We start from the raw sequence: 123,057 nt of genomic DNA on the forward strand, positions 1-123,057 counted from the left end.
CTTAAGTCGATGGGTTTTTAGTTAGAAGCCTGAAATAAGGTCTGTGGTTAACACAAGCTGAGGAGATTTTAACGTTTTGTTCTGCAGCATAAAATACGTCAGTAAATATCCCATTCATGAATTTTGAAGCCTTTACGGGTCTTAAAAAAGGCGGGTAAATTATACTACGAAACGTCGCCACGACGATCACTAATCCGCCTTTAGCTTAGTGGTGGTGACGTGAAATCAAGCGACCGTGGAGTAGTTCGTTTAAAGCCTGATGTTGTACTCGCGTCTCAGAAATTATAAAAGTGGTGTTCATTTGTGGAGATTATCTTGCTGAACAAAATCTGTAAGTATCATAAACGTGTGTTCGCCACAGATTTAATTTTCTGCAATAATCCAAAACCCAATGGAGAAATTCAGTTGGCTTTTTGTCGAGGGAACCAGGGTGATGCTAACTTCCTGGCTGGCCTACAAAAATATTTAAAATATCTATTGTGACTAAACTGCTAAATCGCAGAAGTTATTCCTCTTCTGTCACTTTTGGCAGTCACCAAACAGCCTCTGGCAAGTCTGATTTACATGTAGCCCGGGTAAAACCCAAACTAATTGCCGATGGAGACATCTGAAGATGAAATCTCATCTGGATTTTATCTGGATACGAGGATGACAAGTAAATAGGGGTCTAAGTCTCATTGGTCCAGCCATCACTTTTTTTATACCTTCCCTGCAACTGCCTCTGAATCCTGTTTTGATCTGTCACAGCTACAGTTTTCCTGTCAAAGTAATGGTATGAATTTGAGGGGGTGTTGTACAGTTCTGTGAACTCTGACACACACAGAATAAGCTTCTTGTCCGTCACGGGTCACTTCCAGATTATGTCACGGGGCAGCTGTCATCTTCACATTTAAAGGTCGCCAGCAAACAAGTTCAAAGTTCAAACTGATGTAAAAAAAAAAAAATGGTGTAAAACAGCACCCAAGGTGTGACAAGTCGAGTTATTTTACTCATATAGCCCAAATGACAAGTCACAAATTTACCTCAGGGGGCTTTACGATCTGTACAGCATATGACACCCTCTGTCCTTGATTCAGATGAGGAAGAACTCCCTCCTAAAACCCTTTAACAGGGAAAAAATGGAAGAAACCTCAGGAAGAGCAACTGAGGAGAGATCACTCTCCCTGGATAGACAGACATACAATAGATGTGTGCTCAGAATAACCAACATAAATCAGATAGTTAATAGGATTAAGTCCTGGGAGCGAAGATGTAGATCCGTAGGTAAGACGGAAAGCAAGAATATCCTTATAAATAAGAATACGCCAGTGGTTCAGTCTACAGGTGGACAAGGCAGACTATCCTACCCGAGCGATGTTGTGTAAGGGCTTTAAAATTCGTAATAAATCTCAGTGCTCCATGGTAGATAGTATCCAGTGTGCGTAGGCTTTGAGAAGATGCATGCATAAAGTCGCCGTAGTCCAGCGCAGACATAAAGGTTGCAGCGACGAGTCTCTTTTTGGCCTTGAAGGAAAAGCAAGACTTGTTTCTAAAATTAAAAACCCCATTTCAACTTAAGTTTTTCCATCAGCGGCTGAATGTGAGGCAAATGACAGAAATTATACGTAGAAAGTAAACATATATGAAGTAAAATGGATCTGGGTGGGAGGATGTCGCCAAACAAAAAGAACCTGAACCACACGACCTCCTCCACCATGTAACCTGGAAAGATGACAGGCTGCACAAACACACAAGAAGCAAAACTGAAGCACATCACACATGAAAGGAAAATGAAACAAACACCTCCAGAGAGAGAGAGAGAGAGAGAAAGAAAGAGAAGAAGAGAGGTTGAATCTCCCGGAGGACGAACATCGTCTTTCTCTCCATCAAAGAACAAAGTGACTCTGACACAGATCATGTATAGAGGGCTTTATAAACATCGAGATGCTGCTCATAAAACTGAAAGCATCTGAAACTAGCCTTCTTGAAATATGAAACGGAACGGGACAAAGAGATAAATGCCCCGCTCCCTCATCTATTCTTTTCTATTGTGTTGCAGCCTTTTCCACTGTAGTGTCGGCTCTTCTATTTTTTCTCTTCAATGCTGTCACGCCAGACATTTTTTTTGGGGGGGGGGGGGGTAATATGCCCCTCTCCAGGTGAAGACTTTTTCTAAGTGGACTGTGCCGCAGTGTCATTGCAGCTCAACTGACAGTCTGGAAACAAGTATGTTGCAGAGAGAGAGCGAGAGAGAGATATGGAGAGATAAAGAAGGCAGGGGTGCAGCACGGTAGCCTTAAGGTGTAGATGTAGAGATGACTGGCGAGTGTGTGTGTGTGTGTGTGTGTGTGTGTGTGTGTTGAAGGAGGGGGGGGAGAGTAGCAAGGTGGAGAGGAGAGAGAGAGGGTGTAAAACAAGAGAATACCCCCTCCACCCTCGAGTGAAACCTCAACCGGTGTGCTGTGCAGAATCTTAATGGACTCTCCTGTCAGATATGGGGATTTTCCGTTCAAATCCTCAGGTATAAAAGGACGCGTGCACACAGAGATTAATGAGTTAGCCTTGGAGGGAAAGCACCACGAAGCGCATACTGTGTTCTACAAACTGTGTGTTTTATGTGCACATAAAATACGAGCGAAAACGTGATGATAGCCATTTCATCAATCAATATCCTATTATCTACTACGGATAGTCCATTACCTTTGGTGGGCCTGTGTGGCCGGCACAGATAGGGGCTTTATCACACTCATCAGTCGCTACTTCATGCTGTTTACATACACAAACACACGGTGTGTCTTAAGCAATCCACAATCTGAGATTCAAGTCAAATAGTTGCTGAGGCACTTTTCCAATACTTGCAGGAGCGAAAGGATGGCACAGTGGGGGAAAAAACAATCACTGCGAGGCTACAGAGAGGCTGAATGTAAATTATTATGATTTAGCTGCAGAAATATGCTTGGTTTATATTTTTGTTCTTGTTGAGAAGCACTTGAGAAAAATGATCTGTTAATAAAGGGAGATTTCCTGCACGATAATTAATAGAAGACTCACTTGTTTGGGGTTATTCTGTGTTGTCATTTGGAGTGACTGCTGCATAGCCAGGCTCACTTGTCAGCCTGCTAAGCACCTGAAGCCGGTACTTCATATATAAATTATGTAATTATGAAGAAGTGAGGACAAACTCCTGTAACATTAGAGGTAGTCATGACCAAAAGTCAGAGAAGAGGGTTAAGCAAGTCGTTTAACCCCCAAACTGCTCAGTGGACAATCGATAAGACTGCAGTTGTTCTGGAAAAAACTTCCGCTGCCAACTGTGTGAGTGTGGAGCAGAGTTATACCTTCAGCCTGGATACACACGCAAACACAACCCAGTCATCTGGGAAAAATGTTGACACTGTACGTTTCTGCAAATTGTGCCTCGGGCTTTTGAAGCAAAGCAATAACTGCAGACAACCAATAAAAATTGAAACAGCAGAAATACATGTGAATCATGCAGAAGTCTCACGTTTTTTAAACTGCACATCAGCCAATAGGTTATGGTAGAGGACTGAAAGATGGTAATGTCACAAAAGCAATGCAAAATTGCTGCAGTAAATTGGTAAATTACTTTTAATGTGGCACATAATTTTACATAATTTGTCACTATACACGAAAAAAAACATATTTCCAAATTTGATGATTTTTTTATTTTTTCAGACAAACTTTTTGTAGTTATACAATTCTCCCACTTCTTCAAGTAAGTACATTTAAAAAACAACAACATTGGATTAGCCTATCTGAAAAAGTGCATTGTCACAAAGCTTACAACAAGGCAGATTTCTTAGCTCATAAAATATTGACATTTTGAAGATGAACAAGACCGGTTGGTTGCACTGACCTATGACAGATTTGCTATTGCAAACTTAAAACAGAGGCCTATATCACAAATTACACAGTGCAGAGAGCCAAAGACAGCTTTGAATAACAAGTAACGCTGGGAGTGAAGTGGTCTACCATGACTGAGGTGCAGACAGAGAATGAAATGTGAGAGACTACATTCATAATTCAGAGAGCTGTCCATATGCCCGTCTCCTAAATGCTATATTGAATACAAAAGGACGTCTGTTGTCACATAAACAGTGTTTTATTCTGGGCCTTACAGGTATTTGGATTTTTCTCCCACCTTAAAATATGACTGATTTACCTTCAGTTAATCAGCTAAATTGATATTTCTCCATTTATAGTATTTTTAATGGTTATGAATAATGTCTTGGTTGAGGACAAGTGTCAATTATTTGTCATTAATAATGTTTGTGGACATTAGCTGAGGTTAATAGAAGTCATGTGTATTCATTTTTCACAATATTCATTTAAAAAAATATTCCCAAAACCTACAAACAGTAATTAGTTTATTTTAAGTAGGGGCCATTTTGTCAGCATAGGCCGCTCAATTAAATATAAAACTTAATAAACTGCAGTTTGGAGGGGAACACTGAGCAATCAATAAATGCGTTGAGAAATAAGTTGTTTTTTAAGATTTTTTTATGCCAATGTTGCAAAACTGCCCCACCGTGCCCTCATTAAAACTACAGCCAGAGAGGGATTTGGCTTCCTGTAAATAAAGCAGAACTGTGACAGTAGTAAGGGAGAGCGCCGCTTCCCTTCCCCCTGAAGTTGAACGCTACTTCTCCATGTTGATGAATTCGCTGGCATTTCCTTCTTGACTGCTGAAACTCAGGAACCCCTGACTCTGTTGCGGGGCAAACACATTCATAAGTGCACATTTGCATAATGACACATTATGTTGTTTACGTCGAAAAGGGAAGCGACAATTAGCGGCGTGCTGTAGAGTGGGAGAAAGAGAGGGACACCTGTTGAGATGATATTAGAGACAAAAAGACAGATTCGCCAGGTTCGGCTCTGCATTCAAGTTAGAAATGAAGAGATCAGCCGCAAAATGTTACTATTAAGAAGAACTTTGGTTGCCTGAAAGGTTAGAAAACAAATATAAATACACTTAAATCCTTTGTGTTTTCTATCACTGCAGTGAAGGAGTGCCACTCTTGCTCCCAAATGAGCCTCAAGCCAATTACTGATTGCAAAGCAGGAGAACTTTGCATCCCCTAAGTTTCTCCAATTTAGAGTTCACTCTTGGGCCAAAGCAACTTCCAGGGTTGATGCCAAGTCTGCACTGCCTCCTCGTATTGCTTTCTGAATATAGAATAGAAATAACTGTAAAAGTCTTAATGAAAAAACAAAGCATAGCACTAATCATCATAATCATCAGTTCTGCTGCAGCATGTACATCTACAGTAGGTGCGTGATTCCATTTGAATTGTGTGCAGCAGCATCATTTTCAGCATTTCCCATTGCTTTTAGCGATGCCTCTCATAACACATTGTTTTGATGAGTTAACAAAACTACCCAGCAAGCACCAATTAGGTAGTAAAAGAAAATGAACACAAAAATGAAGAAAATTGTGCCTGAGCTTCCTATATACCTCAGTGGTGGATGCAATCATTGTCCTTCTGTATTTGTTTTTTGTTGTACTTTGTGTTCTCTCTCACATTAAAGTTGTACAGACCTGGGGAGTACTGGGCAGGACTGCTGTTTATATAATTAAAGAGGACCTATTGGGCTTTTTCCCTTTCCTTCAGTGTGTTATATAGTTTTTTGTGCATGTAAAAGGTCTGCAAAATTACAAATCCCAAAGTCCACGCCAAAGGGAGTTACTCTCCCCCACAGAAACACTACTCCTGAACTGCCTGAAACATCTCGCTTGAAGTCCCCCCTCTTCTTCCGTAACGTCGTGATGTCACCACGTAACGCATTTACTAAATACCTGCCTAGCGGCTAGTTTGGCACGCCCTCAAACAAAGCTAGCTAGAGCGGAGTCTGAAGAGTTTGGTTCGGTTGACCAATCACAACAGGGTGGACCAACTGACCAATCAGAGCAGACTGGGCTTTTCGGGTTCAACTAAATGAGAACTTTTGAGGTATTTCGTTAATTCAGAAATTCAAAAAACTTTTCTCAGAATTCTTCAGAAAAACAGGGTAAATATTTTTTTTATATACACACTATGCTTAATTTTCTGACCTTTCTCACTTATTTTCTTTTGAAATACTGGACAGTCCTCTAACAATTATTCATATAAAGTCTGAAAAGGAGAAATCAAACTTTAATTAAACAGCTTACAGACATAGACTTTCGAGGAGAGGTTGCAAGTAGACACTGCTTCATTTTACTCAAACAAAAAAGGTCAGTAATCACAACTTTAGGCCAACAAATTCAGACTGTTCAAGTTAATTTTGGTTGAATCTAGGTATATTTTAGTTAGGTTGGGGTAACAAGCCGGCGGCTTGGAGGCCTGGAGCAGATTTTTCAGTTTTTTTAACATTAAAGCATGTAAACATGTTGTATTAGAATCCCCAAATACAAGTATGCACCTGAAAATGAGCCTAATAAGGCCTCTTTAAATCCATTTGGCAGGTAAATTGTGATTCTGATTGGCTGTTGCTAGCAGTAAAAAAAAAAAACAGTACAGTCATACCCTATATGTTTCTTAGCTGACAACCTCGCTGACAGTCCACAGATTGTCTCTGGTTCTCTTATTGTGAAGCCCCATATGGAAATTTCCTGGACTTCTAGTGACTTGCTGATATTGTTGAATTATTAAACAGTCTGAATTATGCTGCATATGCTCGGTGTATACTGACATTGCATAAATATATACATGCTGTGCCGCAGAGCAACAAATGCATACAAACAAACAAATGTGTGCAAACTTTAGCTCATTAACACACACAAACATCACGACTCCAAACCAGGTCTGCCCTAACATCCAGTCCTCGTCCTCCGTGTCGACTGGGTTGTAAATCAACACCAACTAGAGCTCGACATCTGTGGACACGCCGAGGTCCGGTCACGCCACCTGGGCATTGCCCATAAGGCTGCGTTGTGGTTGGCTTGGACAACTGAGATGGGTAACATCTGCCAGAAAGAAACTTCCTTTGCCTTTCCTCTTTCTCCTTCTCATCCCTCTCCAGCCCGCCAGACTGCACACACAAACAAATATACCTCTAATGAGATTTACTTGTCAAGGAATGGTAGTTGATTCATGACATGCCATAGCAGCGCGATAGAATAAACATGAGGCTTCTAACTCTCAGTAGAATATAACACGCGCCATTTGGTGGATAGGTGGTCATGTGCATTAATTCCAGCACAGGTGGCCCCGAGGGGGAAACAAACTCTGATTGTGCTCTAGTTTCCAGCATCCACAAATTGAGAACCGCATCAGTTTCAAATTTCTGTAAGGACTTTTCCCACTGTGACTGCCATAAAACATTAACTGCCAATTCTCAACATCCAGTTATAGCAGTCAGGCACCACAGCAGCACGCCAAATTGAGACAGGTTAGGAATGTGGAAGCGCTAGAGTGGCTTCGACGCCGCTATACGAGAACCAGCGGTGGCTGTCAGCCGCCGTCCAGGAAGTGATTGTTGATTTTGGAAAGTCCCCAACGGAACAGCTGTCCAATCATAATGAGTTTGGAAGTGGTGTCTTTCTCGTTTGCCTGACTGCAAGTGGACGGGATCCAGCTGGTGAATACTCCTGTGAAGGGAACGCGTTGTGTTAAAGTAATGAAGGGGTTGCATCCAAGATTGCTGCTGTAGGGGTTTGGGGAAAATATTACAACCTGATCAGACAATATTGACAAAAGACATGTTTTTTGTATTTTGAAAGCTGCGATAATTTGATTTTATAATAACATAATGTGTATCATTGTCATGCCAGAGAATATTTGGCATTATTTCAAAAGGTTATATATCATTGACAGCCCTTACAAAAAAGAAGTATACTTCAAGTTTATTTTATGAAGTAAACTTTAGTACTTTAAGTATATTCCCAAGTATACTTTATACAATTAGTATACTAATATCAAAGTACTAGTAGTATACTTGCACGTATACTACTTCAAGACTTCTTGGGACTAAATTGGCCCACTTAAAATGTTTGTTTTTAAGTTGTGTGCTATGATTAGACATATTTAATCTTTTAGGGTGTACTCACTCCTGTTTCAGAGATTAGTGGCCTAAAGCTAATTCATCATTGTAAAAATGAGAGGTTCACAGTGTCTTGCCATGTTGCATGAGTAGCAAGTCTCGCTGCCACCGTGAGCTCCCCCAGCACAGAACACAGCCAGAACCAGTCCGTTCTCAGACAATGTTCTTTTATTTACACGATTGGCTGCTCACACACTTCGAACATAAATACACAACTATTACACCGTGTGCCTCTGCTTGTCAGTCTTCTCTGTCTGTGGTTTGTGGCAGTCATCAGAGGTCTAGCACTCTACTGCATTTAAAGGAGAAAATAATTAGTCAACAAGCACCAGCTGAGTCAATCACCTCACCTAGCCCTGATGAGCCATCCACACCTCTCTCGCTCTCTCTCTCTATCTCTCCTGCAGCTGAATGACAACCAGGCTAACCTGTGTACATTTTGAGAGAAACACAAAGTCCCCATTTCATTGTTCTGACATCTCACATCTGCTATCTTTTCATTAGTTTTCAGATTTTTTGTCACCATAATAAAACTTGTAACAGCTAAATTTCAGTGTGGTTATATTTGGACCTGCCTTCTGTCAGTCACACAGAAATATTGGGAGGAGTACCTGAGAATATTCAAATAGCATTTTTCACAAAATACTTGCTTGGTAAGTGATAACAGCACTGGAAAACGATCTACAGTGCATGATGGAAAACAGTAATTGAATGAAGGAGTACATTGAATATTCCTTTAAAACCTATCTATGACTAACCTCTTGTTATCTCCACCAAGCGTAAGCCTGTAGGGAGATCATGCGTTTGGTTGTGTGTGTGTGTGAGTCTGTCTGTCTGTCTGCAGCTAATCTCGCATACTACTGGACTCATCAGCCTCATATTTTTTGTGCTCATTTATGACTCTATGCTCAAGGACCACGCAGGATTCATACTTTTCCGACAAACATTTCATTGACTGTTTTATACTGTCATTGACTGCTGACCCCTAACTCCTCCTAAGTGGCCGGTAGGGACTGCAAGTGATCAGCAACTGCTTCAGTAGCAAAAAACATTTCCGGCAATTGGCCAGGCTAAAAGCAAGCCTTTTGCAGGCCACATTTTAGCTTTTGTTGTAGCTCAAAAACTGACATCCATAAAAACGTTTGGTCTCATTTTGAACTGGAGCATCTGCAGATTAATCCCATACCCAATACATTATTATCCACTGAAGTTAGGCACAATATGAGATTAATAAATCCCTGTTTTTTTTTTTTATCTTTGCCACCATCTTGAATGTAAGTGAGCTGGGAGGGACAATTGAGTGAGATTCAACTCTTTGTTTGGGAGGGGAGAGGGAGACACTCTACTGAGGGCCCTTTTCTGATTATATTAGTTATATCAGCTCCCAATGAAGCACAGTGGGGCAGTTAGGAATCAGCCAGGAAATGTCATTAAATGTCCCTGTATAAAATTGTAGAGTTTGACTTGTGTAAAAGATTTTTTTTGTGTTTTTTCAGCAGCTCATAATCTAAAATATAGTTATTTTACTACAGTGCTTATCAAATTTATTATATCAGAATAAACCCCCAAGATGTATGATCTTATTTTCAAGGAGATCCAACGGGATTAAAAACAGCATCATTAAATTGGTATTATCCAGTGTTAGTCCATGCATTAAAAGATCTGTCAGTCAATTACGGAGTGAAAACAGGTTTTTGTATTTTGGAGGACTGCATTTACAGGAACTATGCCTTTAAAGCAACCAATTATAAACTTGTATACTTTCTTTTAGTTCATTTCATCAGTGTATTTATCTTCCTCCTAATGTTTTGTTTTTCTGGTTCTTATGAGTCTTATTTTATCTCCTCTTTAGGGATGTTACAGAACTTTTTGTGTGTTTGTGTCTCTTTGTAAACTCTTATGTGCTCATGAATTTGCTCATGAACTGATGATGCAGCTTGTTTTCCTGATGCCAGCATGATGTGTGTGTGGGAAGACACATTTACTTGATTTTGAATGAAATACTTAGGAGCAATTATGTGTTACAGATTCTTAGTCACGATCGCGTTTACCTTGAATATACAGTACAGTAGGTAGTTTGCACAAATTATTTTCTGTCGAAGGGTTTCTTCTATCCTTCAGCCCTTGGATATTCATTCTCATAACTCTTTATAACCATAAGAAACATCGAGCTTTTAATAACTTAACTGGCAATTTTGTTGCCATTCATTATGCCAATCAATGGTCCAAGTCAATGGAAAGCTATGACAATGAACATAAGCTTGCTTGTGTTGTACTTTTTACATTATATGAGTGTACTGTGTGTCAGTGCATACTTGTGTATGTGGATGTTATGAATTTTAAGTCATTTTCTTTCTAAAGAAATGATTGTGGCACTTTTATAAGCTTCTTTTATCTGTATGATGCATGTTCGGGCTTTGCGTTTCATATCCTCTTCTTTTCAGTTTTTGAATAATTTCCTATTGGTATCCAAAGTTGGCTCATTCTCCAACTTTTTAAGCTGCCCTTGGTATAAAAAAGTGCATTTGCCTCTTCCAGCATGTCAACATCATCACCGTCACCTCGAGACTAAAGATGTCACGTCAAAGATGTTCCTCTCTGTCTCATTCACTTCCTTACAAGGGCTTCATTTACCCCATGATAGCAGTCAGTGATGTTATATTGATTTGCGGCGCCAAACTTAGTGAAGGCCTTGTCTCAGGCTGTGATTGAAAGCGCTGCCTCATTCAGGCACTGACGCCGGAACTGAAACATTGACCGTAGGCTAGAACCCAAATCAATCAAGATCACTTAGGCATGACCAGCTCAGCTCGTCTCTACATAACCATAGCTGTCAGGTGACTTGTCAGATGGAGAATTGACTTGACTGCCCTATGTTATAGGGGACATTATGCTCATTTCCAGATCCATACTTGTATTTGGCTTTTTACTCGAACATGTTCACATGCTTTAATGTTCAAAAAACACATTATTTATCTCAGACTGTCTGTCTGAATACGCACTCCAGATACCCAAATGTATGTGCACAAAAAGTGAGTTTTTCATAATATGTCCCATTTAACATTATTGGGGTTCAATGTGTATTTCCTACGCAGACGATTCAGCAATGACTTTATTGTGAAAAACTTTTGTTCAGTCAAAGTATGTGTTTTGTAGTTGTTGGGGAAATGCACTTAATAAAAGACAAGTAGATTGATGTATAGGAGCAAGCTTACTTGTAACATCGATTGTTGCTTGTGGTTTGAGATAAGAAGATTATAAACTATGTGAACTCCATTCATTAGGAGGCAACTCTTCTGCCATAATAATGTTATTGTACACTGGCAAACAGTAAAATACAAAGAAGACAAAACCAAGGATACACATTATATAGGGAATAGATGTACAACATGTGTACAATAATATTCTCTTGGGAACACATTTCTTGACTTATCTCAACTATTCGTCCACAAACGTGATCTTTTCTGCTTTCGTTCACTTTTGTGAATTCACCACATTAAGCACAACTAGCGTCACGTTGCATAACTTCATTACAAGCTGTTAAACCCACCTGGTATAATATCTCTTTCTGGCTGACCTGTTAGCAAACCATGGCCTATTTGTTCATTTAGAAGACACAAAATAACATTAGCATTAATTTGAAGTTATTCTTTTCCCATTTGCTCTTGTTTGGTCGCCACCCCCAAAATATATATATATATATATGTGACTTTAGCGGCAAAATATTAAACTTTATTCACCTGCTAGTCGCTAACTTTGTCAGTATGCTGTTTGGTGCTGGGCCAGCCCTGTCTCCTAAAAATGACGTTCCCATACAACAGAACTGCATTGTGAATTACATTTTGAGGGAAACATACATTTATTTTGTCAAGGAATACGTTTGTTTTTGACATATCACAAATACATTTGTCATGACGAAATCCGCGTAAGGAGGTCAGGGTGGTGAATGGGTCAAACAAACACAGGAAGTAGTTTTGTTGGGTTTTTGTTTTGTCTCAATTTGCAACGATAACCACGTGTTTAAAAGTGTTTGCAAGTGCGACCGTAATCCGGGAGAAAATACATTTCCCTTTGAATGTAATTTTGTACTGAGACAGGGGTTGGCTGGCTGGGCAGGTAAAGCATAAAGTGGGATATTAACTTTTTTGTTGAAGCTGCTGTAGGAAAAGATGTTGACAAATGTGATGAGACTACAGTAATTTTGCACACCATAAAACCAACACAATGAGCTCAAACAGGCTAGGAACCAAGGTATGCTCGTAGTCATTTGTACAATCTGTCATCTGACCATGTCAGACGGTAAAAATGTTTATCGCTGTTTTGAACAGCCACACTAAAAGGCAGGGTGAAAGACCTGTCATTAAAGAGAGGGGCAAAATGCAGTGAATTGTACAAATGGATATAACAGCAAACACACCACCACTTATGCCTTTGGTTAAAGGATAGTGACACCTGCAACTGAGCACGGTTGGGTGATAATTCTCTGGGTTCATCACCCCTTCCTGGACGCTGCACACAGTCATTTAAAAAAAAAAAAATGGATTAATGGTGCTTCATTAAATTTTATTTTGACAATCCCAAAGTGATGTTGTCGTGCATGTCCATCATCATCAACCAATGTTTATTCAGGGGAAATTGACTAAGCTCCTTCACAGCAACACTTTGAAACCACATTCATATAGGCTACTATAAAACATTAAGCTTTTCTAACCTGAGGTTTCACAAGTTTTATAGATTCTGATGCGTTTTTTTAAATATCTATTGTGATCCTGTTATTCTATCCAGGGTTTTCTCATACAACGGTTCGTATGATATCTTACAGAAAAGTTATTCCTCCTTTTTTGTTCATTTTCCTACAAATTTCCAGCAACCCGTGTCAATTTCTGCTCGTTACATGAATACAGTCATTTTAAAATAAACTTCCATCTTCACAGGAAATAACTTTCTTAGGCTTAGGCAAGAAAACTACTAGGTTTAGGGAAAAAATTTACTTAGTTAGGTTTAGGCAACATAACTACCTAGATAGGCTTAGGAAAATATCAACTTGGTTAGGAATAGGCAACAAAACTTAGTTAGGAAGGTTTAGAAAAGAAAGTGGTTTGGCTTAAAATAACTCTGGAAGTGGCGTAACTTAATTACGTTCGTTACGTGACAAATAAATCAACGTTGACTTCTGGTTTCACACAGAACACGAACGCCGGTCTCCTGGGCGAAAGTCTAGTACGTTTTGACACACCCATCCACCCCAACCTCCTCCCAACGCAGCGTTTGCTGTTCTTTATATTTCCTGGTTCCCGATTACGTGAATCACACACAAATTTCGTGGGATGTACAAGAATTAGAGTGCATTACTTTTTGTAGATATAGCTATGAACGGTCGATTACACCATCCTGTTCTATCACATAACCCATCACCAGTGTCTAGACTCTGAGGAATCATGTCCTCTCCCCCTGTCTCTATGGGCCTACGCTTAATGAGGATGCCTCAAATTGATGGGGTCTAATCACCTGTCTTTCAATGTCACTAACCTCAGTAACCATTGCTACACTTTCAGCTGATCTCTCCTTATACAGAGATACTGTGTATGGGGCAGTTCCCCATGTGTATATAGGTGAAACCCTTCCTCCCTCATCTTTAATGGGAAATTTTTCTGGTATAAAACTTCAGAGGTGCCTATCTTTAACGGTCAGGCTTATCAGTTACCTGAATCCCCCAGCAACGGAATCCCTAATCTCTACTCGGGGATGGAGAGGGCAGCCCATTTCAGACGGTGGTGTTGGGAGGGAAAGGGGAGAAGCTTTTTTTACACTGTAATGAAGGCTCCTCACCCTCCCGCAAGGCACTCGGTTTGATATTCCCCGACAGGCAGAAATACATTAGCCCCTGACTGTCCATTTCCCATTTGACAGCATTACCCTGTCAGGCCGAGGCAGCGGGGAGCACAAGGGGATCAGGACCGCCTCAGAAACTCCCACCTTTCCTTCTCCTGTAAAGCTCTGACTGACACCTAATGTCACCGCTGTCAGTAATGCAAATAACAAATCACATGCTGACGAACATCAAACGATAGGAATACATAAACAGCAAAAATATCAGAGTACAAATTACCCGTTCTCGGGGTAAAACGGGCAATGATGTATTCGATCAGCGGTGGATAAGGGATGATTTATGATTCATTTTATAGCCACCGTTCAACAGCCTGCACAACATATTGGTATGCGGACCAAGTAATGTTTTTGGTTCACTGGTTACAATCAAAGCTGGGTTATTATAGCGGTGCTGTGCAGCTCCACCAGGAGAGAGAGAGAGAGAGAACGTGTATGCAGGAGTGTGTGTTGTAAATTTGTGTTACAGTGTGTATTCAGGTTCAATCTTATCTGGTGCTAATGCATCTATAAGAGCAGGTCCCTCCATCGTACGTCTGACCTGTTCTCTTTCACAGTTCATAACTCCCTGCTGTTCAGAGAGTGAGAGAAAACTGTACTAAATTACACATGTTGTTCACACTACTATATACTGCATATGGTACAGTTATATTGAATGTCAAACACTGTAAAGAAGTACACAAACCTTACTGAAAGTTCAAGAAAAAGCAACTGTGCACCTTAAGTTAAGACTGTTTTGTGAAAATAAAGTTAGACATTTTGTATGTATTGTCACTTGTCACATAAATTCTGATATTAATCATTATGCATAATGCATTTGTAATAATAATAACAATAACAATGACAACAACATATAATGATAATAATAATAAATAAAACAATAACAAAATAAAATAATAATGAGCAGACTGCAAACTGAAGCAAGGCTATTTTATCGGTTCAGAGAACAATAAATCTACCTTTGGGAGCGATGACTTTTTGCCAGCTTGTCTTTGGTTGATGTGACCATCAGTCAGTCTTCTGCTGACCTTGCTCATGCTGGCACTGTTCCTGCTCTGTTATCTTTCTCGCTCATCAGAGCTGCAGTAAAGCTGCTCTAGATAAGGGCCCGTGGTCATGTGGACCCTTCATCCCCCAACAGTCTCTTAATCCATCGCTCAAAAAGACAATTTTGTGTACTGATATACAGCTTTTATTTACAATATATGCAAATGAAGGCTGCTTTTTCTGCATTTTAATATTTATGAATGAATACATTCTTTAAATAGTAAACCTACCTTGGATTCCTCACTGATCCAAAATAAGTCATAGAGTCCTTCAAATATAATACCAAATACCATACCATACCACGCAATTTTATGTTACTTTCATCATTAATGCCCAAGAAATCTTTCATGGAAGTCCTTGCTTTGAAGGTGTCCATTATAAACAGCTCAAACAGCATCATGTTGCATCTCACTGATAATGATGGAAAAGTAAACACACAGTATAAAAACCATTACATTGGTATTATTTTATACAGACACATAAAGATTATCTTTCTCTATATCATCAAACTACGATAACGGCTGCAGTTAGGTTTAGTCAACAAAACCACTTAGTTAGGTTTAGGAAAAACATCATAGTTGGGCTTAAAATACGTACGGAAACAACTTAATAAAAGTACGGAAAACACGTCACAAACGTTGCAAACGTCACTAACGTAACTTCAAAATAACTAAGCAACACTTTGGGACACGAACACCGGTCTCCTGGTTGAAAAGTCCTGTGTTTGGACCAATCCACCTCGTCCGCCTCCCAACATAAGCAGTCTTTCTCACTTTTTATTCTATGGCACTAGCTCTGAACGTAGCATATTTACGCGGATGCATTTACCTTGTCAATACAGACTACATGGCGTACAAATGACACGCCAAAAGCAAGAACGACGTTGTTATTGCATCTGAAATGACTTGCGAAGTCTTGTGTCAGTCATACGCCATTTAGTGCAACCGGATTTCTCTGGCTGCAGAACAGCGCCTGAGCGGCGGCTGAGCAATGGCGATGCACTCTGCTGTGTGATCACTTGCGCCCCCCACCTGCCGGCACCGGTTAAGCGTAGTGAGTGAGGAGTCAGCAGTCAATCAATAGCAGTATCAAAATGTAAAGGCAATAAAAGGTGTGTGAGTCACTGCAACCATGAGAGATCCTTGAGCATGCAGCCATGAAAGAGCACACAAAATATTATGCAGTGTGGTGCAGCAGTCTTCATCTCCTAGCGGAGATAATGAAGAGGCTTCCACACAGGACAGAATGGGTCACTGAATGGATTGATCTGTATGAAAATGGAATGAAAATCATCTGCTATGACCCTTGCTGTCCAAGAAGTCCAAAATCTCCTATTGGTGTTCAGTTGGATTGAGATCTGGTGCACTCTCCATAACCATTATCAAAACACCAAATGAGGGAATATTTCGTGTCAGAAGGGTCACCAAAGAGTAGTGTTGTGATCCCTCACATGCACGCAGGAGAAACTAACTGTTATTCTTTTGGTTGTGTAGAAACAACTTTGGATTCTTTGCACTTTGGATATTTTCAGGCCGGCCATGTGTCGTGCTCATGCCTGGGAAAAAATGATCTCCAAAGGCCAACCCAGCAGATTATTTAAAGGTTAAAGGACCCTTTTGGGCCCTCCTTTGACCCAGGGCTCGAGACAACTCTTTCCCCTCTGTTGGCAGCCCTAGTTTAATGCACCAAGTCATGACTCTAAAACCATTTCAGTAAGAAAAAGCATGTTTCTGTTCCCTACACCTCTGCCCCTTAACTCTTTTAAATGTGATCAAAAAAGAAAAAACATTCCTCACAGTGCAAGCAGAATTCTTTTTTTCTTTGAAGTCAAGGCACTGATGTAATGAAAGATTTCAGAGCATTCCACGGTGCCAAATGTGTCACAGTTATACAACATGTTACTATCCAGCACAGATTGAGTGGACTGAGAGCAGTGGAAGAGGAAATAACACTGGGTCCATCTGTGTCGATACTTGGCTAAGTCATAGTGTCACATGGAAAACGGAGTGTTTCACAGTGGGGGAGTATCGACCACAGACTGTTACCTGGGAGAAATGCTGTTGTGAGGGAAGGTTTGGGGAGGGAGGATGGACACGTTGATAGACAGGACCTGAGTGGAAACCTGAGTGGAAACCATAGACTGTATATAAGAAGTGGACGTAGTCACCATGATGTCACCCATTGGTTTGTGGACTGTCGTTTTGAAGCCTTCAGATCGGCATTTTGGCCATCGCCATCTTGGTTTTTTGCAACCAGAAGTGACCCTACAGGGTGGAGCTAAGTACAACCGAATGCTGAATAAGACATTTTTAGACGACCAAAAATGTTATAATTTACTTTCATGAACTGAAAACACACTGTGAAAGAGTTAAACTTGTAAGACGGAAATATGGACAACTCCCAGACCGGACAACGCTGTGGTAGCGACCTTTCAATCACAAGGTAGCCACGCCCTAAAGCATCCCCTGCTTTATGTTCTATTTGCATCTAAATGGGACCATAATTTACTAAATGAACATCATTCTGTATTGAAGAAGACTTTAAACTAGAGATTGAAACCATAAACTCATGTTTACAATGTTTACTGAGGTAATAAATCAAGTGAGAAGTAGGGTCATTTTCTCATAGACTTCTATACAATCAGACTTCTTTTTGCAACCAGAGGAGGCTGGCTGTTAAAAGAATGCAAGTTTAAAGCACTTCAGCATTGGCTTCATTTTCAGACCCGGAGGTTGCCCAGTAGTGGAAATGCAGCAAATTAAAAAAAAAAGAAAAAGTTTATGCTTGGCTGAGGTGGAAGAGTTGGTGTATCGATAAAAGCAAAATGTGTCAAAGTGCAGAACGAATAAATCATGAAGCATATGACTTATACTTCCAGTAAAGCTTCCAATCCACTGAGGAAATGAAAAATAGCGGCAGACAAAAGCATCAGATCTGTGCGGACTGTATTGTTCCACAAATGAATACATGAAACAAACATGAAAGCCATATTTCCATCATGTTCTCAAAATGTTTCCCACTGCTACACATGGATAGAAACTGCCTTCAGTTTGCCCACCGGCAGCAACACATCCACTCCCAACGAGTACACCGGGGTGGTCTTCCTGGGTATTGGGAAAAGCAGATTGGCGCCCTTCTGACTGCACCTCTGACATGCCCGTGATGACGGCAGACCAATGTTTCCAGCAGAGTGATTTCACCTTTGCACCACTCAGTCATCGCAAGTTTGGTTCAACAAAGCTAATTCGGGAGGCTAAAAACAGAATCCTGCAGAAAAAGCAGATTACTCACGTCTTTTTGAATTTGAAAGACATTAAATGAGGTATGTTTCTCATTTACATTTTAAAGCACCATTTTCATAATGTATGCATGCAGTACTGCAGGACCGAGGAGCAGTCTAACCAGAGTCTTCTATGTATTGCAGACTTACAAAGCCGTATATCATTACTGTATGTATTGTATAAGACCATAAAGTGAAGGATTTTACCAATTTTCAGGTAAATCTATTCCAACATTTACATTCCTTACAGCTACAACCATTAATTTGAACAATCAGGATGAAAGTGACATTTACTCAGATGGTTAAATGAACTTATCTCTTCCATTATGAATATCATTAAGCAAGACGTGAGTGGAAAATGACAATCAGAAAAACCACATATTTAATTAAAAATGAATGATGTAATTAAGTCAGAGATTCCTCCTGTTCCATAACAAGACGAGCGTCTAGTGAAGCTGACAGGTGGACTGCATGCAAATCAGAACCATCAGCTACATTTCCTGCCCTTCCTTTCCATTTCTTTTGTAACGGTCGGGTGGATCTACCTCATGGAGCGAAAATGCTATACGAAAGGCTGTTAAAGAAGAATGCGTGGCAGGTCAGCATTCAGATCCACTTTTCCTCAGATTTCCCACTCGGTCTCACAGCAATGTACCGTAGCAATGTAGGCTACCGTTACGATACCGACACGGGCAGCATCACCTGTTTGGTATTCTGGAGGAAACACGGTGAAGTGGAGAAAAGCTGCTGACAGCAAACAAACACTAGTGAAAGTGTGGCTGTCTGACCTTATTGACTGCGCTGATATTAACTTCAGGCTGTAAATAAACACATATGTTGAAGAGTGAGGCGGAGAGGTCAGGTGATTGAGAGCGTAGGACGTTCTTATTACATCAAGTGCTCTCAGCTCGCTAAACATTTCTTAAAAAGAAGCAACGTGCAACTTCTATCAGATATCGTACTGAACATTATTAGTCTACACATGTCTTTGACCCTGTGTCTTGATCCAAAGATGAGTTTTTCAGGGGAATTATCGGCTTTTTACTACCTGCGTGAATTAAGCAGCAGCATTTTGATATTAAATGTTCATAACTGCTACTTTCTTTTATGAATAAAATTACTGAGGTGAAGCTGCAGACGGTGTACTTCAGTTAGACATGGTTAGCATGCTGCCTACAAGCTAACGCAACCTCAGTGTCATGAAACTCTCATTTGGTGTTTGCACATGTCAAAAGTCAATTAAGACCTTATTAGCCTAGAAGTAAACATGACCTCAGTCTCATTTGGATTCTGCAGAGGCAAAAGACAATCTGCAAACAATCTAGGTAGTAATGATGCGCGGGTCACGTTTTTTTATTACTCGCACCCACCAGCCCCGTTATGAGAGCCAATCCGAACCGCCCGACCCGCAAAAATATGTGTTAATTAACCCTCCGAACCAGACCCGACCTGCAAATCGCCAACATTCCGCATTTTAGTACAATTGTCAAGCTGAGGTCTGAGACAAGGACAGAGACTAGGGCTGTGCCGCAGCTTGCCGTGTGTGTATTTGAGAGAGAGAGATGTTTCTGTAAGTCATTAATAACTTGGGGCAGCGGTGGCCCAAAGGTTAAAGAGGCGGGCAGCGAGCTTGTGACCGGAAGGTCCTCGGTTCAATCCCACAGACCGGCCTAACAAATCTGGGTGGTGAAAGTGCAAAAGGAGCACTTGCCCTTCCCTCATTACCACCACTCAGGTGCCCTTGAGCAAGGCCCTTAACCACAACCGCTCCAGTGGGGACCACCAGATTTGACTGTGGTTGTACTGGGCGTTGATCATTTCTTTGACCCACGTGCCTGACCCAGTCCAGGCCGAATCGGCCGGTGGTCATAGATTTTTGAGTTCTTCATTTTTTTGTTTTTGATGTCAGTAGTTACTGTGTGGTCCTCGGCAATGGCACGGGACAGCCCGGCCCTCGCAGTCGGAGACAGCACAGAGCGAAACGCTGCCTGTCAGGCTGGGCAAATCTAATACTACTTTCAATATTAAGGGGGGGATACGAGCGGCCCATCCAAATTTGAACTGATCCTCATTTTCATCGTAAACGTAATGAACTGTGACTAGTGTTCCAGCTCACCTTGGCGTGGATGGCCTGTCTTGTTTTGATTCAGTGCTGTGGTGTCGTGCTTACACAAACTGATTTGTCATCAAGAAATCCTAAAGTGTTTTGAAGGTCTTCAGCATCATCAGATTCTCCTTATATCACAAAAAATGTATTAGTGTTAACATTTCTGCCAAAAATCTCTCGACTCGCGCTCCCCGGGCGCTCACATAAAATGCCTCTCCGTCTCAAAGTCCCAGGCTGAATTTCAGTCCCATTAACGTCCCCGGTCAAAAGACAATTTTCAGACTATGTTACAGAAAGGTAAGTTAGATATTTGTTAGCATGCTGCCTTGAAGCTGAAGTAAGCTCAATCTCATTTGGAGTCTGCAGGGTCAAGAGACAGCTTGCAGCCTGACTCTCAATTTGGTACTATCTGTGTGTTTTGTTTTCTCCATTCCCTTTTTATTTGAAGTAGACGAGGAGTTTAACAAGGTCTCAACGCTACAGTTTAAGAGACTATAATAGAGGTTGATCAGAATAAAACTGAGGCACATTGCAGGGAACTTCACAAACAAGTGAAAACAAACATTTGTTTTTGTTGCATATTGACTTCATGCATAATCTTCTTCCAGCTCTGATGGCATCTTTAAGTACGCAGTTACCTCAGCCTTTAGTTAGATGCTGTTTCGGGGATGGACAGCTCATCAAAGTGGGTGACAAGTGTGCCGGTGGAAAATGGACGATCTAATTTATAGGGTGAAGGGCAGCAACACTTGGGTGACTCATGCTTGAAAGTAACATTGTAGCTTGAATGAAGGCTAAATGCTTTTTTGTTTCTGAAAGTGAGGCCAATGAATGAATGAAAAAGTTACTATAAATAATCAGAGGGGCACATTGCATTCTGGATAATTTAATGACATCGTAAAGGACATTTATTCATGTTAATATGTTTTATTCACCATATCAATATCAATTCATTTGCAAGACATTATCCACGTTGCAGCTAATTAACCTGAAATTTACCTCAAGGACATGTCTAACAAATAAAGACAATTTCCCCAGTTAATTTGTGTTTTCTTCCTTTGTATTCTGAGCACATCTGCCGACGTCAGCCTTTTGTTTTTAATTAGGAGATTAGCTTCGGGACATATGTAAAAAAACAAAAAACAGATAGATGTTACAGATTTTTTAAGGATTTGGTTTACATGGAGTTGGGGATGTAGTACTAGCATAGCACCAGTAATAAATGCTTTGCTAAAATGGCTCAAAATGTGATAGATTTTGCTGATAAAATATAGAACATATGCTTTCAACATCTCACATCACCTGAAGACCAGCATGATGTTCAACGTGTGCACATATAGAATAGACATAATTTGACATACTGGACATAATCTCCGCTTCAACTGGCAAGCTATTGGGTACGTGCTACAGTTACTGATATGGACTTTAAGTAAAGTCGAGAGAAAAAAAATTGGAAATGGAAACGAAGAAACGAGGCGGTATAGAACAGACGAGCAGGCACTCACACACAACTGTTCCAGTCACAAAAGGCTGCAGAGGAACAGCGAGCGTCCTTTCTTTATAAAACATTCACGACTTCTCCGCAGTGGGATCGTCAGTAAGACTCTACACTAAAGAGACACTGTAACCTTTCCCTATCGGCTCTTGCAGACCTGTCTGAGAGGCCCATTTTCTCAGCGGGGTTCAGTCATGGAGGAGGCAGCGGCGGTGCCAGGGAGGGTTTTCCCGGTTACACTCTTCATCCTGAATGTTACTCACATTATGCTAAAGGGTTTAGCTTGAACCTTCCACACACTCAAACACACACACTCCGAATCATGTTAGGAAACTGCCAGGGCCTGCACATCCCTAGAGATGACTGTGAATAATTGATTTTAACCAGGGAGACGTTTGCATTCCTCCCCCCATTTCCATATAGAGGAGAGTCTCGAGGAGGTGATTCAATAGTTGACTGATACTTGCAACACTTTGGAAAAGTTAGGGAAAGTACAATTTGTAGGTCTACGATGTATCCCTAAGGATGTTAGGAAATAATGCCAAGTTTTGTTGAGAAATCTGAGCATCGTTGTAGAATTTTTTTCCCTGTAAAGGTTGATTTGGATGTAAATATTTAACATGACTACGCATGCAATATGCTGAATAGATGACACACACCAGAACCCTTTAAGAAACTTTTCATCTTTAAGGACTTCCACCGGGACACTTTCTGCCCGGAGGAATGCTGGTGCAAAGAACATTTTCACCAGTGTCATGTTATCTAATCAGATTTCACCTCACTCTCACTGAACTCGGAGTTTGCTTAACTTTTTTCAAAAGGCTAAATTCCCTCGTGGTTTCTCTTTCCACTGCCTTCAGTGTTGTCTTTCATTTCTGGGTCATGAGAGAGAAAACAGACTCGGGCGTTTTTTGATGTGTCGAAACGGTTCCTGTTGAAAAAGGTGTGTAAACACTCGGCAGCTCACTCAGGAGGTAAACATGACGCGGCTTTCTTACCCTAGTTTCCACAACTTTGATGTTTGGGAGATGGCATTAACATTCTGGAGGGAGAACGAGCTCGGTGCTTGTGTTCATCAGATATCCCTCAAACTATAGGGGCTTAAGGGAGAAAAGTCTACAAGGAATGCTGCTCTAAGTCTTTCTCCTATTATTCTGTTGCTGTCCTGACGCCTCTGGCTGTTGGTAACACGGTCAGTCTGACATCACAGGGGTTTGTGGGAGAAGCTGGGGGGCGAATGTGTGACAGCTTTTTAAAAGATGATGTCTCCTGAGTCTGTTCAATATAATTTGACCGGGAGTGGTCTCAGTGCTGTGGCTCTGTAAGGACTAATGGGCATCCAAATCATTTCAAATCTGATTGATGCACTCTTAATGAAACATTAAGCTTCATAAAATGGCTGGGGGATAACCCCGCACTGGCCAGCAGCACAGGGCCTCTGATTTTAATGAGTAGCGGCCTGCATGATATATGCACAGTGTTATCTTTTCATTCAAAACTGCTCACATAGCACTGTCGCTGGCTCATTTGCCCCCCAACTCAGCTGCAGCACTGTGGTGCCCATTTGTCCAATAACCAGTAATTAATAAAAGGTTGATCAAATACTGGAAACTTCAGCTTCAGAAATGTCCTCAGGGCAGTGAAGTGATTTGGCCTCCTTGGCTCACACTATATACACAGTAACACCACTGATTATTGCATGCCCGGGGCGTCTTATTTACCAACACTACTGCCAAGAGCAAGAACGTCAATACTGACTGATTCTGCCAAACTGGAAGATGTTCAATGACAACATGTTTCTTACGTCCAATGCCAATGTTTTCTACAATATCTGCACATGTATGGCAACTAGCGAAGGTTAGGGAAAGATCATCATGGTAAATACGTTATGGTTACGGTATGGATACTATGTAGGTCCAGGAACTATGGACCCAATCAAAAACTTAAAGGAACAGTGTGTAGCATTTGGGGGATCTATTGGCAGAAATGGGATATAATGTGTTTTCTTTAGTGTATAATCACCTGGGTCGTGTCTAGAAGGTAACCCACGACAGTTTTTGCAAGTTTTTGCCAGATTTAGCAATTTGCGGGTTATCTTCTAGACAGGACCTCCTCACGGAGCCAGTGTTTCTACAGTAGCCCAGAACAGACAAACTAAACACTGGCTCTAGATAGGGCAATTCGCGTTTTCATGTCGTCCACCGTAATTCTCCTAGATGCTTGGCATATGGAAGAAGTTTCAGTCGGTTGCAATCTGCAACCTCACCGCTAGATGCCACCAAATCCTACAGACTGCACCTTTAAATAGGAACTAAACAAGCAACTCAGAGTCATTTTTGTGCATTTTGTCTTGTTTGTGTTCGGACTGCATTTAGAGATTTAGGAGCTACATTTAGAGCATGGTATTTCGAGTCAAAAGGCAGGCGATTCTGAGATCCTGAAAAGGTTCCTGGGCCCATGGAAAAGTTCCTGCAGTGGAAACAGGTCATCTCTTTCATGAAAGTCAGACGTGCTACATGCTCATCTGCTACCTTTACTTTCTACATACAGTGCAGGGCACAGTGCGTTGTGAATTGGGACTGAATGTTGGGAGTAGATGTAAATACTAGGCTTATTATTTCCTCGTTCTGTTTTGATCTTTTTCATTCATTGTTTGTGGGGTTTCTTCATGCTTTTATGATGCACACTTAATGACTTCATCTGCCAGACTTTTTTCCAATCTTCCTGTCTGTCAAGAACTTTCAGTTTTGTACATGTGCTTTGTTGAATCCCTCTGGTGACTTTTATCATCCTCACTCACAAGTCAACCCTGTCAAGTGAACAGGGTTAGTTGTACCCAGGAACAAGTACCTGAACATAAGTCATGCATTTTGTATTTGTTTTATTTTGTAAAAAACAATGGGCATTTATTTTTCATAAGTAAGGGGTTGTTCTCATCTTTTCAGCAAATAACACATCAATGAATGGACGTGATTCAGGTGTTAAATAGGCTGTGCGCCCAATAAAAAAATACACTTTGCCAGACATGAATATCAAGGCAAAATAGCAGACATAAAATATTTGGAATGATTCGATTCAGCCTGTTCAAACTCAAAAGACGGCACTCTCTCTTTTTCCTTCCCTCACAACAAATACCCTCAAAGTCTCCAGCTCCTACAAAGGCTTGCATGCTTTTCATTTGGAAGATCAAGAGTCTTTTACTACGGGGAGGAACCAGCCTGCATCTGTTTGCCACCAGGGGTTGCTATTTCGTTTCTTCCCCAAATAAAGAGGTTTTCTTTGCTTCCAAATCCAATCTTTTTTTCCTCCTACACCTCCTCCCGGCGGAAGCTCCCCAAATAGCAAAGCAGCACTTCAAACAGGCACCGACATCCTCTAAAAAACCATCAGCGGGGTCCGCTTGGGGCTGCCCAGCAAGGAAAGGAAGAAGGAAAGAGAAAGGAGGGGCATATTGTGGTTTATAAACACAAGCCAAAAACACATAGGGAGTACATGTTTGGGCCTGCAGTGCAGCTTATGTTGATCCTGCAGCCTCATTCAGAGGCGGATTCAGCTTTGGTGCCCACTGGCATATCCATAATTTCCTCCCAGACTGGAACTCCTCTTCCCAGAGCCAGAAACTTTTTAAGAATGGCAGTATGTTTGGTAAAGGACAGCATAATCTGAAAAGAGGGATAATGCCAGTTCTCCCAACAGAGGTTGTCTGGATGTGTAATGGGATGGTGGAGTGATGCAAGGTAAAGCTTCATCAGTACTTTTCTCAGCATTTCAGACTCCAAAAACATCCTTCTTGTCATGCAGACATTTTGTAAATGCATCACATAACAACATTAACCGGCTGTAATGCCGAGCTTTAATGACATAAGACTGTTCAGGGGGTTGTGAAATGACCACATTCGTCTTTTCCTGTTCCTCCCAAACATCCATCCCATTCAGTCTCTAGCTCTCTCTGGCTCCATGCGTATAATCCTAGAGCAGCTCAATGGGCTCACAGTATGGGCCATTATTCACTCCAATACTTTTTTCTCTGTGCTGGTCAATAGCCAAGGATGCAGTCAGAATTGAAAAGCTTTTTTTTCCACAGGGGCAGACTGATCTGACCACAGGGGCAGCACCACAACAAGCCCTCATCTTTTCCGGAGCCTTCTTTCCAGAGAAACGACAAAGGAAATGTCCACCTATTTTTCACATGTTTTTTTTGTCATCCAGGCAATTTGGCTGTTGCTATTTATTTTTGAAATATGGTAAATCCTCAGAAGTAATAACTTCTGGCAGGTAGCTTGACATGAAATTGCAGTCTTTTTTTCTACCTTTCCCTTTAATCTGTAACAATTCAATCAGGCAGCTCGAGAGCGAACCTGGGCTCTTCTCTGTGCTTTGTCCTCGTTACGATCTCGTCAAGCCTTTTTTTTCTTTGCTTATCTGAGGAGGAGATGTGGGCAAAAAAAAAAAAAAAATGAAGCAAGATGGTGAGGATTTCAGGTTTTTCCCATTACTGTCAGTTGAGCGGTGAATGATGGTTTTAAAATCTGTCAAGCCAAGTCGTCATTAGAAATCAGAGGGGTGTGAAGCTACAACACCGTCATATACCCCGGAGTTAATTCAGGCTAACAATACAGCATACACAGTTATAAAATAAGACATCATTTTTAATGGCAACTTGTTTCCTCTTGATTTTAAGTGTTGATGCACAATAATAAAAAAAATGTTTGGCTCCATCGTTCTATTCTGACATCTGTCATCTTCAAAACAGTTGTACTGGATGCAATGTGGGAGGACTGTGTGTGTGGGACTTGACTTGGATCTTGTTAGTCTTGACTTGGGACTTGACTTGGGACTAATCAGACGTGACTTGGGACTTGACTTGGGACTTGTCAGTCTTGACTTGGGTCTTGTCAGTCTTGACTTGGGACATAACTTGGGACTTGACTTGGGACTTGACTCGGGATTTGTCAGTCTTGCCTCGGGTCTTGTCAGTCTTGACTTGGGACTTGACTCGGGACTTGTCAGTCGTGAATTGGGATTTATCAGGCTTGACATGGGACTTGACTCGAGACTTGTCTGGCTTGACTTGGGAGTTGACTAGGGATTTGTCAGTTGTGACTTTGGACTTGTCAGTCTTGACTTGGGTATTGTCAGTCTTGACTTGGGACTTGACTTGGGTCTTGTCCATCTTGACTTGGGACATGACTTGGGACTTGACTCGGGAATTGCCAGTCGTGACTTGGGACTTATCAGGCTTGACATGGGACTTGACTCGGGACTTGTCTGGCTTGACTTGGGACTTGACTTGGGACTTGTCAGGCATGACTTGGGTCTTGTTAGTCTTGACTTGGGACTTGTGTGCAAAGACTTGAGATTTACTTGTAACTTGCACATCAATGACTTGGTCACATTATCATTCTGGTATAGGGAAAACACTCTGGCTTGTATTTCTTTAAACCAATCACAATCATCTAAGCACAGGACGCAGCGGCGGTGGGCTTGTAAAATAGATAGCGCAGATAGTGGAAGGAGAGAAGAACGCCGGCCAATGACGGGCTTATACCCACAGTCTACATCTGGTGAGTCACATTACTGTTTTGATTCACTCTCACTGCTCTCATCAACCTTGTTTCCACCTACAGCAGGCAGCTGTTCTTAGCCAAAAAGTACTCCACTGTACACTACCTGCCCAGCACCAAACGGCAGACACAATTAGCAACTAGCTGAGGAACATGAAACATTTTAGCAACCTAAAGAGCCAAACGAGTCCCTCAGGAGTTGGTGGAGACCAAAACAAAGTCAAAAGGAGAGTGAATATTGGCCAGACACATAACTCAAAATAATAATGTTGCTTTGTATCTGCTTGATCTGCAATAAGACAGTTTACAGCTTGCTGGACTGTCCCCACGCCAAACAAATCATTTAGTGCAGGTTTAAGTTAAAGGCAGCAGTGAAATCACACATTGCTGACATGCATCTAAAATGATCAAAGATAAAAACACAAAAAACTATTTCAATCATGTCCCTTGTTAAGGAAAGATTGAATGACATGCCTTCTAGACATGATCTTACTGCCTTTCTCATACAACAAAATACACACTTTTATTGAAATCACTTACAAAATGACTCAAATGATTGATGCTGCAGCACAAGTAGCTCCGCACATCTCAGTCAATAATAAATGACAGAGAAGTAGCTTTTTAGAGACTATTCGGGGACTGTAAGCACTTGAATACACAATGAGTTTTAGTATTTACAACTTTCAGTCTTGGAAAGAGAGACTTATGAGCAGATGAAGGCAGCAAGACTCTTCCGCCAGACCGCTGTAGGGCGATGCATAGCGAATGAGGGAATTCTCGGACTTAATGAGAGAAAGATTGGACTCTTGAATCCACAATCATTTGGCTTCAGAACACTTGGATTATGCTGCTGGACTGTTTGGGGTAATTTGCAGGTCATTTTTTTGCAGTTTTGGAACTTAAAAAGAAACCTCCACTTCATGCGGACATTAAAATGGGTTTTTAAATTTACTTGAGGCCGAGTAAAAAAAATGACAAAATGTTCATATATACCCATATGTATAATATATATATATATATATAAAATATAAAATGATCATATACTATGTATAATAGATATATATATATATATATATATATATATATATATATATATATATATAATAAAAAATATATAATATAGTGCCAGCCTTAACACCAGCTCACCTCTGACATACACAGAACCTGAGAGACCTCAGCCTCGCAGGGAGCAATCATTAAACATTTTCGGTGACAAAAGAGCCCAGTGACGTGTTGGAGTCTGAACACTGCAGCTACTGAATTCTAAAAGTGGTCTGACCTTCAGAGTTTCATCCTGTTGAGAGGGCTTTAGGTAGCCTGTTTTTGCAGAAATAAAAGGTGCGACATGTCACCCGAGGATACTAAGTTGGCGGTGCCCTTTTGTGTCTCGCCACTGGTTGTTGGACACTGCTGACACGGTCACACTGACACTGTTGAGCGTTAGAAAATGCCAGCCAGCACGGTGGATGCATTTATGTGCGGAGAATGTTGCAACTCAGTGACCCAGCGAAGGTGGAATTTTTGAGAAGTTTAAAGTTTATTTTGAGGGTTATATAACCAATTCAGACATTGCAGATTACAGCTCATCAGGGCTGGCCCGTGACAGAAGTTTACTAGCCAATTTTCTGCAGCAGGGCATCAACCTAAAGCAGCTTTCACACCATCGTGCGACAACCGCCCTGCGGACCGCTGCTGTCGCTATGGTCCAAGGCTGCGATGGAAGGCAAGTGCTTCGATGAATGTCAGAAAGGCTAGCTAAAACTAGCTGAAACGGGAATGAATGAAACTATAAAACCTAAGGAATCCATTGGTACCAACCATGTCATACTAGCTTGTCACGAAGGAGGCTGAATAACGCTCCAAAGTTACGCAAACTTTTACCGAGGAAAAACTGGAATGGCCATTCCACACTGGAATGGCCAACTGGAATGGCCACATTCAATATTTGTCATTGTTTTGTGTTGTTGATTGATTTCCAATAATAAGCATATATATACATTTGCATAAAGCAAGCATATTTGTCCACTCTTATGTTGATAAGAGTATTAAATGCTTGACAAATCTCCCTTTAAGGTACATTTTGAACAGATGAAAAATGTGCGATTAAGTGACAATCATGCGATCAATCACGATTCAATATTTTAATCAATTGACAGCCCTGATCACTTTTATTGCTACGTTCCTCAAAACAGATCCATATAGACCCGTCAAATGACATATTATGCCAATATATTGTCTGTAGTTTACGGTCAACAGTTTTATCCAGAAAGCAAAAACACTGTAGAAACATGAACACAGTGGATTGGAGGCCCCAATAGGCCACGGCTGGCCCTGACACTGGTTGAAATGAAAGAAAGAAAGAAAGAGACATGTTTGAAACCTGCCTGACATGCAGACTCCTCCCAGAAGAGAGATACAGCACATTTCAGGGGGTTACTAAGAAGACAGCTCATGGTTATCAAAAAAAAATCAAGTGGCTCCATTCAACATTGCCCAACTACATCTTATACCCCCAACTGCTCAGCCGACCGTGTCAATTGAAGGGGTCGCTCTGCACAGACAGTTGGAGATGAGACAGACAGCATCTTCCTTTCTCCCTCACTATCTATATATAAAATATACTTGTATGTCACCTCACTGTGGCCAACTATAAATCAGCAGTAGATGCGTCATAGCAAAATTTAAGATGCATAATGAGAGCCTAGAATAGAATAGAAAGCTTTATTGTCATTGTATTAAATAAAACAAGATTCACAGTTGCCACTTCTGGTCAGTGCTTTAAAACAAATACTTGACAAGACTAAACAAACACTGGTAAAACATATAACAGGTAAAACTCACACACAGTTATAAAGCAATATAAAACAGGTAAAGCAGATGTAATAAATAAAAATAAACAGAAGTGTTACACTAGAAGTATAAAATATAAAAATAGATGTAATGTAAACAGAGGTAATTGGACTTGTAAAATAGGTCGGGTAGATGTAATAAATAAAATGTAAACAAAGTTGCACTTGAGGTGTATATTGCATCAAGGATATATTGCACAGATAGAGGTACACTGTAAACAATTGCTGTTAATTTACAACAGGATTTCAACAGTATTTACCTGTTATTGCTAAAAACAGTGCTTTACTGTTAATATAAAAGAAAACCTGTTAAATTACGCTCATAGGCCGTTTTTTAACTGAACTATAATGTATTCTTAGAAAACATCACTTTACTGCTGATCAACTGTCTAAAGTATCATCAGTAACAGTTTCATGCAGTATTTGTTTAATTCTGGGACCTGATCTGCACATGTGAAGCTTGTGCATTGTCCATGATTGTAAAATCAGTGAATTAGCTTTATTGTTCTTCACTCACATGTTGTTCTGGTTTGCATTCTGTGCTTGTAGCCAGCTATAGACAGACATTTTGGGAAAAGTGTCAACAAGTCTATTATAGCCTTTTTCCTAACCAAGTGCCTTTATTGTATTTAGTGTGACTATTCTTATGTCTGTAACCTGCTAAGTCTATTAATTAAAAGGCAAAAAATAATGTTTATTAAAATGTATGTAAAAAAATACAACCTAAATAGTGCATTAAAACAAATCAGTAAGATAATGTAAAAGAAAGGTGGAAAAACAGCTATATAATGTATCTTTAAACAGTAAATTAACTGTAAAATACTGTGAAATGAATAAAAAACAGTTCAAACAGTATTTTTCATTAACAGTACAAAGCTGTAAATTTCAGCGACAGTATAATAATGTTAATTTTACAGTAAAATAAAGGCAACCCTGCTGCCATCAGTTCTTCACTGTTATTTTACTGGGAAATTCTTAACAGTGTATTCACATTCAGTGTATTAATATACGCTCATCAGCCTCTATGATTATAAATTAAGCAAGTAGCGTTGAGTTCGTTTTATTATAGCCTCGGCACAGTAGGAGGAAACCAACCATATACACCTACCACACATGATCATCCATCCCACTTTATTATGGTTTCAGTCTAACATCGGTGAGTAACCGGAATGCGCACGGGGAGAGTAAATGAACAAAAAGAAAGAGAGAGACAAGAGGAGGAGGAGTGTGTGTGTGTGTGTGTGTGTGTGTGTTATGCAGGGAGGGATTGCCTACACCCATACAGTGTGTGTGTGTGCGTGTGTATGTGCAGACGTATGTATGAGAGAGACAGAGCGACGGGGGTGAGACTGGAGAGAAAGAGGAGATATGAGAGCTTCCTTTCACTAAAAACACTCCTTCATTCCGCCGCTGAAGATGGAACAACTGGAACATCTGGAACATCTGGATCGCAACGCGCCCACGTACCCATGAGCAATTAGGAGCGTGCGAGCGATTATTATTATCTTTGAGGATCCGGACATCTTTTTGTCTAGATTTTCTTTTATTTATTTTTTTAAAGCTATTTTCCTCATCAATCTTTTAAAAGTGTAGCACGTCGTTTGTTTTTTGTCTGTTGGATTATGTGAAGGTGGGCTGCTGGATCTCGAGGACGAAGTGCGTCAAGTGAGCGCTCCACGTATATCCAACAAGTGGATGCATGGATTTTGTTGCTCGCAGCGGGGACTAAAAAAAAAAAAACACAAAGTGGATTGATCGCCAACAAAATATCGATTGATCGGTGTATATAAAAAGCTCCAGATGTGGTGGAGCTTGTCCTGGTTGATGGTGATGTATAGATGTGCGCATTGTCTCGGCCTGAGGTAGTTTTTTGACAGACTTTGTGCGTTTTTTTCAAGCAGATAATAAAACTGCAATGAGGTAGGACACGACACATTTTTTTTTTTTCCTTTTGCTCTTCAGTCATTTGACCAAAAAGCAAAGATTTTGCTGCGGTATCCTCCGTCTCCCACCTCGCCCTCCCTCTCCCACCTCCGTCCATGGACTCGCTTCAGTAGTTGGGATCTTCTCTGTAGACATTTCTGTATGACGAAGAGGGCGCAGGTGGCACCAAAAGGTCGCAGCCATGCCGATGCATCCATGCACCTCCACGCTGATGTACCGGGGCATCTGCACCATCCCGGACATGCTCTACACCACCCCGGTGAATCTACCCGAAGACGAAGTTGAAGGTGAGATGTTACTTGATGATGGTGTGCTGTTTATTCTGGTTGGTGTACTGTATGTGGCTCCAGCTCCATTCATTCAGCACCTTGGACAGCGCTCAGACGCATGGAGATGTGAAATGACAGCTTGTTTTAGGGGTTTATATATATATATTTTTTCCTCATCTTGATATATAAAGAGAGAAAAATAACCACCCACTTTGTTATCAGTGTTACTCAAAGATCTTGTTGTCTTTCATTGATTGGGAATATAGATGTGCAGCTCATTCAGAAGGTTGGTCACATATTATGGCCTCAGTGTGGAGCTGATTTGGTTAATTATTCCTTGCACCCTTTTCTGCCATAAAGTGTTGATGGTTCTTGAGGACAGCAGTGATGCATTGGCTCTAACTAGAAGCAGAAGCAGAAGCTCTTGGTTGGAAATTTGGTTCATTGGAAGCCCGATTTCATTTGAAACCCCATTAAAGCTGCAGTGGGTACAAATTGGAGCAAATATGATTAAAAAAAAGTTATTTTTATAAAACAGTCACTATTATCCTGACATTGGTGAATGAGACAGGTAATCTGAAAAAAATAATGTGCCTCTGGTGTCCTCCGGTGCTCCTAATGGCATCTGCAAGATTTCACAGACCGGAGGAAAACAAGCAGTCAGAGCCGAGCTGGAGCCTTGATGTTTCTGAGCAGCTGTCAATCACTCTGATCAAACGGTCAAACTAGGCAGCGCTGATCAAATATTAATCAATATTCTGTTACTGTAATGCCTATTTATCGCCTCAAATGTTTTCAGAAACATCTTGTAGTGTACTGTTTAGCTGTAAAATGAGAAAGTTTGTGACCCGGCAGCCATGTTGGGAACAGTTGAGGAAATACCAAGCACCGCCCACCAGCCGGAGCACAGCCAATAGGAACGCTCTCTCTTTGAAATGACCTGTGATTGGTCAAAGTCTCCCGTCATGGGCTAGATTTTCTAAAGCCTGAAAAAAGAGCCATAAGGAGGTGCAGAAGTCTCTCAGAACACTTGAATTATAATATGCTGAAAGGTTATAATGGAATTTTTTGCCCAATAATACCAACAAATTTCTGCCTACTGATGCTTTAGGTTTGGCCACATAGACCTTCTGATGGTCAGATGGTCCAGAAGTGTTTATTATATCTTTTTTGGACTACTTAATGTGCTAAATGATTCAACCAATATCTCTTGATTTAAAAAAAAAAGTTTACTCAAAAACATCTTAATACACACATTCAACCTCTACAGCACTGCAGTGGCACCTATCATCCTCCAAACAAGCATGCTGACACATGGCAACCATTGTGAGCGATAAGTATTTTTCAGCATCCTGAGAATATTCATGCCTGGAGCACTTGTGATGTGAACCTGCGACATCTGCACATTATCATGCAGCGGCCCCTGGGATGTTGTTCGAATCCCAGAGCGAGTGCGGTGACAGGAAGTTCTTGCGTTGTTGCCATGTGTTCAGTGCGTTGACGCTGACGTATCCCCAGCTGAATGATTTGTTCACTGCACCTCTCGTCCTTGTTACCTTAATAATGCACATCTTGTTAGGGGAACAAAGCAGAGACACCTTTGATGGGCAGATTCAGAGAGATCAGTGTGCACACGTGGCTTTAAAAAGTGATGCATTTCAGATTGGGCTCTGATTGAAATGCATATATGTGTGAATTACAGACAAGCTGGGCCTTGTTAGAAACTGTGTCAGCGTATGCTGGTGCAGAATTTCCCAGAGAGGAATCAGAAATTAACCGTAAATTGAACCTGGAGTTTGCACACATTTGAAATGACACTGCAGCCACACACTCCTTCTTTTGTCTGAAACTTTTGCGTCTACAATACTGTTGGCAGGGAAATTCAGTGCTGAGGTTGATATTAATTAGTCAAGCTGAATGGAAGAGGCCAAACATGAATTGATTTGGACTCCCAAAAGGTGTTCAATGACTCACGCAGCACCAGAAACATCCAGAAAACACAAGAATGGGTGCAAGATTGGTCACATTGTTTTAACCTCTTAAGCCCCATAGGGTGCTGGAAGGTGTGGTTTGCCTAAACAGACATACCCAAAATAAATCAACAATAGCTCCACAACTACCGGGTTTATATGCATGATCTTGGTCTCTATGGATAGGTAAGACCTTGGAGAATTCATCACCAGTGTAAGTAACATTGTGACTGCTACTATGTCTGAGTAAATTGTGATGAACTAAAGGAAAAATGTACATTTTTTATCCTCGCCTAAAATATTTTCTAGATTACACAGTGGATATTACCATTATAGCAATGATGCCATGCACAGAGATGCCACTGAATTCATTCAGCAATTCTTTGACTACAACTGTGCCAAAGCAGATATAAATAACACAAAGCACATAGATTCTGCAAAGGTTTTAGTAAAGATAGGACCAGGCGGACTCTCCATTTGGCCTCTTGGATACCCAAAGTGTGCCAAATGGGTTTTCTACCTCTTGAAAGGGAATCTGGCTATAAAATACTACTGATATCCACTACAGGAGGCTACGTGCACACAATGGAGTCTTTGGCCATGACATATACCCTTTGCATCATCAGATTCTAACATTGTGCACAGTTAAAAATCCATAACAAATAAGATCAATAACAATGAGGATGACAAAAAATAATCCATAGTCAAGTATGTACATTCAATATAAAAATATTATGAAGTAAAAATACAATTTCTCTTGCGCTGATTTTGTAACTAAAATATTAAAATTATTGCCAAACAAACATTGTTTGGACAAAATGCACTTGGAGTGTTGTTTTAGTAGCGTTAAGGCCTCGTCTTTTAGAAACAATTCAGAAAAAAGACCAAAACAGCATTTTATGAAGTCTTTAAAGGCAGTGTTTTAACACACAGCTCAGCCGAATCCGGTACAGGGTTTCTTGGGTAAAAAAGGTTAAACAAGTCGAATGAAAGAGGCCAAACATGAATTGGTTTTGACTCCCAAAGGATGTTCAATAAACAGCTTCCTGTTTCAGAACTCACGCACCAGAAAACATCCAGAAAAGACAAAAATGGGTGCAACATAGGTCACGCTGTTTTAAGGTGCCATTGTGCTTTCTGTATTTTGTACTCTGTTGCCTTTTTTCTTTTTGCTTTGACAGCCAGCAAACTGAGCCTGTGATAAAAGAGAAGTGTCAACATGTCAGTGCCAAAGGGTGATCTTTGTGCACGATGTCATGCCCATGATTATAGCGTTGCATCACTCAGCGCTTTATTGTCAAACTACATTTCCAGCGTACAGAGACCTTGCGTGACAGAAATGTATTTTGCATCAAATGAAAAAAAAAGATGGCTGTCTCATATTTCAATCATTTTATATTGACTCCAAAAGCTGCTTTTGACTGTTGAGATTGAGGAATCTCAGTTTCCTCTTCACCCTCCCACTTTAATTTACAGTCATGCTTTGGGTGCAATAAACAGACAGCACTTCATTTTGACTTCACTTAGTCAAATCCACTTGTGCTGCCTTTGCTGCCGCAGTCGCTCTGTCGCAAGACAAAGGGAGCCGTTTGGGCTTTACAGCTCAACTTATAGTGGCAGTTTGACTGGAGGAGCAATGGGATGCTTTGTGGAGAGAACAGGCGAGCCCGAGGTAATGCGCGGTTAACAGCGGCGACAGAGCCCCTTTTTTCTGCTGTTGTGGAGCATTAGTGATCCCGCGTGAGGGATGTCTTACAGGTTGTGATAAAGGCAGACTTTAAAGGCAGTGTCAGCGAGGAGATTGAGTGTTGTTGTTGCCGAGAGTGTGACTGAGCTTCACAGGCTTTTCTTGCCAGATAGCACAACATGGGAGCAGTAAAAATGAGACTGGGCTGATTAGTTCGTTGAATAACAGCTAAAGAAAGTGACTACATAAATACTTTACAATGTGCCCAGATTTATGCTTTCAAAAATATCCTTCTTAGCTTTTGGGAACAATCCTGCTTTTACCCTCTTCATATTTCCAGCTGCTCAAAAATGGAGGACAGTGCTACAAGCGAGCAGCTGAGATCATTTTCTTCCCGAGCAATATCATAGTGTACGGCATTATACTTTCACTTCCTTATTGTACATTTCTTTTGGGATTTCTGCTCTGATTTAGTAACTTCCTAAATCCTAATGTTCCTTTTGAGGGCCCTTTAAGAGCTCAAAACATACTTAACATTGTTTTACGAGCGTCATGATACTAACTCATTTTATGAAGATTTCTTAGAAACATTATTTTGAACTGAAGATGTTTCGGAAGTCTGCTATTACTTCTGCTTTGGATCTGCTTCAGCTGTAAAACACAGTTAAAGACATTGGATCTGTATGTGCTCCATGGTGTTGACAGTAGCTTTTATCCAGCAGTACACTCTGAAACCCCAAATAAATCTCTTAGGATTTATTAGAGTTATAAGAGTTTTATAACAGCGAGGTCTAACACGGAGACAGACCTCTCAAACATAAGTAACGTCACCATGTAGGCAACCAGATCTCACGGGAAGGCGTATGAATACCACAACATTACACAGACATTTGTTATGTCATGAGTACGAATTTTAGCCTTTGTTGCGTGTCATTTGTACGCCACACAAACGCCCGCAGTTCAGGCAAGAAAACCACTTAGTTAGGTTGAGGGAAAACGTCATGGTTGGGCTTAAAATAAGTAGCCTAAATCAACTAAGTAAAACAGGTACGGAAACAACGTAACACAACTACAGAAAACACGCCACAAAAGGTCAATAAAAAACACGTGACAATTGTCACGTGACAAACGTCACAGCATTTATACACCTTTTTGTGCAAATGGGCTGATGACATAGGCTACTGTATACTTCTTTGCCTTTGAAAGGCTGTACATGAGTTGACTCGATGAAGGTAACAAAATATGGAAAAGGGAAGGGTTACCACTTCTAACTTTTTAACATGTTGGGATTGAACCCATTTGTGCCTGCAACTGAAATGTTTTATTCCCATGTCATGGAAATGTTCTCTGCACAAATGTGAGGAAATTTTCAAAATCTGTCAAACCGTAGTAGTCCCATGTGCCCAAATACTAGATATAGTATGGTAAGAAAATGGCCAAAACTACAAGGAGCACAATCAAGTATTTGGTATCTATGAACTCATAACAAGTTGAATATCAAAGATATGCACACGTATGCAATGTACAAAAATATTTCATATGGAAAACATTTAATAAAACATAATGTTAGTGTTTTTCCACATCTTTCATCTCGACTTTGATTATTAATAAAAGTGTATCTAAGTTGTACTGATAGATACTTGCCCAAAGTATGTTTGTACCAAATTTCAAGACCTTTTGACCAATCAGAACAAATATTCATTTATATTAATTTTTCCTTATCATACTAAATATGGTCTTTAGGCAAAAATGGGTTAATTAGCTCAGAAGAAAAGAAGAAAACATTTAAATTTAAATAATTTTGCAATTATTATTGTTATTGTTACATATGCAGCAGTGGGGCCTCTAGGAAGTAAAGCCAGTTTCAACCAAACACAAAGGGTTAATGCTATTGTGGTTCCTGTAAGATACTGTAATGGTCGATAAGTTCTAAATCAAAATAAGCACTGATCAATCTGGAGTCAGTCTGTGTCTCGTCGCCGCTCGCTCGCATCTCTTGAGAGACGGACGAGAATTGCCTGGAAGTCTGAAGTGTCACATACATCAGCTCGGCCGTCAGGGAGACAGGGCTTTGTCACGAAACGAAATTGCACATTAGTGAATATGTGTGTGTGCGAGTGCATGTATAGGGAAAGGCGATGGCTCAAACCATATTGGCACGCATAGCCAGGGACTTGATTTTCAATTACTGGCTTGGACACCCCAGGGATTGGACGAATGGCGCCATACTTTGCGGCCGAGAAGGCTGTCAAAGCTATAATTGGAACAAAACGCTATTTTTCTGATGCTCTTTAGGCCTGTGTGTGTGGTAGAAGGTGTGTGTGTGGGGGGGTGATGGTGGTGGTGGTGGTGGTGGTAGCAAGTACCTGAATGTACGATAATGCAAGCCTAAATTGAACACTCCATATTAGGCTCCATATTCTCCATTTCCCCTCCTACACAAGAGGGACGAAAAAAAAACAGTTGGTCATATTACCGGAGCTCGATTTAGTTTAGACCTGCTCCATCTCACACGCACACACACACACACATACACACAAAGCTCAGTGTCAATATCACTGCAGGTGGAATTAAGTGGGTAGCCCATTTCCACACTGCCTAACAACAGCCCCTATTGGAAGCGGCTTCCAAATAGTCCCAGGGCTGAGCTTAAAGCATTTGTAACAGGTCCCAGAGTGAGACTCATGTAAACAGACGCCAGAAGTTTCCCGTAGACACAAAGCAAACGATCAAGCAGGAGCAGAATCTTTTGCATCTTTCCGACAAGGTTGTGATCAGTGCAGTTTATTTATCATTCCGGTTCAAATCTGCTCTGGCTTTCCTTTCTCACTTTTGTTATTTTTAGAGTTGTAGAATCACATAGAAAACTCCAAATTTACAAATACAGAATGATACATTTTCCTATGTCTGCCTTTTCTTCATTCACTACGTCTTATGTCCATAGAAATAAACTCAGAACACAACTCCCCTCAAGCAATCTTCAACCACTTATGTAATGAGTTTGTTACTGACAGATTCTCAAGAGAGTTGTTCCAAAAATCCTCAAAACACCTTTATTCATTCATGAATGTGTGAAAACAGAATTTATTCATAAGTAGTCAATAAATTCTGACATTAAAGTAAATGAATCCATTCGACACACATGGGCGAACTAATGGAAAAAGCTGAACAAAAGAATAATTTGCCTTTTTTTCCCGAACAATTTAATTGTATGCTTAAAAACAGGAACATAGTAATTTATTAGGGAAGTAGCAGGAGCCACAAATATAAATGAATTCATAACAAAAAGTTAAATACTGTAACCATTCCAATATATGCGCTAGTTATTATTTTTTGGAAGTCAATTTCAAATATTACTCAAATTACACAAATGCAAAAATAGAGAGGCCAACGGGCTAATTTACTGTGTCATATTTGATGGACATCATATTTGAAACAGGAACCCTTTTTCCGCTGATGGAATATCAAATATTCCTCAAATTAAAATGTCAATGTACGCCAACATTATGGTTTCAAATCCATAAACATGTTTAATGATACTTGTTTTTTTCCCCACTCACTTTCAGTTCCAGTGTGTTTGGTTTTGGCATGAAAGCCTTCTCTTAATCACTGTCAAGGAAACATGAAAGTGTTTCCTGGGCCAAACCTGTCACAGAGCACCCAGCAGGGACAAATCTCTCAAGGAGCATTTTAAACTCACCGAGTAACTGTCTGCGCTAATCGAAATCAACGCCGCCTGCAAAGTTATCTCTCCATTTGTTCACGCTCGTGGCGAGCGAGGGGGCTTCCCTCGTCTCCAGATCAAACACAGATTGGGTTGTCACTTCGCCCCAGAGACAGGAAGCTGAGATGTTGTTGGATGTTGCCGGATTTATAGAAATTGTGTTTACATTCTTTCATTTACTTTGTAATATAAGGTCTGCCTTGTCTTATTACTGAATAGGAGACCAGATCAGGATGAAATCACCGTGTTTACGTTATTTCGTTCATTTTGATAGACAGTAAAAAGAGGGTTTGCAGTGGAGATGGTTTTGCTAAGTGTTGCTTAAAAAAGGAGAAGATTACTGAGACCTTCTTAGAATTGCTTTACGTTTTAAGTAGGGCTTTCAAAATTAACGCGATAATAACACGTTAACGTATTTCTTTTTAATGCCACTGATTTCTTAGCATTAACACAATCGATCTTTTGGAGGTTGTAGTGGGCTCGGTTTAAAAAACCTAATGAATCCATTGGTACCAACCATGTCATACTAGCTTGTCGCAGAAGAGGCTAAATAATGCTCCAAACTTGCGCTAAATTTTGGCGAGGCAAAGCCATTTTCAATGGGGTCCCTTAACCTCTGACCTCAAGTTATGTGAATGGAAATGGGTTCTATGGGTACCCACGAGTCTCCCCTTTACAGACATGCCCACTTTATGATAATCACATGCAGTTTGGGGCAAGTCATAGTCAAGTCAGCACACTGACACACTGACAGCTGTTGTTGCCTGTTGGGCTTGAAGTTGCCATGTTATGATTTGAGCATATGTTTTATGCTAAATGCAGTACCTGTGAGGGTTTCTGGACAATATTAGTCATTGTTTTGTGTTGTTAATTGATTTCCAATAATAAATATATACATACATTTGCATAAAGCAGCATATTTGCCCACTTCCATGTTGATAAGAGTATTAAATACTTGACAAATCTCCCTTTAAGGTTCATTTTGAACAGATACAACAAAATGTGCGATTAACCATGGACAATCATGCGATTAGTTGCGATAAAATATGTATTTAGTCAAAAGCCATTAATCATAGGTGTGTTTTGGGCATAACATAAATAAAACCAAACAGAATCTCATCTCCCATTCAATTTAAAAGCTGCCTGCACCCAGCGCATTGCTATTTAAATAGCAGATTCCGCAAATTGGAGAAGCGATCGGTTTTCTGCAGTGAAAATGTTGTTTTTGAAAGGCTAAACCCCAACAAATATGGATTAAAGTGGAATATTTTGTTGGATAAAAACATGTTGTGAAATAATTACATCTGTCTTACTCTCTGGAGTTATTGGAAATGTTTAGATCACACCTGTCGGAAACAATCCTACGCAGCCACCACCAGAATCTAAATTCTACAAATAGCATAAAACTAATAATATTATTATAGCCTGATCTTTATCTGCAACTGTGCAGAAATACTGGGTTTAAACAGAATGAATAGTCAATGAATGAAGCTTCAAAGCAGTTCCAGCTATTTGGTATAGCCCTAGAACTGTCTCATATTGATGGGTTTCATCTTCTGTTTAATAATGAGGGCACTCTGTTTACTACTTGTCGCTGTCCATTGACGGGGGATGCTGAATTAATGTTGCCGTGGCATATTGTGAAGGGAGTGAAGGGACAGGTATGTGGTCCTTGGCGTAATTGGCCACCGCAGCGTGATGTCGGGTTGCTTTTCTCCAAAATTTTATTGTTTCAACTATTCGCTGCAGGCTGCTGCGTATTTTTTCCGGCATCCCTGCGGTCCTCATTGTCGCAGGCCCAAACGCACCACTCACATTCAAATGGGAAGACTGGCGTTTTCGCCGCAACGCCTGATTTGGTGTGAATGCAGCCTTAAAGCACAATTATGAATCTCCCTTTACATCAACGAAGAACTTGGCATAAATTAATAAAATCAGTCCACCAAAGGGAGCATTGAGTATCTTTGGTTAGATGATTTATCAACATGCAGAACTCCTAAACAAATTGAATTTTGATCACAGCTCAGGGTTAGTCTGAAGTGTGTCAGAGAAAAAGTAACTCGTTGGCGGCACGAATGTTAGGTTTGATTTGAAACCTACCAAAAATAAACAGTGACACAAGTAGGTAAAGTCTGTATGCTTGAATGATGAAACTCTGAAAGTCAGTGCTCATTGCTTGTGGACCGGACTAATTGGGTAGTTTTTTCCCCTCTTGTGTGTCCTTGAGTCGTAAATATGCAGTTAATTCTTCTTTCAACATTTTTAGTCGTTCCCTTGGCAGAGTTTTGGAGACTTTGCAAATTGCTTTGATTGACAGCTGCTCAAGAAAAATAAAAAATAATACCGACAACGCTGCGTTCCTAATGGCATAAACTGCCTGTGAGGCGATCTTGATGTTTCTGCTCGACTCCTACTGTAGCTGCAGCAGAAAACATTGACTCATCCCTTCGCCCTGAGGTGGAGGGCTGACTTCCATTCCTTTGGAAATACTTACATGAATACAAATGAAGATATTTAAAGACACCGGCATCTGCTTGGCAAGACGGAAATTATGCACATATACACGTACCGCTGCTGCAGAATCAGTGGGCGTTGAGTGGGAGAACTTCCAAAAGGGTCAACTGCGACCATTTTAAAACATATGCTGCTAAGACGACTTGGATATGCTGGCTCATTTTCACGAGTGTGGAGTGTGCAAACTATCCAGATGTGTTTGTTTACCAAAACCAAACACTCATCTTCCTCTCCTGTTCACTTCAGCTGTTGACTGCTATTGGCAAGGCTCTCTCCCTGGAAGCCAGAATTAGTTCAATTACAGGAACAACACCTCGTTTTACCCTTAAATTAGATCCGTTAAACAAACTGTTTGTTTCCTCTTGCATAGACCAGAGCTTTTCATACCTTCCTACAGAGTTTTTCATCAAAGCATTCTCTCTCTGAAATAATGTTGAAACTGAAAAGTAAATCAAGCAAATAATTAAATGTTATTTTCTGCCAATACCATTTCATTTCAATTTTTCCCAATCCTTTTGACAATGTTAGGAGTCTGGCAAACATCAGTTCATAACTCAGATGGCTTTTGTTAATGATTAACAAAGCAGAACGACATGCGGCATCAACAGCACTGACTGCTGTAATTGTTAAATTACTCCAAAAAAGCCTACGACATATTCTGAGTTCATTGTCAGAAATTGACTTTGCTGGTGTTGGATTTGTGACTTTCTATTCTATAAAACACTGAAGGAGGATGGTGACATAATGTTGTGTGGAGGGAGAGTGATGGATATGTAGTGAAATGTTGGTTTGATCTGTTTAAGTGCCTGAAAAGCCTAAGAGGCTTTCCTGATTATCATTAAAAACCAATAGCGGAAAAAAGGTACACACCTTAGTGAAAAGAAACACAAGCAAGACGGGAAGATTAACACCATCCATTTTGGAAAAGGACGTGGTTCGTGACATTAGCTACGGATATGCTGCGCTGGGGACACCCATTAAAGCACCCTGCTCGTATATAATAATCAGGCTGAGAATAATAAATCTCACTTTGTACGTCTCCCCGTCACTTCTCAACCGCTCCCGCTCTACCTGCATGATGGAGGGTCGTTTTATACAATCTGCCAAACAGACAGACAGGCAGGAATGGATTTCAAAATGGTTCTCTCGTTTGTATCACCTGCCTGGATGAGGCGGGCGGCATGTGAAAAAGCTCTACTTGACATGGATGGTGATAAAAGTGTGAAAAGAAATGGGCCGTTTCTAAGCCAAGCCACAGGTTGTATCTGTCTGGGGAAACTGCTTCTGAAGGGTTTAAAAAATGTGTGGTTTTGTGGAAATGTTGTGGAATTGTTAATATTATTGGCTAAATTCAATGTTAAATGAATGGTATTCTGTAAATAACCACTAAAAGGTTGCTGTTTTTCATTAACTTTAAAAGGTGCAGTGTGTAAATATTCGCTTTAGAGGAGAGTTAAAGCGAGGGTCGGCAATGTTGAGAAAGAGAACGCTAAAGTTTTAAAATTATCCAACCAAAAAACCCAGCCCAGTGTTGTTATTTTAAGCCAAATCACAATCTTTTCCTAAACCTAACTAAGTAGTTTTCTTGTCTAAACCTAAGGAAGTTGTTTCCTGTGAAGACGTAAGTTTATTTTGAAAAGACTGTATGCATGGAACAAGCGGAAATTGACACGTGTTGCTGGACATTTGTAAGAAAACGAACAAAAAGGAGGAATAACTTTTTCCTAAGATATCACACAAACCGTTTAATGAGAATATGTTGCTCCAAAACTAGTCAAATCTAGCAAGAATGTCGCCAAGTCGGCAATACTGACAGTCCGCCCCTTCAGGCCTCCATTCAAAGCCACTCCCCCAAAATTATCATCATGAATGTAAACAACTAACGTGGCTATTGTTAGTACTCACAGCTGACAAGCTAGCAGCTTTTAGAAGACTCTTGTGACACGCAACGAGTGCACGGGCAGAGTGCGAGCAGGAAGGCATGTTTTTTTTTTGTCAGAGCATTTGATTTATTGATTGCTGTTGGGATGTAATGACAATTTCAACAAACGTAACAAAAAATGTTTTTGAAGAACATTACCAACCCTAGCTTTAATATAAAAACTGAAGAAAGTTGTTAATTTATTTGCATTTATTTGAAATAGGTGCACCCTATGAAAAAGAAAATCAGCTAAAGAGGTTGAAAAGGGCATTTGGTATTTTCCTGTGCCTTTTCAATAGTGACCACTTAATGTAGTTTCAGGTCACATCAACAACCACAGTCTCCTATAAATTCTCAGTTAATCAGTGACTGTAATCTGGCATGACGTCCTTCTGTACGTTGCCAAGTTGGGTTTTGATGGAAAACATGTGGTGCAGATTAGCGGAGAATATCATGAAGTGCCGTGATTACGGCTGTCGGCTAGTTTAAAGTCAAGTCATTTATTCCCATTTTGATCGATTGCCACGAAGGAGTGGATCCAGCAGACTTTATTACCTGTGAAATTAACTGTGATGAGTTCTGGAAGGTGAAGGGCTTTTTTTCCCCCTGGGTAATATTTCCTCCCTTTGATGAACAATACTGCAAAGTCTACACCACACAATAACTGAATCCAGCGGTAGAAAGATCCATAAGCGAGTGCGTGCCGTTAACGTGGTGGAACTGATGAGGGAGAGTTGGATAAGCTGTAATGCAGAGCAGAGGCTTTTGATTGTTCACTCCTGACCTTTGTTTGAGGTGCTTCTCACGGGTTTTTTTGCCTCGTGGACATTGGCCCCGCCTCAGCATGGTATCGGCTGTGATGATGAGAACTTGCAGCTTTGAAAACATAAGAGCGAGGGAGGAAAAAAAAAATGGAGACAGATCAATGATTCCCCCTCCCCGCTGGAAGAGAAAGCCCGAAATAAGCAACAGAGACGGGCTAAAAATTTCACGGCCTTTCGCTGACTTCAATCATTCAAGGTCAAGTGGGGTTTAAGAAGTTGGCCGGGGGATTTTTTCTTATTGAGGATAAAGCACCTCGACCTTTCCAACTTTGTTTCTCCCTGTGGTCCTGTCAGCGTTGCATTGGCGAGGTTAAGGCGCTTCAAATTTCATAATGAAAGGCGGTTCTGTCCCATAGATGGGATTTTTCCCTAAGACACAGATGATTTACACTCTGCCATATACCCCTTATGAATACCCCAGAGCCTTATTAGAAGCCTGTTATGGTAATATTCAAATCTTCCGGGTGCCCAAGTCGGCCCATATCCAGCTAAAGATGGATTAAGGTTGCTATGGGTGTTTAAAAATAGTCGGCTAAGGTTCACACACACACACACACACACACACATTCGGCAAAGCGGTGCTTTTCTCACACTGATAAGGTCTTACATAAAGAGTGGGTGTGCTGCAATTACCGATCCAAAGCAGCCGTAAGCAGATGCAGGTCTGACTGAGGCGAAGAGGATTTCTAGCTCTGAAAAACAGGCCCCGGATTACACTCACGGACACTTCACCGCTACAAAAGCCCCGGCATTACTCCGCTCTGCTCAAAGTGCACCGCGTTTAATTAGCAAAACTTTTCACTGATGCTAAATTTAGCCTGAAAAAGGGGTAAAGCTTCGCTCCAGGCATGCCTCGAAAATCCAAGTGAATATTTCCCATGTGATGCGTTTCTGTTCTGTGAGGACGAGGAGAGTTCATTTCACCCATTTTTTAACCATTACCTTTTTCCTTTATTACATCCAGCTAAAGATGAGGACATTCTTAAAATCTTGTTCACTTTATCGCCATATCCTCGAGAATCTAACGTTGCATAGAAAGTGGATGTCATGCCCTTTCTGTCAGTGATGCTTCACCCTCGTCATGGATCCAAGCATTTTCTATTTGTCTGCATGAATCAGCTCCCTTTCCGAGTGATTTCCTGGCTTTGTCTAGCGCTGCGTACAGTTCACAGTCTGCTCCGCGCCTCTGTGCTGCAGCAAGGATCCAGTGCACTTCATTGATATACAACGGTGTACGGGGAGAGCAGCGCGATGGGAGTACACGCTGCACCTTTCCCTCGTGGGAGTTCAGCTTCAGATGCTCGGCTCTCGCGGCTCACAATCTTAACTTGGTTGCTTTTCATCCTCTGTCAGATCACGCCGCATGGGGGCCGCGTGGCACCGCATCTCTGAAGGCCAACAAGCACCTCTCTACATCAAAGCAAATACCACCGTGCTTTCAACAAAAATATTCACGTGTCCCCGGTGGAGCCGTGGTCTCAGAGACCCCGAGTGGAAGATGCAACAGCAGCAGATTCTAAAAATAAAATAAATAAATCATATGTATATTAATGAGGTAAGAAAGTGCAATGTAATTGAAGATAGAAGTGAGATTAGCTTAGAATAAACAAGAAGAGATAGATGCAAAAATAAAATCTGCAGCAATGAAGGACATTAACAGACATGGAAACTTGTGCCCAGTGCAAACCTTTGTGATTCCCCTGCGTTGTTACTGTTTGGGTTGATTCTCACGGCTCTCATCAACCCAATTTTCAGCCGCAGCAACTGATTTAAACAAATAAACTACAAAAACTCATTGTACGCTACCGGACCAGCACCAAACGACAGATAGACAAAGTTAGTGAATATGTGGTGAACATAGTGGAGCATTTAGCAACAAAAATAGTTGCTAATCTACCAAAGAAGAGAACAGAACTAAAAGGAGATTGAATATTAGACAGGTGGCCAGAAACACGACTCCAAATGAATGACAATGATGCTCCATGAATGTTGGTTGATTAAATATGCAACTGTTTGCCAACACGTCCATCATAAAATACTTTAATAATATGATAATATGTCAATTTGTTTACAGGTTGTGTCCTCAAGTGCAACACAACAAACGTATTGCAGGTTTAAAGCTAGAAGGATTTCAATAGGAACAAATAAATCAAGAAGACCACATTAAAGGCCTTTTCACACCGGAGGCGTGACAAATAAACAACACGAAAATGCAATATACTCACCTGCAAATATTAGGCTATATGTCTAGGGCTTTTATTGTGAAAGGTAAGAATGGGAGACATTGATCTGGTCTGTGCTACCCTTGTCAAGGTTGAAAGTAGTAATAAACTTCGCCGTCTTAGTTTGTACTACGGAGCATCCGTGTTGTTTCATAGGCGCAACTCAACCTGTTGCTCACAACATGATTGGTTGATGCCTTTATTCGTCATGCAAAAGTTCAGGAAATTGACATTGTTCTGAAAGAAAGCATGCCGTTTTTTTCTCCATGTAATCTTCACGCTCTGTGTGAAAGTATTCATGAGCAAAACAAGTGTTCAAAAAATATATTGACGTTAATTTTAATCTCATTAAAAAAAGGCCTGCGGTAATGAATAAATTGATTACGTCAATAAAGAGAAAATGGATTAACAACGATTTTGCTAATCAATTAATCATTTAAATCATTAATCAATCAAAAATGCAAAATTTTCTTTCTCTCAAATGTGAGGATTATTGTGATTGCAGACTGATTATCCTCGGGGTTTTGAAGTGTTGTTCGGATAAAACAAACAATTTGATGATATCAACTTGGACTGCGGGAACATTTTTCATCTCATTTTACACAATACACAATTGAAAATAATAATCAGCAGAGTAATGAATGATGAAAACAATCTAGACCATATCATTTTTAATTATAGTATATCCGAGAGGAATTGTTTAACAGGTGTGAGTAACAGTTGTATGTGATGATACAATACGGAGAATTAACCAACAGTGTGATCATTGTGAATCATTGCGGCCAGCAAAAACATCTCCCTCCACTGCGTTATTATTTGTTTTACCTCTGTGATTTGGTTTTGGGAACATGAAAGTGGATTGCAGCTATTGACCCACTGTCACTTTAATGATGTGTGCCTCGCATTTAGATCCATTTATTTCGAGGCTACATGACTAAGCGCTGGTGAAATTTTGCCAACTGCTTCTCTTTGATTGGATAATTCAGGCCTACACCAATATCAGAGCTATTCCACTTGTTTTTTTTTGCGAGAGAGAGAGAGAGAGAACATTTTGAAGGCAGTTTCTCAATTACAATAGAGTCACTGTGGGGGCATCCGTGTGGATTTGGCCCATTTTTGGGCTCACAGAGTAAATTGAAAAAAATGGGAGAATACAGTTGTCTCTCTGAGGACAATTAAGATAGATAAACCCACAAAGAGATAGCACTCTATCTGGATGCTGTGTGGTCAAAAATTAATTCTTTTAGAGAATGATTAGTCAGCCTCTTTTGATAAATTAGAGTGGGGATTATGTAAGGCCTGCTTTACTTTAGAGATTCGTCAGTATATTCTAGTGGTTTCTATATTATATTTATACATATTCCAGCTGTACAGTTGTATATCTCACTGGACTTGATAAGCCATTCATAATATTTCTGGCCCATGCGGCACTAAGGCATTTGTATTCTGTAAGTGGTTTATGACGGAGTGTACAATCCTCCCACAACAAATTGTGACTGTATTTCATTACAACACAATATCAACTTTTTTATATCAAATATACTATAAACCACTCACCAGCCGGGATGTTTTGCTCACCTTGGCCTTTGATCAATAAATAAAGCTTTCAGGGGAGACCGAGTATTTCCTAAAACTGTTTTGGCACCTTATTTAAGAGTGTGTTTGCCTCCTGCGTGGAGGCAGCGTTATTTTTTATTTTCTTCAGCTGGAAAGCCCCTCTTTCTAAAGTAAACAGATGGAGCAGGGGACCTCAGGTGGAAACTGAGGTATTGCTATTCTATAAACAATAGGATCACATCCAGGGAAGGGAACAGAAAAACACACACAGCTGGAGGCTCTCAATGATTCAAACTATTCCTCCAGTAAGACATTTTGAAGGGGAAAGCAATGTGAGAAACAGCTGCTGTGAATGTCACTCTGCTGGGTTTTTATAAATGGCATGCCCAGATGTAACCCATTGTGATACATGATTGCCAAGTACCCCTGTCCCCGTGGCGCGGTTGCTATTCGGCGGACGTGTTGGTTACAACAAACCATTTCCTACAGCTCTGCGACCACATTATACACAGAATGATACACGGTTTCCTGCCATCGCCGTCGTTGGTATTTCATATTTTGCCTTTCCAACTGAAATATTTGTCTGTCACGCTGGTAATTTTGGCCCAGAGGTTCGGTCATTCGTCGCCGCCCCGACACTCCGGTAAATCACCGGAGCAGCCATTCCCATTTACAAGACTTTGCAGTGGATTGATAAAGTTTGTTTAGCATTACACTTCAGTGACTTAACAACAGCTAATTGCCTGTTAACTAAATTAGAAAAGTCATTTCAATTTGAATTTTTATTTCGCCAACCTAGACGGTTATTATTGTCAGTCAATTGTATACCAGAGACACGTTGTGCATTATTTAGCAACCGCACTCAGCTCATTTTGTTTTCATTATTCATTTAAAACCCACTCAACATTTTTTTCCAAACTTTTCTTCCGACCTCCTCTATAATTCTCTGGGAAATACCTTATGTCCCTGAACCTCGTCACGCAGATTGAATATGACTCTTGCATGACTATTTAATGATGCATTTTAAGGCTTTCAGCAGATTAGAGAGATTACAGATTTAACATGTGATTTTCTGAAGATTTACCCCGTGCATCATCTCCATCTTAACATTCATCTCCCGCTCTGCTCTTTTGTGTGCTAATCAGGCGTGTGACACGAGAGATGTGACAAGTCTAAAATGGTAGGTGACTCGGTTGCAGATGTTGTTGCATATAAATGAAGGGATTCGGTCCCTCATGAAGAGTAAACAAGGCAGAGAACGAGGGGGGAAAAAACGCAGTGTGGCTGAACTGAGGAATTAACTGCTCAAAAGATTTCCTGTAGTGATCGTGGCTCTGTGTTCTTCTACTCGGTTTCACTGCTTCTCAGAGTTCCAACTCATTGTCCAGTATGTGACGTCTTTTTATTGGTTTCATTTTGCTGAGGTTTGAGTTTCTGTAGGCAGTTATCTTCGTTTATTCGGGTATAGGGGCCCTCTTGTTTTTCTTCTTTTTATCTCAAACTTACTGCTGTTACTGTTGCTGATAACTTGAAGCACATTACTCTAGTCTCTCATGGTCAACTTATGTTAAAGGGTTCTCCAGTGGATTGCACTTCCATGAAGTGTTGGGAGTCATAGGAGACATGGACAATGTTCAGTATTTTTAGTGCTTAGATATACATGTATTTCAGTTCTTAGTATGAGTAGTTCATCTCACGGTTAAGAAGCTTGGATGGAGAATGGAAGTGTGACCAAAGAGAATAAAAGCAAAGAGACAAAACTCCAGTGTTTTATTGACACTAGCCACTGCCGCCATTTTGGACTGAAAACGCTTATTTATATTTACTTATAGCTTATTATAATACTTTATTGCTCAATGCAGGCCATTTCGGTAGAATATGACAATAGAAGGGAAATAATTTAGTTTCACTTTTGTATGGGACTTTTTAGGCGGACGTTTTACTGGCGACCGGTAGTCGCTTTCAGTCCAAAATGGCGGAAGCGTAGCTCTGTTGCTGGGCGCTGATTTTGCAATGTGGAACTAACAATTGAATTTCACTTCTTGGCGATATATGTTCTTTGGTGTGACTGTCATGTGAACTGGACAGTGGAGGTGAGATTCAACATGGCAGCGAATGAGCAGCTACTCAAACAAAACATATTTAATGGTCAAAAATTATAGCACTGATCAGCCCACATCTATAATTCATCTACTGGTCTAAACCCAGAACAGATCAATCTCACAGAGGAGGATTTAAAAGACTTGGAAGCTTTCATTAGACACTATTATTATCGGCAACACAACTCCAAATCCATCAAAAGTAAGTCAGAATCATTGAAAAGATGGAGAAGAAAGAAGTAGGACTCTTTCATGAACAAACAGAAAGTTTAGCCCCCTGGCTAATATCAATAAAAAAACTGTTTTTTTAGGACTGTATCACTTACACATTTTCTATTTATAATATATATATTTAAAAAAACTCACTTTTTAAACTCTTCTTTCTTTGTTAATACTATATATGTGTATGCGCTGCAAGGATTGCTATTTAATTTTGTTGTACTCTGTGCTATGACAATAGAGGAATTCTATTCTACTCTATTCTATTAACAAAGAAATAAAAGACCTTTGTTCTGCTCTTGAACAAGTATACAGAGCCACATCACGTGTCGACAACTCACTCCAATCCTTAAATCATTTACTGAATAGACTGAAACGGTCACTTAAATATAAACTAATTATAGAAACGATTTGGGACTTACTAAATTGAAGCACTCGAGACAACCTTGTATTCTCTGGTATCACCAAAAAGTCACACAACAACTAGCTTGAGAATCTAATCCTTGACTTCATGAAACACACCTTAAACTACCCTTAAACACTGTGAATGAGACTGCCTTCCATCGGCCCACGATCAAGCAAATGACCCAGAACCATGATGGCAAAATTTTAACATTTCCAACAAAGAGAAGTATTTAAAAGCAGAAGAACAGAAGCGTGTATTCAGTATAGTTCTTAAAGAGACAGGAGCGTTTTAGACAGAGGGTGAATACAGGTATATTCAGACAGTATAAGAAAAATAATGTGTTTTTTGCACATTAAAGCATGTAAACATGTTCTAGTAGAAACCCAAAATACAAGTATGAACCTGAAAATGAGCATGATATGTCCCCTTTAAGGTCATTTTTTGACCATCAGTGACACTTTGGTTATTATATATTCTTTACCATATTTGTATATATATGAAAATCAGCTTGTCAGTGGATGGGAGTATGAGTAATCCTTTCTCATTTGATTTGAATGTCAACTCTCACACATAGGGGTTCAGCAATCATTTTGAGTTGGCAGTAATTGTTTCAAATATCGGGTATCATATTCCAACATTTTTGTCATCCGTCTTCCTTTCTAAGAAATGATAGTACGGATGGGGATCTAGGAAATGCAGCACCAGAATGATACCACCTGGTATGACAGCAGAACATATTCTTGTTAGGTTATTTTTGGCATTAAAGCTTTTTTAGACTTTGGCAGCCACGAGAATAAGACATCATAGGTTTGATTCATCCCCAGCAGAGTACTGCCCTTTAAAATGTTGACAATTTGCCCTGATCTCTTTGTTCAAGAGTATTTATCTTATTTTGGCTCTTTTTTTTTTTGTCATTTTTACTGGTGGAATTTGTTCTCATGAGCTGCCAACCCTCATATAACTATGACTCAAGCATTGATGCGGCATAGCAAATGTGTCTTTGCTGCGTGGAACATTTCCCACTTTCATATCCTGCTCTTCCGTAAGACTTCAGCACCACTGTGTGTGTGTGTGTGTGTTCTCTGCAGAGATCCGCGAGGCCTTCAAAGTGTTTGACCGCGACGGGAATGGGTTCATCTCGAAGCAGGAGCTGGGAATGGCCATGCGCTCCCTGGGCTACATGCCAAACGAGGTGGAGCTGGAAGTCATCATTCAGAGACTGGACATGGACGGTGAGGCAAACACACAGCTGGGATTTTATGTGACAAAGCACAGAAGCTTTGCTCTATATTGTCCCACAAAACTGGACTTTGTTAGGCAGTAAAACCAGCGTCAATAAACACCAACTGCTCCTCTTTTTTTTTCCCGCAGGCGACGGCCAGGTGGACTTTGAGGAGTTTGTCACTCTTCTGGGCCCAAAGCTGACGGCAGCTGCGTTGCCAGATAAGTTCAACGGCACCGACTTTGACTCCGTCTTTTGGAAGGTGCTCATTATTCAGTCATTTTCTGCTTATTAGTAAGAGGACAGACAGCAGAGTCGCAGCTGTAGCAAACCTCCAAGCGCAGAAACATTTAGACCCTGCCACGGAATACGACTTTAAAGGAAAACCAGTTTTAATTGCCACATCCACTGGGTTTGTTAATGGGATGATTTTTAATCATGGTGAGGTTTGGATTCCCTTAAGAACTGTGTCCCTCATCAAGACTTTGAGTTGATATCTCCGCCTCTTTGTGTGCGGCAACAGTCTTATTACTTAGAACATTAAAGTCAATTTTTATGTAAAATAGATATTAATTTATTTACTCTACAGACACCTCATTAGATAATCAACTGCTCACTTTGACAGTGGGATGAAATTAATAGGATGGAGCTCGTGTCTGAGCCGCCTTTGTTGTAGTTACGTGATAGCGGCGCCAGAGTAGCTGTCAGAAAGTGAAGCTCCAAATCGAGTGTGAAAGAGAGAGAGAGAGGGGGATTTGTGGGGATTCTCGGTGCAGTCAGAATCACAACCAAAGACACCTGCTGGGAGAGTGGAGAAACCCGGGGACTGCTGCAAAGGCTGCATAGCCTCACATGACATTATATAACAGAATAGTAGTATCATGCTCACACTGGTGAGCGCGGCTCAAACTGAGCAGAAAATGAGGAACATAGACGAGCTTTCCAAACAGGCTCAGATCTTGGGTGGGCATTTTTTATTCAGAGATGTTGTTGTTAGTTTTGGTCTTAGTCATTCACTGAGGCTTTAATTTATTTAACTCAGATCTCACATAATGCCAGTGTTGGAATATAACTTAGTATATTTCGTCAGAAACTGAACTCTACTCAAATATTTTCATTCGACTACTTTATACTTTGAAGCAAATTGAAGACTGTATATATGAAGTGGACGTAGTCACCGTCATCCATTGGTTTGTGGACTGCAATTTTGAAGCCTTGAGTTCGGCATTTTGGCCGTCACTATCTTGTTTTTTGCCTCCATTAAGTTAACAATCAAATTTAGGATGTTTAAATGAAGTAAAATTTTCAACCACGCTGCGGGTTTGACTCAAAATTTGGAGTATGACCTCCATTTGTTGCCCAGTAGGCAAACCACACCGCCCCATCGTCCAATAGGAAATTCAACTGGGTGGGACCTTGTATTTTGACTGGATATCAACTTAGTCAAAAGTTTAACACGCCTATTCATACTTATATTTCCACAATCTGATTAATTTACACGGCATAAAACTTTCTCTGTACACTGCTATTTCTGCTCTTTTTGTTCATTTCCTTTTTATGAGTTATACTGTATGTGTGTGCTTACATACTGTATGCATGTGTTTATAAATGCCCCTTTGTGTGTTTACTGCTTCTGTGTTTTGTGGTATTGTGTCCACCAGCCTGTGTCGAAGTTAATGTTCAGTTATGTGTGCCTATCTATCTCCAGTGTGACATGCAGAAGTTAACGGTGGAAGAGCTGAAGAGGCTCCTCTACGACACCTTCTGTGATCACCTTTCCATGAAAGACATCGAGAACATCATCATGACGGAGGAAAACCACATAGCGAACCCTGGGGAATGCCAGGTGGATATAGACTGTAAGGAAGACCCTCATATACTTTCACTGACTCCTGCTGTTTATGTGCATCTGTTGATATCATGCAACAAAGATCCCAGCTGGAATTAAATCAGGGACATTGCGGTTATGTTGCACGCATCTTAACCACCAGGCTACCAGGACGCCCCTCCTGTTTAGCTTAGCTTCGAGCACCACCAATCAATTTAAGTTACTTTCATCTAACTATAAAGCAAGGAATCTCTGTCTGTATATACGATATGTATGCGTCCTTTGCATATCTCAACACTATCTACTTAGTGGGGGTGTTGCTGGGGACCCAAGAACATGTAGTGTCGATAAACTTTGAATAAACAAGTGCACAGGCCAAGCCCACAGGGAGAGCGTCGGGCTTTAAAGCCAATTTTCGTAGTGGCCAAACCGTGGAATTACAACTTCCAGGTCTGTCACTTGATGCCATTGGGCCCAAAAAGACTTTTTCCCATACATGTACATTGGGAGAGACCTTTTTTTTGAGGTAAATCAACTTCCCAGTACGAACATTTAAATAGCCCTCATTTAAATCATTAGGTCCTAAAAGTTAAGAGGTGGGGTTAAAGGAAATGCTATAGCCGCTAACAGCAGTTGACGTTTTTTGCTTCATGCTCAATTAGCAACTTTCATTGGAATGAACGGGGCCCCATCTCCAACCCTGTATCCAGTTGTCTTTATACATCCTCTTCTATACTTCCCTGGAGCAAGCAGCACTCCCGGGGGCCAAAATTCAGAAGGCAAACTTCTCCCATGTGCGGGATTCAGCAATCGGCCCGCTCCATACGGACACACGTTCCGAACGGGCACTGCACTATGGCTAGATAGTGAGGGGGTTTGTGGTTTGTGTGAAATTACCCTTTAAGATGCAAGCAGCATCTCTCCTTACTACTGCATCAAAGATTATATAACTTCTAGTGGTGTGTTTGACCATCACAAGCCACAATACATGATAATAGATTATTTATGGAAGTGATGATGGCCCAGCAAACCTGATCAACACTCCTCAGTTGTACTGTATTCAGTGGACCATGTCTAATAATAGTAAAACAGACATCATCTGTAGTCCTTCGCCACACAATAACACATTACAAATTTCACCCTTAAAAATTCCAGCAGCAGTGTTGAGCAGCCTCCATAGTGTACTCAGCAGCAGCGTATGAAACGCTGTGCCCTCTCATGCAGCTGTTTTTGTAATTTGAGCACAAATGGCATTGTTCCCTCTCCTCTCCTGCGTTCGCCTAAGCCGTAAAAATTACAACGCTATTGCTAAAGCTCCATCCGCCTACACCGGCTCTGCGTGGAGAAGCCCTCATTTAAAAGTCATTGTGAGGAATGCAGGGAATCCCAAACTGAAGAGGAAGTAGAGGCAGGTTTAAGGAGGTTTATGTCCACAGTGACAACGTAAATTACACCTCTTCATTACAAAATTCACTGACGATGGCGAATTTCTGTCTCAAAAGGGTGACATTTTCCTTTATTGGTTAATTTACAGAGGGCTGTAATTGAGGATGCTCTGCTTTTTATGTGGTCATTCATCTATTGTGTATGTTTAATGATTGTTGGAGCCGTTACTTCTCTGATTTACTAAGAAAAAAATCTTTTCTGTTGGAAAAATACTTTTTTAAGACGTGAGCTGTTTTTCTCCGAGAGCGTCAGTGACCTTCGGAGGAAATAAGGATAAATCAAAAGCATGATCAGTTTTAAGCAATTTGAAATATCTTCTATTTGGACAGAAATACAAGGTAAATACAAACATTTCTATTTGAACATTTTGTTTTCCTTCAACTGCCTCGCTGCCTCCTACATCAGACGATTGTGCAGGTATCGCTGCAACACCTTTCCTTGGAGCGCTGCTGTTTTTGAGCATCCTTTAATATGCCAGTCAGGTGCCAATCCATTTGTTTGTTGTTCCAAACCTGCAATCAACATTTCAATCTAGATGCAGTTACGCAGCGTACAGGTGTGAAAACAAATCTTCTTGGCTGTGTTCACCCCTTATAATTGTGTTCATGTAATTGTAAGGTTTTGTGATGAGCCCTTTCATTCGGAAATTACTATCGAGATATCTTTCAAGCATTAAATGACACCTGATTCAATAGAGCTTCAGGTAATCTTTTCCCTCCTGCCTTCTTCTCTCCCCCCCCAGCTTCCAGCCCGACACAGCAAGTCAAGCAAACTTGTGTGCGCAAGAGCCTGATATGCGCCTTCGCCATCGCTTTCATCATCAGCGTCATGCTCATCGCGGCCAATCAGGTGCTGCGGAGCGGCATGAAATAGGAGCAGCGGCGTCTTCAGCCTTGACCACCACCTAAAGGCTGCCTCACAGATAAATGACTGAAGAGATGAAGCTAAAAAAAACAAAACATATAACTGACAATCACGCAAACAGGCCGACATACAGGATAATAACTGGAGTCACAGGACAACTACATGTGCAGGAATTCGTCTTGGCGTCAGAGACATGCTGACTTCGCATACAAAGAGACGGCGCTTAAAGTGGACAGCTGACTATACATATCACTCTTCGTACTACAACATCTAGTATTCATTAGCATATGTGCATTTGAGCAGTGTTGCATTCAGTATGGTGGCAGCTATAAAGAGAAGTGTAGTGACTGTCCAGTTCTGTATTCGTCCAGTGTACCATCCGTTTATTATAAACGAGTAGAAAGAAAAATCTGTGAAATATCGTGGGGACTTTTGGAGAAAATGTATTCCTGAAGCTGGAAGGTTGTTGTTGTGTTCGAGGTCTGGAGTGCACGGCGTTGTGGAGATATTGTATGCGGAGCAACATTGTTGGGAACCACTTGAGAGAAACAACAGCTTGGTAAGAAACCAAAATAATAGGGGAAGAGCAGGGAGGTGCATGTGATTGTGTGGATAGTTTCAGTCTGAGCAGGGTGAAGCAGGTTAACAGCTCGCAGGGGGAAGGTGTTGAACGGACAGGTAACTGGCTGGACGTGCAGTAAACACTCCACTCTCTCCGGCTCCACTGCGGGGCTTTTTCAAGCCTCAGAGGACCACCATCTATGCATGAAATGCATGGATTTAGTCGTCTTGACGCATTTGTAACAGTTCTTATCAATGTATTAATCATTATGACTGTGTAACAGCTGTTTTCAATTACTCAACGACAACTGTGAGCAACTGTGTGCGGTGCGGGGCATCCACAACAAAAGTAAAGTGTACGGCTGCATGAAAAAGAAGGGCTGCTTTAGTACATGCTCGTAAAAAAAAAACATTTCGGGATTGCTAAGCTGTGGACCCTTTGCATCGCCGGGCGCCTAATGACCATCGCCGCCGACCCCCCCCTGCCACCGAAGAGCAAAAGATGTGTGTCACTCAACCATTTAAAGAATATGCATCGATCTGTTTGATAGTGCGGATGCAAATGTGCAGGAATGTACTTTGTTCTTTTTATTTTTTTTTGTTGTTTTCCGTCTGGATGCGTTGCTATAGAGCAATAACTGTGTGTAAAATAGACATCTCACAATGCTTTGGACAGACATGGATCTTGAAAGACGTTGGACCTATTAACTGTTGAGGTCGAAAAAGTTTTGAGGGTTTTTGGCAATAGAGCAAGAGACTCTGAGGGGACAACCCTCTTACTCAGTGAAATGCAGACAGATGAGTGGAGCTGAAGCTGCCCAGTGCATCGGAGACTGACGGGGGGCCAAATGGTGTAAACTGTTGCAATAAAACATAACTATCTGTGAAGCACCACATGAATTTGACTGGGTGCAGTTGAGGTTGTGCATGCATCTGGGTTAGGTCTGTCATCATCAATGTGTATTGTACATAACTTCAACCAAAGCTTCAGAGGGATCTGTGACAACAGAACTGGGCCACACGACGACGACGAGAGCGGGCTCAGTGAACAACTGATGAAATCAACGTTTTGAATTATTGAGAAGAAACCAGAAATCACGCACAAGTCCCACTGTCACTTGTTCTCATTATGTTCTAATCAGCAGACCTTCATCAGGAAACCTGGGAAAAAAAAACTTTTGTTTTAAAACCAAATTAGAATTTTAGACCGGGCCAAGACGTGTTTGGAAAGTAAAAAAAAAAAAAAAGCCCTTCAAAATGCCCTCATAAACAAGACACTGCATTATAGAGATCTAAATAATTCACATCTTATGAATATCCCATTTTAAGATCTCTATTGGCAGCTCCCCAAACTTGGATCTCACACAAGAGCCAGAGCCTCACAGAGGCATTAAATTAGACTACCCTATCGCCCAGAGCCAGGACGGGATAACGATTATCTGATGCACCCGGTCAATTTGTCACAGGTGTCAACTCTGTGGGGAACTGAGAAAAAAAAGCCCATTTATTAACAGATACCTTTTTTCCATTTTTGCACTTTAAGATGTGCTGCAGCGCACAACAACAACAACTCACCGCCATGATTGTTCATCCAACTCCTGAATCGTTATGTATAGTTTAGGCATAAATAATTACTTTGCCATAGATGTATCTATTTTTGTGATAAGAATATGATGGAATAGAATATTAACTGACTGGCAAATTATACCGTCTCATTCGTTTTCTATTATATCATTCCCGAGGGGAACATTTTCACGGGGAATAAAGTTATAATATTAATAATTTGATTTGTTTCCCTTATTCTTTGAGACACTTTGTGCATAAAATACACCAATCATGGGTTTATTATTTATCACCAGAGCAAAATGTACAAACCAATATTTATTTTTCTTTCTACCGATGAAAAAAATCTGTATGAACATGTTGATAGTCTACTGAATGTTCTATTTCCATTGTACTGTACTTTGATACTTGTCTTTGGATCTTGCAAAAATGTTTATTGACCATGTGATATCTGTTCCATCAACTCCACCCGATGTTCTTATTCTATGTCTGTGGAATGGTATTTCACATGAATAAAATAACGACCATGTTATGTGTGTGTGAAATCATTTTTTTCCATTTGTCAAATACTCAATCAAGGAGCTTTGAGATGAATCTGTGAAATGCTGAGGGTCAGTTTATCGATTGACATTCTGACATTTCAGATTGAAATCCATAGACAGTGATGGATTTTTAACGTTAGCTGAATCCATGGATTGCTTTATTCCATTTTGAGATACCCTTTGGCTTAGCAGGGGGTTTTTGAGCCTCATCTGTTGCATTTATCCCAACAAAATTGTCTTATATCTCTTCTGTTCACTAGCGATGGTCAGGCTGTTCCATTCTGGCAGTCTAAAAGGAGACGGGGAGAGACTTTTTTGCAAACATTATTTACAAGAAAAAAAGCAGCTTTAAGGCCTTTACACACCAGGATGAATAAACAACACGGAAATGAAACTATTCATACCGGCAGCGATGCAAATTGGCGACAGTTGCAACACTTGTTCAATAAAGTTTCCAATATATTCACGCAGGTGGAGGACCAATTCGGACCCAGAGCAACGTCTGGCAGTCTGTCGGAGGTAAATTGTTGTATAGCCTAAACTACTGTAAACCATTTTATTGAGTTTCCTTTTAGCGAAATGCTCGGAATGAATTTGAGTTCCCTCTGGTAAACAGTTACGCAGTGTATAATGTCTAGGGCCTTTATTGGGAAAAGTAAGTACAGAAGGAGTAGATATGGTCGGCACTGCCTTTGTAAAGGTTGTAAGAGTGATAAAGTTTGCTGTCTTGGTTCGTACTAACTCTCGGCTACACATTTTGAATGTGTCCGTTCCGCACAACGTGATTGGTTGATGCTTTTATTTGTGGGATGAAAGCTCAGAAAAATCGACCTCATTTCGGGAAAAAAAATTACATTCTGTGTGAACAACAAAAACATATATTGACGTGTGAATTAATCGCACAAAAAACATGCCCCCTGTGTGTAAAGGCCTTTATGTACCGCATAAAATTGTCTGCAATATAGATTCTTATCAATATAATTGCAAAACGTACATTTAAACAGACCTATTATATTTTTGTGCTTGTTCCCTTTTGGTTTGTTATAATGCTTTTTTGTGCAAGGTCTGCAAAGTTACAAAGCCCAAAGTCTACGCCAAACGGACTTACTCTCCTCCACAGAAACACTGCTCCTGAACTGCCTGAAACGCCTTGCTTGAAGTCCCGCCTTTTCTTCCGTAACGTGGTGATGTCACCAAGTAACACATCTGTATAATACCTGCCTAGCGGCTAGTTTGGTACGCTCTCAATCAAAGATAGTTAGAGCAGAGCTGGTAGCGGAGCCGAAGAGTTTTGTTCGGTTGACCAATCATAACAGTGGATCAGCTGACCAATCAGAGCAGACTGGGCTTTTTGGGAGGGAAGGAGCAGGAGGTCAAACAGAGCGTTTCAAACAGCAGCAGCACAGTCGGTATGAGAAAAATAAAGCATTTTTATTAACATTAAAGCATGTAAACATGTTCTAGTAGAAACCCCAAATACAAGTATGAACCTGAAAATAAGAATAATAAGTCCCCTTTAAGTAATCAAGGACAACCCTACTGTATGTGCCATTCCCTTGAGCTACAGTGGCCTGTTATGACCAGTTAGGTAGATCAAATCCTAGAGGAACATCTTGTGAGACAATAATCCATCAACATACAAATACTGGAAAAATAATTCTGTATGTACATTTGTTTTTCTGCTAAAGAAGGAAACATCTCAGCCTTTTTAGCTGGTAAATGTTGTGACGGCGGTCTCTTGCTCACAGCACCGTGTTCCGTCTTTGAGCTGCTGAAAATTCACGTAGGTGGTGAGAGGAGATTAGGAGTGTCTTGAATTGCCAGGAGGCAGAGAGTTTGTTCCCAAAACTGAGTTTAAACCAGCCAATAATGAATGCTGGAAATCTAAGCTCCCTTTGATGCAATTGTGGAATCATTTATACACAGAGTTTTGATCATTTTGTGCAATAGCATGATGCCTAATACATCTTTTGGGTAGATAACACTTGATAAAAGCATTTGGGTGGTCTGATTTAAACAATTTGACCCTTTATTCTTTAATTGCCACACCAGTAAAAAGCGATGAGCTTCTCCCAAATTGCTATCTATTAAAAAAAGGTAAATGCCCATTTACAGTATAAGTACACTTGAACAATTTGCATCTCCAACTCTGGATCATTTTAAAAGAACAAAAAGTTGTATAGTATACAGTGTAAATCAGACATTCATCAGTGTTTTGGATCCTGTTTTCGTGGTATTCTACCAAGCATTGCCGTCTTGTATAGTCAAGCCAAGTCACATATTAACAGTCTAACATACATCGAAAGCCAGAGAAAATAAATGGGTTTTCAGCCTGGATTTGAAGCATTTGATGGTGGGGGGTTGATCGAACATGTAGAGGCAGGCAGTTCTACAACTTGTCACCCATACGCCTCAAACGACTATCAGGGACGGAAAGCAGCAGCTTATCGGATGACCTCAGTGTTTTAGAAGGACAGACGGGATGTGGAAGGTCCCTGAGATATGCTGGAGCTAACCCTTTCAAAGCTTTAAAAGCTAAAAGTAAAATGTTGCAGTCAACTCTAAATTTCACTGGGAACCATGTAGTCCAATGACATTAAAATCTGAGTAATATGGCAGGACGTTTTAGATGTTAGCAGACGTGCGGCTGCATTTTGCCCTAGCGTAAGGTGTGCCATAGTCTAGGTATAGTCATAGGTATTTCCTCTTGGATGCACCTTTTGGGCAGAAGTTGCACCGCGTCCTGTGATCAAAGTTAAAAACTCCAAAACAGTTATTGTCTTAAATTGGTTTTGTTGAATAATTGGAAACCGGTGTTTTATATTCTATGTTACGTTAGTGACATTTGTGACATTTTACGTACGTATTGTACTTAGTGTACATACTTATTTTAAGGCCAACCATGACATTTTTCCTAAACCTAACTAAGCTTTTGTTGCCTAAACCTAATGAGTGCTTTTGTTGCCCCCAGCTGGTACTGCACCTTCACACACGTGTGTAATAATCACACCTCGGAAAGGCAAAACGTGACACTGTGATACTGGGTTGGATTGTTAGACATGGCTCAATCAGGTTGAGTTAGGTACAACTATTTATAACAATAAATCACAACTCAAAATGGGCTCTACCAAATATAATAAAAAGTCATAAACATTTTCATCTAAAATCAATTATTATCCATTCCTATCTGCTATATTGTACAACTTCTGCATATTTTTATTCTGATGTGTTTTTCTATCTTCGCCACAGACGCCATTCAAGTGTCAATTCTGCGTAGTAAATTAAAAACAGGCACTCACACTGTTGCGGGAGTCAGCAACTGTAACATTCCCGTGGAATCAGACAACAGTATGATGATTGATGTTGCATGTTGTTGATGCCTAAAATAGAAACAGCTAAAAAAGAAACACATATATTGTAATAGGAACAACAACAGCATCCCTGTCCCTCTAGGGGAGTTACACATAAATGAATCTATTCAAGACAAAACCTTATGTAAGGAATAAATTAGTCAATAAATATTGGAGTTGCAAAGAAAACTCAAACTCCTGGGGGGACGATTGTTTCTAGAGAACGCGTTCATGCATTATTCGATTGTAAGGAAGGTCGCTATCAGAAAGCAGATAACTGATAATGATTATTTTGTGTGTCCTTTACCACATTTTTCCAGCCCGACATGCTCCACAAGGTTCCAAATGGCAGCATAAGCCCTTGCCAGAATGACTAACGGTTTTGTCATTCCCAGAGGGAGAGGAAATAGGAAAAGTATTTCATTTCTTTTGTCTCAACATTAATCAGTCGCTGAATGCCTCAAGGTGAACGCTGGTAATCAAAAGGAAATAACTGGCATGACATTCATCTTTTTTTTGTGTGTGTTGCGCAGAAACCTTGGAGACTCAAAAATAGAAAAAAAAATAAAAAATGCTCCGCAAGCCAATGACCAGCGAACCATTACGGTGACCCGATGATCAATGGAGGTCAGAAAATGAAGTTCCACACAAACACATAAATCATAATGGAAGGAGGAGAGGCACTTGTCAGTTTTTACACTGTGGCGGAGAGCCAAAGTCAGGAGCCAGATTTATCCCGGATTCCTCTGCGGGATCAGTGACTCACGGTAACTTTATTACTCAGCTGCAGGGTTCAGAAAGAGCTCTATTGCATCAGTCCGTAAAGGGCTCTCACTGAAGTTCTGCATATCGCCAGTGCCTCCGTGCACCCAGGGACTATCTCCCTCCTTGGCAGAAGCTTAAAGGCTTTTCATTTGTAAAAAAAATATCTGCTTTAAAAGAACAAGCCAAGGTTTGACATGGTTCTTTTGAAACCCAGATATGGCGTGAGCCCGATGGGTGGCAGAGAGAGGACACGAGAATATGTTTCAGAAATACTCAAGATAATACCTAAGAGCGATGTAAACCCTGAGAGGAAGTTTTTAATCTCATCACTGCTGCACAAACAAAATGGGTATGTTTTCCTCCCCGCCATACCTAAATAAGCACCAGAGCTAAGCCGATATGCTGCAGTACCAGTTCTAATCAAATGTATTTATGGAAGGGGGCGAATTAGAGAGCAAATACAAGTTTGTTCTGGGGAATCCAGAAAATCCATAAAAAGCATATTAAGATGGATAAGCAAATGTTCACATGGGAGGACAACAATATCCGTGCTGGAAAAAAATGTTAAATTGCTAATTGCTTGATTGTTTGCCAGTCAGGTGCATAATGGGCAGAGACTGAATGCCGAATGTTTGCAAAGTAATTCTGATATTGAGCTTTACTTCGAACCATTAAAAAGGCTTCACATTCTTGTTTTTCAGCCATTTCTTTTCAATCCTCCTCGCTCTCCTGGGCGTCTGAACACAACAGATCATTATCATTTTCCCAATAAGGTGCTAAACACATTTGCACTATCCGGCTAAGTTAACCGGCAAGGGACCGTCTGTATTGTTCGCCAATCGCCATCAATTAGGACTGCCCAGGCTGCATAAAGATTGCCGGTTTGTGATGTATACGCGCAGCAGTGACGTCACTCATATCAGTGTCATGTTGCAGCGTCAGATCACATTGTTGTCAACGGAGACATTAGCAGTCACATCAGGCCACACTATGATTTCCCACAGAGAGCGAGTGATTAAAAGGACTGATTCTGAGCCGCGGAAAAATGGAGACGTTTCTCATCCATTACTGATGAGCCTGTTTAGCCTCCATAGATGAAGCCGGGGATCTGAGCTTATTAATGTTTTATTGTTCTATTTCACTGAGTTAGAATTGTTTGAATGAGATGTTTTAAAGATATTGTTTCATCCGCGGTAATTAATAGCAAACAAAAGGTGCAGAAAACTAAAAACCGTTTCAGGAAGTTCAGAGCGATCAATTGTATTGACCCAAGTTATTGTGGGTCACGGATGAATACACAGCTCGGTAAAATAGATCCACTTTACTTTCTCTATACTGAAGACACAAGGCTTCATGTGCTTGCTCCACAACTCTAAAATGTACAATGCTCAACCACCCTCAAACCTTTTTAGCATATTGTTACACCAAACTTTGTCTCTCAGCCTTTTAGTCAACAAACTGTTGTTATATCAGCCAAAAGTTGGACGGAGAGAAAGATGAGAGAATTCTAACAAAAACACTTCCTCTGTGGGTTTGAGCACAAAATGCAGAAGTGTATTAGCACAATGCTGAAAAAAAAAAAAGACTGAACAAGCTTTGTTGATCGGCAAACTAATGACCTTGTGAAGAGGGGAACAAAAACAGGAAAACTGTGAAGATTTTTTCCCAGTAAAACTAAATGTTTGGTCAAAACTGATTATCTTTAGTCGGGATCAACTTTAAAAAAGCAGATATTTAATACGTCTGCACACAACAGTGTATAATGCCAGATTTCCACTGCATGATCGGCTCTGCTTGACTCACTTTTGGTACCAGGTTCTTTTCTCTATTTCGTTTTCCACTGCGAATACAGCAGTACCCCTTCAGTAAAGGCGAGAATTGCAGCCGATCGACGTACTGATGCTTCAAATCAACACTTGCTGAATCATTTCACTGGCAACCAAACAGAGGAACGTCTGCACTTCGTCAATGTACGGCGAAGTATGTAGTGTACAGCGTATTTTTGCAGGCTGCTACTTTTTAAAATCTGGGTCAAGTAAATTAAAAAATTGTGGTCGCTATTGACGGCTATAATAGCTTGGTTATTTAAAAATAGTAGATTTGTGCAGGATGTCCTGTGTCATACCAGTGACAATTCTCTCTGACCAATCAGTGGTCCGCAGTGTTTGAACTCGTGGTTCAGCTCGCCTGGAACCTGTGCCAAAATACTATCCACAAGTTTTGATAATGGTAAACCAAAAAAGGGCGAGTTGAGTAGAGCTGTGCCGTATCATGCAGTGGAAGTGCAATATAACTGTGTTCAGACAGAACACGAGGTAAACTTCAGAGGCGGCACCATTGAATACAAAGTCAGTGGAAGACTCAATTAAACGCAATGAAGTGCGCATCCATGCAAGTTCAAAATGTTGGTTGTTTGGAGCACATGAACATGGACTGCACAAATGGTTCAGCTGTCAAATTTTGCAAAAATACCGCAAGTCAAAAATGATGAATGAAAAATCCTATTCACCTAAAATCAACCCTTCCATTAATTCTTTGCCTTATTACAAATCCAATGTTATCCTAAAATCTTGAAAAAACTAAGGCAGATCTTAACCCTTGACTTGGTCAAAGTGACAACCAAACAAAATGGCCCCAAACTGCAGGCTTTTATAATTTTTAGGACATTTCCCCACACAATGAAACACAAGGTAACTACATAGAGCAGCAGCCTTTTTAGCAAATCAACTAAAACTGCATGTTAACAAACAAGTTCCAATAAGCCTCCACACAGCCAAACACGAAAGCAGCTCATCTCCAGATATTTTCAGCTTGGAAATCATCAATCACTGGAACGACATGTCTGTCCAGTTCCCTCCCACCCCTTGCCCCTTCCAGCACGTTCGCAGCTCGGGAGATGAAGAGTAATCAACAGACTTCCAGGAAATCAAACAATGTAATATTTCCTGCCAGGAAGAGATGTCATTGACGTCGACCCCTGGGTCAAGGCCAGTTTGCTTATGAGAGTGAGAATCCGGGGACCTATTTGATGCTTGATTGGAGCAGATGGAGTACTCGCTGCTGCTGCTGCTGCTGCTGCTGCTGCTGCTGCTGCTGTCGGGCCAGCTGCAGCTGCCACAACTTTTATTTTCTCTGATCGTTGGTTACTTATTTATGTTTTTATTTATTTTACTTATTTGACAGGAGGAAGAGCTCTGGTGTTTTTTTTATTTCAGCTGATGTGAACTTTGCAAGGGTGTTGTTTCACCCTTCTGAGCAGTGTGGTTACTGAGAGTTCAGGAGGCAAGAAGAACTAAAGTCCAAGTCCAATTAATACTTTTCTTGTCTCTTTAAGTTAATGACTAACGCCGGCATTCTACCGGACAGGTCTGCACCGCGTTCCGGCTGATGCGGTTTTGTGCCGTCCTCCGCACAGCGTCATAGTTTCTCACAACGGGAGCGTTTCAGAAGCGTTTTGCCTGACTATTTGTGCTTCTACCAGTAGGCTACATAGTTAAACAGTTTAAACAGTCTTTATTGTTGTCATTTCCTACTTTGCTGTACTGTATCCTACAGTGAATACCGTTAAAAGTCCAGCTATGAACGACACAGATCAAAGATTTGTGGCTGTAGTGACGTGATACGATCAGGAGTCCGCAAGGGGTGTTTATTTGGAAAATAGACCAGATGCTCCAGCCGTTCCGCTTCCTGCAGCTCGATCCGCTCTGTGAACGGCTGTGAAACGACCGAAGAGACTTTCTTGGCAAGAGAAAAAATTAAGGCCTCACAAATTTTGTGTCTCCGGCTTCAAAAAAAGCGATAAAAAGGTGCAACAAATTAACAAGAGAATGAGAGAAAACGTCAGTCAAAAACAGCCTGTACGTGCCCACACAGTCCTGAGAAGTGGTCTAATCAGCCCGAATAAGTGGAAACTCCTGTGTGGTGTAGCCTATCTTGGGTAGGGGCTTTAACAAACTCGAAATATGCCTACACAAAAAGAGTTTATGTACCTGAAAAAAACCCACAATGTACGTGTTGATTTGTATTATCTTTAACACGATAAGTAAGCGGTCCAAAAAGATAGATTCAGATTAGGGTTGCGGTCACACATGCAACTGTTAAAAGGTGATTTTATCAAAAGTTGAACCTTAGCAACAGTGCCTGTGCATGAGGTATTGTAACTTTCCACTCACACAAAAGACAGAAAGGTGCTCTTGTACCTAATGAGATCTAGTTGGAAAAAACTGCCTAATCATCTCACCTTTACAAAGCTCTTAATTGAAAGCTTAAGGTCACAGCAAGCGAAAGGCCACGGTTAGTCAATTTCATGAGCAGTTGGTAATACCTCAAATATAGGGAGCCTGGATGTTAACATTTAGAGAGACGTGACCCTCTGTCTGCCTTTGGCCATCAACCCAGTCAGGTCCCTCTGCAGGGATGGATAATATCCCACAACTGCAGATTCGGAGGCTCAGCGACTCCGTGCTGCAGAGATGCTGCAGGAGGCGGTCAAACGAGGTACTGAAAGATTACAGAGGGACTACAGGATACAGGGCTTTGTACTATGTGTTCTTCCTCCACACATTCTCAAATGTTCAGCCCAACTTCACTTATATGTATCCTTAATATTTAACAGAAAACTCCTGTCTCTCAAACAATGAAACCTCACAACTCCTGCAGCTGAAACAATGATTTTCTCTTTGAGCTGGAGCACAAAATGCAGCAACAGTTTATCAAGATGCTGTAAAGAAATATGCAAAATTTGCAATATGGCTGGAACTGCTTTGTTAATTAGAACACTTGTGACCTCCATGTAAAGAGGACAATCATGTGATTAAATATTTAATTGATTGACAGCACTAATAACACAATAAATAGCAACATTTAATCTGATTTAAATTCAAATTTAAATCAGTTAATGTTGCGTTTCTTTTTCTCCATCAGCCTGACAGAGCAGTGCAGCATCCCAACCTCCAAACCTCTCCTTCCAGTCAAACTGAAACATTATCATTGCAGTCTCCAGACATCTGGCAATCACGCCGCAACGATTTATAGACATATGAGTGGTGTCATCGTTCTTTTAATTCATCTCGGTGCTATAAATTTCCATCACTGCCTGCCAGACTCCGGTGTGTCATGTTTCTATCCGTCTCTGCGATTGTCTCCAGTGGCATTATCATTCACGTCATGGTCATGGACCCCAGCCAGGAGCTTGATTGGATCAGGAGTCACCGAACTTCCAGTTTTAATTGAATTGAAGATGCTCTCTCCCCAGGAGGCTACCGGCGGCCCGTGGGTGGAAAATACTAAGCAGAGCATTAAGAATATGCATGAGATGGTTAGGGTGCATTAACTGGAGGCTTTAAAGAGGTTAATAGCCAATGAATATCAATACATTATTATTTTTATTAGACATTTTCGTGGTCGGAATACAACTGGCTTGATTTCAGACTAAGAGAATATAAACAAAGCATTCATTTCTGGAAACGACACCGCCTGAATAAATATTAAATTATAACGATAAATGTGGCTCTATGAGATGGAAGTTGTGCCCTCTTCTAATCATACATTTTAATCTCTATATCTTGATTGTCTTTGATGTGCTGGGCTTCACATGAAGAATTATAAGGCTGGAAAATAGTTATTAGTTTTTTGTTTTTTCTCAAAAGCCTGGCATCACTCCTCCGCCATGTTGTCCCTCATGTTTGTCAGCTTGGAGGCAGCTCGATCATCCCGCTAACTATCACAGTTTAAACATGTTTTCCCATAAGCGCCTGTGGAGAATTCTAAGAAGCTCAGTGGTTTCCGCTTCTGCTGTTGCTGTCCCCGACAAAAACAACACAAACAAACCAGAACATGCAGAAAAATAGAGTTCATATGAGAGTGCTTTTTGGGGAGTTAGGGGTAATGAGTCATATTCCTCCTATTATTATTCCAAAATGTATTATAATTTTTGTGTATTTGCAAACACCGATCAATTAGCGTAAACGCTCTCATCCTTCTGGAATCTCCCAGAACCAAAAAGGCTTTAATACTTTTGTCAGAACGCACCTCAAACGGATATCAGAGTCCCGCCTGAATCAAATGGCTGGCAGGCCTGCGACTGCTTCATCCCAGCTTGGAAGTGGAACTCTGCTGTTTAACAGAAAGGCCCAAATGAGCCTTCATATTCATATTCAAAGTCATTTCATCAAAATGTCTTTTGAGAACAAAGACGGCAGAAATCAAAAGCCACAAACGGCAGGAGATTTAGACTTCTAACTTCTTACAGAATGTGCAATGAGAGGTTTTGATTCACAATGAGATGAAACAAGAAATCAAAAAATGAGTTTTTGACCTTTTAAACAAGTTCATGTCCATATCACAGATCAACAGCGGACGCCGCAAATATTGACATTTACAAGATAGATCATGTGATGCCATACCGGTGTACCTGCACATCAGAACTCTGTATGACATATTACTTATGACACATTTAAGATTTTTGACCTTTCCTTCAATTAACCAAAGGCATCAGTAAGCTCTTGGCAGCCTTGCTAGCTTTTCTACTTCTATTTCAAGCCTTTGCCATTAATGGCGGCCGCACCTTGTGTGCCACTAAGGCATCTCTGTCTGTGCCTGTCCTCATGGATGTATAAAGAGAACGGGATACAGCGATGGAGGCGGGCGCCTGTTCATTTCTGTGAGAGTTGCTCAGTGGCGCATGAAGCCAAAATAAGCAATAACGTACCCGGATCATCTGGTCTGATGCTCATTCACATGAACAGAGGAAGGAAAATAACTCTGGATTCAGCTATTGGTGAATTTTACAACTTTTAGGACCTAATGATTTAAATAAGGGCAACTCAAGTGTTCATACTGGAAAGTTGATTAACTTCAAAAAAAATTATCTGCTGAGTTACAGACGTCTCATTTCTTCATTTGCAGTGCGTTGAGCTCTCAGGGCCACTGTAGAGAAATCTATAAGAGGCTAAAACACGTCAATCGTTAAGCCTCTCCAAAGCAGGCCTCAGTTTATGTGCGAGCGTCTGCCTGAGGCTGGACTTATGATATATTTCTAAGGTGATGAAAGAAAGACGGTTCATGTGCTCAGTCCTCGCAACAGCAGGTTAAGTGTCAGGATGAAGTGTCCTTGAGAGAGATGGTTAACCCCCACCTGCTCACTCAATGACAGACCCTTTGATCATAACTGGCTAAACTAATTCACACCTGCTCGAGTACCATGTTCTTGTCACCTGTTTTATAGGTTGAGATATGCTCACCTTGGCTCAGAGTGGTTGTTGTCTCACAAACCTTGAATTATTGTGTCTACAAATTAAAGTCTGGGCAGTGATGGTGACTCCGTATAGGCAAAAGAGATAGCCCACTTGAGAACAGTTTGGAATTCAGTATCTAGATGTAATGTAATGTGAGTGAATCCACAACAGCATGTTGGTGTTTACCAACCTGGCTGGTCTGGGATCATTTCATGGCTAAAGACGCCAAAAGGGACAAAAGCCCAGGTTTTTTTTTGGATGAAATGCTTGGTCGCAGGTTTTCAAGCAGTATGTTGCTTTCCATTCATCAGTTGTCCTGCCAGTGACTATGATCAATACCCGAATTTCATCTAGGCAGTGACTCCACTGGATTTCATTTAACATGGGATGCTTTTCTCTTTTGCACTTGAATGAAGTTACCTTCTGCATTTTATCACTTAAAACAAATTGTTTTAAGTGTCCTTTAACTGCATGGTCACAGGCTTCATATCCACCACAGCTAAAGCATCTATCAGAATGTATTCAGTGACCTTGAATACTACGGATTTGGCTTTGTTTAACATAGGCCTTGTTTCCTACTCATTAAGTTAGTTAATCACTCCTATACTTGTAGAATTCACCAAGGACAAGGGATTTGACAGGCAGATGGATGGCTTTTATGGCGTAGTTAAATTTGATCTATAATACTTTACAACTTATAGTGATGAATGGATGGATGGATGGACTGAGTTTGCTGGCAAGAGACCTAGAACAGAAGATAGCTGGAGCCAAACTGCAGTAATATGTGTTTCCATTTTGCCTAAAAATGTCTGTTTCATTGGAGGCTGTGCAACCCTCCCAGTTTATTTCTTCATTCATACACTCAAACATGTAATGTCTTAGAGACATATACATCAACAACACAATTGAAGCTGGTAGCTCGACTGGGTTCAATATGCAAGACAGTTTGTAAACAGAAATTTCCATATCAATATGTACCGTGGTGGTTTCCTTACTCACTGAGATGTGTGTGGAACTATTCTAATTCAATTCAGTTATTTATTTAGAATAACCCACTCAATATCAAAGCTTCTTTAGGGACTCCTGGGTACATCCATTAAAAACAATCAAACAGTTTGTCTTTCAAAGACCCAACAGCCTGGCTCCCAGCAACAAAACAGTGTTAGACCCATAGTTGACGATTGATCAACAGAGCTGCACGTCTCATAATAGGCCAGACATTGAAAGACCATATAAAAATGTTATAGCCTGGTCTCACTCCTGGGGCGCCACATATCAATGTTTGGGCAGTGGCCTTCGGCATCTTGATACCAAAGCACAAGGCACCCTTTAGCTTCTGTATGGGATGCTTTCAACTAACTCCAATATAAACCCCTTCAAGTCATTATTAGACACTCAGAGCAAGGAAAATATAGTATTAAGAGCGAGAAAGTCCGCTGAGGAAGGATGGGACAAACAAACAAGACTTCTACTCAGGGGCCCAGAGTTGGTGCCTTATGTGAAACCAAATGTTCTTTTTTTTATAATTTGTTATTTTTATTGACAATGTCATGTCACGTGACGCTATGTCACCGAGTCACACATTACGTCCGTAGCTTAAGTGACGTTATAAGTGTACTTATTTTAAGCCAAACTATGATGTTTTTTCCAACCCTAACAGAGAAATTTTGTTGCCTATCCCTAACCTAGCCACCGTTTCACAATGTCAACCACGCACAAACTTTTGCGTCAAGATACTACGCAAAAGGCTGCTTCTAAAATATGACGAGTAAGTTGTGAAGAGAACTGAACTGTATCGACAGCGATCTTAACTCTTTCCTTAATGACAGAGAGGAGTCATATGGCTGTTTTGGCGGCACCTTGACGTTGCTCAACATCTTTCCTCATCCATATTCTTCATGGATGTTTGCAATATACCTTCTGTCTCTCCATATTGTAAATTCACTATTGTTATTGTAGATACAGTATGTATTGTATGTCTTCCTTTATTCCCCCTCATTAAAGAGTTTGTTTTTTTAGTGTTTTCCTTATCCAATCCGATGATAGGGATAGAGGATGTTGTATGCTGGACAGATTGTAAAGCCCCCTGAGGCCAATTTTCCAGATACTATATATGAGTAAGATTGACTTGACCAAACTAATAAACAGGTTTTAAAATGTAAATTAAACTGACCTTTACAGTATGTGTAACAATGTAAATGGACCTCTCTCAAACCAGAGGTTCGTTTTAATAAGTGTTTGGCTGAAGGCAGATTTTGATATATTGCAATCCAATATTGCATCATGCATATTTATGATTTTTATTGGATATCGGTTTTTGCATGTCACCATGTTACGGATACATGCAAAAAAAAAAAAAAAAAATCATGGATCATTAAAATCTTGTGCTTTGAGGTCAAAATTTACATAGGGTCTAGATGGAAAATAAGTAGTATTCATTAGAGATGGAGTCACTGCATATATACCGCAGTAGCAAACTGAGCTTTTAGACAGATTAGATTTCCAGCTCCCAGAGTGAAACATACCTCCCTCTCATGTAAAGAGCAAATTCAGGTAACATGCAAATGGCTCTATTCGAAACCCTCTCGCATTGAAGCAAAATAAAAAAAAACACGCCCATAAACTGAATATAACAGCCTTTATGTGCTTTGCTCAGTACATTCTCCTCTCCCATCAAGCTCTGCAGATTTAATGCTGTCGCTCCTTGATAAAATATTAATCTGTACTGTATGGTGAGTGGCCATTTAAACCACCGGGAGAAGTGAATTGCCCTGCCATTCCCCCTCACCCAGGTAATCAGACCCAAATTGAAAATATCCAGCCACCAATTTCAGTCCGAGCTTCAATATTCCCTGCCTGCCAGTATGATGTCACATTTTCTATGGAGCCTTCTGGCTGTTAAAAGGTGGAGACAATATAAGTGGCTTATGAATGAGATTTGAATTTCATTGCCTAATATCATTCAGAGTCAGTAAATGGGCAATATGTATTCTGTGTCCCTAAAAGGGCGTTTCGCTTGGGTCAGAGGAATGGCATCAAATAATGGAGCCGTACATGTGTTCCCATCATATTGTCGTTTCTTTGCAGATGCGAGGTCCTTTTTCTATCAGCCATATCTGGAGAAACGAATAAGACAGATTGAACATTGTCCCAGGGGATTTAGTGGTGGGCTCACAGCTTGACGCTCCCTGCAGGCTCACGGGGTGCTCTTGGAAGTATTTTCCTCCAGTTGCTAATGGAAACAGGTTATGGAGGTGGGTCAGTCGGGGATGTGCGACTGGTTTAATGAGTTTCTTTACCGTTAAAGGACCGGTTCACTCAAATTACAATTGCAATTAAAAGATCATGACACACAACAATAAAATTAAATAGATGTGCAGGAATAGCCCAGTAACCCTAGGAACTATGTCCATATTGGATTTTCTGCATGATTACGTCTACTGCCGACTTTCCGACATACGGGAGTGGCCATGGAGAAAAAAAGATAATTAACTAACCCTTAATTTAATTAAAACGCTCCGGGCCTTTCTAAGTTGACCTAGAGCCGGTCGGGACCCACCACCACGGAGGAAGTGTGCCGTTCCTGACCCACCGAGTTGAATCCCTGTGCAGAAAAAGCACCCAGGAAGAGCGCCGGGCTTTGAAGCAAATCTTACACAGTGGTCAAACGGCGGTACTACAACTTCCGTGTCCATCACATGACTTTTTCCCATAGACTTACATTCACAAAGAGACGTCTGTAACTCGGCGGATACTTTTTTAGGTAAATCAACTTCCTAGTACAAACACTTGTGTTGCCCTTATTTAAGTCATTAGGTCCTAAAAGTTATAAAATGCACCAATAGCCAAAGTTAGTTTCCTTCCTCCGTTCATGTGATGAGCCCCGACCGAGGCTGGACCGAGGGCTAGGAGGCGGGGTTAAAGGAAACCCTGGTGCTCCTGCACTATGGGCCCAATGATCGCTCGAAGTACTGGGTAATTTTATACTCTGAAGTTGAGCTTTTTGCTTCATGCGCCACTGAGCAACTTTCATTGGAATGCCTCGGCTCAGATGCTGTACCCAGTTATCTTTATACATCCATTGCTGACCCCACCCACTGAGAAGTGTAAACACATTTCCAGTTCATTATGAAACTGTGGTGGACCTACCTATACTGTGCTAAACTTGGAGGTATGACATCACTTGGAACAAAGGATCTCATCGGTCAAACACATTATTTCCTCAGGCGGAAATCCGCTGAAATCAAAGTCTGTCCAAACGAACTAGTCCTTTAACCAATAATCATGGTGTGTATTATCAACTCGTCATCCAGTTTATGAATGAAGCGGAACTACAACAGTCTGTGAGGGTTAAAGCTCTTTACCACCTGGGATTAAGGGGACGGTCGGGAACATTTCCAGGCTCTTGGCAGGGCCGGCGAGCTCTCCACCATGAGGGATTACTGAAATAAGCGATGAGGATGTCGCTGTGATGTCTTTGATATTTCCTCCTGCTGGTGCTTAGCACGGCCTCGTCACTCACATTCTGTGATTACCTCTGAGCTGCCTGCACCCAATCATAATTAAGGTGATGGCAGACTCACCGGAGCCCGGCTGACGGCACGCCGCGATGCTGCATTGTGGTAAAAGACGCGAAGAAGGAAAACTTGATCAGAAGTTGCAGAAGCACATTTTTCAAAAGGATGGGAAGGAAGGCAACAATATGTTTAGCGAGATAGAGAACATCATGTCCCCAGACTATCCGAGGCCATTATTCAACACACTCCACCAAAGAAAAGCAATTTGATGAGGCCGAAGCTGCGAGGAGCTTCAGATGTGACCGCTGTGTCTCCAGAGGGGCTTTCTATTCCATTTTTCACAACCAGCTGGTTAATCTTTGTCCTCTCCAACACCTAATAGGAGTTCATACGCATTAAAAGCGGATACAGGAGGAGCTGAATGGGTCGCAGCATCTTCTCTGAGGAGTGGGGAGTGTGAAAGCAATGCCAGAACACGTCAGACTACTGTCACTGAGAGAGAGGTACAAGCTCGACGTCAGGACTTCTCCTTTTGATGTCTCATCACCATGCAGAACATAACTTGGAGGAGAGAAGAGATAAAAATATTGAATGATGCTCTGAGTAGCATTTAAAGCCAATCAATACATGACAATACAATTAATTAGGATTCCTTGGTATAATTACTGCCATCTAATGAGAACAAGGTTGAGAGGATCATCACTCTGATGCCTGCAGCTTTAGTTCAGCTACATGTAGTGTTTGCCTCCTTTTGTCAGTGTCTGTCTGCATTGTTTTCTCTTCGGCTTTACTGAAGAGAGATAAACATGTTGAAAGTGTCTTCTCCGTGAGCCCTTCACTTGTCTCAACATTGGCTATTATGGGACGGCTTTAGCTCTGTTTGCACTGAAAGGCCATAGTGAAAAAGACAAACAGTAGCTTGGTACTCTTTGCCGTTGTGCGCTGTAAATCGCATTTTATGGAGGGTAAAGTAATCTTCAAAATCTGATTCAGGAAGCAGCATTTTCTCAGCATTAGAGAAGCCAAACTTGCAGCAAGATCTGCACTGTGATCGCTCAACCGAACCCAGTAAATTCTTGCTTTATTTTATGATGTGGTGTGAGCTGGCTGCACAAGGAACTGGTCTAGCCACAGAAAGCATCACAGGAGATAGACAGACAAACAAACTGCAGCAATTGAAAGCCGCCCTCTATATATAAACTGGGGAGAGCTAATGAGGAAGAAGGTGCAGATGAGCAGGCAGGTGAACACAATCAGGTGATTAGCTGAGGAAGAATCCTCAAAGAGGAGGGAAAATGACAGGGACGATCTTAATTAAACATTAAACTCATGTCTTGTTCCATGCAAAATTAATTTATCACAATTTTCAGATACGCCTGAACCGTATTTAAAACACTATTTATAGGCTACGAATTAACAATTTTGCATTTTTATTTATTTATTTACTTTAGTTGCACGCTCTGCCAGTCTTAAAAATTGGCTGTCTTGTAAATAGTTTGACATTTTGGAATATACTCTTACCGGTATTTTCTTTTTTTTTATAATTAACATTTTTATTGGCATTTTAAGATAAACATTTACAAACATGCAATGAATATCTGTTATAGGACAACCAGCAGTGTTTATGTCTGTACTTGAGACATGGAAAGTATAAAAACTGACACTGTTTAGGGAAGTACAGACGAACACAAAAAATTTAAAATAGGTAAGTAAAACAAATAAAGACACACAAGTCAAACAATTGCATACTTCCACACTCCGCAATGTCAAATACATCAATAATGAAGATGAAATGTAGTGCAGGCTAGTCCCTGCCACAGAAATAAAAGTGAGAAAGAGCATTGGAAATGTTACCTATAGGACTTTTAATTATTGAGTCCCCCCCCAGTCCTGCACCGCAGTCTGGCCCTCTAATGTCTCCCATTTCAAATGAAAACATCCCACTGTGCTCATGAGTCTGTATGACAGGCCTCCCAGCGCCTACAAATACTATTTATGATAGCAGTCACGATAGAAAATAACATTGATCACCCCCTCAATCCACTTTCATTCACATTATTTCTGTCTGGTCGCAGATAAAGGACTTTACAATGGTGGAGGGTTTTACTTTGACAGGTGCTTTGTCCCTTCTGCTAGAAGTCTTAAATTAAATTCCCAGTTGAACAATATGTATATGATGTATATAAATCAATATGTGTCTAAATGGATATGGAAGTACGCGTGTAGATATATGTAGGGGCACAAATTTATATGTGTTGTCTATGTATGTTGTGTATCGGCACACTTTTTTCATAGGAAACTCAAGCATTTGTTGTAATAAATGTCCTCCTCAGACAATAAAAACCTGCCTGCTACAGTACCTAACATTAAAGGGGACATATCATGCTCATTTTCAGGTTCATACGTGTATTTTGGATTTCTAGTACATGTTTACATGCTTTAATGTTCAAAAAACACATTATTTTCTTATACTGTCTGTCTGAATATACCTGTATTTACCCCGAAACGCTCCGTTTTAGTGCCTGTCTCTTTAAGAAACCCTCCCGAAAAAGCCCAGTCTGCTCTGATTAGGAAAAATATGGTGCACCTTTGCAAAGGTAGTTTTCAAGCTGTGGGTGACTCTTCTAATGAGCCTGCATGTGACATAGGAAGGAGAGCCTAATGTTTTCTGATCTAGGCAGCACACAAAAAAACTGACTGTGTCTTATTTCACAATTTGTGGGTTGGTTGGCACTCCAGATACCCAAATGTATGTGCACAAGCACTGAAAATGTCCCCTTTAAACTGCTCTATGTCTCCTGTTGTTAGCATTAATTTCTTTCATTTTATAATCATGCTAGAAGCACCAAACCAGTTTCTTTTACTCCACAAGGTCACACAGTTTAAATTTTACCTTTAGCATTTTTAACCAAGCATTTTTAATTGAGGTTAAAGGGTGATCATGTGAGATCTTTAATGTGTTTGGCGCCACTTATTAAGTCAAGATACACTTGTTTCAACCCTTCCAGTGTTCAGGTTTTAACTCTCAGGACAGTCAATAGATAAATATAAGAAAAGTTAATAGTTTTTCCACGTTTCTTCTCTGCAGCAATATGTGACCTCACGTTTAGGTTATCTTCTGAGCACCCCCCTTCCACATAAAGCAGTAAGCATACATTACATCCTCCAATCTGAGTGTTTTTTCCATTTTCTGTTCACCATGAAGAGTGCGGCAGCCACTGCAGCTTGTTGTATCCTGAATGTAAAGCAGAGAGGAATACGCACGTTGTATCACTGAAACTGTGACTCTCTCATAAGCTGCTTGTTGACTTCTTAGTGCTCCACACTCTGAATAATTTCTCACCAGCAAAAGAAACAATAGCACCAAATACTACAGTAGCTGTAAGCTTGTTGTGAAAACAAGTGTGACATATGTAGTGGTGTACATTTTCTAACCAAACGGAGGAAAAAGAGGTGCAGACAACAAAATATGAAATCGAATTCCATGTTGACACGACCTGGAGTTATTGATTATCAAATGATACATCATCATATTCATGTGTTGACAGGCATAACCTTTATTCTGCTGCCAGAGGGTTTCCTGATCAGGACATGTGTAGCATGATAATCTGTTCTCATTGGACTTTGCAGCACTGCCAAACTCTCCCCATGCCTCTTTTGGTCGCTGACTGCCACTGTGTGGTCATAAATATTTAACACAATTCTGCTGCAGTCGGGTTTAAACTCTTTCACTTCACAAGCCTCAAGCAATTTGACTCCTGCATCCCACTCATCAAACAGTAATGGTAATATTATATACTGCAGGGACGACTTCGAGATAAATGGAAAGAGTTTAAAGTAAGTCTCACATTGTTCCTTCCAGAAACGAAAGAACAGGTTGCTCCATGTACCTGAGAAACACTAATCTTCTCTCACTCGCAAAAAAAAATGCAATCTACCTCAGTGAAACAATTCTGTTCTACCAACACGCCAGCCTCCATCATCCATCATCATTAAAGAAGAGAGAAAAATGAACACTCTTCGATAAAAGCAGCTACTGGCAAAGTACCGCTTTGTATCTCTGAGGCCATTTTGTTGTTTGATGGTGTATTTTGACGTGTTTCCACGTCGCTCCGTGACACGATGGCTGACATGGCGTCAAGTTTTGACATTTAAAGTGGGGCTAAAATTATGTTTTTTATCTTTTTAAAACATCAACAGCATATGTCAGATTGCTTCTTTCTACATTTCAGAAGTCATACAGTAAAGATATGGCAAACATACATTTGTGGCCTCAAAAGACCAGAATGCAATGCAGTCACAATACATAAAGATTGACGCAACCCAATGTTTTACAAAATAGTTGTATATCTTTATTTAAAGGTCTAATTGATAACAATTTTGTAGACAAATTTCCTTTTAAAATAATACATCCACAGAGCTTTTAGAAAAGTGATGAATAAAAGTATGGCTTTTCCTGAAAAAAAAAAAAAAAGATTGTGAATCGATCATTTAAAATTTTTTTGGCGGGTCCAAAATGAATGCTTTGTTTATCTTTGTGGACGATCTCTGACATTTGGTTCCCACTTCTAACGAGGCTTGTGAGCCAATAGTAAAACGATGTTGGTATCAAGTGGTATCTCTGTGTCGTCAGTTAGTGTGGTAAAAACGGATAAATGACTGAGAATGATGGTAAGCGCCTGGCAACCACCTGTTGTGAAGTAAATGCAACGGAACGGGGGAGGGAGAATGTGACATCTAGCGGCTGAATGTTATCAATGTTATTGATAGCACCTTTAATGCTCACAATGCCAACTCACTTTCATTCTCAGGCAGTTACAGAGAGGAATTCTGGGAAACTTAAAGGAGCAGTGTGTAACTTTTAGGGGGATCTATTGGCAGAAAAAAAGTATGTTTTCTTTAGTGTATAGTCACTTGAAAAACAGAAATTGTGTTGTCGTTACTTTAGAATGAACAGTTTATATCTACATACGGACGCCAAATCCTACACACTGCACCTTTAAAGCACATAATGCAGTTTTCGGAACAGTAAGTAAACTGTACTGTTAATTAGAATGCTTAGACACACCAAATTGAAAATATCTAACAGTGTAAGGTTAATTGACAATTGATTTTTACTTTAATGGTACATGTTATGGGTGGGTGACACGGGCAGCACGCCGCGGTGGTAGGGCAGCCCGTAGACAGGGCTCATCCCTCCGTGGTGGAGGCTCTCCACCTTGCCAAACTGGCGCAGATGGAAGAGCAAGGTGAGCTTTCGAGTCATGGTCCTGAGCGCCAGGAAAGAGGCCAGGATCTCGGAGAGCAGGAAGAGGAGGTAGAGGGAGTGGACGGCTCTCTCCAGAGGCAGGATGATAATTCCTTCATCGGTCAGGAAGAACAGCAGCACTGGCAGCTGGAACATGAAGGACAGGATCCAGAAGGCTGCCAGCTCTGGCACCTGATGACAGGGAGGGAGAAGTTTGGGTTGGTGGATGGAGGCGATGCAAAGATAGAGCATCAAGTGCTTCGCTTGTATCCACATGAAAGCACAAACATACCTGCACACACATAAACTCAATAGACAGTTGTAGCCAAGAGCTGATTGTTGACATACGCATGCAGAATACTTAAGCAGCCACTTCCTCCCCTGTGTTATTCAGGAGACGAGTCCATAAAAAGAGCTCTGAGTTGTGGTTCAAAGGGGATGTTGGTCTGAATTACCTTTTCTTTCAGGTTGCCAATGTAGCCCAGATAAAGCCGGACCACTTCAATGATTGTGAGGAGGATCATCCCGGTTATGAGCAGAGCCTGGTAGTACCCGGGAAGATAATAGAACTGGAAATAAAGCAGGAAGGTATGAACACATCTCTTTTACTTGCAGTTCACAGGACTATTTAGTGGACAAACATACCTAAAAACACATATTAAGTATATGCAATTATAATATATTTCTTTTTTTTCTGATAGCATAAGTTTGGCTTTACAGAAAGATGAGATAATCCCATTGAAAAGTGGCACAGTCTTCTGTATTCCTGGTTTGATCTGAGGGGGTTGCCACAGGGTCTTTTTACCACTAGAAGGCGCCAAAGTCACCAGTTTTCCAATTTAAAAACTCAAGTTGATTAAATTTAACACAACTTCTGCTTCTTCAAAATACATTAAAGTATCCCCACTAAATATTATCTTTCATATGCTGTCCTTGAGTATAATTTTTCTTCTTTTGATCTGACTAAATTTGTCCATATGACACTAATTAATGGGCTACCTATAAATCCTTGTGACCTAATTTTTACAATTCCTAGTAATAAGTCAGTGTGTGTGAACCCAGAACAGACTAGACTAAAAGGAAACATCTTTTTTCTATCATTTATTTCAAAATAAATTATTATTATTTGGACCAAGAGAATCAAACTGAGAACAACTAAAAGCATGGAGAATCAAATTTTTTTTTATTTTAGCATTTTGTGAGTTTAGTGAGTTGATCGGAGGACTCCCATTTTAAAGGGATTTATCTAAGGTTTGTGTTATGGCAGGCCTATCGCTTCCCTATCACCATACTAACCTTTACTTCCAACATGAAAACGGCAGAAAACCACCAACAGGGAAAATAAAACATGTTGAAGTAGAGAAGCATCTGTAGGGGAAGGTGAGAAACCAGCTCGTTGATCACTGCAACACAAATAACAGCAGGGTTTAAACAACCATATTCAATACATCCATGATTCATTATTAATGTGTTCTTTGCACAATACTCCTCCTAGCAGACAGGACTACAATTTTCCACAATTTAGATTTCAGGGGTGTGCTTTGCAGACACCATCAAAATAATAGATATACAGATGGTAAACAAAATAATGTACACCACTCATGAAAAAAGGACTCAACCTCTGATGTAACTTAACCACAATTACCAGCACTGCAAAGGTCGTTTATAGCAAGCAGAAAGCAGCCAGTAAGCAGCATTTGTCAGCTATAGATGAGGTCAGGAAATCCAAACTCCAACTTTTAAAGTGACATAAAACCAGTAACAAATCTTCAAAAAGCCCAAAATATACAAAAATAATTGCATGGAGCATCATTAAATAAAAAGTATAATGAATATGTCAAGAGAAACAGTATCAAAAATGACATATGACCAGGGGGGAGCCAGACGTTGTAAACATTCGGGGCTCAGTCCAGACCTAGGGGGGTCTGGGAGGCATCCTTCACCAATAGAGATTGTTTTCCCATTTTTGGCAACTATTTGCACTACATTTTTCAAGCCATTTGATAACAGATTGCCTAAAAATGTAGTTGTTTTTTAGTAAAAACAAGATAGTTGCCAAGGAAAATAATCATCCTGAGCCTACATCCTATTTTGAATGTAATTGTTCTCCAACTGTCTTCATCAATCTGAAACCATGTAAAGGATGACTCATTTTCACTCCTGCCACCTAAAAAGAGGCAAAGTTGTTGCTATTTTTAAGTTACGTAAAGGACTGCAAATACTAGAAGGTATTTGAAAGACTGTCAGCACACTACCACATGGAGAAGATTTAGGGATGTGCACAGTATAAACTTGGAAAAGGGACAAATAAAATGAAAAAATAAGTCCAACTAAATAATGAAATGAAAAAAAAAAAATCTTAACCAAACCAAGGAAATATATTGAAACCTATTTTTGTTATAATATGCTGAAGTAGAATGACAAATCGGCTACATTTTAATCAAAATACCACAACTATACTACATATACTAGCTGTAAAACAGTCTGTGGGAGCAGTAACCAACCAGAGGCGTCCTCCTGCTCCCTGGTAAAGTCGCTGTCCGCTGTCCTGTTGTTGGTGAACACAGAGCCTCCCATATAGGCCAGACCCATCTGCAGGTTCTCGGGAACAGGTGAGTAAAACACAGGCATTGTGGGTAGAGCCGGTGACCATGACCAAGGCCAAGGAATCAGGAAGTCAGGAGGCGTAACGGTCCAAAAACGGTGCTTGTGTTCCAGCGTCTATGCCAATCCTGGTTGTCTTAAGTCACACAAGTACACAAATGCATGAAGGCCCAGATACAAATGGACACACACAGACAGACGCATGCTGGCAGACTCCACCGCTAATCAGATTATAGGGAGGGAGGCGGGCTGAGGATTAGGCTGAGACAGCAGCATGGCAGTTTGTTAGGAAGTAAGTGACCGTTTATGATGCACAGTACATTTGTTTATCTAATTAAGGAATTTCACATTTATTTCAGATTTACAGAAATACAATAGGGACCAAAATAAAAACCAGAACAATGCATCTTCTTTACAGAAAAAGAAGGAAATCATCCTTACTTTTTCCACAAAAAGTGTTCTCCCATGCAGATACAACTCATTCAAATGTCTGTTGTCAGTGTGTGCACATACTCTGTGCTATGCTTTAAGGGGAGCCCCTCAGGTTAATAGGATAAAAATCACCATGAAACTTCCCCAGTTGATGACTTATATTAAGACAATTATTTTTTGTATTACAAATTTCCTGAAATGTTTAAATATGCAATAGATACATTATCTTATTGAATATATGCTATAATTTGCATACATTTCCAGAACAAAAATCTGAACATTGAATAAAGCCAGGTTCAAAGTTCTTCTTTCATTTTGTTGATGTATTAGAGAATAAGGTTTTTCCATAAATCAGAAAATACTGTCAACAGCCATAAAAAAATAATTTTCGCCATGTTTATAGGAATAAAATGTTTTATAAATCAGGCTATGAATGATATATGAACAATCTAATCTAGAAACCTTCAGAATATAGATAGGAATGACACTGGAAAGTTTGGTGTATGTAAGTGGAGATTTCTGTCTCAGAGTCTGAGAAAAAACAGCCTTTAAATACATGAATTGTAAAATTACATACAGAAATGACCACTAACAGTTAAATTGTTTATCAGCCTATTTTATCTATACTTTGGGATTTATCCTATAATTATCATTACTATCAATGTGTACTTTATTTTTCATTATTTATTTTATTTTTTATTTTTTTATCTTTCATTTTTTATCTTTAATTTTTAATATAACTATGTTTCTTATTCTATATCTTTTTTCAACGGCAACGGGTTAGGGTTGAGTGGGAAGGGGCTTTGGGGGGAAAATACCAATATAGAGGGACAATCATGTACATTTGTGCTCTATGTGTATGTTTATGTACACCTGATGTTACTCCCAATAAATTATTAGGTGAAAAAAATGACATACAAGAAAAAAACTAATACATATCACCATAAAACTTCTAAGTTGATTAATACTATAATATTTTGTGATAAAAGTTTTCAGAAATGTTGTGTTTACATAGGCCAATGAGGCATTATCTAATGCTAACTTTATAGAAGAAATCTACTGACACAAATAAACAAAGTGTAGTAAAATAAACACTTAAATGTCTATTATAGTTGTTTTCTTTCTACTAATCTGAAAGAAGACATGTTATGGCAGCAAAATAGCCCAAAATCTCAAAATTGACCAATGAAAAAGCTATGTTTTTGCCTGTAATGTCTTGCTTGATATGTATCATTCCAGGTGACTATAGCCTACATTAAATAGAGACATCAGGCACATTAAATGCATCAATCCACTCAGTCACTTATTGTGGTGTTTCACAGCATTTTTTATTCATAAACATAGTGACACTGCAGCAATGACTAACTCTCTGCACGCCACAGCCAGCCAGCGAGTCCTCAGAGTGGTGCCTGGCTTATCGTTTTGGCCTTGGGGCCCCACTCGTCATTAATGTGGCCGGGGTGCAGCGGCAGAGTTCGGCCACGAGGTGTCGTCACAGCTCGTCCCTGGGGGGGCGCAGGGGGAAGTGCTGGAACTCCTCTGGCACCTCTTCCCCTTTCTGGGTCCTCTTGTAGAAGCCGAGTGAGTCCAACAGGCTGCTGATCTCGTCTGCCTTCATTTTCTTCACGGGAACGGTCTGACGTGTCGGGAAGGAAACACACACACACACACACACACACACACACACATTTGGACACATGGTTTAAGTCTTAAAAGCTGCAGTAGATGTATGCAGAAAGTGTGTGTGTGTGTGTGTGTGTGTGTGCAAACATACAGTGCTCTGATTCACGTTGTTTTATTCTATGACACATTAATTTGCCTCACCGAAATTGGATTTTTATTAAAACAAGTTCAGTCTGCGGATATAGAGGTCCCGCCTGCCCATTTGTTTTCATTTATTTTGTTCAATAACTTAGTCTCTGAAATAAATCTTCATATAAAGTCAAATTACAGCCTCAAAGGGCGCCCACATTATGAAACAATAAATGAAAACAAGAAACATTAGTCCCTGAGTGTGACAAAATAAAAACTCCTACATGAGCTTTATGAGGGAAAAAACAAAAAGTGAAAACCTTGAGAAAGCAGTAAAGTGTGTGAGCAGCAGCACAGCAGTGGCTCTTTGTGCATGCAGAATAGGCTAAATTAATTCATTAGTATTGGTTTCAGTGGAGAGTTTTATTGTCTCATGCTGGCCTGAACGCAGATTCATGGGCTTTTTCTACACTGACGAAAAGTAAAAGTCAGTGGGAAACATTTAATAGTTGTAATTTGAGGGGATAAAAAATGTTCAAATTCATATCAGCATTCATACCAGCTATCCTGTTTCAGTACAAAAATATTGCTCAGCTGTCAGAAGCTCTAATTTATATACTTTCTTACTCTCCCTCTTTCTTGCCATCTGTTATTTTTTGTAACTCTGTCTCGCTCTTTCAAAACACACCCGGTCTGTGTGACTTGGTATCTGACAGATCTGAGATCAGATGCAGCGGTCTTCAAGCTGAATCCGTCTCGACATCCTGGAGCTCCCTAGATAAGCCCCATCACAAGGTGGATGTGTAAAAAGCTCCCCTGAACTCACATCTCACCTTTACAACCTCGTCCTTTTCGTTATAGAATATCAGACGGGGATTCTTCTCCTCCGATGAATCGTATTCCAAGTTGTGGCTGCACAGGAAAGAGCGGATCAAGGCAGACAACAGGTAGGCAGTGTGTGGTTGGGAATAAAGCATCTGTTTTTGCTATTTCTAGGCTCACTCAACATGATTTCGACTTTGGAAGAGCTTTGAGTTTTGGAAAGCTGGCACTGGACTTGGCATCTTGCTATAAACATGGTTTCGTTGATGAAAGAGGTCATGAGAAAATCTGTCGTATTTTTTTTTTTTTTTTTAAAAAGGTCAGGTCTTAATGACAAACAGCCTGAGGAACAGAAGAACACAAGGATACTATAAAGCGAAGCGCTCCATAAGAAAATGATGGAGCTCCGGCATTTTCTTTATGCCTCATCCGACCACACTGGGAGCCTGCAGGGACGACAACAAACAGTTGTTAAAACAGCATGACTGATAGCATTGTGCACGCTTCGTTCTGTTTGTCATCAGAAGAAAGATGCCAAAAACAGGTTTGGTATCTCAGCAGAACTGACATGACAACACATGGCCATGGAGGGATTACTGAACGGGCCTATAAGGGACAGGCCCAGGGGCCCAAAGTGTGAGGGCCTCGATGGCCTTCACCTACAAAATGTCACTCAATGAGACAAATACCAACCAGGAAGACACTCAAAATGAGCACAAAGAAAAATAAAGACTACAAAGATACACAAAATGACCACAAAGAGATGCAAAACAACTACAAAAAGAGGTAAAACAACCACAGACAAAAAATAACTTCAAAAAGACCAAACAATTACGTAGAGAGACAATACAAGTACAGAGACACAAAATGACAACAAAGAGACACAAAATGACCACAAAGAGACACAAAACAACTATGAAGAGACACAAATGACTACAAAAAGACACACAATGTCTACAAAGAGACATTAAAACAACTACAAAGAGACACAAAACAACTACAAACTGACACAAAATGACCACAAAGAGATACAAAACCACGGAGAGATGTGTAATGACTAACAAGAGACACAAGACAACAACCAAAAGAGGCTAAACAACTACAAAGTCTGTGTCTTGTTCTGATGTAAGAGAGGTGGTGGGGCCTTTTGCATGTCTGTGCCCAGGGGCCCATTGTCTCATAATCCCCCCAGTATACACATGGTTTATCCCTCATCTTACTCATGTACATATACTCCCTTTGCTCATCTACGTACTGTGTCCCCCCGTCTTCTTGTGTATATTTAATGTCAGACTTTCTTGTCTCTGCACCGAAATCACAAATCCCTGAACATTTTAAGGACATGGTAAGACATCAAGATGAAATTTAAAAGATTTCTATGTGTACTCACCATCAGTTTACCTCTGGCTATATCAAGCTTTTCTTCGACCGCTGTGTCGTTGTTAGTGTCTGATGCCCGAACAGCGAGGGCAAGAGTGAGCACCAAGAAGGCCCACATTCTTTTTTTTTTATGACAAATTATTTTCCTTGAGTGCTTTTGCCTAAGTTATTACCAACAATATGTAACCCTTTAATCCATTTGGATAGTTTCTCAGGGTTGGACAAGACCATGACACATTCCTGCAGGGGAGCAGTGCCCTCCTGTGTTTGATTGTTCTCACTGTTTCTTCTTGTTTTTCTATCACAACTTCTTTATAATCTGAGAAGTAGGTCAGTGGTTAGCCATGTTGTTATTTTGGCCGTAGTCTTAGTTATTGGGCTGTTTTTGATTTTCCAAAGGCCAAGCAGAGGCCCCTGGCTTTATAGTTTATAGTTTGGTCCGCATCAGATGTCATCGGGGTCAAAAGAAACCACAGGACATCTGTGCTCTTATCACTTTTTCCCATACAGTTAACTTACAGGTGGTTGATGGCCACTAAGAGTCAGCCACGCTCTCATAGCTGCTGAACAGCTCATTTTATCTAAACTGGTTTGGTACAGGTGTCTTTAAACGAAACTCATTTGACTTGTGTATTAAAAAGAAAAAAGTATTTTGAATCCAATTTAAACTCGTAGATTTGTTATTGACTGGTGGAGACGACAACATCCCAAATAATGTCACAGGGTGAAATGAAAATGTCACTTCATGTAACATACATATTTTAGGGAAATTCGAGTGTAGCAGCAAAGTAACTCAAACTGCCACTCATATGGAAGTCTAATGAAACAAATTTGAACATTGTGTTTTTTAGTATATTAAGTTAAGTATATTTTAACTTACGGAAATTATACCTTTCTTTTCTTTTCGAGAGTTAGATGAGAAGATTTATAGCCTACTAGCCTACTCTCATTTCTATTAAGGCCGAAGCTTAAAGTTACTACAAGGGACTTTTAACTGGTTATGAAACAGTCTCAATTACATAAGTTACGAGACTATCAGTGAGAAGAATGTCTATTTCTATATAGTTGTTCTTAATGCCTGTCATCAGGTCCGATTTCCCGCAAAATCAGACGAAACGATTTATGGCATGCAGGTTCACCAAAAACTCTATCAGTTCAGACTCCAGTGGGGCCTCCGGCAGCGACACAGCCCATCGTGGACAGACCTAGATCCGGCTTTGCTGACGCCTTTGACCTGCAGTCGGATCTCCGGCGGGAGGCAGAGAGCTCCATGCCCGCCAGCAGCAGCTCCTCCTCCGGTCAGGAGCGGAGCTTTGCCTCGACGCTCCCCGCTGGGAGCCATCACGACACCACGCTGCTGGAGACCCAGGCCGTATTGCTGGGCCCGCTGGAGGGAAGGGAGGCATGGGAGAACCAGAGCCAGGACTACACGGGGCAGACTGTCAGACCCTGCTGCAGTAAAGTGAGAAGTTTTCTAAAGGGAATCTGGTTGTGCTCAGAAACACTACCGCTTTTGTCCACAGGGACCGCCAAACACTAAAGGAAAGTTTCTCATAGTAGCTTTAACATAAAGATTGGAAACGGGGAAAAAACTAGCCAGGCTCAGTTCAAAAACCTACCAACACCTCTAAATCTAACTACTTAACATGTCTTATCTTGTTTGTTTGTCATTTATTCATTTTACAGGGCAAGAAAGCATAAGCATATTTCCCAGAATGGGAAAATATTGCTTTAACTCTAAATTATATATGCAGAACTTAGTTTAATGATCACCGCTGTCCTGGCAGTGTTTAGGTTGTTGTTAAGACAAGGATATACAGAATGCAATGGTGAAAACTTAATAAACCTAAGTAGTTCTGCGGACCAAAACATCAACAGCGGTTACAGTGAAACAACATGGCGAACCTCCAGTGCATTTCTCTCTCACTGTGTTGTAGTTGCATGAGAAGTAATGTTTAATTCCATTGTGTATGAAATCAGACCTCATGACAGCACAGCACATTTGCACTGTGTTAACACCCCGGAGCAGGAAAACATCCCTCCCCTCTAAGTTTACTCAACTCCTCTGTGTTGTGAGAAAAGCAAGTGCATCAGGTCACCACAAGAGGGCGGCAACACCCACATGTACACTCTCAGGCAGTTTGGCGGGTAAAATGTGCTTCCAAATCCATAGCCACAGACAATTATGTTTCCAACAAAAACAAACCATTCCTGCCTGGAATGCTGAAGCAAAACCATCTCTCTGTCTCTGTCTTTTCCAGACACAGAGCTCTCTGCAGCGCTGCAGCTCTGCATGTACTGTTTGAGATTATGTGTCAAATGGCAGTAAAACAGTCCCCCTTTTTAACAGGGTTTCCTCCCCTTGGCAGCCATCGTAAATCCTGTACGGCCTGTACGCTTCTTTTCCTGGAGTTTGCATCTTTGTGTGTTAAAGTTCCTCTTTCTCACGACGCTTGTTCGGCCTGAAAGAACTTAAATAGTTGATTTAGAGAAAGAAAGAGTTGACGGGAGAGGGGAGAAAACACAATGAGCAGTGGGGGTGGGGCTGAATCTTCAGTCTATATGTGTGTGGATGCATACCATATGTGTTCAGCATGTTTCAGCTTACATCATGTGGTGCATGCCAAAAAAGGGGATGTTGTTATTTTTAATGTGCTGACAAAGGGGGAAAACGCAGTCATTTATAACCTGGAGGATTACGGAACAGTATATAGACGATGAGGACAATTACAAAATCCGTACTGAGCAACTTTCCAGTAGGAGTTCTGCAAATTGCAACACTTGCAGCTGGAAAAAGATCAAAAGCTAAAACACCTCACCGTAATCCTGCCTCCCTCGGAGAGCTTGTTATAAAGACACACACACTTCCTGTTTCTCCAAAGCACCGGATGCTGCCCGCCAGCCAGCGGGACAGTAGTTAGTGTGTCTGCTCTCTTATGATGTCCACGGCCATTTGTGAGAAATATTCGCCTCTGGTGTCTATTTCTCTGTGCTTTAGGGGGGGATATTTATTTATGTGGTTAAGGATGACCAAGGGAGATGAATCAAAATATAACTCTGAGTATAAACAGTTATCTGTGTGTGCGTGTGTGTGTGTGTGTGTGTGTGTGTGCTTATCTGTCTGGAGCCTCGGGGCAACCGGGGGGGAAGCCTGCTGCCTGTCTGCCCGCTGCGCTGAAGTCTGCTTATAAAGAAGAGAGGCAGTGTTGAAAGAAGTGAGGGCTTCATTCAATAAGAATATAATGCGAGTGTACTGTACAGTAAGTGGACATAACCTTGCGGAGGTTCAGGTTCAAGGCGCAAAACATTATTTCCTGTAGTTTGTCCAGCACAATACATGAAATGACATCACATCTGATTTCAGAAAAAAAAAGCTCCCGTGTGATTGTATTAAAGAGAGCTTATGGAAAGATTTTTTTATATTATAAATTGTTAATCTGCAGCATTTGATTGTTATGAATGTTCCTGTCGATTGAATTAAAATGACTAAGCAATAAAAAACAAGGGAATTGAGTGAAAAAGTCTTTGCGTGACACTAACCGTAAGCAAATTTACAGCTCGAGGAGTGAACGAGAACGTCACCGAGTTTGATTTAGCTTGCGGTCGGCTTGAACCTACGACCTAAAATAAGTGGCTCCAATTTTCCCCACACAGGGAGGCCGCAGAAGGCTGCAAGACGCTGCTGGCCTTGGCAGAGGATCTGTGTTGCACAGGCCCGGATGACGAGGACGGTTTGCTGCCAGTGACCTTGTTTACAGGGTCTTAGTTATGTTGATGGTGAAGGTGAGAATAACTGAGATTACAGCCAATGATGTAATGGAACTAAGTACATTTACTCAAGTACTGTACTTAAGTACAATTTTGATGTACTTGTAATGTACTTTCTGCTGCTTCATACTTCTACTCCACTACATCTCAAAGGGAAATGTTGTACTTTTTACTGCTCTACATTTATCTGACAGCTTTAGTTACTTTACAGATTTATATTTTGTATTAATAATGTGAATCAACTAATGAATTATGATATATTACTGTAGATTACGCTGCCCAGCAGTTAAGTATTTAAAATTAGCCACACCATAGCCAGCTGCAATATTAATGTGATGTATACAGTAACGTAACAATAATCATATTCCAATAATATATATATTATTCTGACATGGCCCATTCTGCATAATAATGACTACTTTTACTTTTGATACTTTAAGTATATTTTGATACTAATACTTTTGTACTTTTACTCAAGTAAGATTTTGAATGCAGAACTTTTATTTGTTACAGAGTATTTTTACACTGTGGTATTACTATTTATACTTAAGTAAAGTATGTCTTCCACAACTGATTACAGCCTATAAGTAGGCTATAGTTAAAATGAGCTCCACCTCTGCAGCTACAACAATAATGAGTAATTACTTTAGATATTTTCTATACATTTTGCCCATATTATTTATGTACTTGCAAATTTGAGTGGCTTTTTCTCACTCTGATATCACTTACAGGAATAGTTTGACATTTGGGGAATACTAGTTTCTTCAAGAGTTAGATGAGAAGATTAATATGAAAAGGAATAGGAATTCACTGCATCCAGCCAAGAAAAAGTGCTGCTCATAATCCCACGTAAAACTGTGAATTTCCATATTTACCCTCGGAGAGAGCCAGGCTAGCTGTTTCCCCCCGTTTCCACTCTTTATGCTAAACTAACTGGCTGCTAGCTCCAGCTCCATAACTAAAAGTTATGAGGGTGGAATTACATTTAATCCCCAGTAACAAAGCAAATAAGCGTATATCCCAAAAATGTTGAACTATTCCTTTAAGTAAATAATCTGAATACTACTTCCACCACTCATACGGTGGTTACCGCTCATAACGGCTTCCTGACCCATGGCGTTGTCACGGAAGCGTAACACCCACCCACCGATTCCCCCTCAGGTCAACACTGTTAGCACTCCCAGATCTGTTGCCGTTGTTGGCACTGTTTTCGTTGTTGGCACCATTAGCTGCTATCTGCCAGCTCAGCCATCGCCATGTTGAGAGCCGTGTGGAGGCAATCCCTCAATCATAGCTAGCACCTTTAAGGATTCCATGTATTATCACTTCTGATGTTTGGGTTGTAATATTTAAAACATATATTTGGATTAGTAAGTTTTGACAATTCTAGGACACTGATTAATGATGTGAAGAAGTAGCTGCTGTCTTGGGTGGCCTGTTGAACGCTGGTTAAGTGCCCCTTCGGTCTAACAATCTGGCTTCTGGCGCTTTGCTAATAGTCACCCTGCTGGCGTGTCCTGCGAATCATTGATTCCTCACACTCTCTGTGACACTGTTCTGTAGCTGACCCTGACCTCTGACCTCCCTAGAGGGAGGGCAAATCAAAAGAGAATGCCGCCTGTGGCTGTCAAATAAGTATCACATTGCTGGAGCAACACAACAAACACAATACTTGTCTTCTGTGGTCAAACGCCAGAGCCACAACAGTGTTTACGACTTAGCAACGAGAGCTCATTTTCAAGTATCCAGCAGTGACAGCTTGGTGCTTTTCGCACGATATGTGGGTCAAGTAATTTCACTGACAACGATTCCAGTGTTTGCATATTCAAATGGGGAACGGGATAAGGCGATAGTTAGGCCTGGGAGTGACATCATGGCGGATGTGAAGGTTTGGTGTAGAGGTGGGAAGGGGGCGAGGGCGGCGGAGAGATTTGCACCGATGGATGTCCAGTTGCCGGCCACATCAGAGGAGCCGGGGGGCAAGCAGACAGCAACCGCTGCTCCCCTCCCTCTAATCTGTGTCTGGGTAATCAGAAACACATGGCTCCCCATAATGGCTCCAGTGTTGTCTTGTGAAGTAGAACAGGGCTGTAAGGGTCGGGTACACACCAGCACACAGCCACGCTGACGGTAAATATACAGCTAACACTTCCCTTCACATGCCAGCGCGCTGCAACCACATACAGTAAAATAGATCCTGGCATCCAAATGCAAGTGAAGGCGACTGCTCTGCCTTCTCTAAGCCGCTATCAAAGTGTGTCTAACCAAACAGGGCGTGGGTGTGAATAAACCTGACCTGCTGAGTCACAAAGACGTGATAAGGCAAATCTGATGCGGTTTGAAAAACAGGGAAATGTTCCTGCATGGAGAAAGGCGAGTAAGAAAGTCTGCATCGACATGTGTTTCTGTGTTTTTGGCAAAAAAAATTGCGTTTCGAACAACAAAGCTGTTGTAAGCTACAGTTCGTCGGTCGCAGACAGGACTGATTGTCGGGACAGTTGGGGGTTCAGTGCATAAAAACATAAGCCATCTGCTTATTTTCCTCGGGTTTGGGCAGACACATTCGGTCTTGTGATCATTTTCCGTCCCAATATCTGGGAATAAGGCAGCAGCTCTCTCTCTCTCTCTCTCTTTCTGCTGCTGCTCCAGGTTGGAGTGAGTGAGAAGCAGAGAGGAGGAGAAAAAAAAGTTTGGATCAGCCTGTGGAATTATGTGAAAGCTGAAACCTCAAGCCACATTATGAAGTCTGAAGTCCCACTTTACTGCACAGATAGCGGATGGATGGGTGTGTGAGGGAATAAAGGAAGGGGGGGAGGGAGGGAGGAAGGAAGGAAGGAGTGAATGAGGGAGAAGGAAAATAGGCTACAACATGAAAAAACATGAGAGAAAGAGAGAGGGTTTTGAAAGAGAGAAAGAAAGGAAAAGAAAGACTGATCTGCTTTCTATTAGCCATCCAAATCTTCTCCACTAATACACTCGTTCCGTAGAATTATGCTGACAAAGGGGGAAAAATCCAGGGCAATTTGAAGCTCCAGACAACTTTTTGCACACCCCTTCCATGTGAAAGAAAAGGGAGAGAAAAAAACAGAAAGAAAATTCTCCATCTGGATAGAGAGAGCAACTGTGGCTTAATTACATTTTGGCTATTCGCATTTATTTGTATTTCCACATTTACAGAAGTTGTCAAGGCGAAAACTATGCGTCTTCCAGAAGCTCTACTGCTAGAATAATGATGCATAAGTCCGGCTCAAAGTAGTCTGACATGTCACGGATGAAACAAAGTAAAGTAACCCTTACCAAAGAGAAGTTTATTCAAGTGAGCTATTAGTGTACTTCTTTTAAACTTAAAATAAGAGAGCATACTTTCAGTTTACTTTTTATGTAATTATCAGAACAAAATTATACTTAAGTATACTTGTTTTATATTGTTGAGTATACAGAAAAGTCTAAGTAAACTTGGCTTATGCTTACTTTTTGATAGAGTAGCCTATAAGAGTGTTTGTAATTGTATGTTTTGATATTAATTTAATTCAAATCATCTATGTTTTTGTATTCTCCGTTCACCGTGGAGGCATGTGAGAATTTTTTAAATTTTTTTTTTAATCTCATCACAACACATCAAGTCAAATAGCAAAAGGAGCAAGTCTCCTTATGTAATGCATACATCATTGGCTAAGTACTATAAGTTAAAAATATACTTGCAGTAAAAACTATTAAACTGGTAGTTTACTGAGAGTATACTTTACTTTCATAAACTAAAAAGTGGGCTACAAGTATATAACTAGTAAACTAATAGTATACCTATAAGATCCCTTGTGGTATAGTTCACTTCAGTTGCAGTACAAAATACAACTTAGATGTAAACTAGTTGTGTACTCAACGTTTACTATTCTTACACTTAATGTACAAGTAGAAGTATACTTTTATAAACTAAAAAGCGGGCCAATTTAGTCCCAAGAAGTATTAAAGTAGTACTTACTTACAAGTATACTACTAGTGCATTGATTTTAGTACTTACTACATAAAACATACTTTACTCAAGTTTACTTCATGAAATAAATTTTAAGTATAATACTAGGGAAATCGCAGTTTTCAGTCTCATACATCGACTTTACCACAATACTATCTCACAATACTGGCTATTTTGACCCAGTTTCAGAGCTTCTCCAGCTTCCTGAGCATCTATTTGGGAGGTCGGCTTGTTGTGCGGTTGCTCTTAATTTGTGCATTAAGAGCTGCTTCTCTTTTTTCTCAGCTCGGTGGCACTGCGAGGGAGTTTCGGGTCTATTATAATGGCAGCCTTAAATCGCAGAGCGAGTAGATGTCACTGGGAATCTATAAACACACATTTGATGCTGGTGCTGTCTCTCCTCCCCATTCTGGTTGCGCGCTGACCTCAGTTCTCAGTGGTTTTGGCTCAAGCAAAGCACCAGCTCCATTTCCAGTAAATGTCATTTCATAGTTACTGCATTTCCACAGGGCTGAGAAACAACATTTAACGTGTGAGGAGGACTGCAATTAGACAGCGTTTTCTTGCAGACAGCGCGTCGACAAGGGATAAGAGACCAAAACAGCGTTTTCAGATCTCCTCTGGCCGTGTCTGATGCAATGAATCGGCCAGGGATATGACTGCGTTTTAGGAAATCATGCTGCAACAGACACACATCTGTGTCAGACAATGAAAACAGTCGGTGGTTTGAACGCTGAAACAAAAAGCTGCTCTTCAATTGTAAGCGTCAAAACCTCAGACTCCGTTACATTGTGGGTTTTTCAAGAAATATCTTATGAACACTGTGAGCATTTCAGCACAAACAAATAAGAAGATTTGCACAGAAAAATTGATTTCTATGACCACATGAAATCTTTGCCTTTGTTTCCTGAGCATATCTATCCATGCATGCTAATAGAAGTTGCTTTCCACTGAATGCCTCTTACAAGATTTCCGCAGAAATGGAGTAAAGCTTATCCTGAACTTAAATGGGCACAGAAAAAACTGCTCTTGACTGAATCCACGGTGGAATTAATATTTTCAACCCCTTTCAAGTGTAACTCGACTCCACTTTCTTTCTGCTTTGCATTGCAGAAAATATTTGTCTTTTTCCCCCTCACTCATAAATTTCTTTCTTCCTCTCCTTGCAGGGACTGAAATGGCTACCAGATGTGGTTCCAATCTGTTCCCGTTGCCATGGAAACACAGGGACTGGAATAGGTTTTCTGAGTCCAGGGCTTTTGGCTGACTCATAGGGCCTGAGTTTTAAAGCCTCGCTGTTTCTATAGACTTGGCACACCGAGGGCGCCCCAGCTCCAAGTCATGTTTAGACTGGCAGCCCACATGTCATTGAACCCCCTTCCCACACTCCTAACCCTGACTTTTTGACCAAGCTTTGCGTTATCCTGTATAGTCGCTCCTTTGTATTCCTTTGTGTTGCGGCGTCAAAGCGAATTTATGTTTCACACGTCTACCTTCACTACCACGTCAATAAAAGAAGCAAAATATGACTCTTTAGCTGACTGCAGAGGGGATATGAAAATGCTAAGTTCCATAATCACATGCAGCCCTCTCCCATTTAAATCCATTCAAAAGCAGCAGGCACAGAGATCCATCGCGAGTCGTACACATGCTCAATCAACACAGTTTATCCTGAAATGCTGCGCGGTGGCGACACGCGATGCACATTTCCAAGCTGCGACTTTCCCACAACATGTCAAGGATGAAAAGGCAGAGACCATGTGTTGGTACACTCAGCTGAGAATCTTCTCCATCTGCGAGTTGAGGACGGGCAGATGGAGGCAGTTGTGTCAACATTCCTCTCCATCCTGGCAATGAATCAGACTTCAATTCATTGTCACATGAAAAATGGGATGATTCGGGGGGGAGTTTGGCTATAGGAAGTTAAAAGGAAGACTGATTTGGAGACGTCAATATGATATATTCTAATAAGCCTGCATGTGACATAGGAAAATATATATACATAGCAAATCTAAATGGCTTGTTGAATCACATGTTTTTGGACTGGGTTGTCTTATTTCACAGTTTGTGGGTTGGTAGGCACTCCAGATACCCAAATGTATGAGCACAAGCTCTGGAAAAGTTATTTTTTTTATATGTCCCCTTTAAACCAATAACAATAAATGAAAGTATTGGACAAAAGTTCTGACCATGATGGCACTAAATGAAAAGTTAAGGGCTCAACAAAGTTATTACGATTCAGCCTGTGGGGACCACGAATGTCTAAATCCAAACGTCATGGCAATGCGTTTGTCCCAATCCAGTCGTTGAGACATTTCACTCAAAACCACAAATGTTAACTTTAAGGTGGCCCAAGAGGAAAAGTCAGGGGATCATAAAAGTCACAAGGATACATCATCTGGAGACCATGAATGTCTTTTTGTGCTAATCCATACAATAGATGTTCAGACATTTTAATAAAGAAAAGTCAAGCTCATGGTGACGCTAGAGGAAAACTCAGGAGATTACCAAAGTCATCAGGGTTTATCCTCTGGCGACCATGAGTGTCTCTACAACATTTCTTGGCAATCCATCCAACAGTCGTTGAAATATTTCAATCTAGACCAAAGTGGTGGTACCACCAACATTGCCACCTTGTAAGCTATGGCGCCAGCATGGTGCCATAGTTTAAAAAGGCCACAAAATGACTGTCTTTCAAAATGCGGAAATTGCTGATTAAATTGTGTGATCTGCTCTCAAGAAAACAAGGAAAGGCATTCCATGCTGAGCAAACTTTTTAATCGTTTTTATCGTTTTAGAATGGTCTATAAGAAGGTCAGATCCACATCTATTTGTTGTCTTGAACGAGGCTTAATCAATATAGGCAAGTCTCTGACGGGTCCAAAAGTGGATCATAAATCAGACACAAGGTCTACAGCTCTGAAAAATCTTCTGTATGAATTCCAAACATGTACACAGTAAGTAGATCACCATGTCAAAACCTAAAACCAAGCCGCTTCGCCTTCTGGTTCCAATTACCCATCACATGACCTATCCATCCATCCTAATATCCATCCATTCATGCTCCTTCATTGCCTTGTGGCCCAGTCCTGCTATATCCCCCCTATCCCCGCCAAAAGACGACACATATGCAGCTCGTGATTAACTCCTTAGCACAGAGTTTCCACTGTTTTTCCCCTCATGAAAGGAGCTCTTGTGCCCCCATCCTGAAGGAGCCAAATGAACAGTTCCCTGGTTCCCTCAGGCTCTTTGAAGAACCGCTGTGACCGAGTGACTCTGGAGGACTCTCTGGTAGCCCGGAGTCACAGGAAAGGGTCAAATATCAATCAGCATTCAAATGAATCTGTTTGAAGAATACAATAAGAGATTTATGTGGTGTATTACCCAATACATCCCTTTTTATCATATTATTGTTCTAGCTGATTGTATGCTGGAATAAGACATTTGGAGAAGATGCCAAGGAGAGGTCATGCCCCAAATGTGGTCTTAGTGAATTATGATGACTTTGGAAAGCAATTAAATGAGGACGTATTTTTAAGTTCTGGTTTGACTAGAGCTACATGTATTGCTTTTTTATTCCAAAGAAGTAAATGAGGAAACACCAATTTAATGACCATACACAAATGGAAATCAAAGTTTCTAAAAAACAAACCACAAAAGACAAAAAATACCTTACAGTTGGTAACGGTTTTTGCAGCTTTTCAGGCCCTTCTTTACAAAAATGCACTGTACGCCTATAAAAACAGGCACGGGCCAGTCAGGTAAAAAAAAAGAAGAAAAAAAAAGAAATTGCCACTTCATAATTACACAATGTTATGGTTTTAAGTATATGCAATTGTTTCAACAGTGGTATCATAGTAGTATTGTACAATCCTTTCTGAATGAGTTAATCTTGTCTTTATGGGAGGCAATAATAACAACTGGACGGAGCAAGAAGGTTACAGATTTCCGGTGCAACTATTAATGCCATATAATTACACTCTGCGTCATGCAGTTAAGTGTTACACAAACAATAACATCAACAGAGAACAATTACAAAGCCAATGTAAACTTTACAAGATGGAAAGTACTCATACTGTAGGTTCGCTTCAGAGCTCAAAATAAGCAACGTATCAAAAAAAAAGCAAATACAACATGAAAGCCAGTTCATTGACACCGAGGAAAACAGAAGAACTAAAAAAGGTCATATAAGCACAGCTTACAAAGATAATAAAAAGTACACAATGTATACGAGTTGAAAAAATAACCAAAGAAATGAGTTGTACCTTGATAAAAACACATAAAACAGACATTTTTTTTTCAAATTAGCTGTGTGAACGTAACATATTCTTCAGCACATACCAATGGCACGTTAACATACATCATCCATTGTTCATAGCTCATGTTTTCAATGCTACTTTCAAAATAGCTATCCACCAATAAAAAGCTTTTTTTCCCTCCAGTTTAAGTATCCCACCCCACCACCCTTTTTGGTTTATTTCTTTTAGGATCAACACTTGAAATAAAAGTTGGCAACAACATTTAGGCAAACACGGCTTCTTTTGCTTAAACTGATCCACAGTTGAGGCACATCTTAACACTCGAGGCACGGTACCATTTAGCCTAAACAAATGAAATTAAAGCACCCTGTTAGTTCAGCATGACTCTACTAGCTTAAGATAATATGATCCTTAAGGCACAAAACATCCTTGACACAAGTTTTTTCCACACAATACCCCGATGGCATAAACTTAGTCTCCTTAGTCAGATCTGTAGAGAATCCTACCAACAGTCATTACCTTAACAAAACTATTTATTGCATCTGATTTACGGGGCTATGCAGTATGTTATTCTTAAACACGGCATAGGGAAATTGCAGATGTTGATGTATTACAGGGAAAATAAGTGAGTTTAAAGTGATTTATAAGCATGACATAAAGTGAGGCCATAGAATAGCTTGGGGTTTCATTTTTGGTTTAGTGGTTTAGCTGACTGAATAAAACGTACAGTAAGAGCACATTCTGGTGATTTGGTGTTAGCCGAAGTATGAAAGAGGTTTAAAGCAGCCCTTTTTGCAGAAAGATCAAAGAGCTTGTTTGGGTTTTCGACAAACCATGTCTGACAGAGTCGGACAAAAGAGAGCTAAGACTTTAAATCCAAAAGTGTAACATTTCTGTAGGGAAGAGCCTTGAGACCAACGCTAAAGCTCAGTGAGGAATTAAAGGTGACTCACAGGCACAGAGGACAATTAAGCCCTAAATGTAGCGTAACTTGTGTACTCTGGGGTGTCAGATTTTGTGTTCCTTATAATGTGGTGTATCAACCTTAAACATGCCGCCGAGCAAAATAGAGGAGTGAAATAAAAAAGGTGCTTTCTTTGCTATAGAAGTTCTCCAATAAAAAAGTCTTGCTCCAAATTGACAATAATTAAGTAGACCGTCATCTGCAAAGAATAGCCTAGACATAAAGAATGAGGAGGGTGGCTTAAAGAGGACCTATTATGCTTATTTTTATGTACATACTTGTAGTTCGGGTTTCTCCTAGAACATGTTTACATGCTTTAATATTCAAAAAAATGCTTTATTTTACTCATACTGGCTGTGCTGCAGCATGTCTTTTCACCCTCTGTCGGAAACGCTCTGTTTGAGCACTTGCCTCCCCTCCCGAAAAGCTCAGTCTGCTCTGATAGGTCAGCTGGACCACTGATAGGTCAGCTGGCCCACTGTTGTAATTGGTCAACCGAACAAACTCTTCGAACTCCGTTCCAGCTCCCCTCTAACTAGCTTTGTTTGAGGGCGTGCCAAACTAGCCGCTAGGCAGGTATTATAAAAATGTGTTACTTTGTGACATCACCACGTAACGGAAGAAAAGGCGGGATTTCAAACAAGGCGTTTCAGGCAGTTCAGGAGCATTGTTTCTGTGGGGGAGAGTAACTCTTTGGCATGGACTTCGGGCTTTGTAACTTTGCAGAACTTTTATATGCACAAAGAAATATGTAATACTAAAAGAAAAGGAAAAGCACAAAAGCATAATAGGTCCTCTTTAAGGTATAGAACTGTATCTATGCATGTTGGTCCACAAACAAAACAAACAAAATAGCTTGGGATCCTCAGAGGATCTAATTTTCTTGTTATTTTTAGTACCCTTAGTACCTTTTGGAGAGCGTACATAAAAACTAGCTATTTTTCCGACACCTGCAATGCAACTTACAGTAATGCAACCTCAAAAGCAATCCATATATAAATATAGTGGTGGACATACTGCAGAGGAATAGAGATGAATGAACTAGGGATTATGTCTGTGCACCACTGTTCTCACAGTTGTGTCCGGCTTAGCCACAGGTTGTGGTGTGAGCTTGATACATAGTCGTTACACAAAAAAAAGGGATTCTTGAAATGAAATACACTGGTGTATAGAGGTCATTACTGTATAATACAACTCACCAATACGACTCAACCGCGCCCTCCATTTTAAAGCATTTCTCACTCTTGACTGGTCCTGGAGTCGCAGCACACTCACACAGAAAATGTTAAAATTCCTTGATTGAAAAACTATGTGGTTCAAACAAATCCATTTTAGTCTCTTTGAAATCCATCACAAACTTTGGCCTTTTGTCTTTAAAAAAACACTTATTTCACTACCTGTGGGGGCATAATGGCTGTCTTTTGCTGGGGTGTTTTAGTTTCCGACGTATCCAAAGTACCTTCCTTGCCTTTCTTCCTGGGCGGCTTTTTTATGGGAGTCTTCTTTGGTGTAGCATCCAACATCGGGTCCCCTGCCCTTGAGCCGTTCAAGTCCTGCTTCTCCGGGCTCTTGGCTTCAGGGGTCCCGAGGTCGGTGGCGACGGGTGCCACCATCTTCTGGAGGCTGCTCGAGGTGGGCAGCAGGGGCTTGGTGGAGCCCTGCTGGCTGCTCAATCCACTGGAGGGGGTCCTCTTGGCTTTCTGCGGAGGTGTTGGCTTCTCCCGGTTTCCCTTGGGTGTGGAGAGACCGTTGGTCTTCGTCAGACCCGTCCCCTCGTTCCTGTTGATGCTTTGGGTTTTCTCCTTGAGCTGAGCAGCTAGGAGCGTGGCAGCCTCAGAGTTCATGTGAGGGTGGATGACCTTGGGGCTCTTGGGTGGCTCCTTGGGGGTCTCCTTTGGACTGTCAGCGCTCTTCTTCTCAGACGAGGAGCTGTGGAAGTTACTTATCTTCTTGAGGGCATTCTGAACCACGCCATTGATGTGCTCCATGTGACTGGGGCTGCTGTGCTCGTCCCCAGACTTCTTACCTCGCAGAGGTTTGTGTTTGCTGGGGGAGCCATTGGCGTCTGCCTCCTTGACCTCTTGCTTCTTCTGTTGCTCACGACTCCTCTCCTTCATTTTCTGCCGCTCCTCGCTCTTGGCTGAGCCATCGCTGGAGCTCCTCTTTTTCTCCTTCGGCACTGCGAGTGCCTTCATTCCCCCGGGCCCCTGTTGCTCTGGCTGCCCTGTAGTATTTCCGTGTATCCACGATACTTTGGGCTTAGTGGACGGGTCTGGTGGCCGTGGTTTGGGCCTGCCAGGTGAAGGCGGTGGCTTTCCATTGCGCTTAACCTCTGGTGTAGGAGTGCGATCCCCATCGTCCTCCTTGGACTGCTTGGAGAGGCGGGCGATGCGAGCGTAGAGGGCCGCAGTAGTGGACTCGGAGCCACTGGTGGAGCCTTCGCTGTCGGAGGACTTGAGCAGGGGCTGCTCGCTGCCTTCTGGTTTTGTGACACTGGTGTCTTTCAGGGAGGTGTACTCCCCTGCATCATCCTCATTAGCAACTACTTCTGGCTTCTCTGCTGCTGGGCTGGGGCTGCGCTTCTCTTTGCTCTCGTTCACAGATTCTGTGGATCATTAGAAGATCAACAGGTATTAGTCAAAGGGGTCAAATTAAAGGGGAGATATCATGTTCAGATTCATATTTGCATTTTGGGTTTCTAATAGAACATGTTTACATGCTTTAATGTTTAAAGAACACATTATTTTTATCATGCTGTCTGTCTGAATGTACCTGTAATCAACCTCTGTCGGAAACGCTCTGTTTTAATGCCTGTCTCCTTAAGAGCCTCTCCTGGAGCCAAATCTTTAAAATACATTTTAATTTAAACTAATATAAATAATGTAATAAACAGATAAGATCATTGAAATATCCATACACATTCTCAATTAAAGTGAGATTATGTAACTTATCATAGAAGAAGTATAGAAGAATCTTCTGAAACTTGTAAACAATGTGTTTTATCTGTGACCTTCACAAATAGCAGCAATTCATTGTTTTCACCTGAAGGAGACATTTTCTTTTCTTCCCACCAGATAAGCACTAATGTTATTTAAAGACTGATATTTGTACCACTTCATTTGCTAATTTGTATACACATACTTGAGACTGGAGTGGCTCCAATGCAACAGATTCTATCGGCGCGACTCTAATTCAAAACCATTTTGTGATACGGCAATTATTTTGCCCGAGGCTTTTTACTCAAAATCAATTGTTTCAAAGCCCTTGAACCATTCACGATAAGAATGAGAACTAGGAGAGCACTAAACACTAATCAATCACTCAGCACACACAAAAATCCCCCAAAACAAAACCTTGCACCGTCAGACTTCCAGAATAGAAACTGATGGAACGGGTGTTTTCCATCAGACTTCAAGGAGTTAGTCACTGTTTGGATTCGTGCCATGTGCTGACTTGACCATTCCATTTCCTGTTTATACTCTCCTCGTTCTCGAAGCAAAACCTGGGCCTAGATGGCATATGATAAAGAAACTATCTCCCTAATGAGATTTACACAAGTGGGTGAGTCACTCAACGGTCACACTGGGGATCTTAACTTCTTCAGAAACCTGCGCCTATCAGCATATGTGTGGATGAGCGAAGGCCCCTATATGCCAAAGACAAATTAGGGATTTGCGTGCGTCATTCCAGATAGCTAAACTGTTTATTTATTCTGACGATGACTCACCTTCATGGGGCACACAGTAAACTGGCCCCTCGTCTCCGCTCTCAAAGGAAGAGAAGGACTCCTGGGACGACCAGGAGGAGGGGGAGGGCTGCTCGGCCACCGAGGGGGGCTCGATGAAGCTGCAGTTGAAGGTGTTCTCTGGGTCGTGGTGGGCTACTGAGAACAGAAAACAAACGCAGAAGCCAAAAAGGTCAGCCAGAGGGTATTGTACCGTGTTACAAGAACAACAGTCTGTTCTCACTCACTCTCACAACTGCTGCAGAGATGGAGAAAGTGTTGGTTTAAGTGAGTCTGCGGAATCTTTTTTTTTTTTTTTATTGGATTTGAATTTGAGTTAACAAAGGCTCCAACGTTATGGCTTTTTGGAGGCGAATGAAGACATTTTTATGCATAAGCTGTTTTTATATTGTGTTGTCAAAAGCTGAAGTGATTCAGGTTTCCCCCAGAGTTTTATTATTCACAGGTTAAAAGACAAACAAGAAACAGCATTCTGACCGTCGGACGAGACAGAAATTCTCAAGCAACCCAAGGCTGCCGGCGTTGTTTTTGGTGGGTCTGCAGCTTCTGTTTGACCCAAACAACTAAATAATTCATTCATTGATGAACGGATGAATTATTGAGGAGTATGTGAGCTATTATTTATTTGATATGGTCTCAGTCTATGAGATGCTAAATCATACATTCTAATTCAATGAGATGTAAGTGAAAATAAAGCAAAAACGAGATGTGAAATATTCTTTTAAAATGTATAAAGCAATGTACGGTATAATATTGGATATATCAGTAAAGTATTGACCCTAAGTAAAACTGTTGTGATGCTGATGTCATGCCATCTTTTTTTCTGGTCTTTCCTAGTAATAGGGTGTGAAGCAAATGGCTTCTTTCGTCATCTTCCACAGAATCCTTTCCCTTAACAATATGTAGGTCAAGTCATGTTCCTCTCTCACCGTCTCCCTCTCCCTCTCTAAATCATCGTCTTCCTTCCTCCCCTTCACTGCAGCTTTCTGCTGACCCTTCAGTTTTCAGGACAGCTGTGGTTTCTGAGGGACAGTTGTGGCTGATCTTCCCATCTAGCGTGAGTCTTGGCTTAAACCGTCCCGGGCGTTAACTCGACGTGACCAACCACATCAGATGCTCCTGTTTACATGCCCGATGACACATGGGGCCATCCAATTGTTTAGACCTCCGATAAACCCTAGGTGGAAGAAATCCCCTAATTGTACCAGGACCCTGGCCAGGAGCAAATCTGAGCTCCCTAGCTGTTGTTGTTTGACTGTAACTAAAAAGATGAGCTACTTTAAGTGATCTATAGATGGATTTTTGCAGACTTTGTGACTTGTAGAAGCACTTACAGAGGAATTTACTGTATTTACATTTGCGTTTACTCTGTACTTCATCTGTAATTTTAGAGCATGGGGAGCCTATTTCACACAGCTTTGTTTACATTCTCACTGCTTTAAAATGCTACAAAACAAGAAAATCTTCATCTTAATAACATTCAAATACATACAACTTTATACAGATGATCTGTTTAGAGCTTCCTCTCACCATAATGTGTAAACTAAACATGTCTGGTTTATTTTTCATCTTAACCCGGTCTGATGTTTATGCTCATGTTTCCTGTGTCTATCTGTCTGCCTCGCACCATGTGACTCTCTGTTGTGCCTTCAACATTTTCTTTTTTTCAAACAACAACCAGATTTAGTCATGGTTCAAATCAGAACTGGCTCACAGGGGTGAGCGTGTGTGTGTGCCACAGATTTCATTTTTGTGTACTGACATGTTTGTACAAAGTAATATCAAGGACCCTGGTTTGCTTTTATGTAGTTTCCAAAATTATAGATTTGAACTCACCTCAGATCTGTTTAAATGTCTTGCTGACATGCTAAAACTCATTTGTGAATCTGTATTGCTAACTAGAATCATAGCTTTTCTTACATTTATCCAAACAAAGTCATCTAAACCTCTGACCTACATGTCAGAGTTTGGGAGTCTAATGCCTTTGTGTTGCTAACATCAACACAGGTGCAACATGTCTACAATAAGCAAGTACAGATGTGTGTAAAAGGGCGGGAAAAAGACCAAAAATAACAAGCGTTATGATATGAAAGTAGAGGGGACTTCCATCCAAGGGCACCCATTTATGTGATTATATAAGGATATCCTGTTTATGAGAATAATGCCACCCTGCTCTCTCTACATGTGTAGTTAATGTTGGACTGTTGTGGCTACAAAGGTCTTACACGGCACTACTATTCTGATCGGATTAACTTTAAACAAAGAAATCAACTTTGTGTGGATGTGGTAGATTAATAATAATATACAGAACCCAGCAATTTATCCAGAGGTGTGGATGACAAAATAATATTTTTTCCCAAATTCAATGAGAGGAATAAATAAATGAACAAGACAGGGTGTGTTTTCTGTCTCCACTCCTGTTTGTGTGCAGGGTCTTTACTGTGCAGCAGCAGCAGGCCGATAGGCAGAGACTCTGACTGAGGAATGTAGAGCAGCTAACCTATGCAAAGACTTCAGTTAAGTCAGTCAACAAGCTAACACATGGGTATTTTGCGACATTACTTGCATGCAATGAACAACTGCTGCCCTTGAAAAGCTGCTCCCTCCAGACTGCGGGTGTAGTGGGGCAGATTGTTCTGCAGACTGGACGCCACTGTGATCCCTCCATACATGGAGGCCAACGCACAACAGGGCATTATTGACACATCCCAGCTGCACAGCTCCGCCACCACAGTTGCTCAGTGGGGGGATTGCGTTGACAGACCAGAGGTAGTCGAAAGGCTAGAAGGTTGCTAGTTCAAATGCCTGGTCCAGCTGTGGGAATCTGGGCATAGAATGGGGATTTTACTTGCCAATAATAAAAAAGAAACAATATGTTTCAGCCTGAAATAGCCTGTGTCAGGGTTACAGGACTGTCTACAAAATCTAAAACAGATAGAGTAAACTGAGTGGCATCTAACCAGTGTGCAACCTCTGGGTCAAGTGAAGTCAATGCAGAAGTGCCTTAAACTTGCATTCTTTCTAACAGCCAGCAGGGGGCGACTCCTCTGGTTGCAAAAATAAATCTGATTGTATAGAAGTCTATGAGAAAATGAGCCTACGTCTCACTTGATTTATTACCTCAGTAAACATTGTAAACATGACTTTATGGTCTCAATCACTAGTTTCAAGTCTTCTTCAATACAGCATGATGTTCATTTAGTAAATGATGGTCCCATTTAGAGTCAAATAGATAGTTATAGTTGCAAAGATGGCGATGGCCAAAATGCAGAACTCAAGGCTTCAAAACCGTAGTCCACAAAGCAATGGGTGACGTCACGGTGACTACGTCCACTTCTTATGTAGCATCTAACATGGCCAATTCAGAGCCTATTAACCAATCACTGATCACATTTATTTACTAATATTCCTAAATCTCAAGCTGCCCATTTCCCATTTCTTACATCTTATTTAATGCACTCAAGAGCGACTTCAGGGTGGGATAACGTTTTCTTTAGGCAGTTCACAACTGCATGGATGTAAAGTTGAGTGTTGCTACAAACACATTTTGCAATCCCAGCCAACTTTCCCAGGAAAAATGACGATGAAAAAAGCAGGTGGCGCTGCTCTCAGCCCTCATCCGTGGGGAAGCATTTGGACACAGAGGATGCAAGGAATGCCGGACAGACGTGAATCTGTTGGGCGTGGAGTAAATATGCTTAGAATGGAATGCCAAAACTACAAGCAAACAGCTTTAGTTTTGCCAAGAGGCGAGTAGGTGACAGTGTGCTCACATTGCTATTTCTCTGAGGCTAACTATGCTAACGGAGGAGCAAATGTTGTCTTCCCCCCCCCGTTCCTTTTTCATTTTGTCTTGCCACATCTGTTGCCACTGACCCTGGTGTGGATAAATCACAGTTCTGACACGGGCTGGGGTAAATTTGACCACTTCCTGTTTCCAGCCCCATTGGGCCCCCTCTGGAATGTGTGTGTGCGCAGGACTGTGTAGCCCCAGTCAGAGTTTGAGTTTCTAAATGTTGGCAGACCACGCTTCTGTGGGTAGCCCAACAGAAAGCAGAGGAGCAAACATTTGGATAGGACAAACCAGGAAGGACAAGAGAGACGCATACTAGTTGTAATGGGTATTGAGGTCTGTTCTTATGGTACATGGTAGCCTTATTTGTTGTCTGGGCATGTAGGAATCTTGATTGTAAAATAAAATATGTTTCTGTCTTTACTCAGACTGATCTCATGGGAAGGCGTATAAATAGCAAGACATTTTAAAGACATTCCGCGCGTCATGATGACGCATTTCAGGATTTTCGCACGTCATTTCACGCCACGGGGTTAAAGTTGTGAAGTTTGCGTGTCATTTAACGCCACACAATTATCGTGAAACAGTTGCTAACGTAACATCAAAATAACTCAACACTTTGCGACAACACTCCTGGTTGAAAGTCCTGTGTTTATTGGACCCATCCACCATAAGCAGTCTTTCTCACTTTTGATTCTACGTCACTAGCTCTGAGCGCAGCATATTCACATTGATGCATTAACATTGTAGTCAGTACAGACTACATGGTGTACACATGACACCGCCAAAAGCAACAAAGGCATTGTTATTGCACACAAAATGACTTTCAATTCACTTCAATATATTTTTATATAGCGTCAAATCATAACAGAAGTTATCTCAAGACGCTTTTCATGGAGCAGGTCTAGATCGTACTCTATAATCTAGAGACCCAACAAAAGAGCCCCCATGAGCATGCATTCTTATGCAACAGTAGCAAGAAAAAACTCCCCTTTAACGGGTAGAAACCTTGGGCAGAACCCGGCTCTGGGTGGGCGGCCATCTGCCTCAACCTTACAAATTGCCGTGTCATTCATACGTCATGGCTAGACCTGGCTGCTTTGCTTACAGTGTAAACACATCAAAGTGTCTTTTGTAAAGATGTGAAATAGATTATTTGTTTAAAAAAGGCATTTGGTTAAGATGACGTTGCTTTTTTATGCCTCCGGCACATTGCTTCACATGGTTAAGCTCTTCATAAACAAGCGTATTAATGTCCACCACTGTGATGACAAAGGCATCTCTGTCCAAGTGTTGTATTTTGACCGAGGCATAATAAAGACAGATTCTATCACAAAGAATCTGCTGAATAGCTGAGGAGGCACATGCTGCTCCGACATGGAGAAAAAAACAGGTCATCACTGACTTCAGTAGAGCACTTTTAAAGAACCAAGTTACAGTGTTTCATAATGATGCTTAAGTTGAAGCATAGTTGGGAAACTGCTGTGCAACACCGCTGTGAATACATATATATTTTTTCAAACAATCAATCATTGAAACTATAAATGTCAGAAAATCGAGAAAGATTCCCAGAGCCGACTCCCATGGCTTGTTTTGTCAGACCAACAGTCCAAAGATTCACAATGACAAACGGGCAAAAGCAGCCAATTTGACAAGCTGGAGCCAAAGAATGTTTTTGTTTTTTTGATGAATGACTTTTAACAATAAATCGATTAGGAAAATTGTTGTGCATTAACTTTCTGTCAGCGGACTAATTCATTAGTTGACTAATTGTTTTAGCACTACTGCAAATGTCACCTCTATATTCTATCAATGTTGTTAGCTAAACATTATTAATCTCCTACTTCAATTATAAATAGAAACATTTGCATAATTAATACAAATGGGCTCCAATATATGTCTTGAAAATATTGAATATATAGAAGTTTGTGAAGTGCAAAGAAATATTGCTGTTCTGATATGCAGGAAATGAAAATACATTTACCCTGCAGCTGCATGTATTGTCGCAGTAGCCGTGTTTTCATTCAATTGTCAAGCAAATTTAAGTCAATTCAGCAAAAGCAAAACTACTTCAGCAAACTTTTGAAATGTTGCAAATGTTTAAAAGAAATGTGAATTAGGCATGTTTTAATCAACTGGTTTGGAGTGAATAAACTCGGGTATAGCATAGTTTGGCCAGAAATTGGCGCTATAGGCTACGCGTGACTGTAATCTACCAGTAAACAGAATAGAAGAAGTAAAGGTTGCAAATTGGAAACCGTAGTCTTGGCCATCTAACCAGCTACAAGAGAAAAATGGAGAGAGGTCTTTATTTTGTTTAAATTGGGCAAGTTTTAATTATTTTTCCATGTCAGCTAGTATTGGCCATGTTTCATGTTGTCGGAGACAAAGACAAGCATTCACACATTATGGGAATATCCAGTAAGACGCCGTAAATGTTTGCTACGTCAGAACTTATACAGCAAAGGCGTTTCAATAAGGTGGCAACCTCTGGGTCTGAAAAGTGAAGCCAATGCTGAAGTGCCTTAAACTTGCATTATTTCTAACAGCCAGCAGGGGGCGACTCCTCTGGTTGCAAAAAGAAGTCTGATTGTATAGAAGTCTATGAGAAAATTACCCTACTTCTCACTTGATTTATTACCTCAGTAAAAATTGTAAACATGAGTTTATGGTCTCAATCGCTAGTTTCAAGTCTTCTTTAATACAGCATGATGTTCATTTAGTAAATTATGGTCCCATTTAGAGTCAAATAGACCATAAAGCAGGGGATGCTTTAGGGCGTGGCTACCTTGTGATTGACAGATCGCTACCACGGCGTTGTCTGGTCTGGGAGTTTCCGTGTTTATGACGTAGAACTTTAACCCATTCACATTGTGTTTTCAGTTCATGAAAGTTAATTATAACCTTTTTGGTCGCCTAAAAATGTCTTATTCAGCATACGCTTGAACTTAGCTCCGCCCTCTTGTGTCCCTTCCGGTTGCAAAACAACCAAGATGGCAACAGCCAAAATGCCAAACTCAAGGCTTCAAAACGGCAGTCCATAAACCAATGGGTGACGTCATGGCGACTATGTCCACTTCTTATATACAGTCTATGGTTTCAATAACCCAATTACTGCATTTACTGTTTTTCGAAAAAGGAAAAAAAACACCTCAATCGAGCGTAAAAACTATTTTTTTCACAACTGAGGAAGTTTTATTGAATTTTGCTGTTTCCATACAGCTTTTCTATTGTGATACTTCAACATGTGCATAAAAATATATGAATGTAAACACAACTAGACGGCTATCTGCTTATACAAATACTTGAATTTGTAAAGAAATTCAGATAACTAAGTGTGTATCTTTAAACTGTTCAACCCATTTTTGAATCCTAAACAAAAGCAGCCATGTTAAACTGTGTGTGGTGGAGTTTAAAAGATCATCATATCTCCTCTGTCTACTTAAAAAAAAAAAGACTGGGGTCACAGACAGATCTGTCGCAGACCACGAGACCTCCGCATGGAGCAGCAGAGCCACAGCGTCCACCCAAACAGTGCGGCCTTTGATAGCGCGTCACTCAGCACCACCCGGGGCCCCCCGACAACCACTGGCCTTCTTTTAATAACACAGCCTCCTCCTCAGCCCAAGAAAAATTTTACTTGGGGAAGAAGACGATGGAAACGGGTAAAGAAAATGGGAAGAAAAAAAAAAAAGGCCCAGTTTAGGGTTGTAATAATATGAACACATGGCATTTGAGGGTGCCAAGAATAATAAGGGACTCTAAAACCAGCGCATTCCTTTCAAATGAAACCCCATACTCGCCTGGCAGCCGCCATACACTTTTCAACCCTATTCATCATCTAAGAGGAAGACTAAGGTAGCACTGAAGGAAAACGCTCACTCATGTCATTCATCGCTGTCATTGTCCCTGATGTTAAGAGGAAGACATATAAAAGCACTGAGCTTTCAGATCATTTGACACCTCAATGTCAAAATCTGAATATCATTTGTGTATTAATGAAGCTATGAGTGAGACTGTGTTGTACAAGCACCAGAGAGGATGATTACATGAAACACAGCAGCTCCTGGCAGCACTGCGGTGGGATATGAGAAAAGAGTTTTGGGGCTTACCGACTACTTTGGGCAGTTTCTGTCGCCTCAGTGGAATACGGGGAAGTTTTGTGCTGATTCGGCTGAATCGTCCACACAGGATCCGCTTGGCTTTTTTGCTGTTGGTATAGAGTTGTCTCGGTTAGGGTTGAGAAGGGATGACGCCATGGAAATCCAAATGAATCATTCAAAAAGAGGCATATTAAACCTGGCCCCGTGCCTCTTTTGAGGGCTCGGGGGCCGCTCACATTGCTGCACACGCTGTAATGTCAATATATAAAAAAGTACTTAAAATACTATTTAAATGCATTTATTCATTTAACAACCTGGTACCTGCGAGAGAGAGAGAGAGTAGAAAGAAAAACATTTTCCTCTATTTTCATAACCAGGGCAAGCCTCCTATACTAGGAGCCCCCCGTCACGGACCGTTAGAGGTGAAGACACCTATCTGTCACTCACTTGTGGTCGTCTTTGTGTCGACACAGGCAGCAGCAGCACAGCAGCGAGAGGAGGACGATCAGCAAAAAGGAGACCAGGGTTCCAGCCGCGATCACACCCATCCGCTGGTTGGGCTCTGAAAGACGAGACACAGGGAATTATGGGTGTGCCACATTAACGTAGTGTGCCAGTTTCAACAAATCTCTCTCTCTGTCATCGCTAACACTGGAGGACCTTGGCATATAGCAGATTATTATGATTTACTGCGCAAGTGAATGCAAATGACACAAGGAGAGGCCTTAGCTCACTGTATGTAATCTTTATTAATGTGATAGTTAGCTTTGATAATAAAGATGGAGCTCGACGTGAAGCATCTCTGAGGAATATTGCAACAGGCTGAAATTAAAGATTTCACTATTAATCTTATCTCCCTCAACGCGGGACCACTTGCGCTTTCATTGCTGATTTCCTGCAAGCAACTTCCCCTCTTTACTACACACACCCCCCCATCATAACTCATCGATGATTTATCAACACCCCTCCCTCCTTCAAGTGGGATACACCCCAAAGATAATAAGTGCTGTAATTGCGTAAGCATGGACGGCCTTTTGGCGCTCGCAAGGACGGATGACACCAGAGGAGAGGCAAACCATCAGTTAAGGGGTAAGTAGCGGCGGCCCTCGGGTCTTTATACTATCACATCAGGCGGAGATGGATTGTTGGGCAGCCTGGGCGTGGCGTGTTGTCATTGCTCTGCGCTCACAGCTGGATAAAGATGATGTCCACTTGCCAAGATCCCTCCTACCTTTGTGTCCTAAACAACAATATTCTCCTCGCCTGCCTCCAAATGATCTCCTCTTTCCAAACACTTTTTCCTCCATTTGCTGTCTCCCTTCCAAGTACTCTTTTTCTCTCATATTTTCTCCCTCTTTATTTCTTCTTCCTTCCTCTCTCTCTCTCTCTCTCTCTCTCTCTCTGGCTGGACAGGAACTTAGCCAACAAACACAGCCATAAAAAGGACACCGGTCTGGGTCTGGAAACGCTATCAAGGCCTCGCTACGTTAACTCTCCCACTACACACACTGACCTGAATAGACGTGTTTGTTGTTACTCTGTGTGTACAGCCAACTATTAGACATTTAATACACAGGCAGCGCTAGTGGCATCTGGCTCTTTGGACAAACAGTTCAGAGGGTTATAAGTCTTTCTGGTATGTGCAGTTCGAGTAAGAAATAACTGTTTGTGTCTGAGAAGAATTATTTAGAAAAACACTAGTTTCTGACAAGTGCTGTTCACTTAAAACCCTTTAAAACATAACTACAGAGCATGTGCTTCAAAGAAAGAAGATTTGCTTACGGAGATAGCAAGCGCCAGACACGGGATCACAGTTCTTGTCATTGCAAGAGCAGGTTTGGTTGCAGTTCACTCCATACTGGCCGGGTTGACAGGTCATATTGCAGCTTGAGTACAGACAAAAACAACATCTGTTTAATTTTCATTCCAAGTGACAGATGCATGAAATAGGACACAGAAGAAGGGAAAAGGCATAAATGGGATCAGGTTTTTTGTTCCAGGCAAAATTTTTTCCTCTGATGGAAGTTTGTAGGAATTTAACTTTTCTATTTCACGTGTTCAATTTGTTCAATTCCCAAGAAGTGTTTGACAAAAGTAATAAGAAAGCCATCAACCATTTTCACGGTGTATTATAAAGTATAAACATGAGTTTTTTTGTGAGGTGTCTCAAGACTTACTATGTGCCATAAAATCCCGGGTCACACAAGCACTCTCCGGTGACAACATGACAGATGCCGTTAAAACAGTGACTGCAGTTGTTCTCGCAGTTCTCCCCATATGTGCCGTTGGGGCAGCGCACCTCGCACCTATCGCACACAAGAGGAATGTCATGATTACAGTCATTTTTCAAGTTTAGCTGTATGAGTCACAGACATTATCACAGTATGGAAAATAGTACAGTAGCTATTAGTTAAAGGCACTACTACTCTTTTTAAAGAGGACCTATTATGCTATTATTTTCAGGTTCATACTTGTATTTTGGGCTTCTACTAGAACATGTTTAAAAAACGCTTTATTTTTCTCATACCGGCTGTGCTACAGCACCTCTTTTCATCCTCTGTCTGAAACGCTCTGTTTGAGTTCCTGCCCCCCCCCTCCTGAAAAGCCCAGTCTTCTCTGATTGGTCAGCTGGCCTACTCTGTTGTGATTGGTCAAATTAATCAAAGTCTTTGGACTCCGCTCCAGCACCGCTCTAACTAGCTTTGTTTGAGGGCGTGACAATCTAGCCGCTGGGCAGGTATTATGCAAATTTGGTACTTAGTGACATCACTATGTTACAGAAGAAAAGGCAGGACTTCAAGCAAGGTGTTTCAGGCAGTTTAGGATCAGTGTTTCTGTGGGGGATAGTAACTCCTTTTGGACTGGACTTTGTTATGCCTTTGTTTAGCCCTGATTTTTTCTCTCCCCGACAGTTTTCGGAGCTCCCCGACAAAAGCCCCAGATCAGAGGCGAATTGGCCTTTGGCTCGCCGCTCGCACATCGGTGCTTGAGCGTCATGTGTCACAAAAGCATAACAGGTCCTCTTTAACTCTGAAAGTGCTAAAGTGCTACGAAAAAGAAGTCTGACTGAACAACAAAAATATTTTTTTCATATTTCTTTTACACATTTCTAAATTGTATCGTGTGTGTTTTCGTACCTGTCCCCAATCCAGCCAGGGTTACAGTGAGAGCACTTGCCATGAATGGGGTCGCAGTGGTGACCGTCTTTGCAGGTGGGACACACTTCCTGGCAATTTTCGCCAAAGAAGCCTTTGGAGCAGAGCTGGTCACACCGTGTCCCATTCCAGCCCCTGTCACAGGTGATGCAGCGACCCTCTGTCACCTTACAGGGCTGCTGGCCCTTGCAGTGTCCACACCTGTGGTCAGCCAAGGAAAACAGAAAAACAACTCTCATTTATCATGTTTATATGTCGTCTAAAGGTGATAAAACGGTTTAAGGATCTGAAACCTGATGGGAAGTATCTGTATTTGTATGCTTTCAATTGGTGCTTTAATGATCATTTAAAGATGCAGTGTGTAGGATTTGGCTCTCTCTGGAGCCAGTGTTTGGTTTGTCCGTTCTGGGCTACTGTAGAAACATGGCGGACTCCATGAAAAGAACCTGCTCCCTATGTAGATATGAAGGGCTCATTTTAAGCTGACAAAAACACAACAACTCTTAGTTTCAGGTGATTATACACTAATGAAAACATAGTTATGAATATTATATTCCATTTCTGCTAATCTCCGAAATGTTATGCACTGTTCCTTTAAAGAGGGAGACAAACCATATTGAACTCTAACCATGTTCTTTTTTAGTTTATAGCTGTATGTAACTGTATGGTGTGAGAATGTCACAGTCCATGGAAGGTAAAGCACTTAACCTGAATTGCTTTTACATGTTGGCTGATGATTATGGGATAATGGGAATACCAACTCCCAAATCTCGCTTTATTATTGCTCCATTAAGTAACACGGTCAAATATTTTAAGGGTTATCAGCTGCAGCATATATCAAATTGTATTTCCTATAAAAACCACAAAATTGCTCAATAAGATGGATCAGACAAGGGAATTGAACATTAGGCATCTGTGAAACTGCATGTTTCCTGTGTGTTTTATACGGTACATTTACTCTGTGCCAAGATTTTTTTCCCCACCTGTTCCTGCAGTTTTGACCATAGAACCCGGCAGGACACGGCTCCCTGCAGAACTTCCCACGGTACCCTGGCGTGCAGGTACACGAGCCGTCCGCCTGGTTGCACTTGCCGTGGATGCACTGGCAGTAGCGTTCGCACCGCGGGCCCCACAGCCTCTCCCGACACTGGCAGCGCCCCGTGAACTGGTCGCACGGTGAGTTGTTGCAGTTGCACTGGATTGCACAGTTCCTCCCCGTCCAACCGGGATTGCACATGCATCGCCCCGTCATTGAGTCGCAGATAGAGTTGATGCTGCAGTAGCAGTTGTTGTTGCACTGGGGACCCCAGACGCCAGGGTGACATGTGCATCTGCCCGTCTCTTGGTCGCATTTTCCCTTTTGGCATAAGCAAGCGTTCTCGCAGTAAGGGCCCCAACGATTGTGGTTGCAGGTGCACTCGCCGGTCAAGTCATCGCACTGGCCGTTGGGGTAACAGTTACATTTCCCCTTGCAGTCAGGGCCCCAGAACTGGGCAGGGCACTCTGTTAAAAGATAATTGCAGTCATTAGGGAATGGGAAAAATGATTCTGACTTGTCAAATATCTTTATACACGAGTAAGTGTCTGCAACCAAGCTAGAAGCTCTGTGAGGATCAGTGGTGCTAAACCCTGACATTGCAACATAATCACAATGGCATGCTGATGTTTTGCAGGTACAATGTTTACAATGGTCACTATCTTTGTTTTGCATGTAAACCAACATATGCTATGCTATATGAACTACAGACAGAACTACATTGCCATCCCCAAAGCCAAGTCTAACGATATCAAAGTGCAGTGATTTCGACTTGTGCTGTAGTTTTTGATTTTTAATGAGAGCTGAAAACTGGCATATAACATGTAAAATATGTTCTATTCATTTGGCCTCTGTAGACAAGAGACAAAAGGTAGAAATGCTCATAAAAAATGTAAGAAATCCCTTACTGGTGTCACAGCTAGCTCCAAAGTATCCATGACGACAGCGACATTCATTCGGCCTGACACACACCTCATTCTCCTTGCAGGTGAAGTTGCCTTCGCAGAGAGCTTGAGTGAACAAGAACAGGTCGTATTATTCAACTGGTTCTGCACAAGGAGCCCTGCTGATATTTGATGTCTGTGTGGTACATACGTGTCAGGCATTCATCCCCTAACTGCCCCCATCCACCGCAGCACACAGATCCCGGTGATCTGGAAAAGAAGTTACGAGGTTGAGAATGAGAGGGGGGAATGATGAAGAATCTGGCTAAAGTACAGTGAAACAAACACATATCAAAGGCGGCAGCTTCCACACCCAACACTTGCCTCTTTGATCTCACACTTCGTATTGATGTGGCTGATGCCAACTCCTGTGAACGTATGCGGGGCATTGTACATGACGCATGTGTTTAGAACAGGGTTGTATAATTATCTGAATATGGGTCATTCCCAGCCCTTAAACCCTTGAATCTGTGTCATTTTCTTTAGGTTTCCTCAGCCTTTTGGGGGGAATGTGGATATTCAGAGACAATATTTTAGCAGCCAAGTTTTAGGCCTGTCAGGAAAGGACGGATGCGTCTCCTCTTCCTCCCACGCCTGTGACCTCTGTGGGGCCCCTGCAACACGTCAGCTTCCCCCAAAGTGTTTGAAGATGGCAGTTTGCTTTCAGTCAATGAGCAGGGAGCAACGCTGTTTTTTTAATGCTGCCAAAACAGGCGCGTGGTGGAGATCACAGGTCTACACTCTGTGTGCTTTCACTTGTTACGGAAGGAAGACGATTTCTAAATAAGCCTTTTACCATTTTATGCACATAACATGACACTGGAGTCCATTTTTTTCCAACTGTGCTGCTCCAAATTCGACATGTATGGCGTTAACCCTTGTTGACCTTTTGACACAATCCATGTCAGCACTAGAAAAAGAGATTGCATTCACTGTTGTGTAGAAAATAATTAGGTGTAAAAATAAGCACAGCGGCACTCCTGTTTGCCTTTCATTATTACATATAATGTTATCATATCGTATCAACTACCTTTTGCTGAGAAATTCAATAGCTGCTCTTTAACTGATTCAAAAAGCCGTTTTTCTGCATCGGTGCTGAAAGTATCGCATTCAAGTCAGAGAGAAACATAATGGGGAAAAAAATAAGTGAGTGGTGAGTGGAGAGTTCACTGCAATGAATGTTGAATACTGGAGGGAGGGTAAAGTGTCAGACTTGTAGAGCAGTGAAAGCCAGTGCTATTTATATATCACACTGGAAACTTCACAAAGCACTAAAACGGGCTATATGTTTGTGGTAAATGACTGATTTGTTGCCCTGTGAAGCAAAGAACAAGCTATGAGATCCTGACAGCACAACTTCAGCTTTTGAATAGCAGCTCTTGACTACTTTACATTTCATTCTGACTGCACGAAAAGATGCAGCGTGTGGCTTTTCAGATATTTCAGATTTGCTCCAAAAACTTTGACGTTACAAGAAACAAAATAAACCAAGCACATGATTTCCTATCACACATCTTTTATGGCATGTTGGAGAACGAGCCCTGGACTACGTTTGCTGCCAAAATTTCAAAACTCTTCTTAGACATCAATCCAACAAGTTTGGATGCTGCAGACAGCAATTGTGGAGCTTTGGTTTGGGTTCATTGGAATCATTCCACAGGCTCAGCTGTAATCCTAGGAGGTCAGGACATGTTTTTTGGATGCTTTAACTTTTGAGAGAAAGAGAGAGCTGTCTAGATATGTGGATTCCTAGAATATAATTCTATTAGTTTTCAAGTATCTTTATTTTGAAATATCAACCAACATGTTTCCCCTTTAAATATTTTATAACCTTCATTATCACTCAAAAAAAGTGTAATTTAAAAGTGCATTATGTGTTATCAAACGATGCCACGAATACTGTTAAGGTTAATGAGAGCGCCCCCTACAGAGCGATGAAAACACTCCTGTTCCAGATGCACACATCTGTATAGCTGCTTTCTTCAATGGACTCCTCCTCCTCCTCCTGCTGTACAGCGGACTGGGAACACGTTATATGTAGAAAAGAAAGTGAAATGAAATAATATATCGAATATATCTGTATTAATGTGAATGCTTTATATAAAATAAAAGTTTAGAGAACAAAGTCAGTGGTTGATTTTAAAGATTTACAGTGATTTTTTTTCCACTTTAGTGAAAACCGTTATTCGTGCATGAGGCCAACACTGCAAAAAAAATGTTATTGATGTCTTATGCTCAGTTTTAAAACCCTGTTATTGTTCCAATCAACTGGAAATTACTTGAGGAATAAGATGACATGTATTTAGTGCAATTCCAAGACTATTTTAAAGAAAACCTGAAGCAACAAGGAACAAAATGTCACAAGGAAAACTTCTAAACGCGCAACCAGTGGAATAAATACCCTATATTATGTTCTTGATGCTTACCCAGGTGCTTTGCATACATTCCTGCCTTTGGGGTTGAGTTCTTGGCTGAAACCGGAGCAAAAGAACAGACAAACCACCGCAACAACAGCAAAAGAGTTCTTCACTTCCATTGTAGAAGCAGCAGCATCCTTCTAGACGCCGTTTCCACTCCGCATTTCCCCTCTCCGGAAAGTGATGATGGTGGCTTTTTCACTGGCTTTTTAAACACTCCGATTTGGTTTTACGCACATAATAATCCAGATGTATCTGCTTGGTAAAGATCAAAATCCTTGTCCCCCCAAAAAAAGGTGATTAAAAAACTTCTTGCAACCACCTACGCCATCGAGAAAGTCAGCAGCAAAGAAAAGTGACCAGCGACTGCTGCTATCCAAAACCGAGCAGCTGGAAATAAGTCATAAAACTTGCAAATCACAGTATTCTTGATAAACTCTGTTCTCCTGCAGTGCGCACTTTATTCCATAAAAGTTGCTAAAAGAGTTCATCATGCAAAGCCCGTGTGTCCAGACTCATGATGAAATAAAAAACTTTTTTCCAAAACAATGCTCTTTCTCTACGCGCGTGGAAACGTGTGGATATATGATGATAGTCTTGACAAAAAAAGAAATGCAGAGCGAATTAGCTGCCTTTCGCTTTTTTCCTCTCGGAAGAGAAGAGCTTAATCCGTAACTTTTGTCCTCTCTTGCGCTCTCAGGAGTGGCAGGAGGGAAATTCCTGATTTGTTACTCTATCTTTGGCTTTGTGCGCCATGCGTGCGCCACCAAATTTACATAGGCCTGTGTGTGTGTGTGCAACAGGGTCTGTTTCAATGGCATTGCTTAAAACAATGTCTGGTTGCCAAGTCTGTTATTTTAACAAATAAAAAGTTAATTAGGACAAAAAAACATAGTTCTAATGTATGATGAAAATTGGCACTATTTATCATTCTTATCAATAATAGTTGCGCATTTTACGCATCTGTGAATCGTTCAATTTTAAAAGACAGAATTGAAGATGTGATTTGTATTTTCAGTATTCTACTTTTAAAAAAAGCACTAATTTAAGGTAGCTTTTTAATTGATGCATGGGGAGAGTGTGTGTGTGCCTTTATGTGTGTGTGTGTGTGTGTTGTGGGTGGAGGGGGCAGCAGTGTTATAACTGTGTTAGACAATAGCTCCCCCATCTGTTAACACCAACGAAGTGATTGTGGCATATGGCACCTCCTGCAGTCAAAGTGCAAGGTCTCTTATTAATAGGCTTTCATGTTTTTTTTTTGTATTCATTAAGTCAGATGCATCATAACATCCAGTCCAATGCCTTTCTCCACTAATGGCTGCACAATGCCTGCTTGTTTTTCTCACAAGAGCACATCCCATTGTGGATCATCAGGGGTCTTTGAAGGGGTTTAGGACCAAAATAAAGTATCATTAATCCTCTACAAAATATTATGACATGAATGTATTTTAATTACTGGCATAATCCATAATTATCCATTTGTCAACTAAACCCACTGCCAAAATCAAAACAGAAAACTGCTACGAGCCCAAATTATTTGACAGTTTTTTTTTTTTATATAAATGGCTTAACATTAGATTAATGAATGGTTTCTGGTGTTTTGACTGCAATTCATATGGTCAAAAAAGGACTTTAAGTTATGTAATTCATGTGCACAGAGTTATGCATGACAAACATGTTCCAGAGGTGAATTGTGGGTTATAGATAGCATGAGATTGTTTGTCCGCCGAAAGGTAAAGTACTCAGAGTCATTTGTTGCTTATGTGGCCAGCATGTAAGGGCAAATTATGCGGCGGACTATTGGCCAATCCCATGGTGAGGTATTTTTCCATGTAAGAAAGTTTTCTGAAATGATTATCAAGTTGTGTAAGACGTATAGGTGCAAGGGTGCTCCCTTTAAAGGGGGTATATCATGAAAAACATACTTTTCCAGTGCTTGTGCACATCTGTTTGGGTATCTGGAGTTCCTACCAAGCCACAAACTGTGAAATAACACAACAGTATTTGTGGACTGCAGAAAACATGTGATTCATCAAGCCATTCAGATTTGTCTCCCCTTCCTATGTCACATGCAGGCTCATTAGAATAGACCGCCCACAGATTGAGAACTACCTTTGCAAAGGTGCACCATATTTTTCTCGCATGCCAATCAGAGCAGACTGGGCTTTTTCAGGGAGGGACGCTTAAAGAGACGGGCACTAAAACGGAGCGTTTCAGACAGAGAGTGAATACAGGTATATTCAGACAGACAGCATGAGTAAAATAATGTGTTTTTAATATTAAAGCATGTAAACATGTTCTTGTAGAAACCCAAAATACAAATATGAACCTGAACATGAGCATGATATGTCTCCTTTAAGTAAAAGTATCAATGCCATAATGGATAAACACATTACAAGAAAAAGTACACAAATTTCACAAAGTAAAATTTGGTTTTAATCAGCCAGATGTAGCCTATACTTAGAACATTCTGTTGAACATATTGCTTCTGCACTATTGTACAGCGTAGCCTATAGTCTTTTCTCATAGGTATGTTATTCTAGTTAATTTATTATTTAAAGGGCCAGTGTGTAACTTTTTACACGTATAAATCAATCCGGGTCGGTGTCCCATGTGCGCTCGTGTGTGACTACGCTGTTAAGACTCAGACTCCAACAAAAACTACACGGAAGCACCAAAACCGTAAAGTTATATCTAGTGAAGCCCGTCTTGCAAAACAGTGTTGGCCGCGGTCGGAGGACGCGGGGGAGACCGTAGCTTTGGTCTCCAGGGCCGGAGTCTCTGCTGTACTCTGCTCCTCTGCCTGCCTGCCTTCACTCAGCTCGCTCCACCTCACGTGCATGCACGCACACTACACACTGCAGAAGAGTTAGTTTAGCTCTGAGAATATCTAGTGAATGCACAGTGGACGTTTGTGCAGAAATAACTGCTGCAGCTCCTCCAGACCAACAGAGGTGTCCCATGTCTTGTGAAGTGACAGGGCTCCGCAGCGAGAAACGTTATCGTCTCCGACCGGTGCCGGTGTCTTCCCTGTTCTCTCCGACCGCGGTCCGGAGGCTGAAGCAGGAAAAGCCAACACTAAGATCAGCAGTGATTCATGGAAAGACCTCCGTCTGGTCAGCTAACATTACTGCCAAGCAGCTGAAATATAGAGTGATATTGT

General features: G+C 40.9%; 4 protein-coding genes and 1 long non-coding RNA gene across 5 annotated transcripts; 2 read left to right on the plus strand and 3 right to left on the minus strand.

The window, feature by feature from the left end:
* The first annotated feature begins 31,407 nt into the window (after positions 1–31,407).
* LOC119493080 (calcium-binding protein 7) lies at positions 31,408–59,625 on the plus strand. The gene is made up of 5 exons (XM_037778103.1): positions 31,408–32,484; positions 52,698–52,841; positions 52,981–53,093; positions 54,540–54,690; positions 56,848–59,625. Exons 1-5 carry the CDS (start codon positions 32,379–32,381, stop codon positions 56,976–56,978), a joined length of 645 nt encoding a protein of 214 aa, XP_037634031.1. The 5' UTR covers positions 31,408–32,378; the 3' UTR covers positions 56,979–59,625.
* A 382-nt stretch (positions 59,626–60,007) lies between these two features.
* LOC119493082 lies at positions 60,008–72,386 on the plus strand. Its single transcript, XR_005207904.1, has 3 exons — positions 60,008–60,085; positions 69,065–69,067; positions 72,377–72,386. It is a non-coding gene; the product is annotated as an uncharacterized LOC119493082 (long non-coding RNA).
* Positions 72,387–79,831: 7,445 nt separating this feature from the next.
* Positions 79,832–83,550, minus strand: zgc:112294 (transmembrane protein 17A). The gene is made up of 4 exons (XM_037778102.1): positions 83,255–83,550; positions 82,047–82,153; positions 81,206–81,319; positions 79,832–80,942 (listed from the first exon to the last, which is right to left on the minus strand). Exons 1-4 carry the CDS (start codon positions 83,379–83,381, stop codon positions 80,622–80,624), a joined length of 669 nt encoding a protein of 222 aa, XP_037634030.1. The 5' UTR covers positions 83,382–83,550; the 3' UTR covers positions 79,832–80,621.
* Positions 83,551–85,095: 1,545 nt separating this feature from the next.
* On the minus strand, positions 85,096–88,341 carry selenoe (selenoprotein e). The gene is made up of 4 exons (XM_037778104.1): positions 87,751–88,341; positions 86,730–86,806; positions 86,372–86,450; positions 85,096–85,422 (listed from the first exon to the last, which is right to left on the minus strand). The coding sequence occupies exons 1-4, from the start codon at positions 87,856–87,858 to the stop codon at positions 85,279–85,281; spliced, it is 408 nt and encodes a 135-aa protein (XP_037634032.1). The 5' UTR covers positions 87,859–88,341; the 3' UTR covers positions 85,096–85,278.
* Positions 88,342–100,216: 11,875 nt separating this feature from the next.
* On the minus strand, positions 100,217–120,848 carry scarf2 (scavenger receptor class F, member 2). The gene is made up of 11 exons (XM_037778088.1): positions 119,904–120,848; positions 117,629–117,687; positions 117,442–117,543; positions 116,481–117,000; positions 115,480–115,698; positions 114,520–114,648; positions 114,125–114,228; positions 112,790–112,904; positions 112,352–112,449; positions 104,429–104,584; positions 100,217–103,306 (listed from the first exon to the last, which is right to left on the minus strand). The coding sequence occupies exons 1-11, from the start codon at positions 120,011–120,013 to the stop codon at positions 102,087–102,089; spliced, it is 2,832 nt and encodes a 943-aa protein (XP_037634016.1). The 5' UTR covers positions 120,014–120,848; the 3' UTR covers positions 100,217–102,086.
* Positions 120,849–123,057: the final 2,209 nt, after the last annotated feature.

This window comes from Sebastes umbrosus, chromosome 8 (genome assembly GCF_015220745.1).
Source record: "Sebastes umbrosus isolate fSebUmb1 chromosome 8, fSebUmb1.pri, whole genome shotgun sequence".
NCBI classification, from domain to species: Eukaryota; Metazoa; Chordata; class Actinopteri; order Perciformes; family Sebastidae; genus Sebastes; species Sebastes umbrosus.

Bases quoted from the DNA above. Each gene is read 5' to 3' on its own strand.
- LOC119493080 (XM_037778103.1), top strand. From the start codon at position 32,379: ATGCCGATGCATCCATGCACCTCCACGCTGATGTACCGGGGCATCTGC. The intron at 52,842-52,980 runs GTGAGGCAAACA...TTTTTCCCGCAG, and splicing joins TCAGAGACTGGACATGGACG to GCGACGGCCAGGTGGACTTT. The intron at 54,691-56,847 runs GTAAGGAAGACC...CTCCCCCCCCAG, and splicing joins ATGCCAGGTGGATATAGACT to CTTCCAGCCCGACACAGCAA.
- zgc:112294 (XM_037778102.1), bottom strand. From the start codon at position 83,381: ATGCCTGTGTTTTACTCACCTGTTCCCGAGAACCTGCAGATGGGTCTG. The intron at 82,154-83,254 runs GTTGGTTACTGC...TTTGTGTTGCAG, and splicing joins GGAGCAGGAGGACGCCTCTG to TGATCAACGAGCTGGTTTCT. The intron at 80,943-81,205 runs GTAATTCAGACC...CCCTGTCATCAG, and splicing joins TTGGCAACCTGAAAGAAAAG to GTGCCAGAGCTGGCAGCCTT.
- scarf2 (XM_037778088.1), bottom strand. From the start codon at position 120,013: ATGGAAGTGAAGAACTCTTTTGCTGTTGTTGCGGTGGTTTGTCTGTTC. The intron at 114,649-115,479 runs GTACGAAAACAC...TGTGTGCGATAG, and splicing joins CCTGGCTGGATTGGGGACAG to GTGCGAGGTGCGCTGCCCCA. The intron at 114,229-114,519 runs GTAAGTCTTGAG...TCTGTACTCAAG, and splicing joins CCGGGATTTTATGGCACATA to CTGCAATATGACCTGTCAAC.